Here is a 143,671-nt window from a genome sequence, read left to right as displayed (position 1 = left end):
CCCCACTTCCCTTCCCACCTAGTTTTGGATCTTTTCCCCTCTATCAAGGCCCATTTGTGCTGCCCAGATATTCTGTGATGTGCAGCCTTCCACCAGAGTGTGGTTTTTAATGAAAGTGGCTTCCCAAGGAGATTGCTATCTGTTTGGAAACAGAACATCTTCCCCCAAAAAGGGCCTGTGGGGAGTCTGTAGAATCCTGCCTAGAAGCACCATCTACCTCTCTAAACCCTTTCCACTGGCTATGACGTGTTTAATGGCTGCTTCCCATTCCAAGGGATCCTGGGAAGTGTAGTCTGGCTATGGACCTGAAAAGAATTAGCCATCCTCTACCACCGTCATCAGGTGATGGGAAAGTGTACAAATGTGTGTGTGGAGTGGGAGGAGACAAAAAAAACTGTTTGGTGGTAACCGAAGACAGAGAGGTGGGGAGGAAATGGCAGATGGGAACCAGACTGCAGTACGAGATAGCTCCCTGGGAGAGCTGACTCTGACAGGCTAATGTGTAATTTCACATAATTTATTTGCAGTGAAATTAGGGTGTCTGCACTGTGGGAGGAAAGGTGGGATGTTCATGTTCACCTATTTTACTACTGACCTCATTTCCTAACAGGCTTGATGACTGTCACATCAAGTCTCAGGGCTCCAAAAGAACGGACCCGGGGTTGAGAGTGCCCCCGGAGAGTCTGCAGAGAGTGAATGTAGGGTGTCACCTGGCAGCAGAGCGGGACAATTGTCTTGCGAGCAGAGGCGTCACAGGGCTGTGACTCACAGGTACACTGACTATTTCCTGGATTGTGCTTGTCTTTTGCAGAAAGCTGTAACATTCCTGCAGGAAAGGCAGAGACAGAATTTTCCTTCCCTGGGTTCTGGCCCTGTCTGTAAATAAACCTCTCTGTCTTTACCAGTTGTTGTCCCTTGGTTTGACTTTGATACAGCAGTGGGTCACAGACCTCCCAACCTCTGGAATCTGGAGTGTGTCGAGCCTTTTCTGTATAAACTATGTGTCCTGTGCTTTCAAGAATTTGGTAAGGAAAACACTATCTTCATTCTCTTTTCAGTTGGAGAAAAATGGGACTTTGAGGGGTTTAAACACCAATCCAAGGTCAGCACTTCTTTATTTATTTATTATTATTTTTATATTTTATTATTATTGTTCTCTCTATCTCCCTCCCTGCTCTCTCTCTCTCTCTCTCTCTCTCTCTCTCTCTCTCTCTCTCTCTCTCTTCATTCTTCCCCACCCCCAGACAAGATCTTACTCTTCAGCTCTGGTTAGCCTGGAACTTACTATAAAGACCAGCGAGTCTCAAACTAAAAAAGACTCTTGCTTGCCTCTGCTTCCTGAACTCTGCTATCAAAGGCATGGACCAGTAGACCTGGTCCTTTATTCTTCTATTTTAAAATAGAAACTATGTTGCCCAGGCTGGTTTTGCAATCCTCACACACACACTCCCACCTGCCCAACCCTACCTCTTAATAAATACTCTTGTTGACTAGACTAAGAAGCCGTGACTCAGGGCTCTTCAGACTTATTATGATGACTGGCATGTGGCAAAGAGGGAGGAGGGAAGAAGAAGGCCTTCCCAGAGTCACCATACAGCCTTCCTGGGGGCAGCATCTGGTCTTCCCATGAGTCTCCTTTTGTCTGACCTCTCTGAGCCCAGAATGACCCCACTGAGGATCGTAGGGCTCTTCTCCCAGCTCCATCCTGACCTCCTGTACGTGAGCTGCAAAGTAAAGCAGGGGCCATGAGCCAAGCTGACTACTCCAATAGGCACAGTGTCTGAGGCCTTGCAGCAAGATTTTAATTAAAGTCAGAAGGAAAAAAACAAGCTCTGGGTGAAGAAATATGGCTCAGTATATAAAGTTATTTACACATATGTTATCATAAAATATAATTTAAGTGGCGTAAAATCATTAATGGCCATTCCATGAAGTCAGAGTGAGGTTGGGTTACTCAGAGTGAAGGGGACAAAAAAGGAGTACATAGGTATGTGTTTGTGCATGCACGCATGTATGTGCATGTTCAGGCAGCCTGGGGACCTTTGCTCTCAGCTCTCTGGCTCTTAGAGTGGCTGCTTGACAGCACCCATCGTGCTGTTCCCCGTGAACCTGGGACTCCTGCTCCCGGAAGCCGATCACCATGTCCAGATTTGCAGTACAGATGCTTGCCCCTTCCTTGCTGGTTGTGCCCACAGCCCTGAGATCCTGCCTATGTGGGAGCTGGGCACAGGGTAGCAGGACTAATCCTTGAAACAGCTCCGGGAGGATTAGCTGAGCTTCGTGAAGCACAGAGGCAGAGGCAGCATCAGCATGGCTGAGCTCCTTCCCAATGAGAAGGCTCTGGGTGGCTGCAGGAAAGGGCTGCCTGGAGCCCTAAGGGGTGGGGCTAAATATCGGAGGTGGGATTATGTAAATCAAGCCAATTCTAGCCGGAGAGCTGAAGCTTGAAAGAAAAATACCAACCTGAAGCAAGGAATTTAAATTATGAAAATTCTGAGGTGTGAAATGTGAATTGATGCCTTGAGGCTCTTATTTAGGAACCAGATTGTTCAGACAGAGTGAATCCCAAGTGAAAGTGGCCCCCCCACAGGCACCCACACTATCTCACAAGGCTATCAAAGGTTTCATTGTGTTTCTCAGTGGTTAATGTAGCCCCTGCCTGGTATGTTAAGGGGACCTTGAAAAGACCTCTGTGCTCAGGACTGAGGAAAACATTTTTCTGAGGTTCTGAGGTATCAGTAGGTGAGAGGGATTATCCCTGATCCTAGCAATTCAGGTTTCTTTATCATGAATAGTCTATAGTGATTTTCTTTTCTTTGTGTACATGTGTTTATGCTGTCCAAGTGGAAGATGGTCTAGACAGGAGGATCACAAAGTCAACGTACCTATGCACTATAGCCACTTGTCACATTCGGGTGTCGAACACTTACAATGACATTGTGACTGAGTACCTGAACTGTTAATTTTAATTAATTCTAAAATAAAAATTAAAACTGATACTGCACTGAGTTATTGGGACATTTTAAGTGTGTATAAGACAATTTAGATTTGTTAGTCTATATTTTCAATGTAACTCATTTGCAGTCCAAATACAGACCATCTATGTCCAATAAAAGCTTAACATATACATTAAGATGTGCTATACTTGTAAAACAGACCAGAATGTCTTGGGATTTAATATAAGAAATATTTTCAAGTCCCTCATTAATGTTTTCTTACGACCACGTTTTGGAACGATGATGTTTGGGCTGTTTTGGGTTAAATTATTGAACTTAATTTCACTTAAAATTGTGAGATGTAACTCTTAGAAATTTTAATTACACTTGTTGCTCATATCATCTTTGTATCGGGCAACACTTCTCTAGTCATAGAGAGAGACAGAAATGGGAGAAAAGAATCAACAAGGCAGGGAGAGAGGATCTTGGCTTGAGATGGTGAGGGCACAGGGACCGCATGAACAGGACAACGTTAACACTCGTACATGGAGCGAACCACGACCTGTCAGCTTATGTGGACGGCTCCGAGGCCTGTTTGCATAAGCTACTGCCATGGTAGGCATTTTTCCCTCAGGTTTCCAGTATTAACACCACGCTCTATTCACAGGGCTCCATACATATTTTGTCAAAGAGTACTAGTTACTTTCTTATAACTGCCACAAAATACCTGACATTAAGCAACTGAAGAGAAGGAAGTTTATTTTGGTTTATTGTTCAGGGGATAGGTTAATCACGGCAAGGTGGGCGTGGCAGCAGGCGTGTGAGGCAGCTGATCACCTCACACCTACTGTCAGGAAGCAAAGAGAATGCTGGTACTGAGGTCATTTTCTCCTTTTCCCTGTTTTATTCAGTTAGAGGTTATTCACTCCAGCACATGGGATGGTTCCATACACATTCAGGGGAAAGCTTCCCTCACAGACATACCCAGATGTGTGTCTCTGTAATCTGCAGGCCTGGTCTGTCAGCAGGGTACACTGTCCCTTTAAGAAAAGCCCCGCCCACTCCCAACCTCCCCCTTCAGCCAAGGAAAGTGGATCTCCCACTCTCTCTCCTTTTCCCTGCCCCCCCTCTTTCTGACCTTCTTCTGGAGAGGTGTCTTCTGTCTCTCTCTCTCTCTTTCCCCCCTCCTCCCCTTCCTCTTTCCTTTCCCTCTCCATAACCCACTAAATAAACTCTATACCCAAACTCTCTCTGCATGATGTACCCATCTGTCTGTCTCCCCCTGAGGCCTCAGGCCACCCACCAGGGGACCCACCAAGGACTCGGGTGACCCACCATTGCCCCTTGTGGGACTGGTCCCCCAACATCTCTTTATAAATGATAACTCGGCAGGCTATCCCTTGCAGCTGAGGACTGCTAACGGATCTTGTAATCGTCTAACTCATCTTCTATAAGGTTGCTTTTCCAACTTAAAATTACTGGAATTCTATACCCAACATCAAAATGGTAGGTTCCTCCCACACATCTGGCCATGTCTCCTTGAGTGTGCAATTGCTCAGCAGTGGTTCCCCCACACAAAAATGGCCCATTACTGGTCAACCACTTGCCCATCAGACTTTAAGCCCCTTGCTCGGGCCACCCACTCTACATGGCGACATAGGGGTTTGGTTTGTGCTCACCTGTTCTCGTGGCCCCTGGACTTTGGCAACCCAAAGTCAACTTGAGCAGGTTCCATGCTGAACTTCCAGGACACTGAAGTTTGGTCTCTGGATCTTCTTGCCTAACTCATGAAGACTGTGTCAACCCCCCACCCCAGATATCAAGCTACACACATAGCTGCCTATCATCAGCTTACATTCTGCCAGTGATTGTTAGTTGAGAATCCAGCCTACTTTTGCTATGTTTTTCTATTGCTTTTCGTTCCCTGCATGTAATCACTCCCCTGCCAAACTGTCCCTCTGCTGCTAGGTCCTGCTCTGTCTTGCGGGCTCAGCTCTGGCTCTCGGCTTGGTAGCATAATGGGCACTCTGTCCCACCAGCGCACCCCCACCCCCATGCAGCCTCACACCGTAGTGGCGGAATCTGTCTCTCTTCCATTCACAGAGCCCTGTTTATAACACTGCTGTACAGAGGGCAAAAATCCTAAACCTGGACCTTCCACCAGCCCACTTCCCAATTTTCTCTGTTTGCTGGGACAATCGGTAAGACCACCTCTGACACTTCTCATGAACGAGGTCCTCGGGCTCTGCCTTGGCACTGCCCTCACTGAGAGGCGCATTTGTTTTTTGGGCCCAGGACCCCTCAGATCTGTGGATCCTTTTCGGGATAGTGTTCCCTTCCAGCCCTGGCCCCCACTATCTTGTGGACAAATGGATAATGGCCTGAGCCAGTTGTTTATTTTCCTGCCTCACCCGTGGGAACAGACTGACATTTCTAATTTCTACCATCAAACAGGCAGATTAAAAGGTTCCTATCAAGCCATGCTCCGTACTGCCCATGTCCCACCGGCATCTCATGCCGGTCTGCTTTTCCTTTCCCTGGGCAGCCCCACCCCCACCTGCCTGTAAACGCCCTTTTCTCGCTCCTATTCTGTCTCCGCCACCGCTACAGTTGCTGGTCCTGCAGTAACCGACAAAACTGGCTGGATCTGAAGTGGCTGTTCCACTCCCAGCCCTCACTTCCTACAGTGACTGGCGCACAGTGGTTAGTGACGGCTGGCAGTGCTGAGTAATTTTCCTGTCTACTTCATGAAAGAATGTGTGAATGGTGTGGCCACATGGATGTAATTCTGTTTTAAATGCATGTTCTACACGGTTTCTATGTCTCTCTTGTTATTTGTATCTGTTTAAAATTTCCACCATGGCTCTGAAAATGTGTTTTCTCCCTACAACACCACCATTTTGACTAAGGTCAGGTCAGATGACCTCACCACCATCTTGACTAAGGGCAGGTCAGGTGACCAAGTCCCACCATCTTGACTAAAGGCAGGTTAAGTAACCAAGTCACCATCTTTACTGAGGTATTCCTTGCCTAGTCTCATGGTTTACTCACGTTTTATCTCTAAATTCCTCTTACTAACTCTATTACATGTGTGTTTTGCACAGTGGCATGCTTTTCGTAGGGATCACCAAAGCATCCACTTTGCCCAACTCCTGTTTTATGTGTATGTTTGCGTGCATGTGCATGCATGTGGCTTTTGAGGTAACAGTATATATAAATGTAAGTTAGCTTTAACTCTGTGTGTTTATGTGTATAAAGCTTAAATTCGACTGGGTGTAAATGTACATATACTTACAGTTAAATGTAATTGTCTTTTTATTGTACCTCATTCCAGACTAAGAAAACAGTAAGTCTCATGTTTTAAATTGGTATGGACTCTTAAATTTCTAACAAAAATACTGTATATGTGATCCAACTCTGCTTTAAAATATATTAAGCTGTTCTCCACTATTGTCAGTTCTACTGCTAAGCTTCTATTGCAAAGTTTTTTATTCTTTGTCTTTCAAAAGTATAAATCTCACCTGTTAAAAACCAGTACAGTCAAGTATGGACCCAGCTTTCCAGGCAGATTCTATTCTGTAATCATAAATTACCTATGCCCAATAAACAGCCCTCAAATGCTCAGAGATCTGGAGAATACAGCATTTAAATGTTTAATTATTAAAAGACTTTTCACAACAGAGAGACAGGTCAGCTCCTAGCGGCAGCACTCTATTTCCTCCAAAGAAGACAGAAGACAGATGGACATAGAAGAATGTTCATCTGCAATTTGCTTCATCAAGTGAAAGCACTAACCACTGGGACAAACTGCCTTTCATCTCAAATAAAGCTCTCCACACGTGGACAAAGAATCAAATAGAATCAGCTTGCCTAGCTGCTCAGGCCAAGGCAGGCTTGTCTTCCTACAGATTTTCTAACCCAAGGGATCTTCTGGAGCCTTGCAGGCCCTGCTTCTAACACCAGAAGACAAATACAGTCCTGATGTCCTTGCCCTCAGCGACCATGGAGGATGTTGAGGCGTGGTACTAGCTGGCCATGAGAGCAAGTCCTCTGTCATTTCTTCCTTCCTTTCTTTCTTTTTTTTCCTTTTTTTTTTTTGGATTTTTGAGACAGGGTTTCTCCGTAGCTTTTGGTTTCTGTCCTGGAACTAGCTCTTGTAGACCAGGCTGGCCGGGCGGTGGTGGCGCATGCCTTTAATCCCAGCACTCAGGAGGCGGAGGCAGGCGGATCTCTGTGACCTCTGTCATTTTTTAATAAACAACTCAAGTAAAATTTTATCCTTCTCAAAAATCTCTGATGCAGTTTGACAACTGGGAGGTTTTGTCAGTTTAAGAAGAAGGTCTCACCAAACAAGTTTCATAGTCTTAAGAAATACAAATGCAAATTATTAAAACGTGTGCCTGCAAGTTATAAAGGTGTGAGGACAAATACAAGTCATCAAATTTCTCTCTCATGCTGCCTTTCATAGTCTTTTCATTGTGCAAAAGCATCTGTCAAGTCATTCTGACATAAACATGCTGCTGTTTATATAATATATGTATCTAAAATGTATGTCTTCACAAACTCAAACAATTCTTGTGAGTTCCAGAGAGATGAATTGAACAGGTCAGATACACCCCTCTCAATTCCCTGGTCCTGAAAATTTGTTTTTCTTCCTAAACTTAACTTTGTCTTCTGCTCTGTCAACACCTTGCCAGGTCCAAGAGACACCGGACAGTTCCACACCATAAACTATGGATAGGAGTAAAGTGACCAACTACCCCAGGATGTGACCAGTACCCAGCTATCTCAGTGCCCCTCCTCCAAGAAAGACTTTGACACCCACAAATAAGCAGGGCTCAGTCTTGAGAATCCATCATCTCAATTCCTTCAACCTGCTGTGCCTAACTCCTGCCTTTTTATTATAAGAAAGATGGGAATGTAATCTGCTGGCCTAGTCTGTCACTTGGGTACCCTGTCCCTTTAAGAGACAGGCCCCACTCCCAACCTCCCTTTTCAGTCAAAGCAAGGGGACCTCTTTGTCTCTCTCTCTCTCTGACTCTCTCTCTCTCTCTGCCCTTCTTCTGGAGAGGCAGCTTCTGCCTCTCTCTCTTCTCCCCCTTCTTCCCTTTCCCCTTCCCCCTTCCCTCTCCCTCCATAACCCACTAAATAAACTCTATACCCAAACTCTCTCTGTATGGCTTATGTATGTATGTATGTATGTATGTATGTATCTATCTATCTATCTATCTATCTATCTATCTATCTGCCTCCCACTGCCCCTCATGGGACTGGTCCCCCACCATCTCTTTATAAATGAAAACAGTCTCCTTTATAATAAACTATGTGTCCTGTCAAGTTGATGATCAAAACAGCCATCTCAGCATAGAAGCAGCCTTGCCCAGCTAGGCCCCAGATTAGGATCTCGCTCTGAAGCTTTGGTATCCTCAATATGTTCACAAGGTTAGACCACCATCACCTCTAGGTGAATCTAAAACCTGGTTTGGGTTTTGAGACAGCCTAGAACTTGCTATGTAACCCAGGATAGTCTCAAAGTTATAACCACCCCCAGCCTCTGGAGAGCTGGGATCATAGGTACATGCCGCCATGCCCAGTTCCCAAGCCTTGCCCTCACAGATCCTTTCCCTCTACCAGTTCCTGGCAATTTCAAATCTACTTTTTTTTTTCCTATGGACATGTTTATTAGGCCATAACAAAGACCCAGTTAAGCCACGATCCATTTCCTGACCTACACAGAAACTGTGAGAAGATAAATATATGTGACTTTTAGCCTCTATTTTTGTGGCAAAATCAATGCAAAGCGACAGACACAGAATCTAGATTTAGTCTTTCTGCCCTGACAATATTGCCCTAGCCTTGGAATTGTACAAAGGTTGGAGGCTGGAAGATTTTGTTTTATGTATTTATAGGCATTTGGAGACAGGGTTCAGCTATATAGTTCAGGCAGCCTTGAACTCATGATAAACCTGCCTTAGACTCCCAGCGGCCCTGAGGCGAAACATCTTTCTTCACCACACAACAGCGTATTAGTTCCTCATTGCTGTGACCACGTAGCTGGCCAAGAATAACTTAAGGGGAGGCCTGGCTCTGTGTTGGTGCAGGGGAGCACAGCCTGTCCGTCATCACAGTAGATGGAAGTAGAAAGAGATTACTACCCAGAACCAGAACCAGGGCCAGCTATACCCGATCAGCCTGCACCCTGTGACCCACTTTAGATAACAAGACCTCATTTGTTAAAGGTTCCATCATCTCCCAAAACAGTGCCACAGACAGGAACTAAGTATTGAAGCACAAGTGCCTGCGGGGAACATTTCATGGTTGAACCGTTACAGTTCTACTACTGGTGTGTGCATCGGGCAAAGCTGTAGGAAGGAGGGCAACAGAGAAGCCTGCACCACCAGGCTACCTTGAACGTGTCAGCCTTAACAGACTGGCAATTTTAATAGAAGCTGGAAAAGGGGCTATTCTTATAAGGTAGAAGCAGAACTCTTAGATAAGAAGACCCCAGCGCTTAGTGAGAAGCTGGCCCTTTAAGCAATACGTCAACTATCAGGCTGAGGAGACTGTAAGCAAGGTGTCGAAGATGCTACCTGATTCTTGGGCTTGTTAATCATAATGTGAGAGGAGAGAGATAAATTAAGGGGAAAACTGATTTTTTAAGAGTTTTAAAAGGAGAAACAGGGCATAATGATTTTGAAAACGCTCTGGGCTTCGCACGCGACGAAAGGTGCTCAGATTCAGAAGATGGTTTCTGAGTGCGTGGCAGCATGGAGGGAAGCCCTGCTCTCAGCAGCAGCGGAACCTTTTGCTAAATCACATAAGGATCAAAGGACCAGAATAATTTTGAGCCACACAGAGGTCTGCTTCGGGAGATTAAGACTGTGACACATTCTCGCTGTACAAGAAAGGATGTCCAACTTCAGACCAAGCCCCCTTCACCACTGAGCTCCCAGTCTGGAGGTGAGGAAAGGGGGCCTCCAGCTTTCCTCTGCTGCTATGCTGTGTGACTGTAAGTGCAGGTGTCAACTCGATGAGCTCTAGGATCTCCTGGAACACGGGCCTCTAGGCGTGCCTGTGGAGGATTATCTTGAAGAGAGTCACTGAAGTGAGAAGAGGTGTCTACTGTGGGCGGTGCCATTCCCTGAGCCAGGACCCCGGGTGGCTCCCTGGAGAAAGTGAGCTGAGCACAGCACAGCACAGCACATTGTCCTCTGTTTCTTGACTGTGGGTGCAATGTGACTAGGTATCTCAAATGATGCACAGAAGGAAGGTGGGAAACACCAGCTCCGGGAGAAACAGGGCCCTTGGGAGGTGCTAGGCAAAGCCAAAAATCCGCAGTGAGTCCAACCAGTTTTGCTCTGGCTAGCCTTGTGTGTGTCTCCTTCTGTCTGTGGATCCTTCTTCAGCCTGGCTTCCTCCTCTGCTCTCTGCCCCCTCTTCCCTACCTCCTGTCTTTTCCCGCCTTATCTTTCTGTAGTCCTCAGCCCCTTTGATGTGAGTCTCTGCCTGGGCCCTTTCATTCTCTGGCATCCTCTTCCTATCTGTCGCGGCCTCTCCTCCAACTCCAGGTTCCCTCAAGGCAAGTCTATCTTCCTACCATAGTCCCAAGCCCACTGAGTCCTTAGAGGCTCTTCCACCAACTATGAGAATATCTGGGTTACTGGAGTGTTTCACATCTCTCTGGCTAGGCCAGGATCTGAGAAGCCTGCATCAGGACCCATATTTCACAGCCAAGAGGGCATTCAGAGGCCAGGTCTCCAACATGGGAAAGTCAATTGACTTTCTCTGCTGTCTACTTGTAAATTAGCTGTGTGCCTTGGGCAAGTTACCTAACTTCTCAGAGCCTCGCTTGCCTTATGTGCAAAATTGGAACCCTAACACTCACCTCATGGGACTACTTAAAGATCCAGCTGAAATGAGGAAGCCAGTGCTTCCTCAGGGATTCCAGTGTGCCAGGCACTGAGCCGCATGCAGAGAAAAACAAAGATGAATTAGATCTGCTCCCAGCACCCAGGACAGCTGGGAGAGAGTGACATTTGAATTAACCTTTATTCAAGCAGACTGAAATGTGCTAAGAGGGGTGCATGCAAATGCTCTGTGGGAACAGAAGACTCTGCGGCGATGAGCTCTGACTGGGGAGAAGCCAGAGGGTTTCAGACAGGTGTTTGTCAAATAGATTTGCAGTGGCAAAAGAAGGTACTTGAAAGACAAAGGCTGAAAAAGGGCCCCTGGGCTTGTAGTAAGGAGTTTGTGGGGATACTCTGCACAGTTAGGATGGAGGATGTGGAGTGGAGGTGTAGGTACACCCAGAAGCAAGAAAGAAAAGTGCCTAGTACCTGTCTTAACAATATTCTGTGGGTTCCCAGTCTTTTCCATAACCCACAGCAGGAAATGCCTGCTACATTCCTGTCAGCCATACATATATGGGAACCCAAGGTCCTAACTGTGGAATTGTAAGGAGGTCATGTCCCCTCATCATGGGGACTTCATAGGGCTGGGGAGCACACTCTGCCCTTTGCTTTGTTCTCTTCTATTCAGAATTTTAATTGCTCCCTTCCAGGGTTTTTATGCTCCACTACTGTCAAATATTACAAAGCACTGCCCAGGGAATAGGAAATACTGAGAAGTTGCTGAGGAGGTGGTGATTATGGCTTCCTGGTCTCAGAAACCCCTCTTGGGACAATGTGGCATTAAACCTGGCTGGAAGGCAGAGGAAGCCTGGGAGACCGAGGAACCAGCCCTGTGTGGCAGGGTATTTGCTTACACTGTGTGAAGATGTGTCATTGTGATTGGTTTAATAAAAAGCTGAGTGGCTAGTAGCTAGGCAGGAGAGAATAGGCGGGACATCTGGGGAGAGAAAAGAACTCTGGGGAGAAGAGAGGCAAAGAGATGCCAGCAAGACACTGAAGAAGTCAGACATATGACACAGAGGAGAGGTAACTGAGCCTTGGTACAGAGGAGAGGTAACTGAGCCTTGGTACAGAGGAGAGGTAACTGAGCCACTTGGCAGAATGCACATTAATAAAAACAGGCTAATTTAAGTTGTAAGAACTAGTTGGGGAAAAGCCTAAGCTAAGACCAAGCTTTCATAATTAATAATAAGTCTCTGTGTAGCTATTTGTGAGTTGGACGCCCAAAGGAAAGTCTGACCTCAGCCCTAGGGAAAGATCAGGTCTGGAGTGCTGGGGCTGATCAGAGGAGCCAGGGCTGGAGCCTTTGGATGTCATTGTCCTTGGGGCCTTTGGGGGCTCTAAAGCACCTGGAGCCATGTCACAGTCACATGCAGCTTGGAACGGGACAGATTTCTCCATTGAAACATATCTGACTTTGACTCTCTGGGTGTCTGGTAGGACCAGGACAAACCCCAATCAAGGCCAAACCTCTTGTTGCAGGGACCTTCAGATATGGTGACTCATTGTCACCATCACGTGGCTAGCTCTGAATAAACCTTTGGTACCGTGGTCCTAACCCTCTACCATCAATGCACTTGTGTGGATGAGGAGGGTCAGGAATCTCGTCTTCACACACAGAACACAGAACGGAATTGGTCAGTCCCAGGCCAATCCCACAGAGCCAACAGCTTCGTGGCCATGCTCGGCCACAGGGTAGGCCTGGCTGATGGGAGGGACTTAAAAAGAAACTGCTCCCAAGACCAGATGGTTTTGAGTTCTAGCCTCAGCTTTACTACTAAGTTACTGTGTGATCATAAGGAAACCATGTCACTTCACTGAGCCCCGTTCTTCTATGGGTGATATAGGGTTAATACAGGGACAGCAATATCTTGCACCTGCTGGTAAGATTAACACAGTTTTACCTTCTTTTCCCTCGTCATTTAGTAAATCTCCTAAAAATATTTTCTTAAGCTCTAGTTTCCCTGCAGGAATGTTCGCACATGTATATGTATAGGTCTGTGAGTTTTGACAAGTCCGTCTGGCCTTGCAGTCACTCCCATCAAGGTACAGGACAGTCCCAATACTTCTCAGAATCCAAACCGACCCAACCTTTTGCAACAATCCCACCCCATCTTTGCCCCAGCAACCTCTGATCAGATTTCTGTCTCTGGACATTAGTTTTGCGCATTCTAGAACATCATCCAACTTCCATCACTGATGACGTAAGTCACGAAACATTCCCACACCAGTTAAGGATTATGAATAATAAAAGGGTTATTTATTTAAGAGGAAAACTTATCGATCACTGTCCTAGACAACAGTCCTCTGGCGCGAACAGGAACAGAGAGCAGCCGGGAGAGGGAGCCGGAAGCAAGAGAGCAGGCACACATTTAGCACTGCTTTTACAGTATAAGAGACCACACCAAGTGGGCTGGTATCTTAGTGGCTATTGGCCGAAGGAGCAGAATGCGCTCCCACAGCAAATCACAGTCAGCACAGCCCAGGCTTGGAGCGTAAGAGCTGGAGGCCGAGGGTACAGCAAGTCCAAGAACAAAGGACAGCCGACAAGTGCATGTGCACACCTCCAGACAGGAGGCCGTCCCTGTGCTGGGCTGTACCTAAATGGGCTGTGCCCTATGAGAAGTTCCCCAACCTTTCTCAAAACCTTTAACATGTACTACATCACTTAAAAAACAGGCCTACCGCCAACCCCTAGCAAACCACTCAGAAGATGATCTTAATATTATTTGTACCACCTTTTGGATATGCATCAGGGTCACCCGGAGGGCAAAATGACAGTGACAAGTGAGATTGATAAAGTCATGATGCCAAGCAGGTACTCTTCAATCGTGTGTTTTTAACCCACGAACACACCAATGGCATTCTTGTTACACGTACCAGTGGTTTTCTTCTTTGAATTGGAGAATGGTATTTTGCCACATGGACATATCAGAACCAGTTATGCTATCCATAATTGAGACCTGTCCCAGTTGCTTTTATTTGGAAGCCATGATAAGGACATTTGCAGTGACTATTAGGTCACAGGTCTTTGTGGGATGACTGCTTTGCTTTTCCTTGGGCGAATGTCTGAGATGCATGGCTAGGCTGTGCGGCGAGGATGTTTAATTTCTGCCAAACCTGCCTGCCTGTTTTCCAAAGTGGTTGTACAACTTTACCTGTTCGTGGGGAGCTTGTGGGAGCTCTGGGAGTCCTGCACGCTAACCAACACTTAGTGTCAGTCCTTTCAAATGTTACCCATTCTAGTGTGAAATGGAATCTCATTGTGCTTTTAATTTGCATTCCTCTACTGGCGAATGAAGTTGAGCACTTACATACTTATTGGCCATTTGGATAACCTATTCTGTGAAAAGCCCATTTGATCCATTTGCATGGCTATAGTTTTCATTAGCAACTTTATTTCCTCTATCTAATCCTTGCTTCTAGGTTCTGGACAAACACACCGATGACATTCTTACTACTTAGATGTCTCAAGGGGACCACAACTGCAGAGAAAAGTAAACTCATAATCTTCCCTCAATCCCCACACTGTCATGGGAACTTAGTTTCTATCAGCAACACACACACCTAAAGAGATGACTCCTTCCTCCCTACAGAGGCACAGAGCAGATACTCAAGAGTCCTTTATGATCCTTCCCCAGTCTCCATGCCCTAGCCAATCTACTTCTCTTCCTCTCTAATCCCATGCAGCTCCCTGTTCCCTCCACAACCAAGCCACCACCAGGCTTTGGATTGCCACAGCACCTCCCTTCTGACTCTTGTCTCCTTCCGCGTTGTACATGAAGCAGAGGCAGAGCTTCCAAAAGCACTGTTTGATCACATTACTCTTCTGTTTAAGATCTCAGCGGCTTCCAGGAATTTTTAGGGTAAGGATTAATTCTTAATGTGGTTTACAAGGCTGGTGCCTGCCCCCGCAGGAAGAGATCCACTTAGCTGTAATTCCAGACTTTCTCTTGTCCCAGGCTTTTGCACATGCTGAACCCTCTGCTCAGAACATCCTTTCCTCTTCTTTACCTCCCTATCCCCACGTTATTCTCTTCACATCTCAGTCTTCCTGATCCGGGAAGTAGGTTATGTTTGCCACCAAGCGCCCTCAGAAAGTCCTGCAATATTTCTGATATAATTCCTATCCTATTATATACACTGGGAGTACTCAATTATATTTCTGTCACGATACCAAGCTCCAGGAGGAAAGGGACTGTTTTGTTTACCACATAACCTGAACACCTAACACCAGAGACAGCTATCTAGCCTATGGGGCACCCTAAAGATGAAGGTCACCTCCTGTCTGAAGACTAAGGGAAAGGGACACAATGGGTCTAAAATATTCAGTCTTTTCTTCTGTTTTCCCCCACCTCCACCCTTGTGATGGCATTTTTATTCTTCTGGTCACTTTTATGATATGTATGACAAGTTGTTAATAGAAACAGAAGCCTTTGACTCATGTGGAACCACCTACAGCACAGAACTCACATTCCATAGCCCGTACATGTGAATTCACCTTTCTTCCAGAACAGTGGAGACGCTGCTCCATGCTAACCCAGCTGTTTTCACTTCATTCATGGATGCCCACACATTCCACCCACACTTCCATCTGGGTTACTAGGGAGGAAGGAAGGGGTACCAGAGGAGGAACCGAAAGCCTTCTCTCCCTGCTCTACTGTTGATCTCGCCATTTTAACCAACACACTTGGAGACATGACAGGTTCATTTCCAGACCACTGCAATGGGCAAGCACAACCCTACAGCCTGCCACGGGGAATCATTGTTTCCCTGCAGGGTACAAAAGCTATGTCTACAGCCTGCCATAGGGAATCATTGGTTTCCCACAAGGTACAAAAGCCATTTCTACACTCTCCCATAGTCTAAGTGTGTGACTGTGCTGTAGTTGAGACCTAAATTCTCTCCCAAGGGCCCATGTGCTGAAGCCTTGATCACCAGCTCGTGGTGCTGTTAGGAGTTAGGTCTTAACCACCGAGCCATGCCTCCTGCTCCCCATCTCAGACATTTTGTCATAGCAATAACAAATTAACACAACTGGAATTATATTTCAGAACATATGTATCTTAGGTTAAAATGCTAATGATTCTCTGAACTCCCAGGAAAATAGTGTCCATACAGTCAATGCAAAGAAGCTGCAGTCTTCAGTACGTAAAGTATACTCTTGTTGAAGCACAGGAACCCGGGCTATAGCTGAGTGTGGTGGCACACCCCTGTCATCACGAGGCTTAGGAGGTAGAAGCAGGATTGAGTTCAAAGCCAGCCCGCTCTGTGTTGCAGGCTTCAGGCCAGCCTGAACTACATGATGAGGCAGAGCTAACTGACATTTACATGGCAGGAGATGTTCCTGTGAAAATGGTTGGTTAATGAAGGGGAGAAAGGGCAGGAATTCTAGCAAGAAGCATTTCCTCCTATCACACATCGGGAGAAATGGCTGGACGATACAGGAAGTGTTTCAAGTAATCTTTAAAAAACACGCACATTTCTTCAAAGCCCACTGTCTTCTTTTTAAGTGCAAATCAAATTTGACTTGGGTGGAGCATGTCACCTCAGTCACAGGCCTAGGGATCTCACTTTGCCCTTGAGTCTTCCCAAGCTCCTTCCTTCTGTGAGCACCCCCAGAATTCTGTCCTCATGGCACATTGAGAAGGCTGGGTATGAGTCGTAAGGAAGGGTCTCCTCCATCCAGATACATGCTCCACTGCCCCGCCATAGTTCCCTTACAAAATACAATGCACAGATACTATTATTAAGAATTCCAAGGTGGTGACAGCAGAGGAGGCATGAAAGGCAGGGAACTTCTGAGGGTGTGACTCTGTGGGACCACACGAAGGACCCTATGACAGTGGCTGTGACTTAAAGTGCTCAATATGTGAATGATAGGTGAATGAAGGCTATCACACCACGTAAGATAAGCAGTCAACTTGGGGGTTTTGCTTTTGGCTTTGTTTTGCTCGTTTGTTTTTGAGACACAGTCTCACTGGGTAGCTCAGTCTGGCTTCCAACTCACTATTTTCTTGAGTGCTGGGATCACACGTGTGTATCACACCTCCACAAACTCGTTTCGTTTCGATACAAACTAAAGGCCTCTTCCTCTATCACATTGGAGACCCTGACTTCACAAGGGCACCCTCGCCTGGCTTGTCTATCCTGGGGTGAGATGCTTCCTCGAATAGTTCAGAGCAGGGCAGGAGTGACAGGGAGAGAGGGGGTGGGGACGTTTATGAGTCACTCTGTCATCACACTTTGCACATGCTTCATGCAATCCTTGAAGCCTGAACTTTTAAAAATATTTTTATCAATTCTTTGAGAATTTCATCGTGTTTTGATCATTCTCATCCCTACTCCTCCCCCAACTCCCCTCACATCCACCCATCACTTCCTCACCACCTCCCAACTTTGTAATCTCTTTTTCAAAGGGTAGCTCCCTGAGTTCAATTGGTGCCAACCATATACTGCTGTCGTCATCACTGGGATATGGCAGATCTACCAGAGGGTCACACCCTTAAAAAAATAAATAAAAAAATAAAATAAACTCGACTTTTCATTTCCCAGAAGCCATCAGCTGCCAACAGCTCCTCAGAGGTGGAGGAGGTAAACTCCTGCTCCCTCCAGTTACAGGGTGTGGTGGCTCAGTGTGGTCTTATGCAGGCTCCCACAACTGCTATGAGTTCATGAGCTCAGCAGCCAAATCCAGAAAACATGGTTTCACCCAGCTCCTCTCTGACCTCTGGCTCTGACAACCCTCCCTACTTCTGTGCAGACACCGAGCCTTGGTGGTAGATATGACATGGGTGTCCTCTTTGCTGCTGAACATTACTATGACACTTGCTTTTTGCGCTTTGATCAGTTATGGTTTTTCTTAAATAGTCACCATCCACTGCACGAAGAGACTTACCCACTAGGGGCTGAGAGGTATATTAATCTATTGGTATAGGCATAAAATTTTAGAGGGAACTTTGATACTATCTTTTTAGCAGAGTAATAATCGTGGGTTCACTACGGAGCCTTTGAGCTCTATCATGGGTTCATGGCCAGACTTATAATTCCAGGCAAATGTTTTTCCTTGTTGATCAGGCTTTAATTTCAATCAGAAAGTTGTTGGTTATCCCATAACACCGATGCCAATATTATACTCATAGGCGTATCTTGTCAATATTGTAGTTAACAGGGCTCGCAACAGGGCAATGGCTTTTCCCTCCAGCAGCCCACACGGCATCTCTGGAACTAGGAAAGTCTTCCAGCAGGGAGAATCATTCTGGCCAATACTAACTTGATGTTCCATATCCTATGACCAAAGTGTGTCTTCAGCAGTAGGTTCTCACCAGCAGTTTCTGGAGGGCAAATAAGAGTATTGGCAATAATTTGTATTGTTTTGGGCATATTCTGGTTAGTTTCAGCCAGCTCTACACAAGGTGGGGGTCATCTGGGAATAGAGAACCTCAGTTGAGAAAATGCCTCCATCATACTGTCTGTAGGCATTTTTGTGTGACATTTTCTTGATTAATGATTAATGTGGGAGGGCCAAGCTCATTGGGGGGGGGATCTCAATCCTGGGCAAGCAGTCCTAAACTGCACAACAAAGCAAGCTGAATGAGCTACAAGGAGCAAGTCCGTAAGCAGGATTCTTCCATGACTTCTGCTTCAGTTCCTGCCTTGAGTTTCTTCTCTGACTTCCCTTCATGAATAACTGTAAGGTGTGAAGGAAACAAACCTTTTCCTTCCTAGGTTGCTTTTGGTCAAGATTTTTATCACACCACAAGAACCTCAGAGGGTCTCTGGAACACACCTGCTCAACAGCTTGAGGGGAGGTAACCCACACCTGGCATTGGGCTCTTTATGTGACAATCAGAGAAGAGCATTATTTCCTGTATATGGGAACTTCAATTATGATTAAACTCTTTTATATAAAGATAGATGATAGGTAGGTAGGCAGACAGACAGACAGATAGATGATAGACAAAGCTTATAAAATAGCAGGATTCTGTACAGCTTTCTCAAACATCCTTAGTGTTGCTTACCCACTTCCTCCCTTGTCTGCCCTGCTTTCCCATCACTTTCCCCATTTACGCCTCCCTTCCTGTTATCCCCTTTCCTCCTCTTCACATCAGGACCTAAGTGTTAATCAAGCATCTAAGCTCATTATTTTGGTCCGCTTTCACTCCTCTCCTGAAGAGAGCTGGTGTCCTCACATCAGCATGTGAGCTTTGGGATCCATCCTGATGGAGATGGATTGCTGCCACTCAGCCTAGATCAGTTCTGCAGGCCACTGGGCATGCTCCAATTCCTTGTACCTGACCTTGCTGCCCAGCCCACAGCTCAGCAGGTGCAGGAAGACTTCCATGAGAAACAAAGGCCATGGGTTAAAAGGCCTCTCCTCTCAAGGTAGGATGTACAACACCCTGCCTGTCTGTGACTTTAGTCAAGTAATGTCTAGTCTCTGGGCCTCGTATTCTGCTTTGTCAAATGAAAAAATGAACGAGGTAAGTGTCCTAAAATAAGGTTCCTCAAAACCACCAGAATCTCAGGAACTGAAGTAGTTGCAGCAGGGGAGAATCTCTCCAACTTCAGGCACCAGAAGAAAGAATTTAGTGGCGGAATAGCTATATAGGGTGCACATACAAAACACTCACTGCTACTGGCGTTACTTCCACCCTTTGTGGGTATCAGCACAGTCAGCAGTTACAATGCGCTTACAGGGTGGCCTTTAACTGTCTATTCTATGATGAGGAAACAGGTTAAGTGGTTTATTCTGGGTCATGTACCTGGTAAACGGCATAGGAGAGATGCGAACCATTGCTTAGCTACACAGCTCCCATTTTACTCGCATACCGGTTTAGCTATCTATCCATCCTCCCACCTGAGTTCCATGTGAGTTTGTCTAGCAATGACGTGAAAGAAGGTTGATAACCACCAGCTGTTACTATTGGAAGCGGAGAAGTCCCTGGGGTGGGGAGCTGGGGCTGCCTCCCACTTCCTAGGTCGCCCTTAGGGTAAAGGCAAGGAAGTGTGGGCAGCACTCAGAACAAGAGAGTGTTTTAGAAGACCTTGTCAAACACGGCAGCCCACAGATTCTGTGCGCAGACAGACACGACATGAGAAGCTCGGGTAGCTGGAATTGGGCTTCCTTCTTCGCCCTTCCTACTTCATATCTCTAGAAGGCAGAGCTAGAGGTGGTTTGATGAGATCTCAGAGGACTGAACTGGGCCCAGGAGAGAACGGAAATGGGAGAGTGATCAAAGCTCAGTGTGTGTATACACACACACACACACACACACACACACACACACGCTCGCACACAGACACGCATGCACACACGTGCATGCACACACATGTGTGCACCTGTTCACACACATGCACGTGCACGCGCGCGCGCACACACACGTGTGCACTTGCTCACACACACACATACACGAAGTCTGTTCACTATTTGTTGTCACCCCGAGTTTTGATAATCAGGTGTAAGGTAATTTGTTCGTCCTGAGGTCGTGGGCAGTGTCTGCTAACCAGGGGAACTGAGTGGTTGCCTGCACCGGGCGGGTGCACAAGAGGAGGTGATTTCCTGGAACTCTGCATGGCTGGATGCTGCTGCTCCCAGGAATTGTAGATGTTTTTTTAACCTCAGTGCCAGGTCTGAGACAAACTCCTTTTTAAGCTGTGAACCTGAGTAGTTCCCAAATCAATAAACACTATTGCCATTGCCCTTGATTGCCAATCTTGAACTAAGACCCTACTGCTGAAGATCCTACCCACTTGGTTATAGGACACAGAAGTCAGCCTGGAGCTCACCTGTGAGTCCCCTCTGTGCTGCTAATGTTCTTGGTGTAGGAAGGCACTATTCAGGCTGCTGGGGAGAAAATCTCAACAGTCTTACCCAGCCATGGATCCAGCATTCTTAATACGGACCTGCCAGGCAAGCAATGTCCACTGGTGCCAGAGTAGCATGGCTGTTTAAGGGGTAACCAATCACTTTCTGATTAGATTTGAGGCCTGTTCCATGGATGGGAGTGCATGCCTGATCCTATAAATTTGGCCAACAGGCCATGGCCAGGGAGGGCATAGTCATGCAGTAGGGGAACCTACTACCGCTGTTTTGTTAAATGGACATGATGTCAAACTGCCTCCTAAATACTGATGTTTGCGCCCAGTGACCAGCACTGCTCTCAGCTTGGGACAGGGAAGCTCGGATGGTGAATAATACAGAGATTCATGCCTGGTCAAAGTGAGGAGGAGGAGGGGATGAGGGGGAGGGGAGGGATGAGGAGGGAGGAAAACTGTTGAGTGCTTTGCCCCTCCGAGGTCTAGAGAACATCCCAGAAGAGGGAGAAGGAAAAGTTGTAAGACTCAGAGGACGGGAAGAAGTGCTACGGAATAGCGTCCACCAGTTAGGACAAGGCCTTTGCCATCAAGAACACACAGCTGCTGTGGGTACCTGCACAAGATCTGTGCACAACTGGGCTTTTCAACGTCTCACTGTGGTTGGGGGAGAAGCCCCTGAGCCCTACCCTTCTTGGGGAGCTATTGGCTGGGTAGGGATTCCTTCAGTAGCATAGCCATTGGTAAGTTGTCCACGCTCCAGCCCCTTACCAACACACGTATAAACAACCCTACTGAAACTCAGCCAGTAAAAAAGACATGAAACTGAGAGGGGGCTAGCTGGGAAGGGGGAGGGGTTTGAGGTGAGAGGAAGGCAGATAAGAAAGGTGGGGTGGCTGATCACAATATATTGTATATATGAAATTGTCAAAAATAAAGAGGCAACATCTTATGCCTTTTCCTCCTAAGTTCTGTGACACACTCACACCGACTCCATGGTAGAACTCCTTAGGCCAAGAGGAGGCAGACCTTGATCCCAACATGCATAGCTATGGGGTTAGAGGTCGGGACTGAGGATTAGCTTTGGTTTGCTGTCCATCCTGTGGTTCCAGCTAGGAGCTTCCCCAAGAATATTCAACAACACTCCACGGATCCAACGTCACTTCCTTTCCAAGCTCAGCATTCGAGAGGGTGGCAAAGTCTTCCCACGCCATCCCACTGCATGGCTCGCTGAGTTTTCAGTGTACCCTTCTCGGAGGCTTCCAGCCTTCTGCAAAATCAATCCAGGCTACCTGCCAGGACAGAAGGTGGGGTACAGTGGGCAATGGATGTTCCTACCTTTAGCAGTCTGAACGATCTGTTTAGATCTGGGTGTGCGTCCCAAAGCATTTTTCTTGCCGTGTTCCTGATCATGTAGAAGAGACACAGATAAGAGACAAAGGGCTCACAACACATTCCCAGATGTGTTCAGAGGCTAGGATGGGTGAACCCTGTATTCTACAACCACAGGGCAGATTCGGCCTTCCTTCCTATCACAGTAAATCTTTCTATGCCTGAAAACCGAAGCCCATTGCACATCTGTTCTATGCTCCCAGAAACCTTGTGACACTGTTGTCCAGGTCGGGATCCTGAGAGAAGCTGCATTGCTGGGAAGGCAGAGCGTGAGAATTATAACCCAGCTGTGTTTCACAGGACCTATTTCATTTCCCATTATTCTACCCCCAAATCCAGAAAAATCCCAAGAAAGGACAACTCACATGGAGGGGGTTTTACTCAGGCCAGAGAGCCCGATCGCTTCAAAATGGACCTGAACCAGGCCAGCCTACCTTGGTCCATCAGTCAGGCTATCAGGGATGAGCAGGGCTTCCCAGTGAGACGTACTAACACAGTATAGTCTGGAGAGTCCTTCCAAGGCCCATGCTGTGAGAGGCAGCCTCCAACTAGCATGGACTGCTGAGATGCAGAGGAAACCTCACTCCCTAGGCTGTGCCTGAGAGAAGCCCCTCCAGGGAAAGGAGGGCAGGGCAAGAAAAAAAAAAGTCTATGCCATTCTCTGGCTTCAGGTGAGCCACTGTCCCTCTACCTCTGTTCCCTTTCCTGTAAGATGAGCTTATGGAAATGACCCTATTTCATGGACCTTGGGTAAAGAAGAAAGAGGCGCATGTCTGGGGAAAGCACTCTGCATCAGGACAGCATTGCCCTCTCGGCAGGAAAACTGCTCTCTGCCTGGTACATACGTTAGATGTTCTTCCAAGAGCTTCACACTCTCAGCCTGGCTGGGTGCACATACAATTTTAGAGGAACTGTTATTCACCTGCAGGATTCTGGGTTAGATTCCTATTACTCTCATAAATACCAGAGGTGACCAGGTCATAAAGAAGGGAAGTTTCATTGTCTGTCCATCTATTTGTTTATTTGTCTGTTTGTTTATGCCTTTGGACATCTGACCTCAGCCTCCTGAGGGATGGAATTATTGACAAGCATGAGCCACACTTTTACTCTGTCTTATATCAGATCCATTTCCTATACATGATTGCCATTGCTGTCTCTGGCCCTGCCTGGCACATCGTGGTGGGAACACATGGTCAAAAATGCCACGCACCAATATAAGAGAGGAAGATGCAGGGTCAGCGTTCTAATATCTCTCTCATAGGCAAGCCCCCAAGCCACCTAACTTCCTCTCCCCAAGTCCCACTTCCAGTACTACTGGTGCCGTAGGCTAGGGACCAAGCTTTGAACAACACAGGGTGAAATAAAAATGCTGACTAGAACCAATGGCCAGGGAAACAAATGTGCACAACAGCAGAGCCAGACAGTCCCGGGGAAGGCTGCCTGTTTCGTTTCCCCAAAGCTGATAGTCTCATTTATTTCAGCTCAGCCAGCAGAAACCACAGGAATTGGTATGATCCAGAAGATTTGGTTGTGGTTTGGGGGAGAGGGATTAGCTAGTGCTTTCCCAGAGACACAGGGCTCTAGAAGAAATGACGCCTGATCACCCATTCTAGCTATCTAGAATCCATCAAATCTGAGCTGGAGTAGATGTCCCCTCCACAACTGTACCTTCTTGCCTACAGCTGAACAGATCCAGGTGAGAACCCTGGGGCCTTTTGTGCTGCAGTGAGAGAATTTATTCTTAGATGGTGTCTTATGAGTGGACTGGCCACAGAGACAGGAAGGGGCAGATAGTGGGTACAGTTAGGACTCTGTACCAGAATGACCCAAGAGCATGAGGTCTTTGAGCATCTAAGTTATACCCAATATCCCTGCTGCACTACCAAATTACTGCGTAATTATTACTTTTAATATGCAGATTTGTTACTTTTCAGGTTGTTTGGATAAAATGCTCTGGCAAAAACAACGTAAGAAGTGTTTACTTTGTCTCTGTTCAAGGATAGAGTTCACCATAGCGGGAAGTCATGATGGCAGATCCTTGAGGCTATTGCTCCACATCCAGGAAGTAGAAAGCAATGGGTGGCAGTTCTTGGTTGGCTTTCTCCTTTCATTCAGCCCAGGATCCCAGTCTGTGGAGTGGAGTTACTCACATTCATGACTGGTCTTTCTGCCTTCACCGAGCTAACCTAGAAAATCCTGAATGTTAACTGAATCTGAAGCTTCTTATTGTCAGTCACACATGCCTGTCTCTCAGCTGATTCTAGACTCGGTCAACCTGACAAGGAACATAACCATCACGACAAGTGTGTATCACAGCTAAGAGGGAGCCTTGAAATGACCTGTTCTACAGTCTCAATTTTTTATTAATTCTTTTAGAATCCCATTCGATCTGTTTGCATCGTATTCAGCCCTACCCCAACTCCTTCCAGGTCCGCTCCCCTCCCCTACTCATCCAACTCTATGTACCTCCTCTGGATGCCATCAGATTCAGTTTGTGCTGCCCAAACATTCTTGGATGTGTGGCCTTCCACTTGAACTTCCACGGTCAGCAACTTATCAGGAGTTACATTCTCAGAGAAAATTGTCTCTTTCTCTCTGAGCAATTCCTTAGCTAGGGGAGAGACTTCATGCCTATCTCTCTGTGCTGGGATTTGGTGAGAGTAGAGCTTTCACGGGTCATGTGGATGCAGTCACAACTCCTGTGAGTTCATATGTCCAAATGTCCCATTGGGTCCACAAGATACTGTTGCTATGTAGTTATATAGCCTTCCTCTATTGCTGCTTCCCATTCGGCCATAATCCCTGAGCCTTGAGAGGGAAGTGTAATATAGATGGCCCATTTATGGATTCCACGGTAAGGATACAGAAAATTAGAGATTTTGTGTATTGACCAGTTGTGGAGTCTCCAAGTTAATTGCCATCTACTGCAAATAGAAGCTTCTCTGATAAGGATTGGAGAGAAGTGGTAATCTATGTGTCTAACAGTAAGTCATTAGAAGCTGGTAAATACTATGTACATTTAGGAGAGCAATAATGGTGAGTTCTCCCCTAAGGCCTATGACAGCTCTTGATTTTGAAACATTGTATTGCTAATTATATATACAAGGAAAAATATAAAGTATATATTTCTGTGAATATATGTGATAACTATATACACATGTGATGTATAGTAAATATTTGCACATATAACTTGTCAAAAATATAATTTTACTTTTCATACTTTATTGTTATTCATCCTGCCATCCTGGAGATCAAGTCCAGGGCCTCTTGCATGATAAGCAAATTGATTTACATTTAAATACACTTTCTGTTCTTATAATGCTTTTTCAGCAAGTGAGACATCCAACTTATAGCTTGGAGTGGTATTTTATATGGCTGCATTCTCCCCTGCCGCCGAACACAATTGCTGTCCTTCATTTCTTTCTCTCGACTACTTACCACCTCATAATTTTATTTACAGAGGGTCCAGCCTTCTGCTTGTTTTCCAGTTACATGGAGTCAATTGTTTAAAGCTTTGTGTTAGCTATGATGCACACCCAAACCCATGAACACATTTCCTAATATCAGAAAGAACTTGGGCTAACTCCTGGGACTCAATTGTTTTCCTTAATCAAAAACTAAACCATAGTCTATATGGCTCCTCAAGAGAAACTCATGAGTCATAACTGCATGCCACTTCTTCGGTCCTAATCTCTATCTTCTGTAGCCCCTGCTTCATGAGGGGCAGGAGCAACACCATATCCTACCTATGTTAATTTTCTCACCAAACTAACCTCTATCACAATTCTTTACTAATTTGTTAAAAACCCTTAATCATCAAAATCCTATTTAAACTACCAGTACTATTGTGTAAAATCATTACTTCAATTAAACAGTACATCTTAAAGGGAAATCATCTTCATAATAATCCACAGGTAAAATGCTCAATAGAATGGGATATTTCCATGAGATAATCACACTACATTAAAGGCAGTGGGAATCCCCCCATACTCATTCACACCATGCCGGATTCCAGAGAAAAATGGCAGCAGCAAACAGGTAAAGACACAGCGTAGTAAGAGACATTCTGGAGCCAAAGTCTTCGGGACCTTGCCTAGCTGAGATTCACCCATCAGTGCTTTGCATTCTGGTGAGCTGAACTCCTGAAGTCAATTGCCACCTGCTGCTCCTCTGACATGGCATTTATTGAACATACTGTTTGAATAGCTACTGTACCCAAACCTTAGACTTGGGCAAGATGGGTTAATGAATGGGTACCCAGATTCATGAGATATTCATAAAGAGTTTACAATCTTATGGGAGAAAAAAACTCCACAGTTAACAGTAACAGAGAGAGTAGTGACTGCCAGGGAGAGCTAGAGCAAGCTGATACGGAAATCACCCAGAAGAAGAGAAATCCGAAGCTACTCACAGCATAGGGTATAGAGCCTTGATCGGACAGGATTGGAACATGTAAGGATTTGAGATGAGGAAGAGCATGGTAGACAGAGTAGAAACATCAGGAAGATAGAAAATGTGGCTCACTCTTAATGTCTGTATAATGCTTGACCACGATCTGGTTTTCATTGTTTCCATTGAGAAATCAGTGTAATTCTTATAGGTCTGTCTTTATATACTACTTGGCCTTTTTCCTTTACAGCTCTTAATATTATTTCTTTATTCTGTGTGTTTAGTGTTTTGATTATTATATGGCAAGGGGACTTTTTTTTATCCAGTTTATTTGGTGTTCTGTAAGCTTCTTATATCTACATATGCATATCTTTATTAGGTTGGGAGAGTTTTCTTCTATGACTTTGTTTAATATATTTTCTGTGCTTTTTTGAGTTGGACTTCTCCTTCTATCCCTATTATTCTTAGGATTTTTCTTTTCATATTGTCCCAAATTTACTGGACCATATTTTGTGTTAAACTTTTGTTAGATTTAACATTTTTGTTGACTGATACGTCTATTTCCTCTATCGTATATTCAAGACTTGAGATTTTCTTTTCCATCTTTTATATTTTGCTATTTATGCTTGCATTTGTGGTTCCTGATCATTTTTCCATGTTTTCCATTTCCAGAAATTCCTTGGTTTGTGTTTACTTTATTCTCTCTATCTCTGTTTTCAAGTCTTGAATTGTTTCTTCCATCTGTTTGATTGCTTTTTTTGGTTTTCTTTAAAGAATTTGTTGGTTTCTTTCAATTTTTTGTATGTCTTTTCCTCTATTTCTTTGAGAGAATTTTTCATTTCCTTTTTAAAGATCTGAAACATTCTCCTAAAGGTATTTTTTAGGTCATTTTCTTCTGCTTCATCTGTACTGGGGTGCTTAAGTCTTGCTGTTTTAGAGACTACTTTTCTGTTGGTTTCATGTTGCTCTTTGTGGTATTAAATGTGTTCATACCTTGTCTACCCATCTTTTCCTCTGATTGGTGTATCTGGGGATGTGTCTCTGGTGACCACTCTTCCAGGTGCCAGTGGATCCAAGGCTCAGATGTTTGCTCCTCGTGGTAAAGTCTGGGGCATGACTCTAGTCACCCCAGAGGTCACTCAGCACTCCCGGAGGTTGCTCTGCAATCCTGAAGATGGTTCCAGCACACTCCCACGGAGGTCATTTGCTTGGACCTGCTTCCGTGGGGGGTCACTGGCTCAGGCCTGTTCCAGAGGAGGTTGCTGGCTCAGGTAATAAAGAAAATACAAACCGAGGGAATCCTGGAAACAGAAAATACAGGAGAACAATCAAGAACTACAAGGCAGACCTATCAGAATTACATCTGCATTCTCAGTGAAAACAACGAAAGCCAGAAGGTCCTGGTTGAGTGTTACGCAGATATTAAGAGACCACAGATACAAGCCTAGACTACAATACCCAGGAAAATGTTCAATCACCACAGAAGGACAAAACAAGATATTCCATGACAGAACCAGATTTAAACAATACCTAGCCACAAACCCAGCCCTACAAAAAGTACTAGAAGGAAAACTCCAACCCAAGGGAGTTAGCTTCACCCACAAAGACACAGACAATAGATGATCTCACAGCAGCAAATCATAAAGAATGAGGAAATGCACGTCATGCCATCATCAATGATAAAAACTAAAATAACAGAAATTAGCAATCACTGGACATTAATATCCCTTAACATAAATGTACTCAACTCACCTATAAAAAGACATAGGCCAACAGATTGGATATGAAAACAGAATCTATCCTTCTGCTACATTCAATAAACACACCTCAACCTCAAAGATATCACCTCAGAGTAAAAGGTTGGGAAAAAATTTTACAATCAAATGGACCTAAGAAACAAGCTGGCATAGGTATACTAGTATCTAATAAAGTAGACTTCAAACTAAAATCAATCAAAGGAGACAAAGAACATTTCATATTAATTACAAGAAAAATACATCAAGAAGAAATCTCAATTATGAATATCAATGCCCCAAATACAAAGGCACCCTCATATGTTATAGAAACATTACTAATATTTAAGTCACACATAAAGCCCCACACACTAAAAGTGGGAGACTTCAAAACCCCATTCTCACAACTGGACAGGTATGTCAGACAGAAAATTAGCAGAGAAATAAGGGAACTAACAGATGTTATGACTCAAATGGACTTAACAGAGATCTATAGAACATTCCATCCAAACATAAAAGAATATATCTTCTTCTCAGCACCTCTTGAACATTCTCAAAAACTGATCATATAATCAGAAACAAAGCAAACCTCAACAAATATTTTTAAAAATTGGAATAACCCCATGTATCATATCAGATCACCATGGCTTAAAATTAGAATTCAACAGCAACACTAATGTCAGAAAGCCCACAAACATGGAAATTAAACACTGCTCACTGGAATCACCAATGGCTCAAGGAAGAAATAAATGAAGAAATTAAAGACTTCCTAAAATTCAACAAAAATGACTATACAACATGCCCAAATTTATGGGACACAATGAAGACTGTGCTAAGCGGAAAGTTCATAGCACTAAATGCCTACATAAAGAAGCTGGAAAAAAATCCCACACTAGCCAGTTAACAGAACACCTGAAAACTCTAGAATAAAAAGAAGCAAACTCACTTAGGAAGACTAGAAGGCAGGAAATAATCAAATTGAGAACTGAAATCTACAAAATGGAAACAAAGAAAACATTACGAAGATCTTCACCAACCCTACATACGACAGAGGGCTGATCTCCAAAATATACAAAGAACTCAAGAAATTGGTCATCAAAAGAACAAATAATCGAATTAAAAATGGGGTACAGACCTAAGCAGAAAACTCTTAACAGAAGAATCTAAAATGTCTGAAAGACACTTAAGAAAATGTTCAACATCCTTAACTATCAGGGAAATGTAAATCAAAACAACTCAGATTCCATCTTACACGTGCAAGAATGACCAACTTCAAAAACCCTAATGACAGCTTATGCTGGAGAGGTTGTGGGATAAAGGGAACACTTCTCCATTGCTGGTGGGAGTGCAAACTTGTACAGTCACTTTGGAAATCAGTATGGCAATTTCTCAAAAAAAATTAGGAAACCACCTACCTCAAGACCCAGCAATACCACTTTGGGTATATATCCAAAGGATGCTCAATCATACCACAAGGACATGTGCTCAATTATGTTCATAGCAGCATTATTTGTCATAGGCAGAATCTGGAAACAACCTAAACTCCCCTCAGCTGAAGAATGGATAAAGAAGATGTGGTATTTTTACACAGCGGCATACTACACTGTGGAAAAAAATAATGACACTTTGAAATTTGTGGGCAAATGGATAGATCTAGAAAAAACAATATTGAATGAGGTAACTCAGATCTAGAAATACAAATATAATATGTACTCATTCATAAATGGCTTTTGGACATAAGACAAAGAAATACCAGCATACAATTCACAATCCCAGAGAACCTAGACAACAAAGAAGACCCTAAGAGAGACATACATGAATCTAATAGACATGGGAAGTAGGCAAAGACAAGATCTCCTGAGTAAATTGGGGGTGTGGGGATTCTGGGAAAGGATAGAAGGGGACGGGAAAGGAAGGAAGAAAAGTGGAGAAAATGTATAGCTCAATAAAAACAATTTTTAAAAGATGATCTAAACCATTTCCTCCACAAGTTGCTTGCGGTCATGATGTTTATCCCAGCAATATAGAAGGAAACCTAGGACAGTAGTTATAGAAGGACCTCCAGAAACTGAAGAATCCCCTTCGAATCTGCTAACAAATGCCACAGCAGCGGGGACAGACACACAGCTCCATGCTGTCACTCACAGCAGCCAGAGGAGGTCATTAGTTGTCTCAGGGAAGTCATATTAGATAAACCGATCCTTGGCTTAGACACAGAAAAGAATTTCAGGACAAAGCAGTATGAAGCAGAGTTGGAGTATATTGAAAAGAGCAAGATGCTCAGGGAAAAAAAACAAAGTACACCTGAGAGCATGGGTGTGGCGAGAGCAGGGGTGTGGGGAGAGCAGGGGTGTGGGGAGAGCATGGGTGTGGGGAGAACAGGGGTGTGGGGAGAGCATGGGTGTGGGGAGAGCAGGGGTGTGGCGAGAGCAGGGGTGTGGGGAGAGCAGGGATGTGGGGAGAGCAGAGGTGTGGGGAGAGCAGGGGTGTGGCGAGAACAGGGGTGTGGGGAGAGCAGGGGTGTGGGGAGAGCGTGGGTGTGGGGAGAGCGTGGGTGTGGGGAGAGCAGGGGTGTGGCGAGAGCAGGGGTGTGGGGAGAGCAGGGGTGTGGGGAGAGCATGGGTGTGGGGAGAGCAGGGGTGTGGGGAGAGCAGGGGTGTGGGGAGAGCAGGGGTGTGGGGAGAGCATGGGTGTGGGGAGAGCAGGGGTGTGGGGAGAACAGGGGTGTGGGGAGAGCAGGGGTGTGGGGAGAGCAGGGGTGTGGGGAGAGCGTGGGTGTGGGGAGAGCGTGGGTGTGGAGAGAGCAGGGGTGTGGGGAGAGCAGAGGTGTGGGGAGAGCAGGGGTGTGGGGAGACCAGGGGTGTGGGGAGACCAGGGGTGTGGGGAGAGCAGGGGTGTGGCGAGAGCGTGGGTGTGGGGAGAGCGTGGGTGTGGCCTTCTTTAAGGGATAGTTGTAGTTTACTAAAAGACATTTTATCCTAGATGCCAAGCACAATGGCTAAGAGAGACATCCAGGGAAAAGAATAAGATATTCAAGCACGGGCAAGGACTATCATCATGGTCATCATCATCATCATCATCATTATTTGAGATGGGGTTTCTTTGTGTAGCCCTGGAATCAGTTCTATAGACCAGGCTGGCCTCTAACTCACAGGGATCCACCTGGCTCTGCCCGCTGAGTGCTGGAATTAAAGGTGTGCACCACCACCGCCCAGGGTGTACGGGTTTTTAAAGGAAAGTAATAGTTAAGTGTCTTCAAATTAACCATATAGGCCATGTTGGCAGCTCTCAAGCTATTTTGAAAAATGAGAGAAATTCTGCAGAAAGTGTATTCAGGTAAGGTGGGGATGTGAACTTTGAATAAACAAGTGGTCTTTGGAAACTGGGAGATAAATCAAAATAAAGGGACTTCCACTTTAATATTCTACACAACCATCATGTCCCCACACTACAATTGATGGCTGTTCAAACTACATTTCATAGGGCTACTCTTTTTGATAAGTGAAATTATAGGGTGGCTTCAGAAGTATCTTAGGTGGGGTTGTAATCTGATAAGGGTGAATCAGAAGTCACTGGGATTGCACAATGGGAGTAGAAGGTACCCTTTAAGTATAAAGGGGACTTCTGACAAGATGTCTATAAATTTTCAGATCTTTATCTGAAAAGAGAGAAGGGCCTTTACGAAATGTTACTCACTGTGTTGGAATCCTTGATTCTCAGTTTCCAAAAGTCTTCAACACAATTCCTAGGGGCCCCTTTCACTGCTTATGTCCCCATAGTGTTCCATCTTTCCATTCCGCCTCATGGTTACTAAGCTGAAATGCACAGAGTGGAACTCCATGAGACTGACCACAGCGGGATCCCACCAAGCACTGGTGGACTGCGGACTGAACACTTGGGGCTCATACAGGCTGGAGGAGATGGCACAGTGATCAGCCCTCAGCCATAAAGTGGCCATCATCCTACCAAACTCAAAACCCAATGGACTTATCTATATGCTAGAACAATGGCCAGTGTTCTTAAAAGAAAGACAACAAAATATGGACTTAGCAAAATCACAATCAAAATGTAAAAAATTGCCTCATATGTGCAGAGACATGATAAGTATGGGAAAAAACAAGCATAGACAACCAAGAGCAAATTTGAAAAGACATTTTTAGAAAAGAAATAGATGGAATTTATACAGTTGAATCTTCAAACTGTAACATAGAAAATTAAAAAACTGAAAAAAATGACACCAGAGACTCAGTGACCTATCAAGGAACATTAGGCAATTTAGATAGTTTATGTTTGATCTCACTGACGCTTGGACCTGCTGTAGTCTATATCTGCTGGGAATCCCAGCCAGGACAAATTTCATTTCAGATATTACATTCCGAGAGGAGAAAACTGCCTATAAATCCCATTTAGTTATTTTTTTTAAAATCACATTTCTTGCTTCATTGTGTTTACATATTTCTTTAAATCCTTAAACATATGTAGTGCAGCTGTTCAAAACTCTGCCTGTGAATTCCCCTTCCCTGTTGTTCACATTGTTTCTGTTTTTCTCTGTCTCTTGAGTCATAATGGGAATAAAAATGGTCATCAGAAAATGCAAGCCAAGGACCCTGGCACTGTGTTTGTTAGCGCTGAAAGAAAATAAAAGTCAATCTGGGACAAAGAAACTCCAGCAAAGAGAAATACCAGAGAGCTCTTCCCTGGTGCTGAGAACAAAGGCAGCCACCGTGAAAAGATTATCGGGAAGTTTCTTCCAAAGCTAAACCTGCACTGACAATCCAAGAATTTCAATTCCAGATTTGTACTCTTTGCAAAACATTCAAAAACATGTGTCCACCTGCCCTTTAATAATGATAGCAGCTGATTCTATACTATCGAGGCAAGCATCTGTTGGTAAAGGTGTTCCTGATACTACCCAGCCCTTTTCCCTTTGAAGTACAATCAACAAAATTTTATTTCCTAAAATAAACGTGCTAAACCACCAAAATGTCCATCAACAGTATCAGCAGGTAGACAGGAGAAATGATTGTGCTGTATCTGCTGTTAATCACTCTGAAATAACAATAAATTAATGGTACTTGTTACAGAATGGATGGAACTCAAGCACATCAGACACAGCAAGTATACATTATCCAATTTCAATAATATTAAATTCCAGGTAAGACTAATGTGTTAGAGGAAGCAGATGTTTGCTTAGTTGGGGCGGGGGACAAGATGTTGGACAGAGTGAAGGGGCACTTATTACACATAGCAGTTTTGCTTGTAATGATGAATGGTTGGTGTACACTGTCAAAATCCACTGAACTGTGTAGCCAGAATGAGTCCAGATTGTTGCATATGAATTATGACTCCAAGTGCCCTGAGACCTCATTTCTAGAGAAAATCCAGCACTAGCGGCCGCCTTTCTGCCTTAATTTTCTTCCTGGCTGACCTAATATGATGCTGTATTCAGTGGGTGTTTATACACAAAGACTGTGAACAGATCATTTCATGTTGATACACATCTCCGAGCTTCCAGAAAAAACCCTTCACTCCTCAAATGTTAACTCTTCCAAGCTCAGACTGGTGACTCTGGCAATGCTCTGGTCACAACTCTGTCTTATTGCCACGTTTCAGAATTAACTATCACCTCTTTGGTCCACTGTTCGTTAACTGCAAGAAGCCAGCAAACCTACCCTGGTCTAGCATTATCATTATACTGTCTCCTTGTCCAGCGTTTACGAATTGCGAGGGTTTCCTAGGTGTCTAACGGAATGGTTGCTTCAAAAGGTGCTGGAAACAGTGGCTTCAGAGGCCCTGCTCTGTTTCGTTTCTGTTCTAGTACGAAGAGCCATGAGATGCCATTTCCAGAGAAAATCCTTCATGAGCAGCCTTCCTGCCTTAATTCACCCCTGGCAGAACTAAACAACAGACACACGTGTTTTCTGGAGTCTCTCGACTGTTCATGGCCTCTTTTCCAGGGCACCCCTAAAAGCAAATTGTTGAGCATCAAAGAGGCGGGTGTGCCCCCTCCTCAGAAGGTCTTAGGAAAAAAAGATTGTGACCTTTTAGAGCCGGGTGCCTAGATTTCTATCTTCCTCTGTACCCGCCTCCCTTTATTCTTCCTCTTTCTCTGCAGTTTCCTTTTTTCTTTTTCTTGGTCCCATCGCACTTTCCCAGCACTGCTGTTTGCGTTGGCTGTTCCTTCCTCACCGGTAGGACTGTTCTCCTTCCTGGGTTCTCATGGAGTATCCCTCCAGGCCCAGCCTCATCCCCGCTGCTCCTCGCTCGCCTTCCTCTTCTGCTCCCCGCCCCGCGGAAAGCAGAGTTCCTCACGAAGCCCAGAGGTGGGAGGTGGGTCCTGGCGCCGGGTCCGCCCCTCAGTGCGTGTGCGAATGCCTGTGTGGCGGTGACGCGCAGGCGGCGGTGGGAAGGGGAGGGAGAGAGAGAGAGAGAGAGAAAGCGAGAGAGAGGAAAGGAGGCCGCCGACCGCCCTGATTGCTGGGCTCCTGCGCGCTCACGCACCTCGCCGCCCGCCGAGGCAGGCGCAGGCAGGGCGCAGGCGGCGGCGGGCGGCATGGAGAGCCTGCTGGAGAACCCGGTGCGCGCCGTGCTCTACCTCAAGGAGCTCACGGCCATCGTGCAGAACCAGCAAAGTCTCATCCACACCCAGCGCCAGCGCATCGATGAGCTGGAGCGGCGTCTAGACGAGCTGAGCGCGGAGAATCGCAGCCTGTGGGAACATCAGCAGCTGCTGCAAGCCCAACCTCCGCCCGGGCTCGTCCCCCCGCCGTCCGCCCCACTGCCTGCTCCTACAACCACCACTCCGGGCGCCACTGCGGCCCAAGAGCCTCTCCAGGACCACGGACAGCTCACACTCGCCACGCCGGAGCCGCCGCTTCAGCACCACGGACAGCTCCTGGCGCAGCCCCAGCCCGGCGGCAGGGCTCAGGCTCCCCAGTCGCCCCACCAGCACCCGGTGGCACCCGGGGCCGCAGCCGACAAGGAGAAGGAGCGTCCCCCGAGTTGTTGCGCTGCCGCCGGATCCCTGCTTCAGCACACATCCCCCGCCGCCCTCGGCAAGGGCGTCCTGAGCAGGAGACCCGAGTGAGTGGGGAAGAGGAGGTGGGAGAAGCAAGTGGGTGTGAGGAGGGGAAACCAGCATGTAAGAGTGAAGGACTGGGGTAATGTCAAGTAAAGCAGTGAAGATGCCTTGCGTAGGAACCTGTCAAGGAGATCCCCGCAGGAAGGGTTTGAGATCCGTGTTTGAGGGTTTGTGGTGGTTGGAGCAAAAGGAAGTATCTAGACCATCTTTGGGGCAAAGAATGAGAGACGTGGGCTTAAACTGATTGGGGATATTGGTAACTTCTAGGAATTAACGGGATAAACTTGAGGAAGATGGGGGTAAAAATTAAGCCAAGGGACGATTGGACGATTTAAGCTAGGAAAAATTCAGAAGGGAGTTTGCATAGTACAACTGTTTAAATAAAGAGTGAGGTGCCAAGAAGGCAGGCTTGATCTGGAGGATGGCTAAGAGCTTCAAAGGGGCTGGGGTCCAGCAACGAGGATTAGAGCAATGAGGATAAGGCTGAAGGACAGCAGGGAACAGGGAAAGGAAGCCAGATACAGGGAGACGAAGGGTGGGAGACAGCGCTGCCCAGGCGAAAGAGGTGGTTCTTTATCTGATGCAGTGAGAGTCAAAGCCAAGAGTAGCTAGCTCACTTAGGGACGCTTTCTCCCTTCTGACCCAAGTGAGCATCTTCATTCTGTGTCCCTGCAGTGCCAAAGGGGAACACAGAAACAACCTTCCAGACTTGTGGGTGCCTCTGTTACAGCTTCAGGACTTACCTGGCTGGAGCTCGTCCCTGACTCAAGAGCACACAGGGGTGCAGGGTGATTGGCAGTCATGGGAAGGGAACAGTGAGAATGGAGACAGCTGGGCAACAGTTCCATGAATTCAATCCCTCTGTAAATTTCGGTTGTGGCTACTTATGACAAGACCTGTTTCTCTTTGGTTATTTGGAAACCTCATCTTGGATTCCTGGGGAAATGTTAATTGTCTCCAGGCAGTCTAAGGCCTGGAGATTTTTCTTCACTCGTGAAATCCCTGGAATAAGAACGTGGGAGGAAGAGATGAAGGGGGCTGGAATGTTTTATCCTCTGTATTAGGGAAGCTTGACAATCCTGTCAGTGTTACTTCTCTGATTAGACGGGGAGGAAAGAACAGCCCTGTGGCAATCAGTACCTGGTCAACACTGGCCCTGATGATGTGATGCTACAGGAGAGGGAGGGGCAGAGTGAGGAGAACTGAGCACCTCACCTCTACTCAGCTCACATAGGATTTATGTCTGGAAGACACTCGTGAAGATTGGCAGCATTTCTTAAGAGCTCACCTCTTCTCTGCCCCTTACCTCACTGTCTCTCCCATCGCTGTGAAGAAGGTGTTTCAGGCATGCTCCATCACAGGGTAGGTTTGACCAGAGCACAGAATCCCAGGGGTGGAGAGCTAGGATAACCCCGCTTGATAGACCCAACACATCTGATGCAAACCCCGAGAAAATTCTCCGCGGCCTATTTGTCATTCAGTTTTATGACTGTCTTTCTTTTCTGGCATGAAAAGCAGCAAGGCAGTTTTTGCTCAACACCCACATCTCAGCTAAGGACAACACTCTCCCAAGACATTCTATAGCCCTCTCTCCCAACAGAGGGAACAATTCCACCTCGCTTTCCTTGGGGGCAGCCATAGCAGCCTGGCATTAGGATTCTCCACCTGAATTCTCTCCTCATGACATCTGGTGTCTTGCTTCTCTCCCGCTACATTCTCACTTTCTTTGCATCTCGCTGGGAAGCTGTGATCACGAAGGATTGGTGGCAGATCTTGTTCTGGGATAAAGGCTTCTCTGTAGCCCCCAAGGGGTCCTAGAGAGCTCATACCTTCCATGCGGATGTTCCTGCTAGGCATCCAGAGGTTGAGGGATCACCTGGATTCCTCTCCAGCCTCACATGCCAATACCATGTGACATCTTTCTCTCTCCATCTTCCCTGCCCTGCTTCTGCTTCCCATGGGGCAAAAATAAATACCAACCAGCATGATGGAGGGGAGTAGAAGCTTCTGGGCACCTTATACCTGGGAAGCTGTGCCAGGCACTGAGGCAGCTCATGGTACCATGAGCTTCTCACTTTTTCCAGTATCTCCAGCCTTTCCCCTTATCCCCAGGCCTAGATACCCAGAAACTTCGAGTGAGAACATACTTACCTCTCAACTTTCTTCCCTTCTTTGCAAAATAACTCATACTTTGGAGAGCCTGAGGCCCCTGGGATCCCATTTCTTCTCCCATGTTTTAGCCTGACTTAACAGACATTTCCCTGTAGAACTCGGGAGTGAGTCACTGTTGATCCCTGGGTGTTTAGCCCACTCTACCCTCTACTAGTGGACCTATTCTGAATGTGCATCCCGTATTCCACAGGGCAGGACTAGATGGAGCCAGCAGGCAGAGAGAGAGAGAGAGAGAGAGAGAGAGAGAGAGAGAGAGAGAGAGAGATCCATGTAAAAGGTGGGGACCTACTTGGTCTTTTCCCCCATGCTTCTGCTAAGCCACTTCTCTACCATGCAGAGGAGGAAGGGATGCAAGAGAGGGTGTCAGATCATAATTTTTCTGCAAAGCTTTGCTTTTTCCTCACTGTCCTCATTACAGAAGAACATGGCTCTAGGTAGGTGGCTACAGATGGACAAACGGTTCAAAGGGCCAGGCATTGTTAGCACATGTGTGTGCATACACGCACATGCACACCACACCAGCCATATAGTCCCTCAACTCCTCTCCTCGCCCAACCCTGGGAGAATAAGGAGCTCAGGACCTAGGAAATGATGGATCATTTAGTGGCCATCTGATGAAGATGAGTGTGCAGCCTGGTCTCTCTCACTCCTTCAGCTGGGGGACACACAAAGGAGCCAGCCTTGGGATCCTGGCTAAGAAAGCAGCAGTGCGGAGGCGGAGGCGGGTGAGCACAGCCATGTAACAGAAACCCTAGGGGTTAACATCCTTTCTCTGCCCGCTTCCCGCTCCTGCTAAGCAGGAGCCCCTACTGTTTATGCTGCTTAATGAAAGCAGCAAACAGATCCTTCTTCTTTGTTTTTTCAATCAAGGCTCCCAGTAGCTAAGGAATTAATTATTATCTTTTTCCTGGCTGGAGCCAGGCCTTAACCTGACCTGAAAAAGACCCCTTGCAAGGACGAACACGACCCTAAGATGACTTCATGGCTGCAGCTTCTGTCACAGCACACTTGCCCACTTACTCAGCCACTTGTTTAGTTGGGAATCCTTGAGCTTGCCTGCATCTCCAGCCCCAGAGGCAGGCGATTACTGACTTCAAGATAAGATTTGGGTATTGTGTTTCAAATTCAGCTTTCACTCCAAGATCCCCAATTCAGGGTAAAAGTACAGGAACCTGAGTATTTATAATGGCTTTGTCTATTCCTCCCTCACCTTCCTGGAGCAACCTTGCCTTTCTTTATTACTTTCCTCCTTTCTTCTTCACCCCCCTCTCTTCTTTCCCCATTTCCTTCTCCCGATGGAGATTGAACCCATGGCTTTGTACATGCTAGCACGCTAAGTGTATGTTCTAGCACTGAGCTTCATTCGCTAGCACTACATGAAAGTCTTGAGTCATCTCCAGACCTTAGATGTGGAGATGGCTAAATGACTTATACGTCTTTCAATCACAGTTGTCTAGGATGCTGACCGAAGCGGAGATCTCTACTGCTGAGTGAGGGTGGTCTGCCTGAAGGTGGCAGTGTCTATCTAGCTCACCCTGGAAGCTAGCCAACATGAAGCTAGCCATCAGTGAGCTAAGTGCATCAGATGTTCGGTCTGTTGAAAAGCCTGAATTCTGTGCTGTGGAGAGACGGGAAGGAAGGAAGTGGTCCTTACATGACATATAACAAAAAACATCTAGAAACATTTAAGCAGGTGTGAGCATACTGCAGCTGCCTAAAGTCATCCTTTCTTCAGACATTAAAGTAAAAGAAATGGGCACACAGAGATTTGGAACCAGGGGGAAGAGTTTTTTGGCTAGAGGTGAGAATTCATGTCAGAAAACAGCAAGAGCCAAGGACAGCCAGAAAGAAAATTGTCTAGCAGATTCAGTCCTGGAGACATCTGTGTCACATGCAGACATTCCCGCCTCTGACTGGACGTATCTGCCTGAGCCATGCCCGTGGCTATGGACAGTCTCAACATGTCTTGTATCTAGAATGCCTGGTTGCCCAAGCTCACTCATCTGTCTATACACATCCACAAATTAGTCAGATAGTGGGGTCAGAGGAAGGGTCACTCGAGGAGGGAGTGAATCCTTTTGCTTATTCCCAGAATCTGGCACACAGTAGATCTTTATAAAGATTTGCTGCCCAGACCTTTGCAAAAGCCCAAACTTATCCTCTTCCTGCCAGGGAAGAAAAACAAAAACAAAAACAAACCAGTTGTAGACACTCAAGCCATTCCTTAGCCTTTGGTGACATTCATCAGGTGACACGCCCCCCATGTCCCCATGCATCAGGTAACACGCCCCACATGCCCCCATGCATCAGGCGACACGCCCCCCATGTCCCCATGCATCAGATGACACGCTCCACATGCCCCCATGCATCAGGCGACACGCCCCCCATGTCCCCATGCATCAGATGACACGCTCCACATGCCCCCATGCATCAGGCGACACGCCTCTCCACCCCCCATTCCTTAGCCTCTGTCGACACACCCTCCATGCCCCCATGCATGCATCTCCCTCTCCTCACTCCCCGCCCTTCCCGTAACACAGGTAACATCACACAGCCCCACAGAAGCATCCTGGCACAGGTTCCTCTCGTTCCCAGCCTGTGCAAGAAGCACAGCAGTTGGTAATGCTCACTCAGCAAGTATCTGTGCTGCCTGCATCCCAAAGGTCTCTTCTTGGGGAGGAGAGGGAGACAGAGCCTGAGTCCCAAAGGTCACTTCCTGGAAAGGAAATGGAGACAGAGCCTGAGTCCCAAAGGTCACTTCCTGGGAGGGAAATGGAGACAGATTCAGTGGGGAGGAAAGGTAAGGGGTGTGGCTTGGAAAAGAAGAGTAAGCAAGGACCCATAGCTGGGGCCAAGTTCTAAACGGAGATCCAATTCTTAAATTTAAATCCCATATAGAGATTTTTTATACTAACTTCCCTTATTGTGAAGGCAGAACATTTTTTTCCCACAGCAGTCTGGACATCAACTCCACGGTCCAGGACATTGAATGGCAGCAGCTTGCTAAGAGATCCTGGGGACACTCTGGCAGGCTTCCAAGTCAGGACACTGCAGTCACTTTCTGCTTCTCTGGAAAAGCACGGAGTACAGGTCCCTACAGGAGCTGTGCAGCGGGTTGGGGACGGACAGCTGGCTTCACTTCAGGTTCTGCAGACGCTCAGAGCTATGAGTGAAGCGAGAGGACAAGCTGGAGTTCTCAGCCACAAAGAGCTCCAGGAAACCACGGCAGCACAGCCCATTTAAGGTCTAGGAGTCCGAGAACCTGGGATCTCAGAGGCCCACCTGGGCGGGGGTCCTGTCTTAGCACTCACCAGCTGACCTCAGCTGGTCCATGCTTTCAGTGCAGTTTTGCATGCAGGAAAGGGAGGAGTCGCTGTGAAGTTTAAGACTGCACTGTCCCTTATTCAGCACGACACTGGGCTCTTATTGAACACTAAATACAACACAGTATTTCGGCATATAAAGAAACCAAGACCGAGGGAAGATAAGTGGATCGTCTACTCTCAGAGAGCAGCAGTAGATGGAATCCACGCAGGTCTGGTCTGTTAGGTCACTTTGGATACGTGTCCCTTGCTCTTTCCCTCCTCTACTACCAGACATCACGCATCCAAGCTAGTCCTGAGCTGGGGCTGTGAGCTGGGACTGTCGGCTTGACCTTGTCAGGCAGCCAGGCAAGGCAAAGCCACTGTGGCCTGTGATCTCTATGAGCGGTGACAGCGTCACAGCGAGAAAATGCGTCTCCAACTGCATATTCTCTTGTAGTACTTCAAGATCATTTGCCCTTCTCTTAAGGATCTCAGGGACATGTGAGTTATCACCATGCCCTATGATGAGAAGAAGGAACTCTGTGACATTTTTCCTAAAATGAGAAGTCACAGTGTCCTCAAGGAAAAGACACAGTGACCTGCTAGGGACAGCAGTAGCCGGTGAGGAGGACAGAGTACAACTGGTAAACATCTTCCACGTTCATATAAAGCAGACGGGTGAGTCCGTCCCTTCTGCAGACTGCTCCTGCTGGGGGTGAAGGGGGGCCTTCACTAGGCAGCGCCCGCAGAGGTGGAAAGGATGCAGGGAGAGACCAAAAGGAGAAGAGGCCCATGTGACACTAAATAGTGGGAGGGGACTGAGGGGACCCTATTATCTCAGGCAGGTCGTAAAGGATATGAGTCTTCTTTCTGATATTATTCTTAAATGAGACACTTTTGGAAAAAAAGAAAACACATGAAAAGGAAGAGAGTTTCTCAGATTCTCCCAGGTGATAGTGGCTACAAAACCACCATTGACAAAGGTGTATGTTGTGTGTGTCTGTGTGTTGGGGTTCTGGGAGCAGGCTCTCTTGCTGATGTTCCTTGCTAGGATCAGGAGGGTTATGTAACTAAAAGCAATGCTGTGCTGAGTGGTACCTGGCCTTCCCATGGTGGGCTGCTATGGACAGAGGGTCTGCAGGCATCCTTCCTAAGTCCCTTCCCAGAGAAAGTCCCTGTGCTCTGTGCTGCCATCTTTTCCATAAGGATTTCACGAACCCCTCTGGGAACTCAAGCAAATGTCAGCTCTAGAAAGATGCTTTAAGGCCACATGGTCCAGTCTGGCAGGGTTTGGGGGGAGTGACTGGGCTTCCAAACGAGTTATTTTAAGACTAGGCTTAGAGCTCTTCTAACTCCTCATCCTGTTCCTCTGACTCCATGGTGATGGATCAGAAGACCCTTTAGGATGGTTCCATCTTCTCAGGAGCAAATCTGCAGCTACCTACCCAGGTTCAGAGGGCTGGGAGATGGGGGGTCCACTGTCACCCTCCAGGCTATCTTCCCTATGCCACAATTCCACAGAGATTGTTCTGAGTACTTCAAGGTTATCTCTTTTGGCAAAAACACCATTTCCAGGAGAGGATCAAAACCATCCACACAGCTTTATCAGTCTTTCTCCACTTCCACATAGAGACATGTTTGGGGACAATTCCAGGTTAGTGCTTGCCAGAAGAGGAGGCTACCCCACAACAGTGGTTGACTGAAGACTAAGGCAGGAGGCTCAGGGACATGAAGGACCCAGGAGGAAATTGTTGAGACTCTTACTGTATCTTTATTTCCACTAATTTTTTAATTGAAACCCCTTGCAGGGAAGAGGGCATAGAGCTCACCCACCAGGGGAGTTGTATGGAAACATAGAAAAGCTGCTGTTATTTGGGTTATAGAGAAGAGCTCCCTTGTGAGCTTCATCTTTGCTGAAAAAGCAAAGGAAGGACTGAAGAAGCATCCGGGTGCTGGGAAATCTCTTGCTCTTTTCAAAGATCTTGAGATAATGTTTGGGGTGGCAAAATACCTTATGGCTACATCAGGCATTGCTATAGAGGAGGAAGCATGGACTGCCAGCCGCAGGGTTTGATGGTCCATGACCTCAAAGATGCAGGAGATGACAGCAGAGCTTAGTACCCGATGAAGGAATGCTGGGTGATAAATAGACAGACGATAGACAGATAAGGCCAGTGTCCATACAGCCAAGAGGGCTCTTGGATTCTGGAGTGGGTAGAGAGAAGGGGACAGTGTCAAGGCTGCAGAAGAGCTGACCAGAAGACAACTCCCTCTCCCTGTAGTTCACCATTAGCCCCAGCACCGAGCTTACCTTCCCTCATCTGAGCATGTGCAGAGAAGATCTGGGAACTCAGCATTTCGGGCTGGTATCAAAGTGAGGAGAACAGTGGACAGACAGCGGAAGAATGGAACCTACTGCTCCTATCTATGAACAAGGAGAGTTCACCTCTCCCTCCAGTCCCAGCCTCTGACTAGTCCTAGCCGAGGAAATGCACTAAACACAAAGAATGAGAAAATGTTCTGATGAATGTCTTAGTCACACACGTACCCCTGGCGAGTTGAAAGAGCAGCAGTAACATGACTACAGGATGTGGTCCTGAACCATAGCCTTATCTCTGGGAGAAAAGCAATGCTGGCAGTGCTGAGCAGGGTAGAAGGCACACAGGAAGCTAGCTTTAGGTTCCATCCTTAGCCCCAGCAAGAGGGAGGAAAGCAGAGGGAGAACAGAGTTAGGAGATGGGACGGGGCTCACCATTCTGCCCAGGAAACAATAGGAACCAGCCTCCAGGCTACCTATCTTCTAGTCCTGCCAAGCATTTCTTGCAACATTTCCTGGGTGATGTTAAGATCCCAATGGAGGGTGAGGGTGTGTTTGTGATGCTAAGTGAGTACATTACTGAAATGGGCTTGGAGGTATCCAGGCCTATGCAGGCCTAGCAGTGAGACAGATCACCTCCCCCTCCTCACCCCTACCCCCAGTGAGGTCTGTTTGGTCAATCCATACTATTGGAATGCCAGTTTTGTTTTTGGTTTTTTCCTTCTCTTCGTGGCAAGCTTCACCTCTCTTAGCTGGCTGAAAAGAATTCCTGTCTCACCTCTGTAATCCTGCCATTAGACCTCCATACCCATCCTGCTGTCACCGGTATTCTATCTGGGAAAGGCCGGACTCCTAGGCCCCCCGAAAAGTGAACCCATGGGAGGAAGGCCCCCTAGAAACTGGGTAGTGAGCTGCGCCCCAGGAGTTCTCTGGAGATTCTGAGCTTCCATGCTCCAGCACAGCGAAGTGCAGCGGAGAGAATCTGCAGTGGTTTTCTCTGCAGACTCTTGCGGCTCGCTGTCCAGTGGCCAGAGCCTGGCACCAGCTGCCTCTGCTTGGATTTGCCAGCTCAAATCAGCCTCCTGCTTCCAGCAGCCGGGAATGTACTCCCGTCCCTGGCACAGGCGGGGAGCTCTGCAATTTCTTCCTCCATGAATGGTTACCATCCACCACAATTTTCAATCAGTCCTAAAATGTAACACAATGATTATTTAAAAAACAGCAGAAACAAAAACTGCTAAGCAGTTGGGAATTGCTGGGTTGGGTCTAGCATCAGGATTTCCCTTGCAGAGAGCCTCTGCACACAAGAGGCCCTGCCCTGCAGCCCCGACTATTCCATGTTACTCAGTAACACACACACACACAGACACACACACACACACACACACACACACACACACACACACACACACACTACATCCTCATCTTCTTTCTGACCCCCGGGACTTGGGGAGGCAGGGACAGGCATTATCCTTTTAAGCAACCTGAATCTGGCCCTAGAGCCAAGACTATGCTGATGCCAGTTGTCCCTCACAGACCCAATTACAACCTAGCAGCAACCCCTCCTGGACCTTGACTTTCCTCTTATTCCACTGGGCCAATCATTTCAGCCCTTGGCTTGTACCCTCAGCTTACCAAGAACAGTGAAAGAAAGGGCCCTTACTCTGTGGATTGTTGGGAAGACATCTCAAGACCCTGGGAAGGAAACTCTGGGAGTAGGGGGACTGAGGCAGTTGAGCCTAGGAGGGCAGAGGGCCGGATGAAGGGGAAATCCCTGAAGAGCCTTTTAGAACTAATTACCCTGGAAATTTCCACTGGGTCCCCTGTGGCCATCAAGGCTTAAATCTAAGGAGCAGCAGGAGGGGGCTCTACAGGCAAGCGGCCTCCCTCCAAAGCCTAGGGAAGGCTCAGACCGCCAGCCTGGGGAAAGTCCTTCCTTCTCCATTGACTCCAGGGACTCCCAGTTGGGGGCGAGTGCGGAGGACGGAGTGTGGGCGGCTGGCGAATTGCTGATGATCAGCATGGATCTCCCAGCCCACGCGCCCCCTCTAAGCGCCAGAGGCGTCACGCTTCCTCACGGGGGGCGGGCACCCCAGGCTCGGGAAAGCCGCGCGCGCCTCTGCCATCCCGCCCGCGCTCGCGCCCGCTGCTGAGTCACACGCGTGGGAGAAGCTGTGTCCTCCCGTCCCTGTGCCCCGCCCCTGCCCCATCCCCCAGCTCATAAAGCCTCAACTGCCTGGGGTGTTGCTCCATACTTTCTTGCTGCTCCCACCTGCCAGCCAGCCTTCTTTCCCTCCCCCACCCACCTCCACACCCCACCCCGCCCCACACTCACTCTACACCCCTTCACAGTCCACCCTTCCCACCACTGCATGGTGGCCTGCATGGGGCTCTCGGTGCTGAGGGCACCCTTTTCCTGGCCTCCTGAGGCCTTGCCCAGGTCTGCCTGGGGATTCTCTTTGGAGAAAGGGAAATGAAGGTGGAGTTGACAGGGTCTTGGATGAAGATGGTGCCACAAAAGTTGGTTTCTGTTCGGCACACACACACACACATACACACACGCACACACACAGGCTTCTTATATCCAACCCAACACACCTGCAAGAGTCCCAACCTTCTTCCTGTATTTGGCTTTGGTCGATCTGCAGTGCTAGAATTCCAAAGAACGTCCTGGCTGGCCCTAAGCTGTTAGGTGACCAGGATGCAGGGTGGAGTCTGAATCTTGACCGGGTGACTAACTGGGCACAGCCTTGGTATTTCCCTTTGGGAGAGGAGTGATGAGAAAGTGGCAGGCCAGCCAGGGAGTGAGGACTCCCAATGCGGTGGGGCACTTTCTGGTAGTGGGTAGAATTTAGGAAGTGCTTGTTTCCATCCCGGAATAATCTAGGACAGGCTCAGAGCCGGACTCCCTGAAATATTTGAGTCCAACGTATGCCATCCTCACTGTGCCTTCCAGCCCACCTCGCTCACCCCTGGTTCCAAACCATCGCTCTCCTCTTTCCGACTGAGTCCATCCTCGAACTTCCAGCAGCACGTGACTTTGAGATGACTGACTTCAGTCACATCACGCTCCACTACAAAGCACTGAGCAAGCCTGGAAGCAAGCCTGGAAGCCGGGGTACATGCGCACACAGCTTAGGCACGAGCAGCCTCCTCAGCTGCTCACAATGTCACATTGTCTGGGAATACTCAACTTGGGCAGCAGGCCTGGGCACTCACTGACTTTGCCAGCCCTTTGCTGCAAACAGGAGCCATCCGACTCCTCGGAAGCGCCAGTGCGTGCACTCTCTAGCTTCCAGCCACCTCTACTTGTGCAAGAAGCTTTTGCCCCATCACCATCACCACCAATGCTTGGACTTCACACAGCCCTGTTGATCTGTGATTCATCAAATCTCATTATGTCCTTTAATTGTTTTCAGTTTGTTCTTTTCAAATACATACCACATTGAAAGAGGAAAAAAGTTAAGATGTATACACAGTGTTTGATGGAGTATCCCCCCTCTCCCTCACCACTTTATAACACAACCACTTACCCCCTCTCACCTTACCTCCACCCTCCAGCAGCCAGTGCAAGCAATTTTCTTACCTTTCAACTGATTTTGTGGGTAAAGCCAAGCACTCACATGCACATCATTCTTTTTACACAGATTAGAGTAAATAGCTGCTTTTCTGCACTTAGATTTTCCCCCCCATATTTGGTATCAAAAGAGCTGTCTTCAGTAGGTGCTGTGAGCATTGCATGGCCATGAATCTAGGCTCCTCGGTCGTTTTGGATGGCAGGTTCCGGGCAGCCTGCCTCTGTGTAGTTATTTGGGGTGTGCTTTCTTGTTAGCGAGAGGATTGGGAGACAAGGCAGGCGTTACTGAGCGGCTCCATTTGCAATGCCCTCCCATGCTAGGAACACTGGTAAATTGTGGTTGAAGATTTAAGGAGAATGTTTCTCAGGGGGGACGAAAAATCTGGCTTAGCATGCTTTTGTTCTCTTGGGCTCTCTTTGCTGTCAAGGTTGGGGAAGTTATGGGATGATCTAACCTCGCAAGCAGCCTGAAGCCCACTCCTAAAGCACCTCCTCCTTCAAGAGGTCTTCCTGAACTGAGCTAAGAATGTAAACAAAGGTCTCACAGAAAGTAGCTTCCCTCTCTAGAAAGACATTTCCACTCTGTCTGTATTCATCCCTTCACACTTCCTAAGTGTCCACAAAGTTCCAGTACTACTCCAGGCATGGGGATACAGAAAATTCCCAGACCCTTCCAGGAAGCTTTCTGGTCCCCCAAATAAAATGATAAAAGCTCAGTGTAGCTGAATGAGTTATCAACTCTTGAGCAAAGGCAAGCAGAGAAGAAGACCTGGGTGGTAAGAAATGTGGGTTAGGAACAGATACTGGGAAGCCCCCATGGCCAAGGGAGGCTCTGAATAAACACCTGGAGGAGAGGATGTAGCTTCTGTGCTCCTTGTGGTACAGCCCAGACTAAGACAGTGTGGTGGTTTCCGCTAGACAAGACCTAGGCACACAAGGAGCAAAGCCGGAGACAATCACAGAGTGTCTTAGTCTCTGATGCTGTGATAAGAACACCATGGCCAAAGCAGCTTAGCAGAGACAGAGTTTATTTAAGCCACAGTTGAGGTTACAGTTCACCATTATGGGAAGGCCAGACAGCAAGCAGCCACCCTTGACATTCCACCCACAGTCAAGAAGCAGAGAGAAATGAATGGTCAACACACATATACTTGTGTTTAGCTCCCCTTGCCCAGTCTCACAGAGTTCAAAATCCTCCGCCTAGGGAATGGTGCCACCCAACAGTGGGTCTTTCCACCTTTACCTGAGGTGGGAAGTCATGACGATCCCTCACCTGTTGTCTCTGTCAGGTTTTGATTGCTGTGAAGAGACACCGTGAACACAGCAACTCTTATAAAGAAAAGCATTTCACTGAGGAGGCTCACTTACAGTTTCAGCGGTTCTGTGCTTTATCATCATGGCGGGGAGCACTGCGGGAGCATGGCGGCAAGCAGGCAGATGTGCTAATGGAGCCAAGAGTCTTAACATCTTGACTCAGAGGCAACAGGAAGTCAACTGACAGTCACACTGAGGGAATCTTGAGCAAAAGAGACCTCAGAGTCTACCCCCACAGCAACACACTTCCTCCAACGAGGCCACATAGTGGTACTCCTAATAGTGCCACTCCGTTGGGGGCCATTTTCTCTCAAACCACCACTGAGGCCAATCTGACCTAGACAATCCATCACTGAAACTCCCTTCCCAGGTGAACCTAGACTGTGTTGTCAAAACCCACCATGACAGTGGAGTGTAGGGAGGGAGGTCTGGAGGATGCAGGGTTGTAGAGGATCTGGGAAGAGAGTCTCGACTGGGATTCCAGTCTGCCAGGCAGTCTGGAAATGCATAGGGACATTCCAGAACTCAGAGGGCTGGCAGACTTGCCGGAAGATACGTCTCTGCCAACCTTGAGTGAGCCAGGGCCCTGTGGAGCATCCAGCAGTGCCCAGTGTGGTCCACATAATTCAGAGCTTTCCTGCCATCAAGACTTGTGTTTCTTGTCCAGAGACAAGAATTAAGGCCTGTTGTGAAGTATTAAGAAAAATGCACCCATACAATGATTTTGAGTGAAGAACCCTTCAAAGGAACTTTGAATGCTGAGCTGAGAAAACATCGAAGAAGAGGAGAAGACAGAAGCTGGGAGTTTAGGCAGGAGCGTGTCAAAAATCCAAGGAGAGCAGTAGCTAAGACTGAGGGGACACAACAGTCAACAGGAGTCATTGTCTACAGATCTGGCCAAGCCCCCTTCAGCCCCTCTCCAGGCACTCCTGCTGGGACTCTGAGGTCACAATGGGTGGCCTGGGGAGGGAGGGGAATCACAGGCAACCTTGCTGTAGTCACCTGAGTCGCTTACTGCCTGTGTGGCATTGGATCCTTCCCTTTCCTCAGAAACCTTAGGAAAGCAAAGCTCACTCGTTCTGGAGGAACTGATACATCTTCAGAGCCCTGCAGCACTGTCTCTGGCGTTAATAACTCTCCTACCCTGTTGCTCCAAATGACAGTGCAACCCCAGTGGTGCCCTTCTTAAACTCAACCTTACAACATGAGCAAGAGAGAGAGAGAAAAGGGGGGGGGGAGAGGTTGGGGATGAGAGGGAAGCTCAAGAGCTGAGCCAAAGTCATCGGAAGGACAGGTGTTGAGATTCAGACAGGTGAAGGTCGAGAGGTCCAGCAGACACTTGCAGGGGGATGTTGAGTGGGCCTCTGTGTGGGCTAGAAACAGAAACTTCAGACAGCTTTTCAGTCTTTGAGACTGAACAACACCGATAAGTGATGAGAAGGGGAGGAGGTAGAGCCCTGACACACCTGTGCTGGGAAGTGTAGGTAGGAACTGAGATGCGTTTGGCAAATCCCAGGAATTGCAGCAGAGGCTGTCACTGTGGGCATGGCCGTGCCCAGCAGGACAGTGCCCAGCATGCCCATGCCCAATGCCTTCAGCAATATTTAATCAATTGTGACCTTGAAAAGGGGAGAGTGGTGGAAAGCCGAATTAGTGTAGGCTTGAGGGAGGAAAGGAAGGGGCCTCAGAGAAAAGGTTAAACCCAACGTGTGGACCTGATTCCCTGGTTTAAACGAAGCAACTGGAAAAAGACATTTTTAAGGCAACCAGGGAAATTTACATGCAGACAAGGTTTTAGCATAGATTAGAGAAGTACTGTTAATTTACGTAGGTGTGATAATGATACTGTTATTATACCTTTTAAAAGTTCTTACCTGTTAGAAATACATGCTGAATAAAGTGATATTATTTCTGGGGTTTGTTTAAAAAATATTCCACAAAAAAAATATAGGGATATAGATTAGCCAGCGGTGTTTGAAGTTTCCCCAGTGAGAAGTATAAAAGAAGATAGAACGTAGAGGATTGCATAAAGCAAATGAAGAAATCTCTTTGATGAATTTTGCCGTGAAGAGTGGTGAAAATTGGGGTGATTCGGGGGGGTCTGTTCTTTACAATGGAGGAAAGCAGGCTCCATTCAGCAGCATGCCAGCCAGCATCACATACTGGCCACCCACTGCAGGAAAACTCTTAACCAAAGCACCGCAAGACAATCAGCAAAGATTCCCGGAGGAAAATAATTGTTTAATCACTGTAAGTGCACAGGAAATGCGAGCATGCACTTACCATGCTCTTACCGCGGGGTGGGCACTGTGTGAATGCCCTACAGACTTTCTCTCAATATGTCCTAGTAAAACATAATGAGTAGGCTCCATTCCACAACCCAAGCCACATGGGGTTGCTCTTCAGATCGAAACCCAGGCAGCAGCAGCAGCTCTGTGCTGTTCGCAGCCTCTTCTCCCCTGCCTCCGGTGGATGACTGCAGTCACAGGCATCCACGTTTCCCAGAGAAGATTTTGGCAAATGCAACTGCCCAGGTGTCTGTCCTGGACATGGTCCCAAGGGAGTGGTGGTGGAAGTGGGGCGGCCATCAGGGCTTCAGAATAAGCCCTCAGATTCTGATGCCCCTCTCTGCTTACAAACCGTTAGGCTAGATCAGCCCAGTGCAATCCTTTGCCAGCTCACACTCCAGCACGGCATGCTCACGCTGCATAGAGCAAGACTAGAAACCCAGGGCGTTGCTGCATAGGCGAGGGGAGTGGAGAGAGGGAATGGTGGGTGTTTCTGCTGGGGATGGACAATTGTATTGATGTTCCTCGGGGAGGAGTCAGGTCTCTGCTAACGTGGACCATATCTGTTGAGTGCCTCCTGCATGCCAGGCTTTGCTGCCATCACTGGTCCTGGGGCCTTACCGGCAAATCAAAAGCTCTGCCATTGTGTTTGTTTGCGTCTCCTCACAGGGAGGAGATAAACAATACTGTGGGGAAACTCGTAACTGTGCCATCTAAGCTCCTAAGAACGGAAAGGAAAGTAAAAGGGTGGCTTGGAGGAGAGTTGCGACAGGCAAGACCTCCCCGGGGAGATGACATTTGAGCAGAGAAAAATTAAAACCAGTAGAAAACAGGGGCCGAGCTTGGTTGCCAGCGCTGGGATGCCTGGGCTTGAATTTGCACAAACACCTTTCTATAGGGAGAGAAGTCGATGCAAAGACCCTGGGGCCATAGGGAAACCATGTGTTCTAAGAGGACAAGAAGGGAAGGAGGGTAGGGAGACCTAGATAGCTGATAGCAAGGATGGTGGGTCAAGCTGCGGACAGAAAGGGCTTTCCAGAGAAGCTGGTTGGGCTAAGACTCATGGGAAGTCAAGGGGATCCTGAGCAGGGGGATGATGTCAACCACTAGCACATTAAACAACCCAAGGGCTAAGAGCCAAATAGAGAGACCACTCACTGCTATTCCATATTCCATCCGGTATACTTAATGTCGTGCATGCCATTTATGGGCATTTATTGCCGCATTTATCCACATATGGGGATGCACCATTATCCCTATTCCACAGAGGTAGGATTTGATTGACAGATTAGGGTGACCTACCCAAGGCCATAGAGGAAAAGAAAAAGAGCCATCCTCTGGCTCCTCACACAAGCTGTAGCCTGTTAAATCCTGATGCAGCCATCCCTGTCCTAGGCAAGAGTCTCTCTTCCCCAGACAAAGCCTAGTCTGGTACATAAACCAGTGTTCAGGGACAAAAGAACTAATGGTGCCATGCCCATATGACAGTTGTCCATGTTGTTGTAGCTGTGAACTTGGCCATTGACCTGCTCATCTCTATCATGCCAGGCAGGACTAGGCTACAGGACTGGGAAATGCCATCCAGATGTAGCCGCAGGATGGTGGTTTACAGGTCACCACAGGACTTTGTGTCCATTGTCTGTATGGTCGGGAGGGCTCATGTAGCTGACAGATCATCCTTGGTTGGACCTCAGAGTACAAGCATGCAGGGTTACCTGTTCATGGTATGTGTGTACCTACAGTGCACACACGTAAAAATGTGTACATGTGTGTCTGCATGTCCAAGAATGAGTGTGTGCGCGGATATGCTTCCTGTGCATGAATAGGTTTGTGGAGCAAGAAGTTTAGATAAAAACCCTGCATTTTAATGAGCACCCTGAATGTGAGCGTGAAGTTAGGAACGTGTTTAAGGAAAGTGACCCCGGATGTGCTGGGCACCAAGGGCTGTGTGTGTGCTTGCATGTGTGGATATTTGTTTACTCAAGTGGGTATGCAAAAGTGTGTTGAATGTTACACGTTGGCTGATTCATCAGAAGAAAGTAGGTGTTCCGTGAGCCTACAAGGTGGATGTGTGCCCTGCGCAGAGTTAGTGCTTAGAGGTCAGTCAAAGCTACGAGATGGGTGGTTGGCTGGGTGAGGCCCAGGGCTTTTGTCTGGTTCTAAAGCTTTCACTACAGAAGGCATGATCAACAGCCCAGATGCCACTCACCCCGATTCTACGCGTGCCTGGAGTAGAGCAGTGGAGTATAAGGGACAATGGAGGTAGCGTGAAGTCACGCAAGAGGCCCAGCTGAAGTCTTAGCTGCGGGTCCTCGGGAGGTCATCTGACCTCCATTAACTTTAGTTTTCCATCATCTGCATGACACCAATGCATAATTCTAGTTATTAGCATAATATATTTACTAGGCTGTACTGTTAAGTATATATTAGCCACGGAGCTCTTGGGACATTCAGAAATAACTGCGAGACAGGCACACTGTACAAATGCAGTCCTCATCGTTGACCAGACTTGCTCTGACCGTTCCCGGAGACACTGCACGGCCACAGCGGAAGAAGGATGAGTCTGTGGTTTGTGCTGCTCTGGTGTTGAGCCGTAGGACCCTGGGAGAGGCAGCCTGTGGAGCTGACATAGGCTTCATGGTCTCAACCCACCCTATTGAGTCGCCTTTGTTCAGCAGCCAGGCTCCCAGTCTGCCAGGGACTGAAGAAGCTATTTTCTGAGGGAAGCTGGTGAGACTCAGTGAAGGTTCAGCTCTGTAATTTGCATGGTGTTGCCAGCCTAGCACTGGGAGGCCACCTAGCCCTTTGTCCGATCTGATGTGACTGGGTTTGCAAAGCAGAAGGAGAGAAGGCAGCATGAACTCTGGCCTTTCAGTAGCTGGAGTGGAGAAGGAAAAGGAGTTGAAGCCTTCTGGCCCACTCAGCTTGCAAACTGACTTTCTGTTCTGAGGGAATCTCCCCAAAGCCTTCCAGATGGATATGAAGTGAGGGTTATTCTGAGATGATAGATGGAAAGGGATTGTATACCTTGCACCTGGGGCGGCAGTGATGAATAGACCCATATGTCTATGGCATGCACCAGTGCCTTCATTTGCATGTATGTGTGTTTTGTGTGTGTACACGCTTGATTCCCCCTTGCTTTCCAGCCCCTCGGGAACCAGAATTTATTTATGGATTCGGTGACAAGTAGCGGCTGTTCTGTCCTGTGCCAGGCCATGTCCTGTACTGGATGTAGAAATGAATTGCCCACAGGAGTGGTTCCAGAAAGCTCATTCTAGTGCAGGGAGCTGTGAGATGCATATAAACCCCAGCAAATGCGCCAGGAAAAGCTGGGTGTTGCCGCCTGTTAGTAATCAAGAGAGCCGCTGAGAGCTCACAGGTACGTGCTTCTGGATCTCTTAAACAGCTGAGCAACACAGGCTGAAAGAGGTCTGAGAATCTGCTTGCCAGTCCAAAGACATCGCAGGAAAAGGACAGGATCTGAAGACAGGTCTCCCCAAATCTCCGTCAGACTGCTGTTCTGGGAACTCTGCCTTCTTCTCTGATTTGAGCTGAGGCCCCTGTGAAATCGTTTTCCCTGTGAATGAGGGGTTCCCTCACAGCATCACATAGAGGAGCTGGAGGGACTGGAGGCACACAGCCACGCTCACGCTGTGAGACGGGTATCTTACAACCCAGCCCCCAAACTCAGCATGCAATCTACTTCACTAAGAAATCTGCAACATGCCCAGGGCTCATTGGAGACAGGTCTTTTCTGCTCCACATAGCCGGCATTGGAGAGGCCTTCCTGGGGCCTCACGCCTCATCTTTAGGATGGCCATCAAATGGCTGGCAGATGAGGCTGCTTGGTGGGTCCTTTCTTCATGGGTCTCTCGATGTAACAGCTGCTTGGACTTCCTCCAAGCAGGGTGCCGGTAATCTCTTATTACCATTTTTTTCTAAAGGAGCAGCAAGCAAAATAGTTCACTTCTCTACCAAGGAAAGAAACCATAAATGGAGGATGCCCCTGGGAGTCTTTGACCCCCGATTCCTGCCAGAGCTGAGTCCACTGGGAGCTGGAAAGTTCTCTCATTTGGGCAATAAGATACTCAGGAATCTTCCTGGGGAGGTAGTGCTGTGGGTCTGAGGGAGACCCGGAGTCCAGTATGTGGGCAAGAGAGCAAAGCGCAAGGAGGCTCCCTTAGCAGGGACACTTCTGGGAGCTAGCTGAGGAAGAAAGGATTTTATTAGTAGGGAAATCAGGGGTTTATGATGGGAGGCATAAGCAAGTTTATGTGCCAAAACAAAACAGCCTAGGATACTACTGACCTTGAAGGCCAGCAGGAGATGCAGGCATGACAGGAAATAGAGGGGACATTACGCCTGCTCCTCAAAGTCACATGGAGAAGGGAAAGGATGGCCTAAGTCAGACATATTGCTAGCAGCCCCCATTGATTAAGGTAACTCATACAAATGCTTTGTGTTTTAACTCATTTTCTCCTCCTCCTTCTTTTTGAAGAAGTTCGTTTTTTGCTACATATTGGATGTGGCTTGTCCCTGCCCAAATTCTTGTTACAGCTTTGTTTCCGATATACTTCAATATATAAAATGTGAAGGTGGTGTGACCTTTAATAGGCGGAGCTTAATGGAAAGTGATTGGGTCCTGAGACTTAAGGGATTAATGCTGCTCTCAGAGCAATAAATTAGTCGTCACGAGAACTGACTGGGTCCCACGAGGGTGGCCTGTCATAACTTAGCTTGTCCTCTCTCAGCTCTCGGGTCCTCATGCCCTGTGAGCTCTGCTATACAGACACACTTGCCATCTTGTGCCAACTGCCTTGTCTGGGTGCATCTAGGAAGACTTTCCCAGAGCCTCACTGCTTGGATTTTCTGAACTCCAAAACCCTGAGCCTAGCAAACCTTTTCTTTTTGGTACATACAATGTCGGGGATTTCATGGCAGCGACACAAAAGAGACCAAGGAAATTAGTTACGAATCCCTTCCTCCAGGAGGAAGCAGTGGTCAAGTTTGTACAGCAGCGTTAGGAAGGACTGATGTCAGCAAGGCTCCCCATAGGCTGTGAGGAAGCCGGGGCTGATGAGGGCAAGGCTGAATGAGATAAGTCTAGGTTCAGCAGCAACAATCAAGGACTTTGGATTGAATGTTTTTGCAAGTTTAGGTGTTGTATTTGAGGGAGCACGGTTGGCTTTTGAGACAGAGAATTGCTCTGTAGTTCATCTGGCTAGGAACTCACTATTTAGTCCAGGCTAGCCATGTACTTACAGCAATCCTCTTACCTCATCCACTAGACCAATGGTTCTCAACCTGCGGGTCTCTACCCCTTTGGGGGTTGAATAACAGATATCCTGCATATCAGGTATTTACATTAAGACTCATAACAGTAACAAAATTGTAGTTATGAGTTAGTAATGAGATAATTTTGTGGTTGGGGGTCCCCACAACATGAGGAACTGTACTAAAGTGTTGAAGCATTAGGAAGGTAGAGAACCACTGTTGTGTTCAAATTATAGGTGTAAGCCTCCCAAGTTGCTTTTGTTTTTATTTTTGCCCCACAGGGAAAAATTTTCCTCAAAACTAAACCTAAAACGGTGCTGTAATACATAAAAAGGCCATGTCATACTTTTGTGAAGTGGAAGGTTTATGATCTTCCTTCCCCGCTCAACTTTGAAGTCCCTGAAGCGGCTGGTGGAGACCCACTGGTCTTTAGAGATGAAGAGAGAAATACTGTGTTACTACAGGACCCACATCATCGTCATGATGAGTTGCCGTGTGTTTTCAAAGAAGGTCTGGTGGAGGGGGACAAGCCAATGCTTCCTACCCAGGACTCTTGTCACCCATCTGTCCCCAAGTGGCAAGGATAGGGAGATAAGGAGAGGCTGCCCCAAAGGAGTGAGAGAGAAGTAGGGTCTCCAGGTACAGATGTCAGCCCCTGGCAGTCTCAGGAAGAGTCCTGAACCTGGCTGGGTGGTCGCCATTCCCTAAGAAGAGCCAAACATTGCTTTCTGTGCCACAAGTGCCAGCCCAGGGAACAGCTGTCATCACTTGCCATGCCAAGCTCCCTCACAGGCTTCTGTGGGACTGTGTGGTGTCAGACTGTACAGCCAAGCAGAAGACGGCTGCACTGACATCCACAGCTAACTGTGGCTGCTGAGTTCCCCGGGCAGAGACTGATACTCTTAGCTGTAGTCGCTAAAAAAAGTCTGCCCCGACACAGGCTTATGTTTCTCTCATGGTGATTTCCCATTCCACGACAAACCAAATCCCCACAACTCTGTGAAGCATACAGTTAAGGGGCAGAAGCCTTGCAATGATCAGACCATCCCAGAGTGGGCTGCAGTGCATACAGATGTGTGTCTACAGATGTGCATCTGCAGTTCAGGTCATTTCTGCCATACGTCCCAGCGACTCTCCCACGTGTCTCCCATTCAACCATCCCACCCTAGCTTCCACAGTGTCCCATTTCTGGGGCCCCTGCACTCCTCTGGCTCAGTGATGAGCCATCTGGTCTCCGCAAATGCAATCCAGCAGGAGGAAGCGGGAAAACACCGTATCTCATCCTGCAGCTGGGAAGGAGGTTAATGCTCAAGTGACCCGGGGTGCTGGGTGGAGGGGATTTAAAGATGAAACGGCTTAAAAGCCTTTGGGGAAAGGAAGAAGGGAGAAGAGAGGAGCACAGATTTGGACTTCTTCCTCTTTTCAAATCAGTCTTATCGGGGTGCGATTATATACAATGGATCAGCTCAGTCTACGGGCATGTGCCCCGACAGGCGCCTGAAGTTGCGGAACTACTGTTATTAGCAAGATGTAGAGCATTTCCATAGCCCCAGATGACCCGCGCTTCCTTCTGTGGCCGTCCTTTCTCTCCCATGTGGCTGTCCTGTCACCATCTCTGCCTTTTCTAGACTGGCTTTAATTTACTGGCACACATGGGAAACCCATGCACGTTGGGGCAGGTGGGTTGGTTCATCTTTCCAGAGTGTGTATCTCACGGTATAGTTACTGTTTGCTCGTCCCTTTAGCAGATACATGAGCATTTAAACGGTTCCTTTTATTCCCCTCCACGATGAATATTTGCTGCTATGAATAGTTTTGTGTCCCTGTGTGTTTTGATCTCAGGTAAATACAGTTGCAGGGCCATTTGCCAGGAGTATGTTTACCAAATGCCAGACGACCATTTTGCCTTCCCACTGGAAATGTGAGAGACCCAGGAACTGTCCGGCCATGTCAACACTCGACACTGTGGTCAGGAGTGAAGGACCCACTTACACGCCTTCCCTGTCACCGTGAGCCTATTTGCTGTTGTACTTGTTCCCCTTAAGAGCCCTCAAATGCCCAGATGTCGCTGCTGGCCTGTGAAACTGTTGAGAACATGGAGACCTTGAAAGATAAGTGAGTGACTCATGGGAAGGACATGGAGATTGGGATCCCTGTGTGGGAACTCATAGTGCCGTGAAGCTGTCCCACAAGCCAGCCTGGGATAGGACGGTGACAAGATCGCGGGCCTGGAAGAAAGGATTCATCTGGGCTCTGTGGACAGATGGACTACACTCAGAGACCCTGACCTTTCACACGAACAGGCTGTGACAGTCTGTCCTAGAACAGCCTTGATGCCGGCACCACCCTAGAAACCCACCGTCCTTCCTCCTGTCTCCAGGGTTCCTTCACAGCCTCTAGAACACAGTTCCTCCTGGTGGGCACAGTTCTCAGGAAGGGTGGGAAGAGATGGAGGGAGGGAGAGAGGAAGAAGCCGTGTCCTACAGATTAGGGAACAAGGCACAGGCCCTAGGACAATGCCAGGGTAAGTGTCAGACCTGAGCGGAAGAGATTGCAGGAGGCGGTGGTTGCCCACTTACATGCTCATCACGGCTTCCTTCCCAGCTTCAACCAGACTGGAGTTTCAGCCCTTGTCAATGTACTGGGAGCCAGCCTTGTGCTAACCACTGCTCTCAGTTTTCCAAAGGACTTATAAAAGACAGCCAGGGCCACAATCCCCGAACCAGACCGTTCAGTTACCATTGTACCTTAGCTGCAGCCAGCTTGCAATCGGAGTAACTCCTTTTCCTGCCGTGCTGACCAAATACTGGTGGAAACTGCTTAGGAAAGAAAATGCTTATTCTGACGCAGGGTTTCAGTGGGGGCAGGGGCAGGTCCATCATTCCGATATAGGATATGGGAGGGTGTGGTAGAGTTCCTTGCCTGGCAGCCAGACCAGGAAGCAAAGGGCTCTGGTTAGGACCGGAACTGAGCAGAATCTCCATAGACCTGCCTGAAGTGACTTCCCTGCACCTGCTGGACTCCATGTCTAAAGGGTCTTCAGACATCCAAAACAATGGCCCCCAGCTGGCAACCATGATAAAACACATGGTCCTGGGTGGAGGTGTTTTGCGTTCACACTGTAATGAGTGTGGACAAGGCATTTGCCTCCTTCCTCTTCTGTACCCAAGGCTGACAATGTACCCCATGAAGAGCTGCCATAAGGAGGCAACCGTGTGTGAACTTGATACACCACTGTCAGGTCGCCAACACAAGGCACCTCACTTTCCTCTTCTACTGAGTGACGAAGTTGTGCTGGATTTTGTAAAAACGAATAATAGTCTTGTCAAATGTTCATGAGCGCACACAATAAACAATATCAAGTGACAACACACAATTACTATTTCCTTCCCATTTAATGAGGATTTGTCTATCATCTGTCACTTATCTGCCAGCTACCATCTGTCGCGATCACCCAAACCTTACTCTTTGTCTGCACCTTCCTGGTTTTTCCACTGATGTCCCTTTTGTGGTCCAGAGCCTGGGCTCCTAACACATCACAGGTCATTACTGTGTCTCCTCAGTGGCCTCCAGCTGTGTCAGATTCCATTGCCTGTGGTTTTTATGGTCTCTGAAGTTTGGGGAAGCATTAGGAGAGTATCCTTAATTTAGAACTTCAATTGCCTTCTGTATTCCTCATGGTCACACTGGGGCTCTGAGTTCCAGAGAAGGAAGGCCGCTGGAAGAGCCTTTCCCATCACAGATCCCTTTCCAGCTTTCTGAGGATGAGCTCTTTGGTTCCCTCTTTAATGGAAACCAAGGCCTGCCCAGATCAGGGGACAGGGAGCATGACCTTGGGGAGGGGAGTGGATCAGAACCTGCGACTCAGTGTGAACTAAAACCTCAAGGGAAGACTAAGAAGGGAGCTTTGGGTGCAGCTGGGGAGACCTCAGGGCAGGAAGTGGATGGAGGGGGAGCAAGAGAAGGACTGGAAGCTTCAGTCACTGATGAATGTCATAGGAGAAAGCTCAAAAAGACGGACAGCCAGCCAGGAGAGCAGAAGGACTCACAGACATCGGGTGTGGATCACCCGTGCAGTGCAGCTAGAAAACTGAGGATCTGGGTGACCCTCGGGGCCTGTCTTCCATGACTAGGCAGTGCCTCAGAAACAGAGTCAGTACCTCAGGCACTCTGTGTCAGCTGGTAACTGGGGCTTGCTGGGTTCTCATTCTTGAAATATCATCGCCTGGCTGGGCAACAGGCTGCTTGTCTGGCTGTGTGCTTGATGGTTTTGCCAGGAACTCTAAGCCTGCTGTGGTCATAGGTGTAGCAAAAATAATCAAAACCCAGAGACAGATATTGGGGTTCAAGCTAAACATCAGGAAAGCAAAACAATCAAGCCACAAGGCTGTGCAACTGCAGAGTGAGCGCTGAGCCTCTGTCTCCTCTCATTTTATAGTCCCCTTTAGTCCTGGAATTAAAGGCATGTGACTACCTAGTACTGGGATTAAAGGTGTGAGCCACTACCCCATGAATCTGTTTCTGCACTGATCTCATGTAGCCGAGGGTGGCCTTGAACTCACAGAGATCCATTTGCCTCTGTCTCCCAAATCCTGAGTTTAAAGGTATGTGGCACCACTGCCTGGCTTCTAAAGGCTTAGATTTACCCTCTAATCTTTAGGCAAACTTTATTTATTAAAACATAAATAAAACATAACTATATTTTTCCTTTTTATCTAAAATAAAAAGGTTATAACTAATATAAGAAAAACTATATACAATAAGTACAGTAACTATATACAATATATAGGCAATAAGTATATCTATTAGTAAAACAATGTCTACTCCATTTGCATTTGACAAATTCAGAGAAAATATTCCATTATCTATCCTATCTTGGTGAGTTCAAAGATTTGTACCTAATTTACTTTCTATAGCAACTTTCATTACCATCCAAAACTATCTTTTGATATCTCTCAACCTCATATATTTTACATTTCTTTAGTGAATTTCTTTTCTGAGTCTCATAAACAAGGAAAATTATAACTATGGCCATCTAGTCTTCAACTACCTCAGAGACCCGAGAAGGAAATAATATTAAATGAGTAAGCAGGAAGTGCAAGCAAGAGACTTCCAAAAATGTGAGAAATGACAGAAACAGCTGACTGCCTGGACAGTCACCCAAGGTTTCTCTGCAATGTTGGGGCTTACATCTTTAGCTTAAAGACCTAGAATATTTGAAAGACTTTTCTGTGAAGCCGGATATTCTGAAGGACTGTTCCCACTTTGTCTTGGCAATGTTTGGCAGTCACTCTCTTTTGTGTCTTGCTTGCCCAATTAGGACAACACACTGTCAGTAGTTGAGGCAAGGGCATTTTCTTGCCCAGTGGCTTACTTCTGCCACAAAGAAAGTAAACTCCATGTGGAGTTTCTTTGATACCCATTATCTTCTCTGAAGTAGATTGGTGCTACCAGGAGCAGACATGTCTCATTGTCATAAAAAAAAGAAAAAAAAAACCAATGTTATTAAAACATCTTAAATTCCATATTCTGTAGGTCTCTGATGTGTTTGAAGATGACCTATTTAAGATATATCTCTATTTGACCTTGAAAACATACCTAATGTGGCTACAAGTTTGATTGTAATAGGTGACTAATTAACTAACCTGCATTTCCTTATTATTCTAAACAGTTGGTAATAATAACTTTCAAGGACTAGAAATTTGCATTACATTGTTAAATGAGTTGTATAGTAGAAATGCACGTACAGTATGTTCTAACAAAATTAATCTCAAATTTGTATCAATATACAAAATTTGTATACAGTATACAAAAATCCAATCCAATGTAAAACATTAAAAACTAGTAGTTGCTTTTTTAAAAGTAGATTCAATAATCTGCCTTTTTATCTTATTCTACCTATATTCCTCTTTTCTCTTTTCAAAACAAGAACCTTGAATCTAGTTTTCTTTGTTTAGCCTTTTTTTTCTGACCATTACCAATAACATCTTGTAAACAATGCCCCAAACAATGACAAATATCCATAACCCACTGAATGAGCAAAAACCACCCACCCCACCTCTTGGGAATGTGGGCATTGTATTCTTAAATTTACTTCCTGCTGTCTGAGGGCAATTGTATCTTTAAGTGATCTTGAAAGGAAAAACCTGGGTTAATTATCAAATCCTCAGAGAGATAGCTGTACTAATTTTTGTCCATAATGGGAAAGTGCAGGGTTTGTCTCAAATCCTGGCTAGAGTAGTCTGTTAGGCTGGATCATCTCAGCTAGTCATTTTGAAATTGTTCTGATCTTTAGGTGGTGTTTTTCAACTTAGTGGTGTTATCATAGTCCTGGATGAATCATCATTGTGGGCTCCATCCTACTTATGGAGACTTCAAAGGTCGCTGTTAGGCGTGCTCATAGTTCACTGCAGAAAACTGATAGAGACTCTAACCCGAAATCATGTACAGCAAGGTAGATGAAACCTTTTTCTGGAATTATTTAGTACTCTATATGACCATTAATATCAAAAAGTTTAATATATATGTATATATATATACACATATATATCTTAAAAACTGTTAAAGGGTCAATATAAAATCAAGGGATTATAGATTAGTAGCAATAAAATAGTTCTTAAATATTTTTTTCTCTGTCCCATATCAGGTGGCTCTTCTAACATGAGAATTATTTTAGATTTCACTTTAAAAAGCATGCTTGGGTTTAGAGAAGGAGAGAGCCATACTCCAACTCCAAAGCCAGTTTAATCTTTAATTGGACTGGGACTATACAAAGACTATTTGCATTATACATCTGTAGAGAAAGGCAGAATCAAGCATTTGGGAAGGTTTATGAAACTTTATCCTGTTGGAAATGTGATATACCAATAGGACAATTTACTATTTTGTGGGGAACATTTTTTTTCTGAATGATTTGTTCTTTTTCTTCAGCTGACTCATTTGTCCAGTGGTCTTCAGCTTCCTTAGCTGGATACCTTTATTCTACTGAAAAGACAGCAACAAAAGCCTTCCCCAAACCTAATTTTGGGGAGATTTTCTTTTGGCGAGTTATATCTGATCAAATGAAAAGCATTTGCTACTTTTATATGTTGGGGAGGAGGGAGTAGAGGAAGCTTGAAGACTGTTCCTAAGACAGTGGTACACACACCATCTCTCCATCTGGGCCTCAGTTCTCATCCGCAAATATGAGAGGTTAGAGTCAGACATGTATTTTTCCTCATTATTATTCTTCCTCCTCTACCCCTCTTCTCTTTGTAGGTGGGTATGTGTTCATACGTGTGTGTACATCATGTGCATGTAGAAGTCAGAGATTGGGCAGGCAGTGGTGGCACACGCCTTTATTCCCAACACTTGAGGAGGCAGAGGCAGAATGATCTCTTTGAGTTCAAGGCCAGCCTGGTCTATAAGAGCTAGTTCCAGGACAGGCTCCAAAACTACAGAGAAACCCTCGGGCTGATGAGGGAGGGGGACTTGATCGGGGGAAGGGGGAGGGAAATGGAAGGCGGTGGCGGGGAGGAGGCAGAAATCTTTAATAAATAAATAAATAAAAGTCATTTGCAACTGAATTGTTTCAAACTTTTGAGTTATGAATAAAGCCACTAAACTTGAAAAAAAAGGAAAAAGAAAGGAGAGAGAGAGAAAGGTTAATACTGCATATCTCTATCCATTTTTCTGAAGCAGGTCCTCTGATCGAACCTTGACTTGATGGCCAGTGAGTTGCCAGGGATACTCCTATTTTTGTGCCCCCACTGCTGGACATACAGTTTTTTGTTTTGTTTTGTTTTTGGTTTGGTTTGGTTTGGTTTTTCAAGACAAGATTTCTCCATTCAATGGTCCTAGATCTCCAGGGACTCGCTCTATAGATCCAGCTGCTGGCCTCAAACTCAAAGACATCCACCTGCCTCTGCCTTGCAAGTGCTGGGATTAAAGGTGTGTGCTATTACTGCCCAGCTGAGGGTTACAACTATTAGGAATGTTGGGAAGGCAACTGAACACAAGTCCTCGTGTTTGGGTGGGGAGCACCTCACTACTGAGCCACCATCCCAGCCCCCTTTATTTTATTTGTTGACCTTTTATTCATTTCTTTGTCCATATTAGATACTGAATCCATGGTCTGGTATATGCTAAGCCTTCATTCTCTTGTTGATCTATGCCCTCAATCCTCAACCTTTTACAAGGTCATATTTGTTGAATTCTTAATCTTTAATCATAAGTTATAACTAAGAATTGACAATCTTTTAAATTAGACAATTCAATGTAAAAACTATATGTGATTCCTGAAATGGCATCAGTATTTGTGTTGGTTTCTAATACTCTCTATTCCCATCCAAGCATATATTTGCTATAATGAATTTGCAGTAATAGATAGCCTAAGCACAAATTTATATCTGACTTCCTGGTTACTGCTACACGAAGCATTGTTTTTCCCCTTCTACTTCTGACCTCTTTTCCCCCCAGCTTCATCTACTGCAGTAATCAAAGTTAACAGCTTAATTTGCACTCTTAAACCAGGAAGTGCACACATGTCGAATTCGAATTCACATTTGGGGGATGTCCTGGTTTATATTCTAGTGCTGTGATAAACACCACGAGCAAAAGCAACTTGAGAAGGAAAGGGCTTGTCTGGCTTACACTTCCACATCATAGTCCATCACCGAGGGAAGGCAGAACAGGAACTCAGAAAGGAACCCGGAGGTAGGGCCTGATGCAGAGACCACAGGGGAGCCAGGGAACACTGTGCCCTAGCTTGCTTCTTATAGCTTGCTCAATTCGCTCCTTTATACAACCCAGGACCACCTGCCCAGGAGCGGCACCGCACACAGTAACCTGGGTCCTCCCTCATCCATGGTTAATCAGGAAAATGCCCCCACAGACTTCCCTACAGGCCAATCAAATGCAAGCACATTCTCAATTGAGGCTTCCTCTTCCCACATGACCCTGGCTGTGTAAAGTTGACAAAAAACTGCCGAGCTCAGGGAGGAGGTGGCTGCTCCTTACTAAATCGGGATTGTGTTCTATACTTTCCCTTGCGCCGGATGTTCTCATTTAGCCGTGAGTGTGGACCTCCATCTACCAAGAGATAAGTGCTGATTCTTTTGGACAGGCATGTAATTACAAGGTATGGATGAAGGTCTCACCGTCTTATCCATCCCTTGCTGCCTGGGGACTCCTGTTATTTCTAGCTATTCTTTCTTCCCCAAAAGCAGTACTCCCTTAAACATTTGGAACAAATGCATCGCTGCAAGTATAAAATCCCAGAAGTTGTATTTCTGGATAGGAAGGTATATCCTTTTTATTCACCAAAGCAGCTTTAAGAATTTATACCTACTCAGGCAGAACTGAGAGCCACCCACCCCCATCTTCCACAGCCTCAATAACCCCAGCAGTTAGGCATCTTCTTAGTGTTTGCTCATCTGATGGATGAGCTATGGTACCTCCGTGCTACCTTAATTTGCATTTTCCTGGCTAGAAGTTATGCCGAACATCTCTTTATATATCTATTGGCTCTTTATATTTTCTCTTCTATCCATGATTATTTCCACATTTTTCTCTCTTGGGCTTGTCTTTTCAATGAGGATATATTGAAGCTCAGTTTAAGAAGAATACCAATTGACAGAATAGCTGAGAAAAGCAACTTGAGGTGCAAGCGGTTTATCTTGGCTCACAGTTTTAAAGTTCACAGTCCAACATGGCAGGGAAGACGTGGTGGCTGGAGCAGCTTAGACCATGGTGGTGGGAACCACTGGTCTGTGGTAGTGTAAATTTCCAGTGTGGCTTTATTCATATGCTTGAAGCTCAGGAAAAAGAGACAGGACCAGAGAGAGCTCCTAGGTACCCAGCTCTATCAGCCATGTCTCCTATCCTAAAGGTTCAAAAACCGCCCCCCCCCCTCCAAAAAGCATAACCGACCAAGAGTTCAAACACAGGAGCCCATGGGGAACATCAGATTCAAACTTTCATGCCTTCTGTTGTATGTGGTAGGATACACCTCCCCAGTCTATTGCCTTTGACTTATAGTAGCATTGTTTTATAGCAATAGGGTCTCACCACATAGCACCAGCCAGCTTGGAACATGTTATGTAGCCCAGGTTGACCTCAAACAGATCCTTCTGCCTCAGCCTCCTATAAACCGCAGTGCCAGGATATCTTTTTCTTAATGGCATCCCTATTCTCTGTTTTGCTCAAAAACATTCCCCAGCTTATAAGTTAATTTTGTTTCCTCCTCATTCTTTTCTTACCTAAACATATACCCTCTCTGTAACTGTCTACTTAACATAGGCCCCAGCATTACTTTCTTTTACGGCTATAGCTGAACTTTGTATGCTATATAAATCTCTGGTCTCAGGATTCAGGAACTCCCCCCCTCCAACCCCCGAGACAGGGTCTCTGTAACTTTAGAGCCTGTCCTGGAACTAGCTCTTGTAGACCAGGCTGGCCTCGAACTCACAGAGATCCACCTGCCTCTGCCTCCCAAGTGCTGAAATTAAAGGAGCGTGCCACCACTGCCCGGCTGACTCAGGAACTCTTAAGAGGTGCTTGGAAGGCAGATTTTAACACTGGGCCCGGAAGGTCTGCGAAGTGGGACAGAATTTTGCCTCCCCAATGACATAACTGTTCCCCCTTTGTTGTTCTACAAAATGTGCTTTAAGGGAAGCTCTGGTTTGGACAATGTACTCTGGGCGTAAAGGAAGTCCAAAAGCCTCTTTCAGGTGACCCAGGATCCTTCTAGGCCTGGCATTCTCTGATGTAAGAAGGGAATGTTGACAACAGGGCTGGGTAACTTCACCCTACAGTCAATGTAATCTTAGTTCGAGCTTGGTGCACATCGGGTATCAGAATCACAGTGTGGTAGCAGGGAAGGGACCTTGGCAGCCCGGAGTTTAGAATGAGCCCTGGTGTTAGAACTTCTGTCAGACCACGTGACTCAGAGTCCCTGGGGTGCAGGGTCTAGGCACTGGTATATATTAAAACAGGCAGCTAGGGCTTAGAGCTGCTTCTCCAGTTCAGCCCCATCAGTAAAGTGAAAGTTGTCTCAATAGAGCAAATAGAAAGATGAAGGCCCACAATGGTGAAACATGAATACAGCTGGCCATCCAGAGTTCCAGCTAGAACCTAGACTTCCACTTCCTCTTCTCCGTCAGACATCTCGGTTACATCCCTGAACCTCCAGGAGGTGACCGGAATGGCTGCCTGAATGCTGGGAGGCTTTGTGCATGGTGGGCTTTGTATGGAGGCTGAGTCCTCAAGTCACAGGTGTCTAGACCTCGCAGAACTTGTAAGGAATGGGGTCATAAAGAACTAACTCGGATAAAAGGCATCTCCATGAACGGAGACTCACAGGTAGGAGCTTCCTGCAGGGACGCTCACTGCAGCACAAGAGCGGGAAACCAGGGAGGCTGTTCTCAGGGCCGGCGCTTCAATTGTCCCACAAACAATCAAGAAAGAAATGTGTTCGGCACACTCCTCCAGAACAGTGTGTGGCCACCTGGGCGTGGCACTGGGGGTTGCAGGCAGGGAGAGGGCAGCCAGATTTGGGGGAAGATGCTGAGGGGTCTTCAGAGTTGGCTCAGCCTGCCTTCCTTCTGACCTCCTCCCCTCTCTGCCCGCAGGAATGAGACCGTGCTGCACCAATTCTGCTGCCCTGCCGCTGACACCGAGCAAAAGCCTGCCTGCTCCGACCTGGCTTCCCAAAGGTGCGAACTGGACCTTCCTCCCTCCCCTGCCAATCTCCTTCCTCTCTGAGCCCGGCATCTAACACTAGCTGCTTTGGCCTCCTGCTAGTCTTGTGTAGTCTGTTTGCTTTTTCTCTGCCTCCCCATCCTCCTATCCCTCTCCCCTTCCTTTGGCCCTACGTAAGTGATTCCTGCTTTTCAAGGTCATCATACCCCATTGCTCTAATCCCAGCCATGTTCTGAGCATCTTGTGTAAATTATGGATTTGGCAAAGAAGAGAGATGAATTTGACTCTACATTTATGTGTATTCCTTGCGATAGGGGGGCTGGGCTCAGCGGATGCTCAACGGGTGCACACTGCCTGGCCTTCCTGTGGCAGATTCGGTTTTCTTTCCAATCTTTCTCCTTCCAAAAAGGGGCCAAGGAGACTGGCTTTAATTTTAAGGATTTCTCAGCCCTCACTGAGCTGGCTGACAACCCAGAGAACAAGGGCAGTGGTGACACAGTGGGGCTTGGTGTCACTGCCCTGTGCTGTCCTCATTCTGTCTAAGCCAATCACAGTCCCTCATGCCTTCCATGGCCTCGTGGTCCTTGTGGTCGCCATGCTTTCACCACACCGCCCCTCTGTTTTTTCACTTCCTCCCGCCTTGTGCTTTTTTAGTGGCCTTTCTCTTCACCCATCACTCTTGCCTCCCTCCACCTCTGCTCTTCTCTCCGTCTCTGCCGATTTCTCTCCTCACATTTCTCTTCCCTTCACAACATTTGTGTTCTGGCCCCATCTCCAGTCTCCAGATGTAGGAAGTACCTGAGATCTTTGAGACCCCGGCCCGCGGGCTCCTCATCCATTTAGTAAGGGTGGGTCCGCCTAGAAAGGAGCACTTACATGTAACGTCACTGATCTCTGAGTCGCTCAGTGAGGCAGAGCTGGCAGGTGACCCTCCCTGTTGCGAGTGAGTGGACAGTGAGGTCAGATGAGTCACGGACAGTCATAGAACAAAGACCCACACCTGGGGTTGAACTTGGGGTCTTGAACTCCCAATACTTACCATTTTCACATTTGAGATTGGATGATTCTATGTTTGTGTCCCCTTTCTTTTGTTGGGAAACAATGAGGAATATAAAAAGGTATGCACATGCACACGTGCACGTGCTCACGCACACACACACGCACACACACACACACACATGCACACACACACACACGCATGCACACACACATGCACACACACATGCACATACACGCACGCACACACACGCGCACACACACGCACGCACACACGCACGCACGCACACACACACACGCACACACGCACGCACACATGCACACACACGCACACACACATGCACATACACATGCACACACACGCACACACACACGCGCGCACACACGCACGCACGCACACACATGCACGCACACACACACGGAAAGGCATTGCTACTCAAGAGGAGGCCACTGGGAAAACGGCAAGACTCTGAAGCAGAGACAAGGGGAGGTGAGGCCCACAGAGGGCTACGTAGTCAGGGTCCTTAAATCCAAGGCTTAGGAAGAGAAGGGGTTCCCTGAAGCTAGCCAGGCTGGAGTAGGGGAGACAAGGGAAAGGGCCAAGTATACCTGGGTTTGCATGGTCTCTGCCACATTTGGGGCCAAGTCCAGGGGTATAAGACCCACAAGGCTCACGTGGATCCATGAGAACCCTTTGCCCCATCCAGTAGAGCTTAGGATAACACCAAAGAGAAAACAGAGTAGAGTTCGGGGGGCACACGGGGGGCATGAGACAGAGGGCTCTGACTCCTTCCTGTGGACTGTCCCTGTTGGGTCAGCAGAGGAGGATGCCTCCCACCCCAGCAGTCATCTGGGTTTTCCGTGAACACTGTGCTGGTACTGTCTAAGGACAGGGCTTCCTTGGTGAGGGTGAACAGGGACACTGAGGCCCAGGTGTGGCAGACTCTTCCCTGCCTCCCTTCCACCCTCATGCTCTTCCGTGTTCTGCTACATGGCTCCCCTGGGGCACCATGTCCAGCAGCAGCAGGAAGGGGTTCAGTACCCCTGCAAAATCTGAAGGTTGTTTTCAAGGCTTGGAGTAGATACTAGGAAAACCCATCTCTTAGTTTCTAGAAAGTTTGCTGGGTCTTTTCTGGAAGCTCAGGCAATAGACTTAGAGACTGGAAGTCCCAGAGGAAGAAGTTGGGAGGCTCTCAGGAAAGTCCCCGGAGTGCTCTCAGTTCCCGCCCTTTCTGCGCGGACCGGCAGTCATCCCGGGTCAGTGGACTATCTCCCGATTTCAGCTCTACCCCCATCTGTCTGGTTCGTAGTTTCCTATAGTCTGCTTTATCTATTGATCTGATAAGATAACAGCTTCTTGGATCCTTTGGGAGGACTGTTCAACAATTAATGTGTCAACTTGTCTGCTGTTGCTGGTTTCTGGAGACACTCCAAACTACGACAAGTTTTCTCCGTTAGACTCCCAGCATTTGTTCCTGACCCTGTCACTGACCCCTGCATAGCCTTTATCCCTTTTCCAGGACCAGGCAACACACCTCACAGACAACATACTGAACTTCCCGAGAAGGCTGTGTGAAGGTCAAAGGCCAGGCAGAGAGTCTAGCACAGGGGGAGCTGGCTAGAACCTCTGGGCTACCCCTTAAATCCATAGCCAGACTGGTTTCCTACCAGCTCTGTCGTCTCCAGAGGACCTGTGGAGATAAACCAGCTGGTATCTACAGAAGACTTGGTGTAAAAGAGGACCCAAAACCAGTAAATAAGATCTTCTAGTTGATTCTGGGAGCTCCTCCTCTTCTTCCTCTGCTTTCCAGCTGAGGTCAAGGTCAACACAAGTTTGTAGCAAATCATTCTCCCCCACTCTAATACCCCACTCCATACTGCAGGGATGAGTCAGGAACCAACCTGTTTCTTAGTCCCTGGGCTCTTGTCCTAGGAGATGCAAGAGCAGTTTACCTATCTGCCCAGTTGTGTGATCCTGAGGCCAACACTCTAGACAGAAAGCCACAGGGGTCTGGAGGGATCGCCACTGGCTCCCAAAGAAGCAGAGAAGCCCAGTCGTAGGGAACGAAGAAGAACCTCCCCAGGACTCCAGAGAAGCAGCTGGTAGCTGTGTCAGGGACGACCCTCGAGCATGGAGCCTGCCAGTGCTGCTTGTTGGAGAGGTACAACTGAAACTGAGTAAATCTGTGAGCTTGTCTGTGGAGGGGAGGCCAGGGACAGGCACCGAGGAGACCAGGGACAGGCACCAGGGAGTCAGGTGCACAGGAGCACTCGTGGGCTGGCAGAGGGTGCAGAACGAGAAGAAGAGGCAGGATTATAGTGGGCACCAATGAGATTGACTCCCACACTGTTCAGGCATACAACCTGTGCCTGCCAGTCAGGGAAGTAAACCCTCAAGGGGGTGCTTGGAGACCTAGAGGAGCCCCGACTTAGCATTGCTGTGGCCAGGCAGGAAACAGCAGCTATGTGCAAGGCTCTCCCTCTCCCCCCACCCCTGGCTGGGGGGGGGGCATGGACACAAACCTGGTCCTGGCCCCTCCCTACCTCCTCCTCACTACTGTGATGACAGGGTTGTGCTCTGAGAGCTGAATAAGTTTGTAATTGCAGCCACAGGCCCAGTGACATTCAGAACAATGGATGACCCAAGAGCTGGCCAGCAGCCTCCCAACAGCTCTTGGAATTGCAGCCCACTTCTCTGTGTGGGTGGTAATGGGACTAGATGGGGACTATAGGCTTCTATTAGAGCAGCCGAAGGTGGGTTGCTGGAGAGGCAGGTGGCAGAGGGAACCCAGCAGAAGGAAGAGGGACCCACGGCCGGGGGAGCCTGGAGCCCCAACATCCTGAAGAGAGTCCTCGCTTGGTTTCTGCTCCTTCCCCATCGCCGCCCCCCTTATTCCAGGCAATCATCCCTGCATACCCATGTATCTGTGAGACAGATGTGAGATCCAAGTGCAGACAAGGACTCTAGGTTTCTTGGCAAAAAGATCATGACTAGCAAAATCTGGTAGCTGAGACAGGTCCAACTCCAAGTCCTAACTTTCTCCCTGGATGCTGACATGGGATTTTTCCCCCTAGAGCTCAAGAAAATCCTTTTAGCCATTTCATTTGATCTTAAAGAACATATATCTCCTTTTAGAGGTCTAGTGGATTCAGAAATAAAGAGAAAAAAATGAAACTGCTGTACAGTCACACAGCATTAACTACTGATAATATTTGAGTGGACAACCTGCCACGGTTTTGTTTCTCTATGCCTTGGGTTGTGCATCTTCCCACCATTAAAAAAAGAAGAAAGAATCTTTCAGCCTGAATTCTCCCCTGGTCTGCACCGCTATCATATCCAGGGCCTCCAGTCCTAGCCAGGCTCCCCATCCCACCACACATGACTTGGGTCATGACTCACATGCCTTACCTGGGAACCAGCTGACCAGTGATGCCTCCAGCAGGTCCTGGAGATCTGTAGGATGCTGAACTGGTTTGATACCCTTCAGGCAGCATCTTTCTGGAAAAGCTGCCGGGGAGATCCTGCATTGGCCTGGGGAAACCCCTAATCCATCACCTCCATCCTTCCCCCAGCTGGCCGTAATGGGCCTGAAACAGATCAATGGACCAGCTTGTGTTTACTAGGCAATTACAGTTCTCACGTGCCTGTTCCTTTAGTCACTGGGGCCCTGAAAGAGGCTTCCTGAAACCCATCCCACTCACAGATATAGACAAGCTGAAGTACCATCCAGGTCACACTGCCGGGGCATCTTCCCACGATATCCTTCAAGGTGCATGCCGCAGTTCCCCTAGCCTGCTAGGTGCTGGCACTAGGGCCTCGGTGTTCTCACACCAAGAGGTCAGTGCATGGCAGAGGAGGCCAAGAAAATTGCTTATCTCCTTCAGGGGTCCTGTCGCTACGTGGAAGAACCCTTTGGGAGCCCCGAACCTGTGAAAATCCTTCAGTGTCCTATCATGACATGGCACAACTGACCCACTGGGCCTCCCACTATGGAAGTGTGGGACAGAGCAAGGAGTTGACCAGGGAGGTCTAGTCCTTCTCACTGGGGCTTCTAAGTACCCCAGAGATAGCATTCACCTGGGCCTGGGAGCCGCGTGAAAGGGTCAGAAGCACCAGGTCTTGAAGGTGAAGAAGTTCGGCCCAAGGACCTGTGTGGCCTCCCTTCTGGTCCCATCAAAAGCCCATTCGTGATCTTCCAGAACAGAATGAATGCCCCAGGGGTGCCTTGCTGTTCCCACAGTGCTCAACACAGTCTTTCTGGCCTTCTGTTGAAGCTGTTGTGTGGGTCCTCAAGGCGCTCTTTTCAAGGTCCTGGGAGCAGCCTCTCCTTGGGGGCTTGAAGATTTTCTAACCCACAATTTCTTGAGATCTGTTTTGCTTCCCTTCTGAAAGACTCTCTTACTGGTTCTTTTATCAGTTAACCTTTCACCCGCCCATAAAGATAATTTGTAATTTCTACAATGGCACCTAATGCTGAATGGAAAAAATAAAAGCAAAAATTTTAAAAATTGATTTTTTTTTTTGTTTTTTTGAGACAGGGTTTCTCTGTGGCTTTGGAGCCTCTCCTAGAACTAGGTCTAGTAGACCAGGCTGTCCTTGAACTCACAGAGATCCACCTGCCTCTGCCTTCAGAGTGCTGGGATTAAAGGTGTGCGCCACTATTGCCCAGCTCAATTGTTGTTTTTTTCAATCAAACCAAGAATGGGGGAAAGGAAAATAAAAAGAAGAAATAATCTATAGCAAGACTGATTAATTGTCTCAGGCATTCTGAAGGCTTGAAATTAGAGGCTTAAAATGCTTTACGATAGGAGGCTTCTGGAGATTTCTTTTGAGGTGACTTAAAGGGACATAGTAGATGTGGTTGGTGCATGCCTGTAATTCCATTATGCCAGAGGCTGTGGCAAGGACATCAATAGCTCAAGGCCAACCTGGGATACATAGGAAGATCATGTCAAATCAAAACTAAAAATGGCAACTCTTGCTGAAGAGACCAAGAAGGCCAACATGTAGGGAGGGGAGACAAAGGCGTGAAGAGAATCCATGCACTGATGGGAAGGGACAGGAGGGCTCGGGGACTCTACTGGAGTCGTGACCTGTCATGTACCTTCCAGCTAGGAAGGTTCCAACTGATGTACGATTGAGGTCCCCAGAAACCCAGAACTTTTGACATCCCTTCTCCGTGCTTCAGTTTCTCCAGTATGACATGTAGGACGCACTGTCAAACCCCAGCCTTTGTCCGAGGAGTGTCCTCGGACACTTTTTCACTCCTGATCCAAGGACACACATGATTGGAAGAGGGCTGAGGAGGCTGGCCCTCACCTTTCACCCTCAAGAAGTGCCCGGGATACATCTTCAGCCACATGCTTCTCAGTACTTAAGTGGTAGCCTAAGTACCCTCCCTACTGACTTCTTCAGAGAAGAAGGCCAGGAGCATAGAAGCTTCAGAGGTGAAGACCAGAGTTGTTCGAAGACAGCAGCAGGCAGTGGAAGCCATGAGCCCTGTTTTATCTTGTTTGTGTTTAAATATTGCTTTGGTTGGACCACAGGTACCAGCACCTACACAGACTGGGAAGCTCTGTGTTCCCATCACGCTCTATGTCCATATCAAAGCTTGGAAGGTGTAGAGAGTCAGTCAGAGCTCCTCGGGTCCCTCGGGGAACTATCTTACCAAATGTATTCATAAGAGATTCATGAATCATATCGGCATGAGTTGGCTAATTTACAAAGTCATCTTACTTAGCAGGATCCTGTCCACCAACCACTGAAAATGAGTCCTCCCTTCTCTCCAGGGTAAAAGATGATCCCCAGAGGGTTTTGGTGCCTCCCAAAGGCAGGAAGTAGTGAAGTGATGAGCTATAGGAGACAGATGCTGGGAGCCTCCATGACAGTGTGGTGAGGAGCAGGTGACAGTGCTGACTAGGACAACTCAAACACAAGTCCAAATCAAGGCCTGGTGCTTACAAACTCCAGCCTTGGTTAAGTGACTTGATGTTTCTTACCCTCACTGGTATGAGGCAGGGATAGTGGGAGCTCTCCTCTTTGGAGTGTTGGGGGGGGGCATTAAATATGATGATGAGTTGGAAAGATGCCAGACATGTCCTAAGAACTCAATGAATGCTAGCTGCTGAAAGCTGCGTGTGCGCACGCGCGCGCGTGCGCGCGCGCGTGCGCACACACACACACACACACACACACACACACACACACGGAGTGGAAAAAAGAAAGGGAGGGAGGGAGGGAGGAAGGGAGAGTAAGCGGGGGAAGAAAGATTTTAAAGATGCCCGCTCCATTGTTTCTGAACCCTGGGGTACCACATATCATGGAGGGAGCACGCGATAGTGGAAGCTACTTGCTTCGCAGCAGCCAGGAAGAAGAGAGATGGAAGCAGAGTTGGGCTCACAGGGAAGGAAGAGAAGAGAAAGGAAGCGAGGGTTGAGAAATCACTATCCATCCCTCCCACAGAGTACTCCCAGGGCCCTAACTTCCTCCCAACAGATCTCACGTCCTCATGTCCCTCTATGTCCTAGAGAGCCACAGATTAGCAGCGGACACATGGCTTGGGGGATGCATCTCAGGTACCAAGCATAACATTGTCTGTGCTGGACCCCTCAGAGAGAGGTCCTCTTGTAGGCTTAGGAGGTGATGGGCTCACAGGCAGAAAACCTCATCCAAAATTCTCACCTATGACTGATGGGATACTGGCTGAAAAGAGTCCAACATTCAAGACAGGCTCTAAATAAGGGGACCAAAATGCTGCAGAGATCATAAAAGGGGGTGTCCCGAATGAATGCCAGGGAATTAGAGCAACAGACTGGGGGATTTTCTCAACATCAGGCAGGACACGGAGAGGTTAAACCATGCCTGGGATGTCACCATGGAAGCTGGGATGATTTAGAGAACCAGGCATTGTATCAGAAAAGTCTCCTTGCCAGCCCAGAGCTCGCCTGCCTGCTCCTCGGAAATGAGAAATCAATTGGATCTCAAGGGTTTATGGTTCAGTCCTGCCCCCACAGCTGCTGAGCCAGCTGGGGTCTCCAAGGCTTCCTCCCAAAGTCAATATGTAGTGGAGAGGTTTGGGACAATGCCCATCGTCTCAGATGCCACAGCGCCTGGCAACCCTTCCCACTGGGACTGAGGGAAATAGTGGAGCCTGTCTGATATCGTAGCTTGTGTTTCCCACTGGAGCAAGAAAGACCAGGCTGGGACAAAAAGCCTCACAGGAGGAAAACTAAACGGAAGTCCAGGAACACAGTGGGGAGTCTTGCTCCATAGTTACAGTGGTGTTAGAACCCAGGTCCTACCCTGCTGGTGATCCTGAACATCCAACTCTGCAGAGTCCAGCAGTAATTAGTTTGGTGTCTTAACAACCACAGCATCTGATAGAAACACTTCAGGGAGGAAAGATTTATTTTGGCTCATGGTTTCCAAGGGTTTTCAGTTCATCATGGAGGGAACAGTATGGCGGAGCAACTCATTTGATGGCGCTGGAAGCTTTTGTGGGGGTTGTTCAAATTATGGTGAGATGGGGAGCTGCAAAAGAGGCTGAGTGTATCCTCCAAAGGCCTGCTCCTAGTGTCTCCCCTCTGCAGGCTGGGCCCTGGCTCTTTGAGTCTCCTGTCTCGGTTACTTTGACCGCCGTTGTGTCAAAATACCCTGACAGATGCAATGTAAAGAATAAATTTGACTCCTAATTTGAGGTTCGGGTCCATGTGGTGGGGAAATCCCAGCAGCAGGAGGCTGAGGCAGCAGGCCTCATCGTACCCACAGCTGAGAAGCAGAGAAACATGAAGTGTGCCCAGCTCCCCTTCTCCTTCTCATAGTCTAAGATCCCAGCCCAGAGAATGGTAAGAGAACTCTCCCCTCAATTGCTCTAATCAAACAATCCCCCGTGGGCCTGCAGAGAAGTCCAGCTCCATCTGAGTCAAGACCTCACCACATCGACAACCGAGATTCACTGGCTGTCACAGCTCCACAAACAGTACCCCCGGCAGAGGGCTAAGCACTCAAACTCTGAGTCTGGGGGTGGCATTGGCAATTCAAACCAAAGCAGGTACCAGGCTACAGTTTTCAACAGGTAACTGGGTCACATTTTCCATGGCAGAGACCTGTTAGGGACTCGTGGTCATACTGAGGCTGAGAGCAGCTTCCTTCCTCGGAAATAGATCAGGGACATTTAGGGGTGAGGAGGATGACCCGGGTTGGAACAGGAAGAGAGCACCATGAGGGGCTCTACAGGTTAGAGGATACAACCCCTTGCCCTGCCCCATGAGTGAGTCATGTGCACAAGGTGTGGGTAGTCACCCTGACATGCTCTGTGAGGGGTTCTGGTGGGTGAGGCCATTAAGTCCTCAGCCTCAAAATGCTGGGGTTGTCACAGTGTGTACACAGCTGGAAATCTTAAGTGCCGCATGAACCAGCTGGGACACAACATTGGGCTAAATGTTCCGGGAAAGTTCTGGAGGCTTGTCGTAAAGCTCAGAGAGACAAGGGTGTTAGAAGGTAGGAGATTCTTCCTCCTGGGATAAGAGGACTAGCTGACAGAGGAGGCAAGACAAGGCCAGGGGTGCGGAGTGCGTCTGAGCGGTCCAGCAGGCACTGAGAAACAGGATCATGTAAAATTGTGCTGTGTGGTGACAAAGGGCAGAGGAGGGTCTCAGACAACCCATCATGCTTATGACAGTGTGGCAGCATGAAGACTTCCGTGTCAACGAATGTAAGAGCTTGGGATCCAGGAGAGAAAATGTCCAAAGGAGGCATCCAGACAAGCTACCTGGAGTGTCATAGGACATGGCAGTCACTGCACAGATAAAGCAGGAACTTCCAGCCTACCACCAAGACTAGCCAGCTGTGGCCATCTTGATAAATGACCTGGGCATGATAGGCCTGGGTAGGGTGAAGGCTGGAGCCCAAACAGGAAGTTATTATCCCTTGGACAGAAAATCCCCAGAGACAAAGCAAACTCCCCAACTCCTTGTAGGGCAGCTATGAGGTCAAAGCTTTCATGAGGCCAACAGGGAGAAAAAAATAACTTCTCTCTGGGGACCGTAGGGTAAAGAAAGGCTACCACCATGTCCCTGAAACAGAGAAGCCCTCCCCGTGGTTTCTACTGCAGACCCAGCTTCCAGCTTGGGTCGTGGTGGTCAAGGAGCTAGGGGATGAGCCAAGTGGGCGTGGCTTGTATTAAATGCTCTAGGGAAGACAGAGGAGGCTTTCTGCACAGGCATCTGGGGTGGACTGAGGGTCAGGAGCATAAGCAGGGATGGAAGGGTGTGGCCTCTGGTGGTGCACGTGGCATCAGAACCAGGAAGCCAGCCTCTCCCTCCTTCCAGATACTGAGGCATCTTATCTAAAACACTGCTGCATGGTAAGGAAACACAGTTCACTATGGTAGAGTAGTGTCCCCACACCAGAGAACTCAGAAGGAGGAATGAGATCAGCCCCAGCTTTGTTCTGCCCACCCTGAGTAGGATTTCCCAGCCTATTCCCTGATTTGCCTTAGGGGTTACTTTGACAGCCTACCCCTGATTTGGTTCTTGTCTGTCACTAACTCTGGACTTCCCTTTAATCTCAGCCCTTCCCTGATCCCATCTGGGGCAAGAGAAAAGACTTGGCTTCCTACACTCATTCTGACCATCTAAAGCAATTCTACTGATTCGAAGAAAGAAGAAAAAAAGATGAGTTTTAGTAAAGGCTAAAAAATCTTGAGGGGATGTAAGGCACGTTGTTAGCTTTTGTCTAGAGAATGCTTTGTTTCTTTGTCCCAGAAGAGCTTTGAGAATGAGTGGCAGGGTCAGGAGTAACCTAGTGTGGGTGGCCAGGTCCTCAGGAGGAGCCACAGTCTGAGGGAGGAGTCCTCCAGCCTTCCAAACCCTTCCAGCCAGGTCTCTTTAATTACTGTTACAGATGCTGCAGTGGTAGGAAAAGATCTCGCATCTTGTCTTTCCAGAGGCCAGCATCTGCTGCCTCCAACCCCTTGAGGTCTGCATGCTTGCTCATTACTTTATTGCAACTGTGTGCAAGCTAGCCTCTGCCTGGGGAGAGGTGGTCCCCTCTGCAATCAAAGCTCCCATTCCCTATCCTGTTTTTCAGCTGTTTCTGTCCCCTCCAGCTCCTGACACTGCAAAGTATGACCTGCCAGGGCCTACTAAGGAGCCTAGAGGGGACACTAGCTTCCTGAGTCAGCTCAGAGCTATGTGGACATAGTCTTCCAGACTCTCTCTTTTCTCTCCTGCTCCCTATAGAAGGTTTACCTATGGGGTAACCATCTTCAGCTCTCTGGAAAGGGAAAGAACCACAGCCCCACTTTTCAGATGAGGGAACGAGGTGCAGAAGCCTTAGGTACTCAGCAGGGTCCTTACCCTTCTCAAGCTCTCTGACCTTCGCAAAGGCATTTCATCAGTACCAGAGACAGCGACAAGTCTCTGCAAAGCTGTGTGGTACTTCTACCTGCAGTCTTTGGCACAGACATTTCTCCAGGATCATTGCTCTGAATCAGTGTTTTACCTAGGCACGTGCATGAATTCCCTACAGCACTGATGTGATGGGGAAACCTGGCAGGTGTGAAAGTGTAGGCATTTTCCTAGGTAGTAGAGAACCCAGGGATTTTAGCAAAGGCTCTTGGATCTGGGAAATGATCTGTAGGTCTGAGAATAGAAGACAAAGATCATCCTAGCCATTGAGAAAAGAGGAGCAGCAGCAAGCTGGGCCTCCACTGTGAGTTAGGTGAGCACACTCTGACCTCTGACCTCCAGGGGTCAACTGTTGACTTGCATGCAGTTGGGTGATCTCCATGGAGAAGCAATGAGGGACACAGTAGAGGCAAAGTGCAAAAAGCTGACCAGTCTCGGCCAGTTCTGTCATAAACAATAAATGGGGGTGGTTAAAAGGTCCTAAAACTGTCCCAGTGGTCTTCCAGAGCCACGTTTTAGTTGATCATGTGGGCATTCCCGGGGAGGATGTGACTCAGGGACAGATAGCTCTCTATTTCTCAGATAGTTCATGGTGGCGATAATAGCATCCATAACCAAAGAGACTCTGCCACAGCACTCTTTGCAGACAGGCAAGAATACTTCCTTGGGGACAGTTGGAGTGGCACATACTGAAGCATTTCCAGCATCGGCACCCTTGGATAAGTAGTAAAAATTAAGCAATGTATATCTACCCACCTGTCCATTTATCTACCTATTAACATTTATTACACACATCTTAGGAGCCAACCCAGTGTAATAAGTACCTGTGCTTTAAGCAGGGGGTGGTGCGCAGAATTCTAGGGGGGAATAGAGACACATTGGTGAATAATTGAAATGTCATTGCTGAAAGAGAATCGATTGTCAAAACCTGCCCACCTGGAGGTAAGACGCAGGATGTAGAAGGAGGATCAGCTCTTCCCACAGTTCACTAAATGAGGACCGAAGGAGTTCATGGGAAAGAGGAAGGTGTGGGTGGAAGGGTTGTGCAGAAAGAGAAGGATCCTGTGAGGCACACGCTGCTCTAAGAGGGCTCAGCAGACTTGGTGGCAGCGTGGATGGAGTGGCAAGGTCATCCAATGGGGGTGCTTGCCAATGGACTTCTTCCTGCAGCCCAGAAATCACTGAGGAGTTCTGAGCAGAGGACTGACAGTAAAACACCCGTGTTTCAGGAAGGTGGCTATAATAATAGACACAGCGAACAGGTGGAGAAGTCACAAAAACCCCAGGAAGACTTACATATGCTGTTATGTGCCAGAATCAGACATGCACAGCAGGTATCTAGTGACCCTCAAACCACAGGCCAGTGTCCCACCTGAGTAACCTTCTTCACGTGTGATGTCTAGTTCCAAGACATGGGTCATTTTCTGTTGATTATGTGTGATGTTCCTCTGAGCATCTATAAATGATGCACTATTAAGGGTGGGCTGGTCATTATTGGTGCCCTGGACCCTTGTATACATAGGTCCAAATGTCACATGGGCACTATCAAAGCTTTCTCAGAGTTTCCTTTTGCTGCCACCCACATTCTACTCTTTTGCCTTTTCAACTGGGTGTCCATGGCCAAGGAAGAACCTAGAGAACAGTTCCACTTACATTCTAACATTTTCCCAGATAAGTGCATTGCTTCTGGGTCCAAGGGAGCTGAGGTCACCTAGACACCTCCTAGACACTCAGGGGCAAGGCTAGAATGAAGCTATTTTGTTTGCAGAATGAGTGAATGACTCGTTTATAAAACCCTGGTTAAGGCTAGGCTGCCTAGAACCTGACCTGAGTTGCAGAAACAGCCTGTGTCCTGGAAGAAGCATTACTCTGGGTGCAAGTCCAAGGGCTGTGCACCAAAGATCATATTCTCTTGGTTGCATAGGCAGTCCTCCATCTGCAATAATGTAACAGGATGATTCTAGGATGAAATACCAGCATTTAAAGAAAATTAGTCTAAACAGGGTACAGAGCCCATTCTGTTGATGCTCAGACGCAAAATAAAGGCTCCGAGCATGCATGACACTTCTGTTCCCTACCCAAGGGTCCAAATCACAGATTTACACAATGGACTCTGGACAACGCCTATCCAGGGAAGCTCACATTGTGATGGGTACATCCAAGCAGGCTGCATGGAGGCAGTGAGCACAGAGAAGCCAATAATCCCATAGATGACAATGCTCAAAACCAGGGCCTCTTCTCCATGCACAGAACAGGGGTCAGATAACCCTCAAGGAAGCCAGTCCACCTGGAGGGCTGACAGAGGCCATATGTTACATGGAAAATATTGCTACACAGTTTTGTGAAGGTCGACAAAGGACCAAATGGGGGAAAATACCTTCTAGTTCAGAATATCTCATGTTGTGCGGTTTTGGCTCAGAAACAAACCATTCCCTCTTTATTACAGTCCCGATGTACGCCAGGCAGGAAATATATGTTTTCTCTGTTCCTTGTGGCAACCTTACATTCTGGAGATGAACAGATAGAGCTACAAATAAGGTGGCTAAGTGGACCAAGGTCACATAGTGAGAAACAGAGCCGAATTATGATTCATACTTCCTGGCAGTGAAGCCGTGATCGTCTCCCTCCACTCTCTGATCTTGGCCGTGCTGGTGAGAGCAGTTCAGGGGGCTCGTGGCCACTTAGCATCATGTTGCTCATAGGTGAGCCCACGGAAAAGAAGGCAAAGCCAGGACCTACTCCCAACCTACACTGCCACTGGCAGAGCATAGCCGTCAAAGGTAACAACTCCGTGAAGCCTCCTGCCAGGTCCATGTCAACAACCAAATAAAGCCAATGGTTCTGTAGCCCTGAGTGGTCCTCAGTGCCCTAGAGTCTTGATGTCAGGGCCAAGACTGAAGCAATGACAGGCTGAAGGGAAGATGGTGAGGGAGTGCTCCTGCCCAGCCCTGGAGGGAAGGTGCCCTGTTTTGGGGAAAGGGCCATTTCCATACATTTTGGGCGGTGGCGGGGGTGGGGGGGGGTGCAGGGGAGACGTCTGCCATAGCAAGAGGAGCTGGTGTCAGGTGGTAAAAAGGACTTTCTGGTGACTGTAGTGAGAAGACATGCAAGACGTCTAGAGTTAGAGCGCTCCATCCATGGAGTTTGTCTGGTGGTAACACAGGCAGTGGTAGAGCAGAGTGCTGTGTTGTCAAAGGGAGGCTCCTTGAGGCTGAGACACACACACGAGTTCTTCTTTATCTGTGGGGAGCAGGGAAGGCTGGGACAACTGATAGAGACGCGGCCAAGAGGGTTCTCCATTCTACCTCTGGGGTTTGGGGTGCTCTAAGGAGTATCTCTGCTCCTTAAGGTCAGGGAAAACACAGAAAGGGCCTTCTGACACTGTTTGAGGTACCTTTGGAGGGGGTCAGTCTTGGAAGAACTAATTCCTGAGGCTTCCTAGCTCTCCAGTGCCAGGAGTACCTACCTCACTGCCCTGTAAAGTTGGGAGGGCTTCGCTGGATGGCCCTCAGGTCTCTTCTAATCCTAACCCTCTGGTACCGTCTGCTGCACAAGCCATTCCCCAGGCTCTTGGTTTTCTTCATATTATACACCTGTAACACTTAAAGTACATTTATCATCTGCATAGCTCTCAGCAGGGAAAAAAAGAATCAAATAGAATTCATGCCTTGGCCTCTAAGAAGGGACAGTGTAGAGAGAAGAGTTTTGATTCAGTGTGTATCCTGTGCTAAACACCTTATATTTAGACTCTCGTGTTCCTCACTGTAGCTCACTGAGGTTGGTATCGACCCTGGGTACATAGATGAGGAACCCAAGGCTCAGAGGCAAAGCAACAGGACCAGCGCCACACAGTGGTGGGGCCTGAGGCTGGCGCCCAGCTGTTAATTACACCGCTGTTCTCTACTGTGCAGTACACAAGGACCCTCTAAGGATGGTTCTCGGTGTTCTGAGACAGAATGGGAAACCACAGCTATCCAGAGGAGCTTAGAGGAAGGGCTTAACCCTGGGCCGTGATGTAGGGCAGAGCTTGGAGGGTAGTGGAGAAAGAAGCAGTGCAGGTTACTAATCCCCCGTATTCTTAGGGTAGGCAAGAGGAAGGCAGTAATGGCTCAACCTGCTGAGGGCTCCATGAGAGGAAAGGGGAGCCAGCAAAGAACAGAGCCCCCACCCCCCCAAAAAAAAGACCAGAAGTGCATGTTCCCTCCTCTCTACAGGCCCAGTCCCAAAATGAAGGTCTGAAAGAGCCGATGGCCATTCCCTCTCCTGGACTCACCGAGATGTAGCAAGTCCCGCTAAGCCCCCCATCCAATGACCCTTGAGCCACACCAGTGGCCACTGCGGTGGTAATACAGTGTATAGCAGTGTCCACAAGCCAGGCGGTTTTAAGGTGGGCAGTAACCACACCTTTCCACTTCCCGTGAGGCCTGGACAGTTAAGACGCCCGTTTCCAGACTGGGGAGAGGTGCCGGATCATTAAGTAACCTGCTAGGGTAGCCCAGCTGCTAAGAGGACAGATTCCAGATGTGAGCCCTGTCACTCTTCACCATTCTGCCCCTGTTCTGAGTCCTAGCCCCAGGTGCCCCCTCTACCTGGGTGCCCTCCAAACTCAGGTTTACCCCTGCCTTGGGTTTTTTCCAGCCATAAAAGCCCTTTCCTAGAGGGGCAGCAAGAGATATCCATTAGTCCCTCTCATTGGAAAGGACTAGAAACAGGCAGGTCAGGCAACATGCACCCTCCCCCCCCTCCCCCAACCGAGCACCGTTGCCTTCTGTTCACAGTGATGGCTCCTGTGCCCAGGCCGGTGGGGGCATGGAGGACTCCGCGGTGGCAGCCGGCAGATCCAGTGCCCATGCCCCGAAGGCTCAAGCCCAGGAGCTACAGCAGGAGGAGGAGCGACCGGGGGCGGGGGGCTCCCCACGGGCTGGCCCCCTCCGCACGGCCTCCCCTGGCCAGCAGCAGCCTGCCCTGGCGACGGCGCTCTGCTCCCACACCCCTGCTGCCTCCGAGTACGAACTCTCCCTTGACCTAAAGAATAAACAGGTACCCAGGGCCTCCTAGGGGGGCGGGGAGGGTGGTGAAGGGCCCTGCCTTTGGGGGCTGTCCAGGGTGCCAGGGACCCACAGGCACACTTCTTGTCAATGTTTCTCCTCGGCTTTGCTACCTACCTGTCCTTTCCTAGACCCCAGCTCCTCAGGAGGCCATGTTTAACCACCATCCGGCCTTTACCTGGTGTGATTCATGTCCTGCACCATATAGCTAGTATATTTAGGGGCTCTGCCCTTTACAAGTGCAAACTTCCACTTTACCCAGAAGAAATAGCCTTACTCCCCTGCCTCCCAAGAGTAGCCTAATTCTAAGGCACACACAAGTGTATACGTGGGCACGATTTCCAAGGCTGATCCAGTTGAAGGCATCAGAAGCCTCCCTACTGGGAAAGGGACACCTGCTTAGAGGGAGGTGTAATTGTTAGAATCTACCAAGAAAGAGATTTGAACTCAGAGAGGTAGATATGGATTCCAGTCCTCACTGTTCCTTCAGGAATGCCCACAAAACACTTGGAGCCTTGCTTTCCTCACCAGCAAAGCTGGGAACTAGACCTTCAGTTCCTGCCAGTAGCCCTGCTAGCTCTCTCATTGTGTAGGCCCTAAAGACCCAGCCTTGGCCTGAGGACAAGGCAAATCTCAGGAAGCCAGTAGGACGGAGGAAAGCCAAACTGACTTCATTTCTTTTGAAGGAGACTGATGCCAAGCTATCGTCCTGGTTTGGGACCAGCGGTGGGCAATGTGCCTGACTTTTAGTTAAGCATTTAACAAATCCTTCACGAGAACTATGTGACAAGACAGGATTGTGTGGATTAGATGACAGCAAAGACGGGTGGGGTTTTCACAAGTGGAATTTGCAAGCAAAACCCCACACCACCAACATTTTCTGTCTGGTCTATTGCCAGGGACAGTGCTGTCCTTGGTCCTGCCCAGTTCCTCGTTTTGAGAAGGCACTGGATAAAAACATGAAAGCTCCAGGTACCAAGCTTTCTCGTGAGATAAGGCTAAAACACAGTCGCCAAGAACCTTAACAACTGAAGCCAAGATTTGTTTTTTAAAAATGGACAGAAAGATGCTTCAAATGAAAATAAGTCAGAGAAAATAGGAAGGATTCTAAAATCCTGCTCACAGATTACAATGCCCAAAGTGCCCATATTTTTTGTGTGTTGGATGAGAACACGGCCCTGGAGCAGGAGCCTGGGGCTCTGGTTGACTGTAATCTCACAGACTTCTGCTGTTAGTGAGGGAGCTGCACCCAGCCTTTGGGGACCCTTCCGAGCAGATCCCATAAAACCACAGGACAATGTGGTGGTCAGCCGGCAGTCCTGAACCGCACACTCCTCGGGATCTTTGGATCTTCTGCATGCTGGATGGCAAATGAGAACTCCGGAGGTCCCTGAAGAAGGAAAAGAGAGCAGGTTGTGGTCATGTGAAGAAACTACAGATTAGACCATAAGTTTGAGATACGGAAGGGCTAAGGTGCAGAAAAGTGATGAGCCACATTTTCTATCCTTCCAGAAAAATATAGACACTGATAGAGAACATTTTAGCTTAAGGATTAGACTGATAGAATAGTAGAGAAGCCTGGCCCATGCCATCCTGGTCTCTTTATTACTGGATGAAGCTCTAGGGGGATCAAGACAGTGTGGTCTGGGGGAAGGGCTATCTGCAAACACCCCCACAATTCCATGGGTCTTTCCACTCCTCTGAGGCAGGAACCATCTTTGTACCTTCCCCAGCGTCCAGCCAAGTGTCTTGGATGTAGTATAGAGTGTGTATCATTTTTTAGTAACTATGATACGTGGAGCAACAAGCAGCAGGGCACCAAGGAGAAAGGTTAAGTCTCTTGCCCCCCCCCCCCGAAGAGGGATTGGGTCATATCCCATCAATCCAAGGGAACCTGGCTTGAGCGGAAGTTAGTTAAGTGCTAGGTGACTTGATGAGCAACAGGGGCTGTGACAGACTCGGATGGGACTGGCGACCTGTTAGTAGTGTTCCGTCAAATTCTAACAGTTAGGTATGCATTTCAGGCCACTCAGCCTTAGAGAGAGTGCCCTCCCCTGGATTTTGTATCTTTCTAGACTAACCACAGGTAGAGTAGGCAGGAGAAGCAGGGGGCTAAGGCAGATTGAGGCCAGAGCAAGATTACTGAAACATGGCCCATGTTTACAGCAAACTGAACTTTTCTTTTCTCTACTAAAGAGCTGTGTGACTTTGGGCAAGCTGTTTGACTTCTCTGGGCCTCAACGACCCCACATGTATCTCTGGGGCTTTGCATACTCCCCTTTGTTTCTGTCTCCACAGTTCTCCCTTCCCCTTGCTCTCCTCCCTTGGCCTCTTACTTTCCACCTCTCTGGAAGCTTCTCTGGCCTCTCATCATCCCCCCCCCACCCCGTACCCAACACAGCACCTGGTAGTAAGACTGTGTTCTGTGGTAGAACATTCATGTAGCTTGTAGGGTTCTAGGTTCAGTCCCCAGCACCACAGTGAGGTGAAATTAAACCATGGGAAGGGGTGTATTAAAATTAGTAAAAGCCCTGTTTACTATAGAAGGAAAAGAAGTATGAAAATGCTCATTACTTCTGGGACAACTTAAAAGTTAATTTAAGCCATGCAATGGAGGTGCACTCCTTTAATCCCAGCAGGTGAGAGGTAGAGGCATGTGGATTTCTGAGTTCAAGGCCAGCCTGGTCTACAGAGGGAGTTCCAGGACAGCCAGGGTTACACAGAGAAACCCTGTCTTGAAAAAAAAGTTAATTTAAATGTATGGAAATATCAGAGATATCAGGAAAATTCAAGTGATGTTGTTCAAAAGAACAACGATTTAAAAGATGTTCAGAGAATGAAAAGGTGGAAGGAAGACTTCATGATGAAGAGGAACAGGGATAAGCATGAAGCCTAAGCCAGGTCCTAACTAGAACTCTTATAGAGAGAGGGTTTGGTATTCTGACCTGTGGTCACCCCACAATCGTATGGAATCTGTCAGTTCTCAGGCTTTGGGTTGTGGGTAACCATGGCCTCCCCTCTCCTCCACCTCCCAGATTTCCCGGTCAGCCAGTTCAGACCCGGAAGCGTTTTTCTGGCTCCTTGTTACCTCATATCATCTCCATCCTCAACCCTTACTGAGCCTGCCCCTAACGTCCCCTCAAACCCCACCCTGTCCACCGCCGCACTGGAAGCCAGGCCAGCCTCCTTTTCGCCTGCACCCCCGGGTCACCTCCTGCCAGCTCCAGCGTCAGCTCTGCCTCTCCCACCTGACTGCCACAGCTTGGCTGAGTCATCTCCGCAAAGTGCACTTCTAATCACTGCGGCTCTCCGCTTGAAACCCTTGATGGCTGCCTTTATATGCAGTACAAAAGCTTCCCTGGCTCGCCTGCTGCAGACCCAAGCCCACACCGGGGTTCCTGCTGCTCTTATTCACAGCCCCTGAGTCCCCTGGCCAGCCTTTGCCTCTGGCTCCCCATCCACAATGCTTCCTCCACTGGAAGCGCTGAACCTAAGCGGGCTCCACTGTGCTTCTCGGGTGGTCTCAGCGTATACTTGTCTCATCCAGAAGCCCCAGGCTGGGGGAGCCCTTGTAAAGAGCACCGTGAGGAACATTGCTGTCCTGTAGCTGTCCACTCCTACAGACAAGGACTGTGTTGTTCTCTGGCTCTGGCAGAGCTGAGCGGATTATGCTTTGAACACTCACGGGGTGCGGGTAGGGGCAAGGATTGTACGTTGTAGTACAGTCCACATGGAGAGCTAGTGGTCCCAGAGTGGTACACTAGATGCCGTTCTGCCCTTGGTCATCACTGTTCTCCTGCGCTCAGCACAGTCCCTGGATTCTAGGGAAAGCTCAGCCAGGGAATGAGTGGATGAAAGAGATCTGTCCCAAGCTTCCCTGCACCTCACTGACCCCTTCCCCAAGACCCTACCTCAGGAAGGGGTCCTCTGACACTACTCCAGCACCCTTTGCCCCTTCTTCCCTGGTCTGCTCACTTCTTGTAATGATCCTTAGGGCTGCAATTTAGAGAGACAGGAAGTGTAAGCATGTATGATCCATAGGTATGAGGAAAACCACTACTCTAGTAAAGCCACTGTGGCAGGGGTACAGACTCCATGCCTTCTATACTATAGAGGTTCCAGTGTGATTCCCAAATCCTCCAGCTCTCCAAGGAGTTTGCACGCTGCTCTCTGTTTCAGCTGCAGAATAGGCCATCGTGTCTCGCTGTCCAAATTGTAGAGCTCCTTGATCTGGCCAAACCTCAGGGCCATAGAGGTATGGTCAGAAGCTTCTAGGCATTGTCCCCAATCCATGTTCCACGGATGTTACAGTCTGTCCCCTTTCTTAGCGTATCTTCTAGACCCCAATCTACAAAGTTCAGCCTCACCCCAGGGCACCTGGCCAAGAAGTGGTTGACGAGGTTTCCCTGAGCCTCGGTTTCCTCACTAGTGAACTCGGGTGCTGTATTGAAGTGTCCCTAGGCTCCTTCTCACTCCAGAGGTGAGATTCTACCCTGAGTGAGAAGGAACCAGAGGACCAGGCTGTCAGGATGGGAGTGAAGACGTGGCTACACAGGAGGTGGCCCCACTCGGCTTCATTCTCAGAGAAGGGTGTCACACTGCTGCCCTCTGCTCACTGCTGGTCCTGGTGACACTGTAATGCAAAGCACACAACCATTTTGGTCACAGAATGAGTCTTCCTGTGGTGTGCATGTAGGTGCCACCTAGGGCTAAGCCCTGGCTCTCTGTCAGGCAGAGTGCAAAGCCTTTGCCATGCACTGCTTCCCAGAGTGACATGTTGTCACTGCACCATATCTCAGATGGGAAGACCAAGACACAGTCCGTGGCCTGAGCTGGCACCTTCCCATCTCTGCCCATCACAGTGCACTGTATAGATCCCACCAGTCAATGCACACAGCCTGACCTGTCGTAGAGCAGCCCTGCACATGGGGTCTCTTCCTCTCGGGCTGATGTCTGACTTTGCTTTGCCAAGTTCCAGAGTTGCATAGCACGACTGGCTTTAATGCTCTCAGCTGAGAAACACCAAACCAGAAGAAACCCTCCTTCACTTTTTTTCACTTTTCTTTCTTATTTTATTTTATTTTTATTTTTCCATTCAAAAATTTCCACTTCCTCCCCTCCTCCCATTCCCTTCTCTCTCCCCCACTCACCCTCCTCCCTCCCCTTCCAGCCTTAAGAGAAGGCAGGGTACCCTGCCCTGTGGGAAGTCCAAGGCCCTCTGCCCTCCATCCAGGCCTAGGAAGGTGTGCATCCAAATAGACTAGGGTCCCAAAAAGCCAGTACACGCGGTAGAAACAAGTCCCAGTGCCTTTGCCAATGACTTCTCAGTCAGCCCCCATTGTCAGCCCCATTCAGAGAGACCGGTTCGATCCCATGCTCATTCAGTCCCAGTCCAGCTGGATTTGGTGAGCTCCCATTAGATCAGGCACACTGTCTCAGTAGGTGGACCAACTGACTTCCTTGCTCATCTTCTCCCTCCTTCTGCTCTTCAACTGGACCTTGGGAGCTCAGTCCAGTGCTCTGATGTGGGTCTCTGTCTCTATCTCCATCCATCAGGGGACGGGACGAAGATTCTATGGTGATTAAGAAGCCCTCACCCAGTCCAGACTCCTCAACACTGTGTCCCTCCCCCACCCAACACCTCTTTCTCCACCCTCACTTGCTGCCCTCTCTCAGGACCTTCATCAAGCTTGGTTGGCCTGGCTTCTGAAAAGAGGTACCATGTTCCAATGACAGTGAGAACCCCTCACTCCTGGCAGAAGCTAAGAGATCTTTCTCTTGGGAGCGGTCAGTCCACAGTTAATTCCCCACGAATCATAGGGAGACGTGAACAGACTTGCTCCTTGACCCCCCCAATCCCCCAGCACTCCAGCCCACTCCATCCCCAGCACTCCAGCCTGTCTGTCCCCTCACTTCTCAGCTCTCTACCTGACCCTGTTAAGAATAGGGTTGGGGTGACTGGGCGGGCCTGACCTGGAACACTGCAGAACTCCTCAGTCCTATGAGAATTTGTCTGGCAATATGAAGAGGGAAGAAAGATGGAGAATTTGGCTCTCAGCCTAGATCAGGGAGAAAGTCTGGGTTTTTATTTCCCCCAAGCATAGGAAAGAGTTCACTTTAGCTCATGACCACGGGCATTTACTGGTCCAGCCCCAGGCAGAAGGGATGTCTTTGAGGGGCAGCATGGGAGTGCTGAGAGCTCAGAGCAAGGCAGGGGTGCAAGCATTATGGGTGGCTTTAAAGAATGGAAGGCCGTACTGGAAACAGCTGGAGCCAGTAGGGGATGGCTGGGCAAAATGATTGGAGCAGAGGGTAATGAAGTAACAACTGAATTTCTGTGCTTTCCATGAGCAGCTAGGCACTGCTCGAGTATTCGGGGTAGCTGAAGCATAGCAAATGTCTCAAATAAATGATGGCCCCGTAGAACCTGGGGTGAGAAGAATAAACAAAGAGAGGGTGGGTAGTCTAAATATCCCCCCAAATTTATGGAAAAACAGAGTGTCAAAGACCAGTTTGAGCAGCGTTCTGTATTGGAGGGCTGGCAGGGGAAGATGGTTTTCTGGAACAGGCACATTTAAGACAGGTCTTGAAGAGAGGGGAATATATGTACCTTGAGAAGAGAGGCTGAGCAGTGGCCCAGACATGCCCAAGGTCCACCAGCACAGAAGTCCTACAAGGAGCCGTTTCCCTGTGTGATGTTTGCTCATCACGTTATTAGAGTGGCATTCTGATAGTGGGAAGGTAGGAAGATAGCGGCCGGGATTCTATTTAGAGTCCTGACAAAGGCTTTCCCTGGGATGCTTCTCCTCTTAATTGGTTGCTAATTATCAGCCAGCATAAAGCTGCTCTTTTAGATTTCCAACATGGAAACCATGGAGGAGGCTCTGAAATGGCTAGGGGAAAAAAACTGAAATGTACTTAGAGATTTGAAAATGCTATGCGCATAATTTTTGATTGGCATGCTTAGGGACTCTGTAGCTAGAGTCTGGGATTGATTGGCTGGGGACAAGGGTTCTGAGTGTCAAGGAGTCTCAAGGAGGAGCACCAAGAGCTTCAGAAAGGAGGGGAAAGGGAGTGTAAAAAGGGCCAGTGCTGATGAAGCCACATAGCTGGCCTTCTTGGGGATCACTTTGGAGGACCCTCCAAAGTTGTAGGGTGCATAGAAACCAAAGAACACAGGGACAGAGCAAGAGGGTAGATCAGAGTCTGACTGTTTGGAAAGGGGCTGAGAACACACTACTCCTCCAAGAGGCTCAGTGGGAAATAGAAGGCTTAGCTGGGACCTTGTGGGCAGAAGAGTCTAACAGAGAACTGGGCGAGGATCTGAAGGCAGGAGACAGGCAGCAGATAGACGAATGGAGGTTGGAAATGCAGGTAAGAAACAGAAGGATGAGGGAATGTCCAAAGGAGATAGATGCTGTGGGATCATTTGCTCTGCGTTAGACGGGGACTTTAAGACTCACAAAAGCAACCTGGGAATTTGTTCTCTCATTTACTCACTACATAGGATGCTGACTGTGTATTGGAGACTGTCCAAGGAGTGGGGACCAGGCAGTGAAAATGGCAAGCGAAGCCTCTGCCTTCACAGTGCTTGGCTTTGCTCTCTTTCCATTATGTCTTTGTGTGACTGTGACCACTCTGCTCTCAGAGACAACTCAAGGGAAGAAGGAGGCCGGGGGTGGGGAGGGGGTCATAGTTTCAGTTCCATCACAGTAAGAAAGGCATGGAGTAAGCAACTTACTCCACAGGGGTAGGGTCACATGGTAGGGCTCTTAACAACATTGCAGATCAGATTATGAAGAGAACCAGATGCTGGGTGTAACCTTCAAAGGTCCACCCCTAGTAACCAGCTAGACTCCACCTCCAAAAAGGTCTGTAATGTCCCAAAATGATACCACTGGCTCAAGAAGGAACATTTAAAATATGAGCCTGTGGGGGCCACCTTACATTCAAGTCAAAATGCTCTATCTATTGCATCTCATAATACAAAATGCATTTGTGTATAAGCTTATCCAAGACTTAACTATTCCAACACCATTCACAAGCCCAAGTCTTGGAAGAGCAAGAGCAAAAGAGAGTAAGGGAGGGGAAGCAAATACTATAAAAGTACATGATATATTTAAAAATAACTGTCTTTATGAAACAGAACACTATGAGCAATGAATATATCCCCCCAAAAGTTGGGGGAGCTCTACACTGTAGGGTCACATTAAGACTCAAAAGCAATCTCTAAATTATGAACCTCTGTTTAAAACATGAGTTATATACTCCTGATCTGTAATGACACAAAATAAATATTCTTATTCCAAACAGGGGGGGAGGGGTTGAGATGAGACTACAGAAACAAGAGGAAGAATACAGCAAGACCAAAACCCATTAGGGAATGTATCAAGTTTTCTAGCTTGCTGGAGATGGTGGCATCATTCGAGTTCCACCACCCCTGGGCAGCCTGGATACTTAAAATCCATGTGGCCTCTTCCTTGGACTGATTCTACCAGTGCCTACCACCTTCCTAGGCAAACAGATACTCCATGCTGCTGGCATCTCTAGCATTCTGAGGTCTTTCTGTATCTCAGGTTTTCACCTGCAAAGTTTCACATGTCTCCCGGGTCGCAGGCTCCCTAAGGTGGGGATATGACCCCATTGACCTTCCAGCCCTTCCTTAAAAGTCTAGTCCAAGCCTCCATGACTTCAGGTACTCTTGTAGTCTTGATGCCTACAAAATTATGTCAGTTAGGTAAACAATAGCCAGGCCATTTTAGACCACAGCTACAACAGCCTCCCAGAGTTTGTATGGTTAAACCTGGGAGAATAGCTCTCTAGGCAGTTAGTTCCTTTACAAGGTGAGGGCCCCCCGTGGCACTCTCTTCAAAGGCAAGTTGTAGTAGAAGGAGTGGGCTGCATCCCACTGCCCGGCTAGCTTAGCCCCGAAAATAATCACACAGAAATTGTATTAATTAAAACACTGCCTGGCCTATTAGCTCTAGCCTCTTATTGGCTAACTCTCACATCTTGATCTAACCTCTTGATCTAACCCATTCTAATAATCTGTGTAGCACCACGAGGTCATGGCTTACCGGGAAAGATTCTAACCTACGTCCGTCTCGGGCAGGAGCTTCATGGTGTCTGCCTGACTCTGCTCTTCTTCCCAGCATCCAGTTCTGTCTTTCCCACCTACCTAAGTTTCTGCCCTATCAAAAGGCCAAGGCAGTCTCTTTATTCAACTAATGAAAGCAACATTTACACCCTGAAGCTTCCAGCGGGTGGTATTGCCAGTTTAAACATATCTTAGTTGGGATCACTATTGCTGTGATAAAACATCATGTTGAAAAGCAACTTGGGGAAGAAAGGGTTTATTTCTCTCACAGTCCCATTTACAAACAGTTCATCATGGAAAGCAGGAAGGGCCATGTAGGAGACTGCTCATTTATTTCCCAGCAGCCCAGACTCAAAATAATCACACAGAAACTATACTAATTACAACACTTCTTTGCCTATTAGCTTGTGCATATTTCTAGCTAACTCTTACATCTTAAATCAACCCATTTCTATTAATCTGTGCATCACCAAGAGGTTGTGGCCTACTGCAAGGTTCTGCAAGGTTCTGGTAGGCTCCAACTCTCTGACTCCGCCTCCTTTTCCTCTTCTATCTGCTTGGAATTCCCACCTTGCCCTATTCTGCACAGCAATAGGCCCAACGCAGCTTCCTTATTAACCAATGGTAATGAAACATATTCACAGCGTACAGAGGGGAATCCCACATCCATGCAGGAACTCACACAGGGCAGGAACCCTAAAATAGGAACTGATGCAGAGGCTGCGAAGGGGTGCAACTTACTGGCTTGCCCCTCATGACTTACTCAAACTCCTTTTTTATAGAACTCAGGACTGCAATGGCAGCACCCACAATGGTTTGGTCCCTCCCCCATCAATTACTAAATTTAAAATATATGCTTTACAGGCTTGTTTATAGCCCGATCTTATGGAGACATTTTCCTAATTGAGGTTCCCTCCTTTCAGATGACTTCAGTTTATGGCTTTGATATAAAACCATCCAGCACAGCTGCTATTATGGACAAGGTTTTTTGTATCTTTCTGTACTTCTTTTTACTCCAAATTATGACTATATGCCTGGCTAAAAGTGCTCAACAATAACCCTATCCAACTTGAATACTATGCTGTCTTGAAATTCCTGTTAAACTTTTTAATTCAGGCTCACTTAAAATTTCAGGGTACAGGCAGGATGCAAACAAAATGTTTCCCCACTGTATCCGAAAGGCGGTAGCCCAATTCCCAATAGAGTCCTTGTTCCCGTCTGAAATCTTATGAGCACAGTCTTTTTACTATCTACAATATCATCGGCATTCCAGCCCTGCAAGCATCAACCAATTAATCTCTGCAAACAGCATTCCAGGGATTCTTAAACTCCTTTCTCCAAATCTTCCAAATGCTTCCGACAAACCAGTTCCAAAGGCCTAAGAACCTCATGACCAGATTTAATTACAGTAACAAGCTCTTCTGTGGCACCCGTTTTCTGTACTGGTTGGCTTTGTGTTACTGTAACTACAATACCTAAGAGAAACAATTTCAAAAAGATGTAGTTTGTTCACAGTTTGTGAGGGTTTGATCCATAATTGCAGACGAAGCTTCGTAGCTAGCATCATAGTGGTGGGGGCTGCTCACATCATCAGAAAACGGAGCATGACAGGAGGGCTGGCTATAACCTGTCTTTACTTACTATTTCTACCAGATAGAGGCTCACCTCCTTAAAAGGCTCTACACTCTCCACCCCCCACCAAAGAAAACCACAGTGCTACAAGCTGGGGGACAAGCATTCAAAGTATGAGCCCCTAGGAGACACTTCAGATTTGAACCATACTTAAACTTTAATGTGTAGGAAGGACTTGGTAGGACAGGAACAAGAATCTAAATTTGGTTTCTTCAAACAGTATAGACATTGAGCTTGAAGGTGTACCCTCCTGGAGTCATCTTGGCCAGTCTTCTGCCTCAGAGGGTGATGATAATTATCTAGCTTGCTTTCTGTTGCTGTGATAAGCATCATGACCAAAGGCAGCTTGGGAAAAAAAGGGTTTATTTGGCTTAAAGATCACGGTCCATCACTGCTAGAAGCCAAGGCAGGAACCTAGAGGCAGGAACCAAAGCAGAGGCCATGGAAGAATGCTGCTTACTGGCTTTCCTTCGTGGGTTGCTCAGCCTGCTTTCTTGAACAGTTCAGGGATATCTACCCAGGGATGTGGCACTATCACACTGAACTGGACCCTCCCAAATCAATCATTATTCAAGAATATTCCTAAAGACTTACCTACAGGACAGAAATTTAACAATCTTTAAAAAGTTCAACATGTCCTCAATTGTCACATCACATTTCCTTCACAGGATACAAAGGTATTATTCCATCTCAAGCCACAAATCACTACTTACTGCTACCCTGCTGTATAAGGTTCCTCCAAGATTAAAACATTCCATCCTTTAGGAAAGTTCCCTAAAACAGAAGGTAAAGAACTCAAGATAGTTTCAGGAAGTCCCTGAAACTGAGCAGATTCACTATGCCTCTACCTCCCATGCACTCTCACAAGAATGCTGGGAGTCACTCAGACAAGACAAGCTGCCAGGAAGACTTTGAGATCAGATCAGCTAGCCTGTACCAAGCAGAAACCAGCCAGACTACCAGGAAGAGGTTTAGACCAGAGGCAGCTGGAGAGGATGCTCTCCAGTCTGTTGTGCTGCCAGTAGGCTATGCAGAGTACTTCAGTTTCCAGCTCTGTGAGCTGTCATCCATGCTGGGGTGGGCTTTGATGAGACAGCTATCTTTAAGTTATTTCTATCCTTGTAAGTAACCCCAATAAAACTCAATGGTCCACACACACAGACACACAGACACACATACACACACACACACACACACACACACACACACACACAAAGACTTACCTACAGGCTAATCTGATGGAGACATTTTCTCAGTTAAGGTTTTCTCTTCCTGGATGACCCCAGATTATGTCAAGTTGAAAAAAAGAAAAACTACCCAGTGCAATGCTATACCAAGCAGATAGATTCTTTACCGCCTTGGAACTATCTTAGGTAAAGGGTTTCTTCTTAGGTATTTTCTTTCAGTTGTTTATGGAATCCTATCACTTGCCAAGACACTCTTAGGTCTTGGTTTCTCCAGGAAGTAGAAATGGACCAGTGGGAAAAAGATAAAAAGTCTGGACCTTCAGTGAGTTTGTCATGGTCATTGAGAAAGGATTTTTAAAATGGGGATAAAAGGGTACTGGTCATCTAATTCTCCACAACATGGCAATTTCTTCCTTTGGGGCACACAGGAAATCATACACCCTAAGTTGTGCCTTATTTTAAAAGGTTTACCCAATTGCATCAGACCCACCAGGACTGTACCAGGCTTTTTCTTTTGGGACACCAACCAGCTTCCAGATCATGACACAGAGTCTTCTTATTAGTTATGAATGCTCGGCCTAGCTTAAGCTCATTTCTGGTTAGCTCTTTTGTTTTTCAGATTTATTTATTTATTTTGTATACAGTGTTCTGTCTGTATGTATACCTGCAGGCCAGAGAGGGCACCAGTTTTCATTACAGATGGTTGTGAGGACCTCTAGAAGAACAATCAGTGCTCTTAACCTCTGAGCTATCTCTCTTGCCCCCTCTGACTATTTCTTTTAACTTAAATTAACCTGTGTCTCTTTATCTATCTTTTGTCTTGGTGCCTTTGCCTTTCTTTCTGTACATCTAGTTACTTTTTTGCTTCCTCCACTGTCTGCCTGTCTGGCAGCTGCCTGGTTTCTGATCCTGGAGGTGTCCTTCTCTTTCTCCCCCTTTCTCTTCTCCTTCCTCTCTTTCTCATTCTTTTCACCCTCTTCTTTCTTCTCTTCTATTTATTCTTTCTTCCCATCAGCCCTGCCTATCCCTCTCCTGCCTAGCTACTGGCCAGTCAGCTTTTTATTAAACCTCTCAGGTACCTTAGGCTGGCAAAGTGAAACAACTGCAGCCCATCTTTACATAATTAAAGATATGCAGCAAACACAAATGTAACACATCTTTGCACAGTTAAAGTCATATTCCACAGCATAAGCAAATATAATGCATCTTTACATAGTTAAGTGTTCCACAAGGATGATTTCCCTTTTGTTAACTGACAGTCACTTGGTTGGAAATAGGTTTCTAATATACTGGAAACTCGCAGGGATAATGTCTATCATATTAATAAGACCAGTTCAAATTCAAAGGAGGAGAATTATATACCACAGGGTGAGGACTCACTGGGACCATCTTGGAATTCCGCCTACCACACAGCTGGAAGGTAGCTACTTGGTTTCTCTATGTAGCTCCACGGGTCCCTCTAAGAAACCTCGCTCTCTGCCCCAGGGGATCTGTTCCGGCTCTTGCACGCATCAATCATACTAGGCAGAAAAGTAGATCATGGCTTCGTGGGTTCTCAGGGTTGAACTCTAGCATGCCCACTGAGGCCTAGAATGGGGATGCAGCCTTGCCCCAGGTGGGCAGGTCCCTTCCCAGAGAACCCAGTTGAACTGTGTCCAGATGTGAAGAACCCGAGAAAATAAGCATGTGCTATTCTAACCTGCTGAGTGTTTGGTAATTTGATAGACAAGATACTTGGTATGAGTCATTCTAAAACTGTGTTGGGGATGACACCCATGGCCTTACACAAGTTAGACAAGGCCTCTGCCACTGAGCTACATCCCTAAGTCCATTCTGATATGCTTTTTAAAATGTCCTTGAAGACTCCCCTATAACCCAGGGATCCAATGTCACTGTAGTGCTTCCTCCTAATGCTTAGAGCCTGCACCCTCTCACACACAGACTTTGGTGGGCTGAGTAGATCAGGAAGCCAGTTACAGTGCTGCACTGAGAGACAGACTTGCCTTTCCATCTGCTTCATAGACGGCAAATCCACCTGTGCTCCCCCCAACCTCACCCCCATCCAGATTCCCAGAGAACGTGGGAATGTCAGTGCTGTAGAGACTCTCCTACTCTCTGCCCATTCTTTTAGACTTTTAGCTCCAGAAGGAAAGTGTGCAGCGGAGGGCAAGGATACATGAAGGGCATAATTTCAGAGACAGGGTACGCATTTTCACTCCTACAGACTCAAGGGGCTTGCCAAGGAGCCTATGATACTAATCAAGCCTATCTTTTTAGTTTTAGCCTGGCCCTTTGGCTAAAGTCAAAGCTCTTCAAGGAGCGGGGTTCAATGGTCAGTCATTTCCGGGGGTGGGGTGGGGGCGGTACAGGGGGAATGTCCCCCCCCCTAGTCCTTTCTTGAGAAGTTTTGATAAAGTAGAGAAAGCAAGAACATAGCAACCTAAGTGGGGCTGGGGGTCGGGGGTCAGAGATGGAGGGCAGAGCTGAAGGAAGGGAGGCAAAACCCTGAACACAGGGATGCCAGGAGCGATGCTCAGGTGAGCGATGCTCAGGTGAGGCCCTTGCTACACAGCTCCTATCAATACAACTGTGATTTGGAACAAGCTCCCTGGAGGGGAGCTTGCTCTTGGGCCATTGTCCTCATAACGTTCACATTTATTGACCACTTCCCACGTGTCCAAATCTGGACCGGGAGCTGGCCTCGCAAAGACGATCAAACCCAGATGCCACGCTTTTGGTACTCCCAGGAAAACAGAAGCACCCCAATGCACTGAAGTGAGCGCCCAGAGTTTTGTTTTTTGTTTGATTGACTGATCTTAACATCATTGTTTAATTTTTCATTTTTAATTATTTTTAATTATGCATCAAGGCAGAAAACAACAATATAATAAACTCCCATACAACCATCACCAAGCTCCAAAGGTCTTTATTAATGTTTTCTTAATATTAATATCATGCTAGCTAGTGCATTTTACGAATTTCAATTGAAATTTGGGAAATGAATTTTATTTCTAAATACTTCTACATGCATCTCTGATGTAAACGTTATTTAATAATTAAGAGATTAGATAAACAGGACTTCCATCCCAGCACCTCTGTCCACTGCCACAAGGAACCTCCCCAAATCTGAGTGTATTCCTCCATCTTGCCTCAAGGAGTCTTGCTAAGGACTTGGCATATCAGGCTTGTCTGGTCTGAAGTCTTCTCCCAGTAAAGCCACCTTGTGCACCAGAAACTGCGGTGGGCTGTACTGATCTAATCCATGCTACTTCCACCTTCCCTGACTGAGCCTTTCTCTCTGTCCCTGCTGCAGATTGAAATGCTAGAACACAAATACGGGGGCCACTTGGTATCCCGACGCGCCGCGTGCACCATCCAAACTGCTTTCCGCCAGTACCAGCTCAGCAAGAACTTTGAGAAGATCCGTAACTCGCTCCTTGAAAGCCGCCTGCCCCGGCGGATCTCTCTGCGCAAAGTGCGGGCGCCCACAGCAGAGAGCCTGGTGGCGGAGAAGGCGCTCCTGGAGGGCTGCGGACTACTGGGGCTGCCGCTGGGGCGCTCGCCCTCCCTGCCACCCACCTTCGCAGGGTCGCTCACCGAGCTGGAGGACTCCTTCACCGAACAGGTGCAGTCCTTGGCCAAGTCTATCGACGACGCCCTCAGCACCTGGAGTCTCAAGACCATGTGCTCATTGCAAGAGAGTGGAGCGTACCAGCTCCACCAGGCCCTGCACCCGAGTGCGGGACAGCCAGGCCTGGAAGCCGAGGCACGGGAGCCCGAGAGTAGCCCAGGGTCTGCAGATGAGGCCAGCGGCCTGCAGCAGGGTCACAGCGGTACCCTCATGATGGCTTTCCGGGATGTCACGGTGCAGATCGCTAACCAGAACATCTCTGTTTCCTCCTCCACCGCCCTGTCTGTGTCCAACTGTCTGGGCGCACAGACCACCCAGGCCACAGCTGAGCCAGCGACCAATCAAACTGAGCAGGCGGATGCCGCGGCTCAGGAGGTCTCTGAAACCCCACCCTCGGAAGCCCCAGCCTCGGAACAGGAGGAACCCCCGGGTGAGAACTCACAAGTGGTGGAGAGCCCAGCCCAGGGCGCACATGAACAGGTGGTTGCGGAGGCCGTGGTTGAGGAGGCTGTGGCCGAGGAAGCAGCGGAGGAAGAGGAAGAGGCCGGGCAGACAGGGAAAGGGGCCGATGTGGGCGAGAACTCTGAGCAGCTAAGCAGTAGCAGCGCATCCACCAAGTCCGCCAAATCTGGCTCAGAGGTTTCTGCTGCTGCCTCGAAGGAGGCCCTGCAGGCAGTGATCCTAAGCTTGCCGCGCTACCACTGCGAGAACCCAGCCAGCTGCAGGTCCCCCACGCTCTCCACCGACACCCTGCGCAAGCGACTTTACCGCATTGGCCTCAACCTCTTCAACATGTGAGTGAGCTTGGGGTCCCCCAGAAGGACCGGAGGGAGGGACCGAGGGGAAACTTGCAGGGTACCAAGTCCTGACAGCATCTTCTCTGGGTCCTTCAGAGCAGTTGTGCCTGGGCTGAAACCCCTCGCCAGAGCTCCCAGGGAATGTTTAAGAAGTACATACTATATTTTTCCCCGATGACAAACACATCAAGCATAGGTTTTTCACAATTGTTTTTTAAGATGAAGAGATGGTTTGGAAAATGGGAAAATACAGGTTGAGCACACACAGGAATCGTTGGAGATGAAAATGAAGTTAGGAAAACAGTGTTATTACACTGGGGTCCCAAAATGAGGAAGTGGTGAAGAGGGGGAAACAGAGTGAAAATGAGGTAGAGTCCCTGCTGAGAAGGCTCAGGTAAAGGTGGTTGCTGTTCAAGCCTGGCAACCTGAGCTCTGCCTCCCAGAACAACCACAAAGGTGGAAGGAGAAAGGTGTCTCCCTCCCGGGAGCAGTCCTCTGACCCCCTGTGAAGGCATTCCCTCTCCCACAATAAAATTTTATTTTTAAATTTTTTTAATGAGATAGAGGAATAGGTAAGAGGAAAGAAAGACAGGAAGGACGAGAACCAAGTGGGATAGAAAAGAAATTGAGGAATGGAAAAAGAGAAATTAATGACTACCATAACTCAGAGACCCAAACAGGACTCCATGCAACAAGAACACACGCTGCAGGTGACACAGAGGAAATAGACCCCTCCCTCCCTGTGAGACAGAAAGTTCATGAGACACTACTAACACTCCTCATCCATTCCCTCCTAGCTCTGCCCTGGGGCAGGAATCATTTCCTGCTCTCAGTTAGTCATACAACTATCATTTCTGCATGCCAGGCCTGTACTGGATAGATGAGTAAAACGGCCCTTGGCCTCAAGATGCTCATGTCCAGCCGTTCCTAGCTCACCTGCAATCCTCCCAGCCGCATCTAGAGACAGAGAACATCCTCCGATTTTACAGAATAGCAACCAGGCTCACATGAGGGAGGAAGGTTGCACACTGCTCAACCTCTTGCCGGAGGTAAACCTGGGCGTGGCCAGAGTCCTCCATCCTTCTGTAGATCAAGCTGCCATCCCCAGTGCACATGAAATCAGATACTCTCATCCTTCAAGACAGTGATTCCCAGTCCATCCCTAGTGAAGAACCACATCCATCCCCTCCCCCTGTATATGGTCTGGTACCTTTGCAAAACACAATACAAATGAATTGCTAGGAAAGCAGCCACAGGCTTGATGTCCTGAAAATGTCAAGCATTTGAGAAAAGGTTTCTAGGCCTCATTTATTTCCTCAGAGCCAGTGAGATCCAGCTCCAGGAGCAGCTAAGGTGCAGGCTGGAGGAAGCACCTCCCTCACCCCCCTGGGGGCTCTAGGGACTGACTGTCCAGAGCCTCAGGGAAGGGACAGAGAAAAGAGCCTCTTTACTTGCTCCGGATTCTTGTTGAGTCAGACCTCTTCTCCCTTCAAGCCCTATTCCTGTCCCCGTTCCCCATCCCACCCCAGTGTGATGTTCAGGTGACAGTTGCTCCCATGGGGAGCCCTAGTGGTCCCTGGGAAGTAGATTTCCCAGGGTGAAAGGAGTCAGGACAGCAGCCTTAAAAAGCCTTGGCTTCCTCTATCCTCCCCACTCCAACTTCTCTACAGAAACCCGGACAAGGGCATCCAGTTCCTGATCTCACGCGGCTTCATCCCCGACACCCCCATCGGCGTGGCCCACTTCCTCCTCCAGCGGAAAGGCCTGAGCCGCCAGATGATAGGAGAGTTCCTGGGCAATAGCAAGAGACAGTTCAACCGCGACGTGCTGGAGTGAGTGCCCACGACACACCCCCACCCTCCCTCCTTTCATACCCCTGGACCCAAGGATTCTCATGATTTCTTCCGAGGTGGGAATCCTTGCTCCAGCTTCCTATAGTCAGCAGAGTGGCTATAGGTCCAGTCATTCATTTGGTGGTAGGATGCGCCTGGAGCCTTTGCCCACTCCAGGGACACCCTTGGGCATGAGAAACAGTGGGGGAGGGGATATAAATAATAATTAATGAATTGTGCTGCTCAGGCCCACTTCTGGGGGAATGGCCCCTTAGCCTACCTTCTATCAGCACCTGTCCCAGAAGCCCTGGAACATTCCCGTGCCAGGGCTCATTTTCATATTAATAGAAGCAAAACATGGGGGAAAACGGGGCTGAAAGGAGTGTTATTAAACAGGGAAATACTGAGTCCATAAACATGAATTAACCAACGAAATTACCACCGAAGAGCCTATACCATAACTGCAGTAAAGACTGGGGTGAGAGCTACAGGGACCGCCTTAACTATGCTGGGCTTTGCACTGCTCAGAAGCTCCATCTCCAGAGGACAGGGGTGGCACTTCTCTGGCTAAGAACCACAGAGCCTTGGGGCCTCCTCTCCCCTGGGAAAGGTAAAGAGGGTCCAGAAGTTCTACTCTAGGCCACTGGGAAAGCCTGTCCTCCTTGTTCCTGCTCCGGCAAGAGCTACAGAGAGAGGGACAAGGGGCTGAGGAGTGGAGGGTCACTGTGACTGTTTGTGACCAGTGCTGGATGGATAATTGAAGAGCTGACCTCTGGTCACGGAGCAGTCCTGGCACTCTTGCAAAGTTGACATAGCACAGCTCTGTGTTCTCGTCCTGTGAGAGGGTAGGGGTTTGCTATGCGGATGGACCAGGTGCTCCCTGAGAATGAGACTGGGCATCCTGGCACACCTCGTGGTCTGGGAGAACTTATAGCCTTGTACACTCTGAAGTCATTGATGGTGGATGGGGGAGTGCCATCTCAACGCAGGTAGAACAGCAAGAACTGAGACCTGTCTGAAGGTTCTCAGGCATCCCTGAACGGCATTGGCTATGCAGAACTAATGTCCTACCCTTGCCTCTCTGGAGACTGGGGCTGGGGCCTGAGATTACACACCTAAGAGAATAGTGAGAACTTATCGGCTCCAGCAATTCCCATTCGCTCTTTCCTTCTCCTCCCTTCAGCTCCCCTTTCCCTGTCCTGGCAGCCCTGTTAGGTGGTGTGCCGTGAAATGATGCCCAGGAAATGATACAGGTACCCAGAACATGCCATGCAATGGAGGAGGAGGAGAAAGACCATGTGTTCTGCCATGTCCCATCTTTGGCCTTCTGTCTTTTCCTTTCCTTCCACTAACTTTCCCTTTCCTTTCCACTAACTTCCTTCTGTCCAGCTGGCTCTCACTCCCAGGTGATTTGTCTCTCTCCGCCGGGGAGACAAAAGTGACCGTTTCCCTTATGGGCTTTGTCTGTTTTCTTCTGCCACCCCCTCCCCATGCGACTGGGCCAGCATTCTAGTACCAAGCCCACATTTGATCTGGAGCATCCAGGACGCGGGTTTTGTGCTGAACGATACAGGTCACACTGACTGTCACATTTCCCGGGTGACTGGCATGGTAGGGGTGGATGAGTCACTGGGAGATAAGAGTTTCAGACCTGGGCCTGCTGCTGCAGCCTGTGCCTCAGAAGACCGGGCCAGGGATTAATCTGGCAACTGAGGAACCCAGGCTTGAGCTGGACCCACATCAGCTAGCATTTCTGGTGAGAGGTGGCTGATGGGTAGATTTTAAGAATTGACTGTCTCTGCTCCTGGGTGCTGGTAGTATGGGAAAGACGAGTGTTTAAGTCTTATTTTCTCATCTGTAAGATGAGAAATCTGGGCTGCATGATCTCACAAGTGCCTCTGAGTTCTGTGACATCTGTCATCTTTCCCATTCCTTGGTGCACTTATTGGTTGGCGACTGGTTTAGGACAGAGAATCATCTGCCCTAAGAAGGGGGCGCATGCTTTGCCATCCTGCCAGAGAGTCTTGGAGTTGCCTTTGGGCTTGAGGGCAGTGCTGGGGTTTCAGGGAGGAATGAGGTGACCATGGTTTTCCATTCAACAAACATTGAGTGAGTATTCTGTGTTAAGAGTGGACCTGGACTGGGATTCTGTATTTGTTTGTGGGAATAAGCATGGCTCCTGGTCTCCGGGAACTTACACACCTGAACATTGATGGGGAGGGATGAGAGAAGAATGTAAAAGGTGATAGGAAGACGGATGCTTTCCCGCTGGCATCCTGGGTGTGGGGGGAAGAGTGGAGTATGGAGCACAGGCGTGATGCTACCCCCACAGATATCTTATGTCCCACACTTTATTCTGCAGCCCAGAACCTCAGGATCTGAACTCAGACACACTCAGCCCCTGGACTGACTCAGCCCCACAGAACAGAGTCCTATGAACCAAGTTCATTAACACCTAGTTTGTGCCTGAGACAGAGTTGTTCCTTCCTGCAAAAAAGCCAGGAGCACATGGAGAAGAGAGCCAGGACTCTGGGAGCATTGGTCTCTCTCTCCCTGCCACCCCAGCCACCCACCCAGGAACATTAAATAAAGTGCCACCTCCTCCTTACTTCCACTGGACGGAGCACAGGCAGTAACAGCTGTCCAGTGCTGCTTTGCGTGGGCTGGGAAGGCTCTGTTGGGGTACTCTATGGATCCCCTGCCCCCACCTGAGGGCATTCAGCAAGTCGTATCCATGTTTATAGCTGTCTGCCAAACAAAAGGACATAAATCCCCCCATGCCCTCAGAGATTGAGACATGCCAAGCTAGAGAGTTCCCAAGAAGCAACCGCAGGAGGGAAGACGGGGCTGGAATGACTCTCAGAGGGAAATTATTATTTTAGAGACAACATTCAGACCTATAAGGAAAAAGCAAAAGGCTGGGGAACCAGAGCAGAAGCTGCCTCTAATGCTTACCCAGGTCTGATTGTACTGTCAAGTGCCCTGATTCCAGAGTGTGGCACTCGGAGTTCCTGGTGGCTGACAGCTGTCTCTCTGCACTGGTCTCATTTTCACGGAAGACACATTGCAGAACGGAATGTGTTGTGGTTTGGATGTCAAGTGTCACATGCTCATCTGCCTGATCTCCAGCTGGTGGTGGTTTAGAGGCTGTAGAACCTTCTGTTATCTGTCTGGTTGACAGATACAAGGCCAGAGTGGGTAGGGTAGATGTTTATAAAACCCACCTAGTTCTGATCCAGTCTCTGCCTTCTGATCTACTGAAATGTGAGCAGATTCCCCAGCACTCCCACCACCTTCGATCTTCCTGACCAAGCTTCCCCAGCCATGCTGAACTGCATCCCCTCAAACCATGAACTAGAATAAATCCGTTCTCATTTAGGTTGTTTCCCATTGGGTGTTTGATTATTGCAATGAGGAAGATAGCTAATACAGAAAATTAATACTGAGAAGTGGGGCCATTGCTCTGATAAGACAGACCTTGGGCCTTAAGACCTAGTTAAAGAAAGACGATGGATGAGTTTGGAATTGTGGGCTAGAGAAGTCTTAGAAGGCTACAAGGAGAGCCTTGTGAACTGTTACGGCGAGAGTTTGGAAAAACAAAATGTTGACTGAAGCACAGACAACAAAGGTCCAGACCCCAGGACTGTAGAAGTGACCACGGACTCTGTTAGGAACGGACCAGAAGCCATTCTTGTTACATTCTGTCAAAACATCCTACACAGATTCTAAAGTTTTGAGTGAGACTGGATCAGAAATAATGGATTCTGAATTCATGGTCATATAGCATTAGAGTATGACATTCTTATGATGTCAGTGCAAGCACAACAGACACTGTCGTGACGTCACCATGAGCCCTGGATTCTGAATTCAAGGCCATATAGCATTAGAGTATGACATTCTTATGATGTCAGTGCAAGCACAACAGACACTGTCGTGACGTCACCATGAGCCCGGATGCGAGGCGGGAAGGTACAAGGGTTTGGATTTACCCTGTTGAACGTCAGTCTTGCTTTGGTCCAGTCCTTCCTTTGCCGTACTCCTATGCTCCCTTTTGAAACTGGCGTGTTTACTCAGTACCATTTAATGTCGGAAATATAAAGCTTGTCTTTGGGTTTTACAGGGGTTCACAAATAAGAGACTGTCTTGAATCTCAGAAGAGATTGTGGAATTTGGGATTTCGTTGGAACTGTGAGACTCTGATGACCGTAAGGGTTATACTGAATACATTTGGCATTTCAGAAGGGCACCTAATGGAGGCTAGAGGTGAGGCGTGATGGTCTGGATGTGAAATGTCTTGGGCATGGAGCCTAGCTGGAAGACACAGAGCCCTAAGGGCAGAACTAGTTGGTTATAACCAGGTCTTTTTTTTTTTTTACTTAAATTATTTTTTTTCTTTCTTTTCTTTTTTTATTGAGAAAAGGAGAAAAAAAAAAAAACAAAAACAAGTTTCCACCTCCTCCCAGCCTCCCATTTCCCTCCCCCTCCTCCCACCCTACGCCCTATCCTCCCACCCTTGTCCCCCTCCCCCCACTTCTTTCCCCCTCCCTCTCCAGTCCAAAGAGCAGTCAGGGTTTTCTGCCCTGTGTTAAGACCTAGGACCTCCCACCTCCGTCCATATCTAGGAAGGTGAACATCCAAACTGGCTAGGCTCCCACAAAGCCATCACATTAAGTAGGATCAAACCCCCATGCCATTGTCCTTTGCGTCTCATCAGCCCTCATTGTTCGCCATGTTCAGAGAGTCCAGTTTTATCCCATGCTTTTTCAGTCACAGTCCAGCTGGTCTTGGTGAGCTCTCAGTAGATCAGCTCCACTGTCTCAGTGGGTGGGTGCATCCCTCGTTCTAGCCCAAGATCTCTGTTTCCTGATCCAGTAAGGTGTGGATAAGATGCCTGGTGCTCCCATTACCACCAGCCTGCCCACTACCACTTCTTATCATAGTGGACTATGTTCCCTCCAACTGCAAGCCAAATTAAATTCTTCCTACCTTAAACTGATTCTTATCAGGTATTTGGTCACAGTGCAAGAAAAGTAACCTTTTATAAAAAGTAACAATATATAGAATAACTTCTACTAGGCTTATAATCAAATAAAAATTAAAATTATCAAAATGCCAAGTCCACTTTAGGATGTTGCTATTTGTTTTTGATGTCCATCTTGTTATGTAAAAGTCATAATATCTACTGAATTGTGTAACCCTGATTGTCCTGGAATTCACTCTGTAGACCAGGCTGGCCTTGAACTCACAGAGATCCACCTGCTTCTGCCTTTTGAATGCTGGGATTAAAGGCTTGTGACACCCCCCGACACACACACACACACAAATAACCTTTTTGAAACAAAAGTTGACAGGTTGAACTGCCTGAGACTCAGGAAGTTTCTGTAAATGGTGGCTTTTTCCATTTTTATGTCTCCTACCTAAAACCGAGAGGCAACAGAACCTCTCTGCTGCTTTTTCAGTGCAGGAAAGCTTGACTGTTCCTGTTCTGGTTTGATGTCTGCTCTCCAGATTTGGTGCCCGCTTGCTAGGATTTGCCAGGGAGGGATGGGAAAGAGCAGGGAGGGAGTGGCTCCTTCTAGGGGGAACTACCCTGTATCCGGAAGACATCCCTTCTGAATGTAGAGAAGAGACACCTTGCAAGCTCAAGCACACATAAGAGCCAGACAGGGTTAGGATCTTTTAGGGCTAGCCGCACGCCTCCCCTGCCCACACCCACCCACGGTTTTCACATGGCCGGGAATTCAGCTCTGCTCTATTTTCTTCCCAAAGTGTTCGCTCCAGCAGGTTTGAAGACCGGCTGATGAGAGAATGTTCTGCGCCGGCTGTGAGTGGTCTCTCTTCTAGCGTGGATCATTCTTTCTGACGTGAATCATAGGCACAGAGGACACCCATGTCTATCATTTCGATTTGAAGGGCAGCTTTAGGAGTAAGCTGCCAGCAGGAACTTTCCAGCATGTTCCTTCCTTCTCCTAGTTTTCTCGGTCCTTTGTGAAGTTCCGGGACACGTTAATTAGCATTTGATGTTGGAGTCAGGTTTTCACGACTGCATTTCCACCAGCATATGTTGGCCAGATTATAACAGACTTGTTCTTCCCGGGATATTATGAAATGAAGACAGATTGTCTGTCATACATGACAGTTTGGAAGGCTGTGGCCTTTCTTTCTGGCTAGCAAGAAATCTTTTGAGAACATCTTGCCCACTGCACTGTGTGTAATTTCAGAGCAGACGTCATGCCTGAGGAATTCCCTTGAGGAGAGGAAGGTGAGGCTGGGGCCCTGAGAGACCCTTCCAGGGTCTTGAGGAAGGGAGAGAAAGAACCATGTAGGAAGACTCAGTGCTATTTCCACGGCTTCAAAAAGTCCTCTGCTAGCAACCAGAGGCGCGAAGGGATGTCTCTTTTTAAAGTGTTGTCTGGGGATAATGCATAACCTAATGGTAAGGCACTTAGCATGTATAAAGTCCCAGGTCCAAGTCCTGGCACTGTGAGAGAAAAAACAAAGCAACGGTATCTTCAGATTTGAACTTTCACATCTCTAGGCATCCCACCCTATCCCTGACGTGGATAAGGATGCTCTCGAAGAGTAGTAAATGGTCATGAAAGCTGAGGAGTCCCTTACTCCCTGAACTGGATGAGACTTTGGGGTCCCCAAAGACAGGGTGAAGATCTCCGGGCTTGAGGCTCCCTCTGCTATACACATTGGGAATTTACACAAATGGATATTTCTAACTCCCGCCCCCTCCCTATCTCTCAGGGCCCTAGCTTGGAGGGGTCATTCCCATGCCCTACAAAACTCCAACCAGCCTATCTACCAGGAGACTTCTAGGAGGGACTTCCAAGGGATCATCATGGCCCGAGGAGCCCTAGAATAGTGGCTATGAACCCTGATAAAGATCGCCCACTGTTTCTGGCATTCAGGGTGTGCCTGTGGGTGGGCATGACTCCAGGAATCTCCCATGCAACACCTTGTTCCATCTAGGCAACAGCTGTGGGAGTATTTATTTCTAATAATGCGGGAACCAAGGAACAGAGAGGTTAGGGAACTTCCCCTCAGCCACACAGCTCATAGATGGCTGAGACCTGCAGCGGGGTAGAATGAGCCTATAATCCCACAACACACCAATGTCTATGCCCAACCCCGCGAGAAGTGTGGTCTGCTGCATTCAGGGTTCTCGTCCTTCTCTGCTTCTGAATTGCAGCCCTGGAAAACCCTGTGGGCACTCAGCTATAGCGCAGTCCTCACCTTGCCTAGGTAGATCAGGGATCCAGAGAGAAGAAATGGCTTGTCCACTGGCCGGTAGCAGGGAAGTTGAGCAGAATCAGGTACAACTCCATCCCCTCTACTCACTTGATTTCCCGGGCTCTGATCCTCTCATCTGGGAAAGAGCAGGGTGGAAAATACAATTCCCAAGTCTCAAGAGGTCTGCACTAGATCCAGTTTCTGTTTGGCGTGCGTGTTAAAGCACTTGCAGATAGCTGCCATTCAGGCAGTCAGCTGCTGCTGTAGGAAGGGGTATTCTCAACACCTCCACTAAGAGGGACATGGAATCCACTCCTATGCCTAGCATGTCAACATGGGCTTGATCTCCAGAAACAATGAAGGCTACTACTTACTAAGTCCTGCTACACCAGGCCCTTTGCCTACATCATCTTCTTAAGACTCATACCAGCTCTACCCAGAAGACGTGACAGACATATGTTTGTTCTGTAGAGGAGGGAAGTGAGGCATACAGGGGCTTAGTGACTTGAGCCAGACTGCTGAATAGCAGAAACAAGACTCCAGCCCAAAGACTGACCTCTTCCCATGCCCTACATTGTTACAGCACACAGTCTTACCTCTCAAAGTGTGGTGCCCTGACTGGCAACATCAGCATCACCCAGAAGCCCATCACTGCTCCAGGACCACTGAATGGGAACCTCAGGGGTGGGTCCCAGTAATCCAGGGTCAGTAAGCACCAGTGGATTCTGAGATGTTTTTGGATTTCGTGACCCCTGTTCACTGAGAGGCCAAAAAGTCCAGCAAGGGGGAAATCTGTTCTGGCATCCGCGATGACTTCTCATTGGTCTGGGTAGTTACAACTGAGGACTTGACTCCTGAGTCCTCAGACTGCATCTGGCAGGCATACCTTTGGAGGTGGCCTCAGAGAAGACCTTTGTGTCCCAGTGCCATCTCAGGGACACCAGAAGTTCCAACTGAGTCAGCATCCTCTCGCTCTGTTTCCTTGACCCCATTTACTTTCCTAAAAGGCCTTAACCTTTATAGAGCAAATTATGAGTTCTGAGTAGAAAAAAATAACCCTGCAGCGGATGAGAATATTTTTAATTAAATTGTATAAGCCAAGCGCTGCAGAATAAAAGCAGGGTTCCTGCATCCCGTGGCCCTGTCCCCTGAAGCGCAGCTACTTGCTTCTTCCCAGGCCGCAGCTGGGCTGCGCTGACAATCTTTACCATCTCTTCTGGCCAATTAAAAAATCCCTGCTGTTGCTATTACCTATTTTCAGCTCCCAACCAGTTTCTTTGTCTGCAAGACACTGTCTTGCTCTCTTTTAAAAAGAAAAAAGAAACAAAAAAAAGATCCCAAGATGACGTAATTCGTTTTGATCGGAGTTGTGTAGGATGCTTCATTTCCCACAACACAAATCAATTGGGTGAGCAGATCAGCGTTAAGAAGCAGGCTGATGCAAGAGTGTACCTGTTCACACAGATACGGTCCTCCTGAGGTTCACACCCACCCCACCCCACCCCCTCGAGACCTGCAGGAAAGGAGACGGCCTAAGCAAACCCTCTCTTCCCACCCTCACCCCTGATTCACTGGCTGATCCATTAGGCAGGTTCAGACAGACTCTTGGAAGCCACGCATGTCCGCACACCCCGGCTCTCATCACGCCACTCCCTTCCTTCTGCGGCTGGAGGAAGCAAGAAGTCTATGTGGCCCATGCTGCTTCATGGCCCAGCATCTGCAGTCCTCCAAAACATCTCCCTGGAAGAGGTCTGGGGTCAGTTCCAGATCATCTTGGACTAAGTGATCCTAGGTCCCTGGGTAGAATGTCCAAGGGCTCTTGAGCTTCTTTTCCAGCTGACCTTCAAGAGCAGAGTCCTGTTTCGTTCAAACTCTCATTCATTCACTCTTCCTACAATAGTTACTGGGTTCATACATGCAAAGCAGTTTTAAAGTAGACAGAAGCCAGGTCCAGAAAACCAGAAAACCATGGAAGCTGGGAGACCAGCAGATGTTTAAAGTTGGGATTAGATGGCATGAAGGCAAGACTGCAGGAGGGAAGGCCGGAGGAAAGGGGAGCAGAGGGTGCTAGGGCCTGCTAGCTTTGTTGGGAACTTGACCTTCACATGGGGATGTGAAAGGCTCTGAGGAAAAGCAAGCAGAAGAGCCAGTGACAACCAGGCAAGCATCCTGGAAGGATGGTTCTTAAAGATGATTTGAAGGCAGAGGATAAGAAAGGACCAAGCCTATAGCCAAACCCTGGCTGCATCAGGGAGGGAAGTGAGTAGGTGGATCCCGGAGCCTGTGGCAGGTGTGGGAGGAGAGCATAGAGCTGTGTCACCCACCGTGAGTGGCCTCCTGAGGGGGTGAGGATTAAGGACACTCATCCTTGCACATAACTAACTGTGCTGTGTCCTGAGCTCATTGCATTGGTGTAGGTAATTCCTGATACATGTATATATATTTTCAGTTTAAAACAGAGACATATGCTACACCTAAGGATGTCTCATCGGCAGAACTGATCGAACCAGACATTGTCAAATATTCACTTAAGCAAGTCAAATTGTTAAATGTCAGGTAAAACAAAAGACTCATAACCCGGTATCTATGCAAGAGAAGTCAACACATCCTACATTCTCATGAATGTCACCCAGTAAGGATGTTCAGACCTCAAATGACTCAACTATATTAAAAAAAAAAAAAAGTGGGCCACTCATGCTCCCGTGGAAGGTGGAAGCAATGGAGATGCTCTTGCTCACTCCCCTGCTATCATTGGCTTTTTATAAACATTGGCAATAAGCCACAGAGACCCAATAATAAGGGGACTCGGGGAGAGAGACAACCTTGGCAAACGCTCAGCTACAGTAGCAATTCGAGCCACTGGAATCAGCGAGACCACCTAAGGAAGGGTTTTAAGCCAGGGAGGAAGGCCTGGGGGCCATCTCTATGTCAGGGATCAAGTAGAAGAAGAGCACCTAGAAAGAGAAAGGGGTCACCCTAGGGGAAGGCAGTGCTCCCCATCCCTGTTGGGATGACAACTAGAGTCCATTGAACTTGGTGACATCGTGACCAGTGGTGGCCTTGACGAGAGAGTGTGAGAACATACACTGGACTGGAGCCTGAGAGAAGTGAGGAAGCAAGATGGCACCAACAGGGACGTCTTCTTGGAGTTTGGCTCCAAACAAAAGCAGAGACAATGGGAGTGACCAAAGAGCAGGGAGGCATCAACACAAGGCTTTCATTTGCAAACTAAAAGAGACGCACACTGGGTCTTAATAATGGTTTATGGGGCTGTGGGCTAGAATTGTTACCCAGTGTGTGTAAGGCTGTGGGTTCTGCTCCAGGTTCTGGAAGGGAGGTATAAGTTAGTAAAGGAGAAATAGCAACTCGACACAACCTTTCACACCTAGCGGGCCAAGCTGAAGCCTCATCTAGCCTCATGCTCACTTAAGTACTGGCCTAGGTTCGCAATGAGCTATGGAACTCAGCATGGACCAGTCTTCTCCATAGCTCCCATTCCCCCTCCGTCCTTCCTTCTAGATTCCTCTGAGCTGTATCCCAGACCCTGCACCCTGCATTCGCCCTCCTCTGCTTCGACCCTGATGCAGCCCCAACACATCTGGCTTGGACGCCTGCAATAACATCTTGACTAGGCTCCCTCCCTTTCATTTATTTTCCCCAGAAACCATAATAATCTTCAAGGAAACTGGATCATATCACTCCACTGCGTCTACCTTGCTGTTGTTTCTTCCTGAATTCAGGATAAACTCTAGAATCCTCATGACTGGCAAATCTCTGATCTCTGGCAGGTCAAGGTCCTATCTGCCCCAGGCCTCTGTTTTCTCCAGGCTCTCTTCCTGTCTACATTGCATTTTCTAGATCCTTGAAATTCTTTTCTATCGCTGAACCTTGGTATATACATCAGCCTCCTTACCTACCTACTTCTCAACAATGCAACTCATTTTTTCAGCTCTCAACTGAAATTGCAAGTCCCCTAAGAGTTCTTTATGGGCACAGCAATATAAAACATGTCTTCTTTGTCTTTGTGTGGAATATGTCCTTTCTCCACATAGAACCTGTAATGATTATAAAGAATTTCAGAGGATGGAAGGTGAGAGCCCAAGCTGCCCTTGACCATATGATCCTCCTGCCCCAGCCTCCCAAGTCCTGGGATTATAAGTGTTTGCCACAACATCCCACTGTAAAGAAAAGTTTTCACTCTGCATTCAGAGCACGGCTCCCTGTCGCTATTAGGATTTCTATTGCTGTGATAAAAACCATAGCCAAAAAAGAAACTTGTGAAGGAAAGGGTTTATTTCTGCTTCCAGTTCCTCATTACAGTCCATCACTGAAAAAGACCAGGGCAGGAGCTCAAACAGGGCAGGAGCCTGGAGACAGGAGCTGATGCAGAGGCCATGGAGGAGTGTTGCTTATTGACTTTGCTCCTCGTAGCTTGCTCAGTCTGCTACCTTATAGCCACCAGTCCAAAGATGACACCTCCCATGGTGAGCTTATCTTTCCAAAATTAAGCATCAATCAAAAAATATACATTACAGACTTGCCCACAGGCTAATCTGGTGGGGGCATTTTCTCAGTTGAGGTTCCCTCCTTCCAAATGACTGTCGCTCATTTTATGTCAAGTTGACATAAAACTAGCTAGCATCTCATTCCAGAACAGAGGCTGTTTGTGTTGCTAGCCACTCTCAACAGGCCCTTGCCCAGCATTGAACTCAGGAGCCATTTAGCACATGTGTTGAAAGCAAACCAACCAGCCAGTCACTGCTGGAGCTCTGGGAAGGCCTATAATGGGGTAAAGAAGAAGCTGGGGATGTGAACCCTCCTGTGGGGTATACGCCAGGTGGACTCTGACCGGGAAGGAAATCAGCCATCTTCCCTGACACCTTTGACAATCAAGAGGCTCCTTGCATAGCCATGGTTACTGCCTGTATAAAAATGTGTCCAAATCTCCTCCAAGACTTCCCAGACCCCCACTGTGGATCTGGAGGAGGTAGAATCTGTCAGAGAGAACTACTTTAGCACTAATCACTGAGAAACAGGGAACACGGGAGGTGGGGAAGGCAGCCAGGCCTGCCCGGGAGGTGTTCCTGGAGTGAGGTCTGTGCAATCCCACTCAGGGCCAGTCTCTTCTAGGAGCACGTTACAAACGTAGCAGGTAGCAGTTAATAGCTCCTAAAATCCAGACCATAGGCTTGTTACATACTAAGTGAGACATGTTGAGTTGCTCTTATCCTCACTTGACAGAAGTAACTTAAGGGAGAGAAGTTTACTTTCGTTCCTGGTTTCTGGGGTACAGCCCATCAAAGCTGGGAAGGCACAGTAACTGGGGCAGGTCCATCCACAGCAGCACAGTGTGAGAAAACAGCTCCTCACTTCTTGGGAGGTCGGGAAGTAGCAAGGGAACCAGAAGCGTGATGCTGAGGAGCTTATATCTGCCAGCTAGGTCCTGGGCTCCAAGGGTCCCATAACCTCTAAAACAGTGCCCCCAGGTGGGATCCAGGTACTCAGGCACATGGGATTGTGGGAAATGTCTCACACTGAACATGTAACAAGCCCTAAAGTAACCCGCAATACGCAGGGTCCAGAGGGATCCTCCTGCCTGATGCTGGGAGTCCTGGAGCTGTATACGCATACAGGGAAGCCCCAGAAGAAAGGGGCTCCCCAGAACTGGGAAAATCTGCTCTCCTAGTTGTGGCAGCACAAGGCAAGCAGCCAGGGGGCCCAAGAGATGCTGTGTGTAAAACTGGGAGATGAGAAGACCCAAAAAGAGTGTCGGGACACAGTGCTGAGAGGGGAGGTTACCTGCTCTGGATCCCAGCAGCAGGAAGATTTGGTAAACTGGTCAACAGTCTGCTCCCTTTAGGGATTCCGGGTGACCAAGTAGGATACAAATGCTACAGAACAGAAGTATGGAGAAAGAAAACGAGGAAGGTAAAGGATGCAGAGATGCCAGCTGAAATCTATACTGAAGAACCCATGTCATTAGAGTCACCGGTGACAATCCTGAAGATGATGGTCTACCTACTAGAGCACAATGCAGGGAGACAGCACAGTCTGCCACCTGGCCACCTTCGCCAGGAGGACACAGACCTCACCAGGAAAGCAAATAATGGCTCCCTCAGTAGAAGGTGGAATAGCCACTGCTGGTCACAGGGAGATGAATTCCAAGCCAGCCAGAGAGCTACGTCCTTGTCTGACACTGTTGGGGACATCCAGAGTGCCGTCACGGGTGGGCTGTGAGCTCACCCTGCTTCTGTGCCCAGCTTAGGGAATATCAGGGTTGAGAGGAGGGTAGGGCAGGTCCTAGGAGTTGGCCTTGGCTCACCCACAGCTATATAAGAAGTGACTCTCTATTATGGAAGAGTGAGGGCTTCCCCATGTCTCAACTCTTTCTTTTACCTTCCAGCTGGGGCTTTGTAGCCAGAAAATGTTAGGATTTCTCTCCAGGATGTCAGTGTCCTGGAACGGCACCTGCTATCAAACACTGACGCCATAGTTAAGTGCACTGACTGCTCTTGTGGAAGACCTGGGTTTAGTTTCCAGCACCCATGTGACAACTGGCAACATCTAGTAACTCCAGTTACTCCAGGGGGATCTGATGCCCTCTTCTGACTTCTGAAGGAATTGCATAAATACATTGCCTTTACATGCAGGCAAAATACTCATGCGCATAAAAAATAAAATAAAAATAAATAAAAAAAATAAACCTCTGATGCCCCGAGGTGCATCCCAGGGAGGCGGGTGAGGAGTGGGAGATGCTGTGTCTATCCATAGTTACAGCCCCTCTCTGTCCCTTACTACCTCATACAGAGTAGCCCTGATAGCCTGGGAGGACAAAGGCACAGCTCCCTGGAAAGTCCCTGGGGTTTGGTGCTGGCTAAGACTCCCATTGCAAAAGCTTCCATTGAATGGGCTGAGCTTCCCCTTACCCTTTGCTTTGTCTCCGCCGCCCCTGGTTTCCACATCTTAAACCCCACTCAGAGAGTTGATAAAGAATGCAGGCTCCTAGGCCAGCTTCCAAATGTTCTAAGTCACTGGATCTGGACAGGGTCCAGAAAGCTGCATTTAGCTAACACCTTCTCCACCCCAGCTCAGAGCTCTCAGAACAGGCTAGAAGATGCTGAATGAAAGGCCCTCTGGCTCCATGGCCATCCTCCCACTCCTGTCTTGGGTTTGGAGCCACGTTTCACCCGACTGCTTCTCCTGGACTGCTCCAGGTCTCAGACTCTTGGCTCATTACTGGAGCTCTTAGCCACAGTCCCCGAGCCAGTGAACCGGTGAGCTGGCAGGCTGTGTGTCACCTGAGTAGAGGATTGAAAACTAGGCCATTGTGCTTGACTGGGCAGAGCCCTTCCCCCCAGCAGCCACTTCCCTTCTTGCCTCCCCCACAGAGCCTTGCTTCCAGGACCTACTTCCACTGTCTAGGGGAGAGACCTGGCCCAGAACTCGGGAGGCAGAGGGACGTGGAGAGGGGCTTCTGAAGAGACACAAAATAGGGGAAGGGAGTGTTCAGGAGCCCACAACAGAGGGAGGGAGAAGCAGAAATAGACTAATGAGTCAGGCCTGGGCCTTGGAGAAGCCAGGACTTTTTTAGTCAGTGTTGGCCCAGCTAAGCCCACAGCCCTCTCCCGTGGTTTTATGAGGGTTCCACTCTGGGGTGAGATGATACATTGTATTCGTTCTGTCTGCTCCCACGTGCTTGGTTACTGAATACATGGAGTCTTCCCATGTCATCTCTTCTTGACTTTTTCTCTCTGCCCTCCTCTGTCTACTCCTTTCTTCTCTTGTCTGTTTTCCTTTTGTTCTCTCCTCTCTTCTTCAGTCATCTCTTTCCTTCTTCGTCTCTATCTGCTGTGCTCTTCCCCACCCCTCTTCCTTCTTCCTTGTGGCTCTGGTTGTAAGACTTACACCACACACGCTCTATCTCCTCCCATCTCTGGCTCTGGCTTGGCTTCTGCACCCATATTGCATGGGCTCTGGCTCTGTCTTTGTGCCCTGTACTGCACAGGCTGTCTCCTTCTCCAGGAGAGCAGCACTCTGTGGCTTGATGCCTGGCTCCTGCCTGGGTTAAGCCCTGAGCACCATAGATGCAGACCCCATGGTGCTCACTCACAAAGACAAAGTGGAACAGAAGCTATTCAGCGATCTGAGAGCTCTCTACCTGGGTGGACTTGGAGGATCTGGTACCCATGCATCCTTCTCCATCCCAGACTGGTTTTCAGGCTTGGCAAGCCTCTTGCCTCCATGTTCTTCCTGTCCCATCCACGATCCTACCCAGACAACTTGAGACAAGCCTGAGAGAGCCCAGTGAACCCAGCTGAGGGTGGCTCTGGCTTTACCCAGGGCAGGGTGAGGGAAGAGGAAGGATCCTGCTCCCCCTCAACTCTTCCTCCTTAGCCCTCTTAGGGGGCTGACCTCTCTTCCTACTCCCCCCTCAGAGGGGTGGCAGAATCCACACACCTCCATGCCCAGATCGCTGCTTCATGACACCTCTCTTTGCTTTCATCTGACAAATGACAATGGAGTTGGGGGGGGGGGGGGCGGATATTGGTTTTCTGAGATCATGGGAGAGGTGGGTCCTCTCTGTGGATGTCTGATTAGCCCTGCTGGGAGTGCTGGGGTTGAGCTATAGGAAGGCACCCTTGAAGGGCAAGGTGATTCATGCCCGCAGTGTGCTGTAACAATGTCCTGCCGGGAGAACTGAGGAGACAGCAGAATGTAGGCTGTGAAGAAGCCAATGGGGAGGTAACGAGGGTGGGGGTATGTGACAGAGATGACAGCTCTAGAGCCTGTGGGCATGTGCCAGCCACATTATGATAAGTTTCTCTCCGCAGGAAGGCCTAATGTTGGAAGTAGCAGATCGGCAGCATGACCACGCCCAGATTCCTGCCACCCCACATGAGACCCTGGGAATAGAGCACCCGAAAAGAAAGTAAAGGGATTGGTCCACAGAGAGAAACTGTACAGGCTTTGTCCTTTCCAGGCAGCCTGAGAAAAGGGGATGCAGGAAAGACTAACCCACTTGGAGATTCCAGTGGAGAGAAAGGGACCTCTCATCAGTCTTGATAGGATATAGGCTATATAACATCTACCTCCACCCCATTTTTTTTTTTTGAGAAGCATCCTTCTGCTTCCATCTTCTAAGTAGCTAGGACCTACCATGCCTGGCTCATCCCATTTACGTTGTTAGACCCTCAGATCCTATGGGGTTCAGTGAGAACTTGGGTCCAGAGCAGAAAGACCTGAGCTCAGCCTTCCACTACCCTTGGTGTTGCTGGGCACCAGCTCATTGTAGTTGGTATTATCTTTAGGCTGCCAACCAGCTACCGAATGAAGACACGGAGACTTATTGTTAATTATAAAAGTTTGGCTTAGCTTATGCTTGTCCCACTAGCTCTTACAACTTAATTTAACCTGTTTCTGTTCATCTATGTTTTGCCTTGGGGCTTTTTACCTTTCTTTCATTCTGTATGTCCTGGTTTTCTGCTTCCTCTGTGTCTGTCTTTCTGGATGGCCCCTAGCATATCTCCCTGACATCTTCCTCTCTCCCTCTCTCCCTCTCCCTCTCCCTTTCTTTCTTTCTTCTTCTTCTTCTTCTTCTTCTTCTTCTTCTTCTTCTTCTTCTTCTCCTCCTCCTCCTCCTTCTTCTTTTTCTTCTCCCTAAGTCTAAATTCCTCCTCCTACTTATTCTCCCTGCCGGGAAGTTCCACCTATACCTCCTCACTTGTTATTGGCCATTCAGCTTTTTATTAGACCAATCAGGTGACTCAGACAGGCAAGGTAAAACAGCAACACATCTTTACATAATTAAACAAGTCCAATACATCTTTGCATAGTTAAACAAATATTCCACAACAGCTCATCCCCCTAGGCCTCAGGTATTTGACTGAGGGACAGAGACAATAGCCAATAACTTGCCTTCCAGGACTGCTGCATGAGGTGAGAGGTGGCAGGAGAAAGTTGTCCACCTAGGTTATTCAGAGGAGACCCCAGAGCAGGAGGAAAAAAGCTGTAAGACTTCCTCCATCCTTCCTGGCTAGAAGCAAGTCAAGTTGCCCTCCCCGACCTCTCCAGGGAGGCTTCACCTTACCCCTCTAGAGGAGTTAAAGGGGGCTGACTTTACCCACAACCTCCTCCTGCTTGCCCTCAGCTGCGTGGTAGATGAAATGGACTTTTCCAACATGGAGCTGGACGAGGCCCTGAGGAAGTTTCAAGCTCACATCCGCGTGCAAGGGGAGGCCCAGAAGGTAGAGCGGCTCATAGAGGCCTTCAGGTAAGATGCCTTCCCAGCTCCTCTCCCTGATCCTCCAAATCCCCTGATTTCTGGGAAACAGGTGGTAAAGAAAAGCTGCCATGATTCTGGGCTAAGAGATGCTGAGCTGGGTAAAGCCCTTCTGGTGTAGGTGGGAAGGTGGGACTGGAAGAAACAGAAAAAGAATCCTTTACTGAGTCCTCCGATCTGGCAGCCACATGCAACCCTCCCAATGGCTGCTTGTCACTCACCAGAGCCAGCCCATTTTACTAAGTGCATGTGGGAGGTGGGTATTGGGGGATGGACAGCCAGTGATCTCCCTGGTCCCCAGACCCTTCAAGGGCTGGGGCTGGGGAGCTTACAGTCCTGCCCCACTCCCCCACAGCCAGCGCTACTGCATGTGTAACCCCGAGGTGGTGCAGCAGTTCCACAACCCAGACACCATCTTCATCCTGGCCTTTGCCATCATCCTTCTCAACACCGACATGTACAGCCCCAACATCAAGCCTGACCGGAAGATGATGCTAGAAGACTTTATCCGAAACCTTCGAGGTAAGAAGCTGGACTGGGGAGGTGGGGTAAGGATGCTGCACAATGCTGCCTGGTCCTGTTCATGTTAATTCTGTGACTACGAGCCCTAACGGTAGATGTTATTTGTTCCTGAGGACCTAGTCACCCCTAGCAAGCTGGGGAAGTTTCGTACTTTCCAGCATATGGAGTCTCCAGGTACCACAGCCCTATTCAAAGTAGCATGGCCCTGCAGCAATTTCTTCTGCCTTCTGCGTGCTGTGGACCATCCCCACTGGGTGACCTCCAGGCCATTGGCACCAGACTAGTATCTGGGTAGGACCAACCCTTCTGCTCTCATGACTTAGGAGGAAAAAGACTTGGAATAAGGCTTTCCAGTTCTGAGTTCCTTGAATTCAGCCTTGCAGGTCACTTGGTAGCACCTGCCAGGGAAACCTTTCTGATTGATCCCATGCACCTCTCACCAGGACCAGATCAAAGCTACCAGCATATAATGTATGTAGTAACATGGGTAGCTTTGGGCATTGAAAAATCAAAGTGCCAGAGGTGATCCTGCCACACCTGTAATCTCAGCACTTGGGAGGCTAAAGCAGGAGGATTGCAGCTGGCTCAAGGTCAGCCTGGGCTACAGAGTGAGTTCAAGGACAGCCTGGGCTTTCGAATGATACCGTCTCCAAAAATTAAAACAAAAAATAATGTGCATGTGTATACTTAATAAAGTAAAATAATTCTACAAGGTTCATTACAGAAAAAAAGAGAATAGACCCTGCTGCCCCTGTTACCACTGCTGTTCCCTCAAGCCACACTTCGAGTTGAGTAGGTTTCCGTTGTTTATTGATTCATCTTGTGGTGCTGAGAGAGAAGCCAGGGACTTCTGAATGGTAGGCAAGCCGCCTGCCACTGAGCTACATCCCCAGCCTGTTGGCTATGTGTCTACTGTTCCTTCCATATCAATAAATGACATGCTGCTTCTTTCTTCCTATCCCTGTTATGAACACAGACTGTTTAAGATGAATAAATACGACAAGAGTTTATATTCACGGACACCCGTGTGCTCACACCTGAGTCTACAAACTGGCCATTTCCATCACCCAGAACCTTCTCTCTCATCCCATCTCACCTGAGACACCTTCCTGAGCTTAGCATCATCTTGTCTTCCAGGGCTTGTCACCTCCTGAGATATAAAAATGGAGTCACACAGTACAAATACTGTGGTATTCTGGGGAGGGGGTACTTAATGTTTTTTTTTTTAAGCAATGTTTAAATCTCCTATTATATAGAGTTTTTTCCACTTTCTTCTAACACCACCACGAAAACCAGAGAGGGATCAGAAAGCCAAGTGAACACAGCCCAAAGCTACAGTTTTTCCACCTTCCTTGAAGTCGGTTTTAGATTTGTTTTAGATTTGGCTTCTTCTGTTTATACCACTAAAATACCTGGCCCTATCCTGAGCGTCCATATTTTAGATCTGGATGGTTCCCTAGGTGTTTTATCTCCTTGTCAGCGTCAACCATGACATCTCTGAGCCACAGTTGGGTTCCTGGACATCACGGCTTCCTCATTTGTAGTTGGTTTGCAAAGAAAGGGCACATTGGAGACAAAGCAGCAGCCTGCATTCTGAATCTGCCGCCTTCTGCCCTCATATATGACTGGGAGCTAACTGGAATAGGATCCCAGACTGGAAATACGTAGCTTAGGTGTGGGCATGCCCTGTTCTGCCTTAGTGAAGTGCAGCTCTGCCATCTGGTTCCTGGCCTTGAGAAGGTTGTTTTTCCTCCGTGTCTCCGTGGGTTCTTCTGGTTGCCTTTGTGTAGAGAATTTTCACACTGATGTGTTTTTCTTCATCCACTATCAATTTGGGCCAATCTTTTCAGTCTAAAAACACATGTCCAGCTGTGTGATGTTTTCTGATACATAGTATCCTTCCATGTCCCTAAGTCCAGGACCCTGTTGGGTGTTCAAGTTCTCTCTCTCTCTCTCTCTCTCTCTCTCTCTCTCTCTCTCTCTCTCTCTCTGTGTGTGTGTGTGTGTGTGTGTGTGTACGATGGCATATGTATTTCACCTTCCTTTATACTCTGAGTCATCTCTAGATGAATTAAAAGGCCCAATACAATTTAAATGCTATGTAAACATTGTTATATCGTATTATTTAGGGGATAAAGACAAGAAAAAAACATCTGTACCTTTTTGGGACAAATGCAGTTCTTGGAATACTTTTGATTGACAGTTGGTTGAAGCAAAGTTATGGATAGAGAAGGAGTTCAGAGTGTGGTTCTGGTCACTTATCTTTTCTCTTGAACTCGTAACTCAGGTGTCCTATTCCACTTGCATTTACCGGAGTTTTCCATACAGCCATTACCTCTCAAGTCTTCTTCCTCACTCATGTCCCCACAATCCCTCTGCTTTTTGTTTCCATCTGATAACTCTTTTGCTCTCCAAACATTGCCAGTATATAACACGGGAGCAGACAGGCGGGGTTCACTGCCTGTGCTACCTCAAGGCATGAGCCTCCTCTTAGCTTCCTGCTCAGCTCTTCTGCCCCAGTGAGGGAAGACGCCCATAACTCATTCCACTGCTCCATGGTATCCATTCTTGGTACCCTGTCCCCTCCCCTTTAACAGGGGAGGGGAAGTCCCAGAGAGGACAAGACAGATGATCTTCATGCTCATGGGGAGACACGGAGTGAGGTCAAGGCAAATGCACAGAAGACAATAGAAGTGCAGAAGCAAAGATGTTTTGGCGGAGCCTGGGAACCACAGGAAAGCAGCCTAGGAGGTGGGAACAGAGGACTTTAGCAGACATTGCTGAAAAGTCTATCTTTCCTTTAGTGGGGATAGGGAGCCAACTGCCAAAAGCTTAGATCAAAAGCAAAACACAATCAAGGCCACTTCCTGGTGCTCTGGTGTAGAGGGAAATCTTGTCCTCCATGTTGGCAGGTGTGGATGATGGCGCTGACATCCCCAGAGAGCTGGTGGTAGGCATCTATGAAAGGATTCAGCAGAAGGAGCTCAAGTCCAATGAGGACCACGTCACGTACGTCACCAAGGTGGAGAAGTCCATCGTGGGCATGAAGACGGTAAGTGCCTGTGCTGAGCAGCACTCCCTGCAGCTCTTGACTTCCTCCCCATGGCAGGCCACCCAGCCAGCCATCTCCTGTTTCCTATCGTTTCGTTTTTCCTGACATCTCCCCAGTCTCTCCTTTACCTTTCTCAAAGACACTTCTCTGTGAGTCAAGGACTGAGTCTGTGCTGTGCGCCAGGCACTAGCTCCTCTTTCTCCCTTTTCATAATGTCCTCATCCCTCTTGCCGCCAGCTGCCGTTACTAGGGTGAGGTGTCGAAAGGAAGTTACCAATGATCTAAGGTAGCAGCATGTGAATGGCCAGCTGAGGACGTTTAGGATGCTTCTCACAGGAAGCGGTGGATGGCAGGTGTTCCTGAAAGGGCCCAATGGGTAGAAGGCAGAAAAATGAACTGTCTAGACTGTAGGTGGTGGCAACCGGGGTCCAGGCAGCGTGTTCTAATGTGCAGTGATTTTTAAAGCTGGCATCCTCTGTGGCACACTAAGCTACTGGCACCTTACACCGGGTGTGGGTAAGGTGAGGCAGGTGCATAGTCCTTCTGCTACAAGGGGCCTTTGAGCTCTCTGTGCAGGGAGGACCCTCACGTCAGAGCCTCTGTGACTAAGAACTCAGTGCTTGTCTGCTCTGCAAGCCAGCTGATATTTGAGTTATTAGGGTACATCCTGGGGTCCCTATAATCCCCTTTCCCTTGCACGCTTGTGTTTGAGTGTGTAGTAAAAGAACAGGCATGGATTTTGCACGCACATGGTCACTGTGGGGAAAGACTGATATTAGGTCATGGAAAGTCTGAAGACTTATCTCAGTTTCTGTTCCTTCTCCCATGATCTCATTACAAAAGCATAATGAATCTCTGGATCTGCTGCCCTAGAGGTGTGATGATGGGAACAGAGACATGCCCCCACCCCCGCCATGAGAGGCTGAGGGTCAAGCATTGCCCTCCTCCTCGCCATGAGAGGTTGGGGGTCAAGCATTGGTCTTTGCATAGGAGTAGAGCCCATGCCCACTCCCTAAACCTCTATCTCCTCTTCTGGAAAATGGGTGCCATGAGCTAGGAGGAGAGCCCTGGGGTCTCTGAGGCTTCACTCTAGAGCCCTGTCTGGTTTCAGGTATTGTCCATGCCACACCGCCGCCTGGTCTGCTGTAGTCGGCTCTTCGAGGTGACTGACGTGAACAAGCTCCAGAAGCAGGCCGCACACCAGAGAGAAGTGTTCCTCTTCAATGATCTCCTGGTGGTGAGCAGTGCGGCCAGGGCTGGGCAGGGGAGAGCTGGGGGGCTGGGCAGGGGAGAGCTGGGGCTGGGCAGGGGAGAGCTGAGGCTGGGCAGGGGAGAGCTGGGGCTGGGCAGGGGAGAGCTGGGGCTGGGCAGGGGAGAGCTGAGGCTGGGCAGGGGAGAGCTGGGGCTGGGCAGGGGAGATCTGGGGCTGGGCAGGGGAGAGCTGAGGCTGGGCAGGGGAGAGCTGAGTCTGGGCAGGGGAGAGCTGGGGCTGGGCAGGGGAGAACTGAGGCTGGGCAGGGGAGATCTGGGGCTGGGCAGGGGAGAGCTGAGGCTGGGCAGGGGAGAGCTGGGGCTGGGCAGGGGAGAGCTGAGGCTGGGCAAGGGAGAGCTGAGGCTGGGCAGGGGAGAGCTGAGGCTGGGCAGGGGAGAGCTGAGGCTGGGCAGGGGAGATCTGGGGCTGGGCAGGGGAGAGCTGAGGCTGGGCAGGGGAGAGCTGAGGCTGGGCAGGGGAGAGCTGGGGCTGGGCAGGGGAGAGCTGAGGCTGGGGCTAGCCCTACCTATTGGGGCTGGGCAGGGGAGAGCTGAGGCTGGGGCTAGCCCTACCTATTGGGGCTGGGCAGGGCGAGGCTACACATGGAGGCACTGGGCAGGGCGGACTGAGACTATGACCGTGGAGGATATGGCAGCTCCTACTTGGTAAGCTGTGATCTGAAGCACAGAGACAGCTCAAAGGGGAAATGAGCTGTACCCCAGACAACTGGCCTCTCCATGATACAGAAAACCTGGGCAAGGCACTCGGCCTTGACATCACTATTCTGCCTGGAAGGTCAGCAGAGGCCCACTGTCCCCGGTCCCAGGGAGAGGCTGAACAGCATGTGTATGGATGGTGTATTTCTCTCTGAAAACAAGTGTCCCATAATAAATCTTTACTACATCCCACTGTGCCTGGAGTTGTCCCAAGTGCTGAGAGGCAGGCAGGGGTGAGTGAGTGCCTCCCACAGATGTGAACTCTCTAGAAACCTCTACAGGGTCCCAACAGAAGCACCTCTAGCTCTCTCCACCCTGCCATTCTGGCCTGGTGAGTCTCTCAGGTCCTCTTTCTGTAACCAGAATACCGGAGCCTTGGTGCCTGTCACTCACTGGCAGAGCCAATGAGAAGAGACCGAAGCTGAATCTTAAAACTGCTTTCTTCAGAGAGCGGATAATCTGAGAGGGCAGTGGATTGGCATTTTAAAAGCCTGTCTCATCTCCTTCCAGCAGGTTACTTAGGGAGCAGGCAGGGGCAATGAAGACCGTGAGTCCCCCCCCCCCCCCCATCAGGCAATCACTGGGGGAATTTGTGATCTGGCTTCCCCCTTGCCCTCTTCACTTCTGCAGTAGAAACTTAGGCTCAGGCACTTGTTGGAACACTGAGTCTAGTTAGTGACTGTCTGCATTAACCCTGGATTCCTGCAGGAGCATGGGGTTTAGGAGGAGGAGCTTAACTCATAGTATATGTGTGGACAGCCAGTGGTAAACATACATTTTTGCAATACAAATGTGTCTGTATATTACAAGATGTTAAAATATTCCTCTAGGTTCCTCATGTCCCCTGTCACTTCCACAGAACCATGGTACTCTTCTGGGCACATCAGGGCCTCCCATCTACCCGGCTCCAGCTCAGTCCTTCATCCCCCAACCCCAAAGATCTCTAAGCTCATTGGCTGCACACCCTGAGCTGCTCTAACACTCTGGAGTCAGGAGCTGCCTCCCACTGCCCAGGCCTCCTTTCTGGCCGCCCCTCCCCATCCAAAGCTCCTCTAGGTGTGGTTACTTGGCTCTCTTCAGGCGGGTCACTAATTGAATGTGGTCTGCCTGGAGGCCTCTTGTCCAAGCAAGGCAGTCTGCCCAAGCACTTTCTACTTCTAATCCTATTTGACTTCCTTAAAAACACTCTCAAGTTTCTGAAATTGCCTTATTTGTCCCTTGCTTTGCCTTTGTTGGGTGGGTAGAGAGGATTTTTCCTTAACTGTCTTCCTCTACCATCACATAAACCCCTCGAGGGCAGGGTTATCTGTCACATCTGTCCTTCTACATCCTCCGCGCCCTGCTCGTAAGAGCTACTAAATAAAATATAAGTTTTGAGCAACTGGTGAATGAATCTTTCATATTAGGCAGAAACAAAAATCAAAGGAAGGGAGGAAGGAAGGAAGGAAGGAAGGAAGGAAGGAAGGAAGGAAATGAACGAGACTGTAGCCAATGGGAGGAGGAGTGCTTTGAAATCTATATATAAAGTGGTAGTGGGACAGAGTGACTGGGTGCCAGGGGAGACTTGGGGGCTTGCTTTTTAGTTTGTGGGTTTAAATGTGGTTTTGAAAGGAAGCTTTCTCTAAGGAGCATTTTGTGTTAACTTAAATAATGAGAGTAATCTGGCCATGCAGAAAGCTGAGGGGGGCGGAGGGGGGGTTGTGGAAAAGGAGTGGCTGCCATAGGACTGAGCTCGGCTGCTTCAACCTACAGAAAGGAGGACAGTGTGATGCCAACACAACGTGGGGCAGAGGCTAGATCTGGGAGGGCTTGCAGGCGGGGGCTTCTAATGCAGAAGGAGTGGGTCCTGGTGGGTTTTAAGCAGGATGGCACGTGTGTATTGTGCCAGGTGTGTGTGGCGTGACTGCGTCTGACGTGCATAGGTGTGCATCTCTGTGTCTGGACAGTGTTCACAATGTCTGTGGGCATCGGTGCCTGCCTCTGTGCACACGTATTTGCTGCGGCCCCTCTCACCTGTTTCTGTCCCTCCTCTGGGCAGATTCTCAAGCTGTGCCCAAAGAAGAAGAGCTCCTTCACCTACACCTTCTGCAAGGCGGTCGGCCTCTTAGGCATGCGCTTTCACCTCTTTGAGAACGAGTGTGAGTCCCAGGGCTGGGAGGGGGGGAGCTTCCCCCAAACCCTAGGCTTCCAACACGAGCCTCCTTGCTGTGGTGTGCTCACCACTGGGGTGTGTCTGGATTCCAGATTATTCCCACGGCATCACACTGGCAACTCCACTCGCGGGCTCTGAGAAGAAACAGGTGTTGCATTTTTGCGCCCTGGGCTCTGACGAGATGCAGAAGTTTGTGGAAGACCTGAAGGAGTCTATTGCGGAGGTGACAGAGCTGGAGCAGATCCGAATAGAGTGTAAGAACGAGTCCCAGTTTCTAAGACAGACAGATGGGGTCCGAAAAGGCAGAGGAAGTCAGCACAGGCACCTACCTCTGCCTCCCGGGAACTGCAACGCCTGCTCTGCCCCAGCCTGAGCCCCACCCCCACCCCCTTGGACTCCGCTGCAACATCCCATCCCAATGTCGGTTTGCTTCACGATTGCACTGAGCCCTACCTCCCAGGGTACACACACGTATGCACACATCTGCCAGCCTTGTGGGGTGCACAAGGGCCTTTCTCACCTAGAACACTGCTGCGTTGTCCAGAACAGCCAAGGGGAGCTGCTCCAGGCCCAGCAGATCCATGAGACCGAGAGGCAAGATGGCTGGGCGACATTCTGCTTATCTTCGCTGTAGCCTGCAAGGTGGCAGTTTTGTCCCCTTTGCGAAAGTCACCAGTGCTAACACAGGCAGAGATGGCATATGCAAATGAGTCCTAGGCTTAGCCTCATAGTCTTTCTACTATGAGGACTGAAAGAAGAGGTTTTGTGTATAATCTCTTAAGAAAATAACCCAAAAATCGAGCTAAAATGAAGCCCAGAGCACAGGATGCTACTTGGCAAGGGGGGTGGTAGTCACTGAGGACATGCTGGTTTTGTACAGCATTGGTTTATTTGGACTCGGGGGTTTCACAAACAGACTTTTTTCAGGGTCAGACTAGTTGCACAGAGGGCCCAGTGGGATTATTTCTTCTGGAACATTCTCAGAGTTTGTCTTGAAAAGGATTTACTTTTCTTCTGATCAGAATGTCACAAATGGCCCCAAGCTGCTTAGAGAGCCACTGGGCACCTGGCCTCAGCTGTACTGAGAGAAGTACTGTCCTTCTAGCCCAAGGGCGTCCCAGAAGTCCTTTCTCAAAGTACCAGAGGCACAGATCTGGTCACAATCCATTATGTCAAGTGGGAGAGAAAATCGCTTCAGCAGACAACGGGGGGGGGGGGGGGGGCAGGAGGCGGAGGAAGCAAAGCTGGAAGGAAAGGTGGGCGGAGGACTGGTTCGCAGGGGTAGCAGGGGTGGCAGAAGCCAGCTGGCCATTGAGGCAGGTGGAAGAGGAAATGAGTAAGGAAGCAAACAGAAGCCACAAGTAGTCACCATTTAAATACCTGCTACACACCTGGCACAGGGCAGGTGACAGGACCCGTCACTTAATGCCCACTTCCCATGTATGCTCATTCCCCTTACAAGCGGGAAAACTGAGGCCAGCAGGGCTTCAGAAGGGAGTCTGAGCTCTCACAGGGAGTGACCATGAGCATCACGCCCAGGCTCTCCAGAGGCATGTATAAGTAATTACGGCTCTAATTCCTCCAAAGCCAGGAGGAGGACCCTCTCGGGCCAGCAAGTAACTAACTCAGTAAGAATGCCCTCAAGTGATGGCTCACCAGTGTGGGCAACAAGGACAAAATGCTGGTCTGGACACTTCCTGCTCCCTATCCCTGGATTCTAGACAGCCAGAGAAACAGCAAATGGAGCCCAAGTGGATAGTTTTAATAACAGAAACTTGAGTCATGTCCCATGGAACCAAGAAGCTGAGAGAACGCTTTAATAATACCTGTCAGATCTACACAGATGGCAACCATCAGGTCCCTAGAGCCACTGGGAAGATAAACCGGGTAACTGGTAATGCAGAAAGGCTCCAGCAAAGGATCAGCTGGGACATGTGTCCCAGCTACACAGGCTGTGGAATCTGCCCCTTGGGGGAGCACTGAACACCCTTCAGGAAGCTCCGCGGCTGGGGTGGGGAAGGGGGCAGTCCTGCTAGGTGCACGTGGATGGACCGGATGTCGCCAACTATGCCTAGGGACGCAGGCTGCATTTTCTGGCACACTGTCCTAATGCTAATACTTGGCATGCTTGCCCAAGTCAGTCCTTGTTCTGTGTGTTTTACCTCAGGTAATCTTCCTAATGACGTTGGGCAGTGGGCCCAGCTATCTCAAGCAAGGCAGAATAGGATAGGTAATGTGCCTAAGAACTGTTAGTCCAGGGTGTCAGCCCCAGCCATCTGCCTCCCTGTCCCACACCAGTCTCTGGCAGTCAAGCAAATCTTGCCATCACCCCTCAGAGCACCCCGAGATTTAACTGGTTCTCAGTGCTCAAGCCCACCCTGAAGTCCCTGTCAGAGTGGGCAGGAAAAGGTTCTCCTACCTCCTCCTGCTGTCCCCATATCCTCTTACTCCCTGGGGCTGGGGGTGGTTGTGAGGGGATGCCTCTGTTCATAGCTTCTCCCTTCCTTAGGGGAACTGGAGAAGCAGCAGGGAACAAAGGCTCTCTCTGGAAGGTCAGCTGGAGCCCAGGGGGACCCACAGTCAAAGCAAGGATCACCCACAGGTGAGACTGGGCTCTGCCCTTACCTGGCCCATTTAGAGGCAACCACCGTCCTGTACTTGGCTCTGGGGGCTTTGGGGAGGGGCGCATACTGTTTCTGTAGCTATTTCTTTCCATGGAGGAGTCCCAGGCTCGTGTCTTTAACCTTTAGTCCTTAGCTCAGGGTGGAGAAGAGGTGACAGAGAAATATATCCAGTTTGCAAATGTGAAATATCCCCACTTGCTCCTGGAGTCAGGCCACGAGCCCTGATGTCCTTGCTTCAATCCAGATGAGGCTCAAGCTCTGTTTCTTAAGTGGTATCTTCAGATTAAATTTCCCCACCAGCCTAGTAGAGTCAGAATGAACTTAGGACATAGTTTTCCCTCTGCTCAGCCCTGAAAGCCTGATTCTACCCTTTCTGTCAGCTACCTCAGTTTCACCCATTGGCAGGGAGTATGGAATGTGGGCTTGGTCCTTCCCCCAAAGCCCCCTCCTAAGGAGAAATTCAAAGAAAGACAGGAGATACCCAGAAACCCCATCCATGGCTCAGGCATCCGCTTATCCACTCAGTCTCACACCCCACCCCAAGGTCAGAGCTCAGAACATGGGCACTGAGCATCCACGGGCATAGGACAGCTGCTTGAGCTAGGAAGACAGTGGATTCCTACAGCCCCAAGGCCAGCCCCTGCCACGACACCCACCTCTACAGCTAGTCCTAATGGCAGATGAGGGATAGACAGCATCCCAGAGACTGATGGCACAGCCAAGACGTGCCATTCCCATTCCCAGCAAGGTTTTGGGCTCTGTGCTGTGGAAAGCCCCTCTCCCATAACTCCCCTTCCACCTAAACCAGCAGCCCCCTCCCGCCCCCCCCCATTCACTTTACGAGGGCTCAGGATGTGGGTCACCGCACGTTTTCAGGGCTGCCTGGATTTTCCTCTCAGTTCTCAGCTGAGGTTGTCTACCCTCCCAGCTTCTCTGGTGGGAGCTGCGAGCCCCTGTCAGATCTGGATGTGCATCTCCAGGGTTTTGCCCACGGTGCCCTTCACCCTGCAGTCGCCTTTGCACCCAGGGGATGGGAGTGAGAAACTCAGAGGCCAGACTTCAGAAGACCCTAGCTAGGAAGAGTCATCGAGTCACTCCTGGGGGGCCATGGGGTCCTTGACGCACACCAGGTGGCGAGAAACTGTAATCCTAATTACCAGCAGCCAGCAGCTCCGTGGATGGCAAGCACTGTGTCCGGTTCCTGTGGGCCTTTAAGATCCTCAAAACGCAACAATTCCCCTGGTACAGTGACCATAGCAAATGACAGCCCCTCCTTCAAGGGAGCTACGGTGGAAGGGGGCAGATTTACATGGTGCCCACAAATCAGGGCCCACTCAAAAGTCAGCTTTCCCTAGACTGTCTTAGCAAGGGTTAGACTGGGAGAAAATGACTCCAGAGTGCAAACGTCAGACAGAATTCCAGGGACCCCTAGTCTGTGGAGGTCCAGAGAGATGTAGCATACTCCTCCAAATGACAGCTTCTCAGTGGCCCAGCGCTATCCAGCCTCCTATGCCAGGTAGCACCCCAGTAGAGTGTGTGTGGTACATACAGCCTTGCTATCTACACCGCTAGGGGTAGAGATGCTGGATGGGGAGGAGGAGGGCCAAGGGCTCCAGGCAGGACTGGTGGAGAATGAGCTCTGTGCTGTTTGCATTCAAAGCCAAAAGGGAAGCCATGGCAGGAGAGAAAGCGGCGGAGAGCTCGGGGGAGGTAAGTGGAGGCCTGGTGGCATCCAGGTGAGTGATCCTGTGACCCCTTGTCCCTCTTCTCACCGTCTCTGTTGTTTCTCTTCTCAGGTATTAATCAATGCCTCCCCAGCCCGACTCACCATTTTACCAATTTCAAGAGATACAATTAAAAGTTACTGCTAGCATGGGTAACGCCATTCTTCCAGCGCCTAGTTAAGCCGCAAGCACTGCCAAACCGCTCCCCAGCCAGCCAACCCAGCCCACTGCCCTCCAGGGCCAAGCTCCCAGATCAGCCCAGGGAGATGAACCCACAACACTGCGTGGCCCTCCCTTCCATTCTCTTTGCACACCACTTCCCCCAACACACTGCTCACTGCCCCTCCCCCCCCCCCCCCCCCCCCCCCCCCGCCCAGTACATGCTGTACCAGAGGCTCAATGGTCCGTTTCCAAGTTCTTCCATTCCCTTAACAGGGAGCCTGGGCTCCTTCCCAAAGTCCTCCCTAAAGTCAAGTCCTCTGTGATCACTCCTAGGGACATTTGGATACCTCCTGGGCAAACGGGAGGAACGGGGTTGAGACAGTGAGAAGGAACTTTTCCCTGGAGCACTAGTCTCCGGAAAGCTGACCTCGGCGTGGGGTGAGCACAGGAAACAGGAAGGCAGCGCAGGGCTGAGACACCTCGGTTTTTCCTGGGTGGGTGAGCTGATAGAGTTGAAGACCCTCCTCACTGGAGGAGAGGCCGCCATCTCCTAACCGCAAGGGAAAGGAACCTAGGAATAATAGCTGGCTCCTGCCAAAGCAGCCCCGAGGGGTAATATCCACTGTCTCCCATTCAGACCCTCTCCATGGCTGCAGGACCCTGAGGGCCACCAGCTCATAGACAGTCCTCTCCCACACCCACTAGCAGGAGGGCTCCCCTAGGTGTGAGGGAGAAACCCACCCAGCTGCCTGCCAAGCCCTGGGGAACCGCAGGATACCTGGGAGTTCAGTTTCTCTCTGTCCCTGCACCCCCACCCCCTCGTGTTTCTGGAGGAGGCACCTTTACCCGGAGGAGCTTCCCGCCCCAGCAGCTGACCAGCCCCCAGGGTGGGTATTCCATCCCCTGCCCTGCGCCCGCATCTTCCCGCAGCTGCCCATTCTCAGCCTTGCAGATAACCCTAACCAGCAACCTTCCAGTGCATCCTCCCAGGGCTGCCCAGGGAGGACCAGCCATATGATGCCCCTCTTCCCTCCTACCTGCCCAAAGGAGTCACATGGCTATCTGCAAGGCTGCCCCGCCCCCTCCAGCTAGCTCCAGGGATTCTGCCAGCCTCTGCTTCCCTTAGCAGAGGGCGATCTGGTCATCCTATAGCCTCTTGGCTTGGCCCTAGCTCCCTTTCCTCCAGCATTGCTTAGCCAAGCCCCTATGGCAGGCACTCCTCCATCTTCTCTGAGCTATTCTGACTGCTACCCATGTTCATTCTCTCTCTCTCTCTCTCTCTCTCTCTCTCTCTCTCTCTCTCTCTCTGAGTCTGGGGGGCGGGGGGGGCTGGCATGTACAAGGAGGGAAGAATAGACTTTGCTGGCTGAGACTGAGGACTATACGTCGGAGCAACTGGGGAGGAAGGATAAGAAAGGCTCACTGGCCCTGAATTGGGTGGCCCAGCTTTCGTGCACCAGACACAGGGTGCCTGTGAGTGGGGATTAGGAAACAGAGAGGGTGAGCTTGATCAGGCTGTCTCAGGACACCTCTGGAGAATTATTCAGAATACAAGTAGGTACGAGGTTAGCCTGTGCCTTGCATTAGCAGCAGTGACATGGGCCCTTCTGCCTATGACATCCCCTGAGAGGACAGAGGCGCTGCCATGCCATCTGTAGACTTTGTCTTGACAGCAAAGAACTATGGACCCGCCCCCCCCAGGGTGATTTCAGGCCTGGGCAATGCTGCCCAGGTGGAGAGTGAGGACAGAGGGGGAAAAAAACCTTGTGGCAGGCTGATGATGATGCTGGAACTTGAGGACCTTGGGGGGCAACATCTGATGGGGGCCGCACAAGCCTAGGAAGGAGACCCCTGAAATTACACCTTTAGGCGATAAACAGGTCTGGAAAATACAGCCCTGGGGCTCTGACAGGTGTGAGCTGTTCTGACCCAGGCCTGGAAGAAGGTCCGCTCCCTGTGGCCTCAGTATCTGTGCCCTGAGAAGCTGGCCCTAGGTGGTACCTGGGATCAGACAGGTCCAGTAGGAAGCATCTTCAGAGAGAAGGGTCCCAGCCACCCCTGGAAGGCCCACAAAGAGGATGGTGGTGTCATATCTACTAGCTAGGGAGATGAGACTGGGGTAGAAGAGGGTGAAGAAGTAAATATTTCCCCTTCCCTTGTGTTCATTTCCTCGGCCTCTTCTGCTAGCAAGAGGGGGCTAGATGAGTTTCTTTCCCTAGGCCTATCCCCGGAGGCCTCTCATGAGTGAAAGATCTCAGGCACAGGTTTAAGGGGACAGACTGTTGTGGGGTCAGGAGTTTATTAGAAGAATTATTGACACCATGGGGAAGATAGATGGACAAGAACATGGCGGGGCTCTAAGGAGAGGCCCAGTGCCAGTGACAGACCATGAATAAAAATGAAGAGAGGAATCAGGGCCCACAGGGCAGAAGTGGGGGCCTCTTCTTAGAGCCATCTAAAGGAGCATGGGCCTGGCACCAGGCTCTCAGAGTCACAGACAGGAGTCAAGAATGTGTGACCACCAATACCCACTTAGACATTAACGTACTTCTCTGGGCGAGAAACCCTGACACCCAGAAGTCTGTTAGCTGAGGACTCAGAGGCATTGCCCTCAATGGGCACCTCTCAGTGTTTGTGGAAGTGAAAGGCGGCGGCTGCAGGTACTTAGCCTGAGCAGCAATTCCTGTTTGGACTCTAACATTACATTCATGAGTCTGTCTAGGCCATCTGCTCCTGATCCATGCAAGGAACCAAGATGGAGGCTCTCTGTCTCTCTGTCTCCCTGCCCTGTAACACGTAGATCTAACCAAGGCCAAGTGGGACAGAAAAGCAACGGGGACTTAATTCTGCCCTTGACTGTCTCAGCAGCTCTCAAATGCAGGGATCATGGCCTTAGGAGGTATAGGAGGACAGGACAGGTCCCCTGGCACCTTGATGGCAATTTAAATGATGAGGCTTTCTACTTCATCGCACTTGGGCCACTTGGAAGATGGCCCCGTTTCTCAAGCTCTGTGAGTAGCACATAGGAAGGTGTTTGCCCTGCAGAACCATCTCACAGATGACGAGCCTGGGGTTTGGAGACCCATAGCTGTCACAGGCAGTCCCCATACAACCACAGAAGAGTAAGTTTAAAAGCAGTTTTGTTGTGGGCAGAGAGACCAACATGGGGTCTATGCCAGGGCTGAGAGCATTCTCCAAATGGTAGGCAGGAGAGGTCTGAAGGGAGGCTCGGGGAGGCTTGGGTGGCCTGCCCCAGCAGCTGGGAATTAGTGGTAACATTTCATGCTTCTCTGGCTGTTTCTAAACTAGGTGTCAATTCACAACAGGCTTCAAACGTCCCAGCACAGCCCCAGGTTGGGGGTCGAGAGGGGAGAGCCACCACCGCCACCACCAACATCACCACCGCCGTTGCTGCCAGACCCACAGCCTAGTCCCCTGAGGGAGCAGCCCCCACCGCTGCCGCCGCCACCACCCACACCCCCAGGCACCCTGGTGCAGTGCCAGCAGATTGTCAAGGTCATTGTCCTGGACAAACCCTGCTTGGCCCGCATGGAGCCCCTGCTGAGCCAGGCTCTGTCCTGCTATGCCTCATCCTCCTCAGAGTCCTGTGGCTCCACACCCTTGCGTGGTCCAGGCTCCCCAGTTAAGGTCATCCACCAGCCCCCGCTGCCCCCGCCCCCACCCCCGTACAACCACCCTCATCAGTTCTGCCCACCAGGCTCTCTGCTGCTCCGGCGCCGCTGTTCCAGTGGCTCGAGGAGCCTGGTGTAGGCTTTACCCTTAGCACCCCATTATTCCAGTGGGCACCCCACTATTCCAATGGGCTGTCCTTCAGGAGCCTGGGCTGCCCCTTGCCATTCCTCACATCTTGGCATAATGCCTTCCTGGCCGCTGATCACTGTTGTGGAAAGAGAATGCCCTGGCGAGATGGTTTGCTTCACCCAGCCATCCTTCACTAACTTATTTGAGTACCTCACCACAAATATGGAAACACCTTCTCATTCTTCCAGGGGTCCCACATAGCCAGATGGGCCATGCCTTCTCCTCTGTGTTCACCATGCTCCCCTAACCAGACTACAGATTGAAAAACTGAAGCCAAGGGGCCGTGGGCTGATGGGCTTGCACTCTTGATCTCTTAGTACTCATGCCTTGGGCCAATGGACAAGAGCAAAAGGCTGGACTGGCCAGCAGCACAACCCAGGACAGAGGCAGACTATCCCAGTATAAGGTGTGTCTATAGCCAAGCCGTAGAGGGAAAGGCTAGCCCTGGCTCCCTGGAGGGACCTAAGCGTAGCAGAGGAGGGGGGCTTTATCTGGGGTTCCTGTCACTCAAGCCTGTAGTTAGGAGACTGGTTCTTAGCTCCCGGGAGACCTTGCCTCCCTTCACCATGTCAGCTCTCCTGCCACCACCAGAGAATTCTGAGCTGCCCAGACCCAGGAAAGATCTGAGAAAGAGGAGGGAGCAGGGTTTTCAGTTCTGTCTGGGTCATTTCAACAGGGCCCTAGGACCGTGAGATCAAGTCTGTGAAGTGCACTTTCGAGAACATTTCTTGGTTTTCTGGCCTCAAACAACACTCAGTCAATACCGAGTGTGCACAGGCATTTACCCATAAACACATGTGAGAACCCACCCGGATGATTGCTTCCCTGTGAAGCCAGAAGAAGGGAGATGGGGTGCTGGGCAGTCCGGCAGAGGGCTGACTTGGCCTGGAGTCAGGGCTTCCTCATGTCTGACTCTGCAGCTTCTGTGTTCGCAGACAAGGTGAAGCCGTGAGGTTCTAGTGTCACTGGGTCACCCCTGCAGGCCCAGCCTTCAAACAGTCCCTCCCTGGAAAATGCAGGCTGGCTTCCAGCAGGGATGGCAAAGAATTCCTGGACCTTCCAGACTGCAGGGCAGAGCCAAGCGGGGCTCATCAACTTTCCAGGCCTATCAGGGCCAGATGAGGCGGCCCCGTAGACAACAGGAGTGTGTCATAGGCTGTCACAAGGCAAGCCAGCCTCCCGTGTCCTATGTCAGCAGCTATTTCTGACCTACCTCGAGATTCCTCCTAGTCATAGCCTGTTTTTAAAGTTTCCCGAGAGGCGAAGAGGCACAGTGGATGCTGCCATGGCTGGAATTGAATTAGCTTCTCCTGGTCCCTGCTGTACCCTCCAAGATTCAGTACTCTGGACCAAAGAGGAGGCATCCAGGCTCTTATAAAAGACCAAATGACCTCATTTCATGTGCACGCATGTGTGTGCGTGTTTTCACCCAGAGGTCATTATGATGGTCACCCGGGGAGTTTCTGGCCTTTTCTGCAGCTTTTGGCCAATATGCTATCTCCCCCAGGGGCTCTCAGCCTGTTTTTCTGAGCTGGCTGCCTTGGGAGCACCCCTATTTCAGAAAACAATCAGACTCTGTCAGAGTGGAAGAACTGACAGATGAGTGCATTCCTAGACGCCTCATCGTCTGCACTGGGGCAGAAAGGGTTAGGGCCTGGGGAAAGCAGAGCTTTCTATGTCTGGATGAATGAGAGGGCCCAAAATAGAAGGAAATTTATGACTCGTAGGAAGGATGTGAGGTATAAAGGAGTGTGAGTTATGAATGTGTCTAAGTGTGTTTCTGGAGCAGGGTCATGGTGTCGAGGGCTGATGAAGAGGGACATTAGCCCTATTCACATTGTCAAACGCTGCCTGCTGCTCACATCAGACTTCCAGCTAAGAGCGTCCCCTGTCCCTCCGGCCTCCGCTGATCTGACTTTCCTGATGAGCTCCAGTAGAGGTTTGGGGGCCGGCCCACCTGTGTGAGCTCTGAGGACCCTGACTCCCAGGCACCTTGGGCCTTTTCCCCTGGGAGAGTTTTCCCTTAGCTGACCTAGACGCTGCGGGCAGGAGCAAAGTCCAGCCCAGGAAGCCCCAACAGGGGGGCACAACATGGACCAGTCCTGAGCTCCTGGCAGGGCTTTGAGCCCCACTAGCCCAGGGCCTGGGGGAGGGGGAGAAAGGGGGCTGGCCCACCTTACCAGTTAGGCAAAGTTAGAGCCACCACAAATTTTGCGTCTCTCCCCTGCTTAGCCAGCCTACTAATGGTAGAATTTATCTGTACCTTGGTCCCCAGAGAACCTGGGAGAAACCTCCTGCCCTTCCCCATGGCAGTGACCAGGTCAGGGCCTGAAGACCCAGAAAGAGGCTCTTGAGACCCCAGCTGTCTCAAAGTTAAAAGAACAGTAAAATACTGGCTGATCTCCCAGATCCCGCCACCCCAAGATGCCCCCCTCCATCAACTCTCTAGGCCTTACTGTGGGGAGCCTGGGCCCCTCTCCCAATTTATCTATTTGGCCCCAACTCCAAAATCAAGTGGGAGGTGGAACCAGCCTTCCTACCTACTTGTAGGCAAACCCACCTCCAGATGTAGGTCCTGTCTTGGCAGCCTCTCCTGGAAACCGGGCTGTCTGTCTTTTTGTTTGCGAAGATGTCTTGCTCCCACAAATATGTATCGGCCCTGGATCTTTGACACCCCCACCCGCCTGTCCAGAGCCTGCCAGGGTGTCTCCGTTACCCAAGAGAGGTCCCTGATGTCACTCATTTGTCTCTCTCTGCATCAGCTGTCCATCTTCCTGCAGTACCTCTCCCCCCCTGCTCACCCTCCACCAGAAGGAGTGACAGCTCTCTGGGGACAGGCAGGGTGGCTGCACTCAGCAACTAATCCAAATGGCAAATATTTTGTAACAAAATAGCCCAGAGGTATTTTATCTGTTCAACTCATAGAGTTTTAGAGATTCTATTGAAATGTGTCACTTGAACAAACCCGTGGTCCGTTGTTTCTCTCGCTCTCGTGGGGTGGGGGGGCGACATGACACACCAACATGCACGCCACCTCAAATCAGAGTGTCTCCCTTGCTAGGGTCCAGAAAGAAGATACACTGACCATCGTCTCTTGGGGATACCCAGCTTCTCTCTGGCTGCAACAATCAATCTTTTCCCCAAGATAAATGGCATCTTATGGTATAACTTCGTAAGGAGGCTCTGTCTTAAGAAATTGAGGTCTGGGTGCTAGAATAGTAAGGACTAGACATCGAATGGAGGGTATCGGGGCAGAGCTGAGTAAAAGGTCAGAAAATTGCTCTTCAAGAGTAACTTGCCTCCAACCCCAATTGATACATTTGTGCATTCATTCAGTGGAAAGCAAAGGCCTGGGCATTCAGGTCTGATTTTCACCAACATTCACACCCTAAGTCTGACACCCAGTCCAGGGGATGGCTTAACAAAGCCAGGATAACAGACTTGGGTGAAGGAATTATGGGGCACCATTATGGAAAGAGAGTGTTTCCAAACCCTTCCCATGTTTTGGGTCTCCTGCTGGGAGCAGAGAAGGAATCCAAGGCTGCGAAAGAGCAAGACAACAGCCAATTGGTTAGAAGATGGGTTCAGAGATGTGTCAACTTGATAGCCTACTCTTGTAACCCCGGCACATGGGAGGCTGAGGCAGGAGGGTCACCGTGAGTTTGAGACCCACCTGGGATACATAGTGGGCTCCATGCAAGCCCAAAATATATAGCAAGATTCTGTACCAAGGACACAAACAAATGATGTGTCTAGGAGCCTGGAATGAGAGCTGAGGAAAGAAGGGCTTGAGTACATATTCACACCCAACGAGCTCAGCTCAGCTCAGTGGACAAGGCAGGGGTGCTTTCTCCTGGCAGGGCCAGAGGAAAGAGCGTCAGCCAGGTATCAGTGAACCTCTTCTGAGGAGGAAAATGATTGGTACCTGCAAAGAGGATGCCAGCTTGACAGGTGACCAGAATTCTGAAGACCCAGACATCTAGACCACAGGCTAGCCTCGTGGTCCTCAATTAAAACCTTTGGGAACATAAGTTCACCCTTTCCCAGGAAGTGGGAAATTCCAGAAGAAGCAGACACCAGCTTGGACCTGTCCCGTCCTGGGAATTCTCTGACCCAGAAAGCTAAAGACTGGTCCCTTGAGAGCATCCACAAGGGGTTCAGCTGGGGCTAGGCCTGGGAGAGGGCCTAAGGCCAAGAGGACCCCAGGGCCAATGATGCAAGAAGGCTAGCAGGCAGCTCCACTCTCCCAACATTCTGGCCCCTGCAGTGTGGTCCAGGAGAAAGGTCACCACCAGAATGTTCTAATGGAGCCTCTGGGTCCATCTGTCATAGGTCAGCGCCTGTGATGGAACTTCGTAGATGGAGGAGTCACACATTGGTGACTGACTTTTCCAGGGGTCCCAGAATTTCTGAGTTTCTGACTGAGAGCAGTGGGCCCGAATAAGAGGCTGGTGCCAGAGCTGGTGAATTAAACCATCAGCTCGTGCACAGCTGACAGGCAGTATGGGAAGAGCGCTCATCACTACACACAAAGCTCTGCTCTCAAAGCCGCACAGGGAAATCTCCTGGGAGAGTCACACCCTGTGGTGACAGGCAAGAGGTGACGGGGTGAGGTGAGTATCTGAGCAGAGGATGTCCACAGAGCGCAGTTCATCCTGGTCAAGCCAGAGAAGCTGTCTGAAGCCACATCTACAGGGCAGATAGAAGCCAAGACAATGTGCCAATGGCTCCTGATATGTAAATTTACCTACACTGAAAAAAAATTTCACAAAGGTATAAATATGAAACAAACAATTAAAAAAAAAAACACTAAGAAAATCATTAAAAAAAAAATGGCCTTCTAGAATATCCAGGTCAGATGACTGCCAGAAACCCAAGCCAACAGAAGAAGGGTCTGATGGTGGGTGGGGCAGATAGCTCGGGGAGGCATGGCTGGCGAATGAGCATGCTGCCCCTGCGGGCCTGGGAGGAGGATGCTGGGGCTGCCCTGGTGACCCGGAGAGGCAGACCCTGGGACTGCTTCCCCTGTGGGCCTGGGAGGAGGACACTGGGGCTGGGCGGACACTGTGGGTGAGATCCAGCCCAAGCAGGATGCATTTGCATGACACCCCCACCCACCCGATGCCGAGATTCCCAGGAAAGCGGTTCTGTTCTGTCTTCCCTGCGCTCTGGCCTTCAGATGAGCACAGACATTCTCCCCGGGTAGTCGTCCAGCTGAGACAGCCTGCCAAGTACCATGTCCATTCAGTCCTTTCAGCCAGCTCCTCCCTCTGACCCACAGCCCACATTGCAGTTGAGGTTCCAGCTGCGGATGAGCAGTGAGGGGACACTATGAGGGCAGCCATCCCAGGGTATACACAGGTGACTGTCTGAAGAAAGATCTCCTCCACATCCCTTCAAGCAGACCCTTCAGAGGGTGGACAGGTATCTCCTCTGGGAGGACTGAGGCCCCACCAGAGCCCAGAAGTCAAAGCATGTCCATGTCCTTTACTGTCTCCCTGTTCTTCCAAGGGAGGCAACCAGGCCCAGAGCTAGGCCCCCCGGAAGCAAGGAAGTTAGATCATTTGGTATGGGAGGAGGGGCAGGTTCAGAACTGTTCCCAGCAGGAAAACTCCATCCTGGATTAGGCCAGAGGATACAGGCAGAGTTGGGCGGGAAGGATGGAAACTCTTCCCTCCCCTGCTCCTACCCACCCCGCTCCAACAGGTCTGTGTGTGTGCTCTGCTCCCTAGAGAAACAGCAAGTCCCTAGCAACCCAGGGCTTCCTGCTCCCACGACCTCAGGACTGAGTGACCTCAGACCCAAAGCTAGACTCTGGGAAAACCGGGGCTAGCTGCAGAGAAGCCTGGAGACCTGGCTTCACCCTGTGTTTCAAACCTCCTAGGCATAGCTTCTTGCTCCCCTTCCCTAAGAGCCTCGGCCCCTTTCTCTTCACGACATCTGGGCTGTGCAGAACTTGCCCTCGGGGCATAGAAGACACGGGAAGAGCCCAGTTCTCTTTTGCGGGAATGCACAGGACCCTTGGGGCTGCTTACTCCTAACTAACTAACTTAGCTATATTTTTTATGGACACTGGGATACCTAGCTTCAAGAGTCAGAGAAAGAACAACAGAATCATCCAAAATAAACAGAAGGAAAGAAGTAAGAAAGACAGAAGCAGAGATGAAATAGAAAATATGTACACAATAGAAAGAGTAACAGAACTGAAAGCTCATTTAATGATCAATAAAGCTGACAGACCTCTAAGGCAGATCATGACTGAGCCAGCAAGAGAGTCCTGAAGGTTCCTTATAATCAAACATTACAAAGAAACCGTAAACCCGGGACTGGAGAGATGGCTCACAAAAAATGTTAGACCACATAGAGCCAGGCGTGGCAGTGCATGCCCCAATCCTAGCATCTCTTGGAAGGCTAAAACATGAGATTTGTGAGTTTGAGGACAGCTCAGGCTACATAGAAAGACATTTTTTTCAAAAATCAAGGTTTTCCTCACACCCCAGCCATCTTGATTGAGGGGCATTCTATACCTAAGGCAGAAAGTTGGTGGCCACAAAGAAAACAAACGTCTCTGGAGATGATCAGTTCTGGACTCCAACTTATGAAAAGTGCAGCATGCATGCTGGGCTACAAGCTGACTCTGAAGGTGTTCAGAGACGGCAAAGCACAAGGGTTCATCCTCTCCAGCGGCTCAGCTTTGAGAAAACTGAAACAGAACACCACACGAGGCTGGCCAAAGCTGTCGGCCATTGACACAGGGACAACAATATTGACTTGGGCACAGCACGCAAAAAGACCATAGCATGTACATGCTGGCTACCATTGATCTGGGGGCTTCCGATCTTATTAGACGCATGCCAGTACAGGCTGCAGAAAGGGAAAGTAGGAGAACCTTTCCCTTAATAAAACTTGCCGGAGTTTGTTAAAAAAAAAAAAAAAAAACCCTAAGGAAAAAGAGAGGAAAAAGTAATTTTGAGATATGTGACAGTGACAAATCATCTCTTTTTAAATCTGTACACACACTCCCCAAACCTCTACACGACACTGGGTCAGGTGATTGGCTACTGTCTACGTCCACTCAAGTAACTGTGAAGGTTGATATCACATAAACTCCTTTAGAAAAGACAAAACTAGTCCCAGCTTCCTCCTTTACAAGCTCAACACAACCTTAAATACAAAGAACCCTTCTCCCCACCTCTGTGAGGACAGTTTGGAGAGGAGCATGCAGAAGCCAATCCAACCTTATGAGCTACATACAAAAGTTTACCCAAAATATTAGCAGACTGAACGTGGCATCGAGGAACCAAAAACAGCATGTCATGACCAAGTTGGGTTTGTTCCCAACTTGAAGAAGAAGAAGGAGGCTTAGTATTAGAAAAATCTATCTGTAGTGGGGGGAGACTGAGAGAAGAGGGGGGAATGGAAACTGCAGTCAGGATGTAAAATAAATAAAAAGAAAAATCTGTTTGCATACCTCAGCACATCAACAGAGTGAAACAAGAGTCTAAGAGATGCGGGAAAGGGGTAAGTTAGAGTCAACATCCTTCTTCGTTGTTGCTGTTTGATTTTTGAGACATGCTCTCACCATGTGGCCTCACTGGTGTTGAGCGCATGGTCCTCCTGCCTCAACCTCCTAATTGCTGTACCCTACATCCAGCTCAGCTCTTACCATTAATTTTAAATAAAACAAACTTGGAGCCAAAGAAACTTCATCACTTAATAAATGCCATCCATCAAACAGCTGCATCAACACTCTGACTTAGTGCTGAAGCGTTAAGATTTTTGTCAAAGCTGGGAAGGAGGCAAGGACTCTGCCTGCCACCACTTCTGGTCACAGAATGATGGGACACAAGGGAAAGGAATAAGCAGGAGCGGCTGGGAAACCATGGTGATTAGTTCCAGACAGCCCAACTCTCTGTACGAGAACCCAAAAGAACCACCTTGAGGCTACAACAAGGCAGAAAACTCAGATCTCCCATCGGCTAGCTACCCAGTCTGTACTGGCATCTCTTGAGTCCTCTGAGAAACTTCTCTCCACAGCAGAACAAGCGCCACCTCTTCTGTTGAGGCCGGACACAACCGGGATAAAGCGGGGCCCCTTTGTCTACTCCCATCGATGGGTATCCCATCAGAACAGGTTTGCCCTGGTGGACAGGCGTGTTTGCAGGGTCTGGCCTCAGGGTCAGGCCTCGGCTTCTAATACAGCTCCTGTCCTCATGCTTCTGAGATGGACAGAGCAAACCTGTGACAGTCCCGTGTCCGCGTCAATCCTGGCAGATTCTCGTCACAGCAATGGATACTGATCCTACGGATGGAC

General features: G+C 48.8%; 1 protein-coding gene across 5 annotated transcripts; it reads left to right on the top strand.

Moving 5' to 3' along the window:
* Nucleotides 1–34,519: 34,519 nt before the first annotated feature.
* Iqsec3 (IQ motif and Sec7 domain ArfGEF 3) lies at nt 34,520–138,340 on the top strand. Of its 5 annotated transcripts, none has more exons than XM_041632443.1 (14): nt 34,520–35,259; nt 67,114–67,197; nt 83,368–83,629; nt 98,867–99,978; nt 101,652–101,813; nt 119,200–119,322; nt 119,687–119,853; nt 122,766–122,905; nt 124,017–124,142; nt 126,912–127,011; nt 127,118–127,279; nt 129,535–129,627; nt 131,310–131,359; nt 134,845–138,340. In XM_041632443.1, exons 1-14 carry the CDS (start codon nt 34,730–34,732, stop codon nt 135,304–135,306), a joined length of 3,573 nt encoding a protein of 1,190 aa, XP_041488377.1. In that variant the 5' UTR covers nt 34,520–34,729; the 3' UTR covers nt 135,307–138,340. The 5 variants fall into 5 exon arrangements, with proteins under 5 accessions (XP_041488377.1, XP_041488395.1, XP_041488405.1 ...); XM_041632461.1 differs by having other exon boundaries at nt 134,862–135,112; XM_041632471.1 differs by lacking the exon at nt 134,845–138,340 and adding an exon at nt 131,446–131,711.
* Nucleotides 138,341–143,671: the final 5,331 nt, after the last annotated feature.

Source organism: Microtus oregoni, unplaced genomic scaffold, assembly GCF_018167655.1.
Source record: "Microtus oregoni isolate MIOR12 unplaced genomic scaffold, Mior012 000002F_ref0000024, whole genome shotgun sequence".
Lineage (NCBI taxonomy): Eukaryota > Metazoa > Chordata > Mammalia > Rodentia > Cricetidae > Microtus > Microtus oregoni.
This window is presented reverse-complemented; position numbering and strand designations above follow the sequence as displayed.

What these genes read in the sequence shown, in the direction of transcription:
- Iqsec3 (XM_041632443.1), top strand. Translation starts at nt 34,730, where the DNA reads ATGGAGAGCCTGCTGGAGAACCCGGTGCGCGCCGTGCTCTACCTCAAG. An exon ending in AAAGCAAGGATCACCCACAG is followed by an intron (nt 129,628 to 131,309) that starts GTGAGACTGGGC and finishes TTGCATTCAAAG; the next exon opens with CCAAAAGGGAAGCCATGGCA. An exon ending in CGGCGGAGAGCTCGGGGGAG is followed by an intron (nt 131,360 to 134,844) that starts GTAAGTGGAGGC and finishes TTTCTAAACTAG; the next exon opens with GTGTCAATTCACAACAGGCT.